Genomic DNA, 144179 nt, shown 5'->3' on the forward strand with positions numbered 1-144179 from the left:
TTGATTTTGATTAATTGTTGCAATTTCAAGTTTATTGATTGATTTGATTCTTTATTGTTTGTTTTGCAATAATGATGATGATTTTGATGATTAGTTTAGTTTTGTTCTTCAATTTCAATATGCTTAGTGAGTAGACCCCTTGCTAGGGAGATGGTGAAGCATGCATGAATAATGGATTATTGCTAATTGATGGATTTTGATTGATTGAATGTTGTGATTAAATTGGTTGATAGAATTGTGCATGTGGTTGAATTGTTAAGGAGTAGCTAACCTTGATTTTCCAGCTAGATTGCATTGTGATTCCTAATGACACGAGCCATTGATTTAGGGATTGCAATTATTGATTGAATTTGATTTTTGATTCTTCTTGCTGGTCATTCATAGAGGAAACCTAGTTTGACTTCTAAGAGATAACCCTTTAAGATCTCTTGATTGCAATTACTATCCTCCTTTACAACATTTGGTTGATCAATTTTCCCCTCAATTGGCATAACCATCATGATTGTATGTGGATCCTAATCCCTAATACTTTTGATATTGAATTCCCTCTTAGTCTAGTTGTTTAAGACCATAGTTATTCATATTCAACATCCTTCTTATTCTTCAACATAGCTTGACTTTAGGCTATAGTAGCCTTTCTCCCATTACTCGTGGTTCGATCCTTGACTTACCCTATACTTGGTTTAGGATTGGTTGAGTGTTTATAAATTTTGTTGATAAGGTTTTAAGCATTTAATGACGTATTAAGAACCTCTATCATATGTCGACATAAAACTTTGATAAACAATATCTTAATTATATATATATATATATATATATATATATATATATATATATATATATATATATATAATTCACAAACATTGGTCGTAGTAGACCAAGTGAATATAGTGTAACTTACAAAAACAGAATATAATAACAAACGTGAAAAAAGAATAATAGGTAGTATTTCTACTCTTTTTTTGTATTTAACGTTTTAAAAAAAAAAGTTAAATACTAATAATAATAATTTTTATTATTGTTATTATGATAATTATAATTATAATAATTATACAAAACATGCTCACAAATAAGTACACTCTTTAAAATGGGTATCCGAGGCAACGCCCGGGGCACGTACTGTATCGTATCATATCATATCACTAATAATAAATAAAGTCGGTCTCGCAGCCAGGCCACGAGACAGCGACACTTGGCATTCCAGTTTTTTGCCAAGTGTCGAGCCACGTAGGCGACAAATAGATATTATTGTGACACATATGATGCTAAGTAAGCGATTTTTGGATATTTTTTTAAGATAAAAATGTTGCATATATAGAGTTTTATTATCGATAAAATTCTAATATTTCATATATACAAAATTAAGCATCACTTCTAATAAATACCCTATAACTCAATTCTAATTCCATCATCAAATTTGTATTAAAAAGTTCTTCAAAATAAGATCCATTTATAATATATTTAATCACAAACTTTTATACGTAGCTGGCCAAACCGTGTCACCACTATTACAAGATCAGAGTTACTTTGTTAGTGCTATAGGGGTTACTTGGTCAGTGTTATAGTGGTTACTCAATCAGTATTATAGATAGGGGTTACTTAGTCAGTGTTAGAGATTACTCAGTTAGTATTATAGGGGTTACTCGATCGATTTTATAGGGATTACTTTGTCATGCCAGATGGTGTGGTTAGACGCATACAAAATACATTATTATTTAATTTATTAAAAAAAAATTAGAGAATCAGTAAAATAAGTTTTAATCAAAAATATTTGTAGCTTGGTAAAATACTTTCAGTTCACTGAAAATATTTTAAGTTCAATAAGAATAATTTCAAGTCAATAATAACATAGATATCTATTATTTACAAACAAGACTACACAAAGTACAATCCATATGATATCGTATGTCTAAATATCCTACATTATCATAACAAATAATTTGGTATTTAACTTTCAAGTAAAAATGTTATCTTAAAATTTTATCAACCATTTGAGCATCGTCCGGACACAAAACTAGTACACATATATACTAGGGAACGACATAGATCGAGGTAGAGATAGGAAAACATAGAGTGCAAGAAAGTCATGGAAAGGGTAATCAATCATCCTATGAAAGAGATAACAAGTTGAAGAAGTATCCAGAATTCAAGAGGACAAACAAATCGTAAAATCATTGCGTATTTCTTTACTACCATGGATTCCTCAATCAAACAACACTATAATATTTTTTTTATTCTTAAATCTTATTGTTGCCCGTAAAAACAAAATTGATATTTGATATAAAATAGTAAAATACTAAAGCATTGACAAAGGCATAACATATTTACAAATTACAAGTCAAATCGACAACTCTTATAGCTAATTATTTTTTATTAACACTATGTGATGCGGCTAAACCCCCATACCGTTGACTTTTTAAGGCAATAATATTAACATAAACAATAGCAAAGGTTAAATAAGGATACTTCTAGGAATGTTCTTATATATACACTCTATCCATGGATCTCTATAACAACTTCACTTGAATTATTCTAGGGTTCAACTAATAATGTTACTCTGTTTTATTGGGTGTATTAGCACTAGCCTTTAGAATAATTTTTAGTATACTTGAGAGTAAAATTAGATCTTGCTTCATATACTCCTTCCAAAGTAATTAGAATAAAGTTTGATTCAATTAATCATTATAGTGTAACTTTTTAAACTACTAGGAAAGTATGAAAAAAGTGAATTAGAGTAAGAAAGTAAGTTTACCACAAAACCCTACCAGTATATAAATGTCTTCTACAATGATTACTTTATTAATTAATCTACAATTGGATCATGTATATGTTTCACTACTATATCTTTTAACGAGAAAAGATTAATGATTGACTCAATTAGATTTGCCCAAGGCTCTATCATGTGATCATATTTATCGGTTCCTCGAGTGTGAGGGGGGAAGTGAAAAATGAGAAAAGGTTCAACTTACCTTCCAAAAAATCCCTAATAGGTTTAAACTTATACATTGAGGTCATCATGAGACAAAATCGGTTTTTTTCAATCAACCAATTCAAGTATTCAACCAAAAGTTTTTGATTAAAGTGTAAGATTGCTTTATATATACAATCACGTCCACTTACATGAGAGTCTTGTTAAGTTTAAAGTGTGGATGAAGTGTGGGACTCACCATACTCGGTGCTTAATATTTTACTTACTAAGGAGGTCTCACCATACTCAGCACTTAATATTTTACTTTGAAAGGAGGGGTGTATGAGATTCGAACGCATGATCATTTTGTCCCATTGACTCTAATATCATTATGATTGAGGACCAACTTAACCAAAAACGTAAAGTTATAGTTAAAAGTTCGAGATTAGTTTATATACTCTATCGGTTACTATGAAAGCTCAGTGTGCATACATTTATCAACACTATGATCAGAAAATATAAAAGATTTAATTGAAGGACAACGCATGGATATTAGGATATACACCCTCGGTTTTTTTATTTTTTTTTTATTTTTTTATTTTTTTTATTTATTTATTTAATTATAAGCTAGAGTTACTATTTTCGTCCGTTTTTTTATAAGCTAGAGTTCCATTTTTGAAAATCCTCTAACAATTTAATAATATATCTTTACCCACTAATGTTTCCACTCTTTCTCACTTTATCATTTCTCGCTCCTCTAATGGTCCCCGCTACCTCATACACCACTTTACTTTTCAATAAAATAATAACTTTATCTACTCCACTAACATCTTATTTTATCAAACCTCCTAAAATTTCGTGTAATTTCATCTCTAACTTATAAAAAAAAATAAAAAATAAAAATAGAGAGAGTACTTTGTATAAAGAAGACTTCATTACGTCATAACATACAAATATCATAGATTCATAGGAGTGACCGAGTGAGTGGAACATGTATATGTTCAAATACTAATCAATTACCTATGATCATTGCTTCACGTTTGTGCCTACAATTTTCACGTATTAGGTGAAAAAAAAATATATAATTTTTGAGAGAATAAACTTCTTTGATACAAAATGCTAAAATGTCAACTAATTAAAAAATGCTTATTGACTTAATTCTGGAATATAGACAAAATACGCTACATATTAATTAAGCTAATCAATATTTAAATGATTTTTTGTGTGCAAATTAAAGTCAAATCGTATAAGCAAGTCACAGTACGTCATTCACACCGTCATCACTATAGCTGGAAATCACCATTGTTTTAGCCTTACATATATGAGCATCGATTAAATTATTACAAAAGTCATTACCATATTACCTCATTCCTTTATTAGAAATAAAATAAAATAATGCAAAGTACAGACTATATATTTAAGTTTGCAGAGATTGGTAGTTATACTATCTTGATATCTATTACGAGTAACTATTACTAAAATAGGTCAAGCTAACATTATTAATGGACACAAGTCAACTTCTTACAAAAAAATTTTCCATCTAAACTCTTAGTTCTAAAATTAAATAAATACTTCTTTCAAAAAAATGAAGAATAATGGCTGCTAAAAAAAAAACAATATAGAGTAATAAAGCTATTTAAATCGTGCAATGCACGAGACTAATCTACGTATCTGCTACAAAAAAGAGTACATTTTGATAGGGAAAGAGGCAAAAGGTTCATTGACTGGTATGAATTTGGAATAAGGAATAAAACCAACATTCCTCCTTGAATTTTTACAACCGTGTTTGGTTGGTATGAGCCATACCTACATTCCTCCTTCGCGTCTCTAAAACCCAACTTTATGGATTTGCGGTATGAATTTTGAAATTAAAATTTTTCTTAAACAAACATTAGAGAATTGTAGGGAAAGGAAGAAAAGAGAAGAGAAAAGATAATCCCTTCTTTGGATACCTTTTGATAGAGAGAAAGGATTCATTTCCCCCTCTCTTTAATAAACCAAATCGTTTCATTGTTGGAAAGATTTGGAGGGAAAATGTAACCTTACCTTCTCCCTTCCCTTCCATTCCTCCCCCTTCCTTCTTCTTACCTCCTTCCCTTCCCTTTCTCTTCCACTTTGCTATCCAAACAAACTATAAGTATGAGTTTTATCTATTCCCAACTTATACTTCATATTTATTAAAGTATGTTTGGTAAGAGTGTGTTTTGAAATGGAAACGGATTCAATAAAACCATTACCGCGACCAATGTTTGGTTAAAAGGTTAGAGTAACAATTACCAATATCCCTCTTGGGCCTCTTCCAAAAAAATTAAATAAAAAAGGAGTAAGATTTAAGTGATTTATTTCGTTAAACCAAAACAAATGAAAAAGTAAGCATTAAATAATTCTTTTCCTCCCTCATATTTGTTCCTTTCCACCCCATTTCTAATATTCATACCAACGGCCCCTTAATTTCTACAGAGTATGAACTAAACACCTCCTTAAAGTCTATTGCTTGTCCATTTTCTGTAAAACCAACGAATGAATTTGGCTTCCCATTTATAGTAAAGCTTTGCAAAGTTTTCAAATTTCTCCCAAAACGGAAATATAATCGATATTGCCTTAAAATTAGATTTTAGGTAAGATATGCTAGTTGTTTGGTCTTGTTTAAGCTAATTTTTTGTCAACGACATTAGAGGGAAAGCAGTTAAGCTCTATCAATGCCGTACTGTCAAAGTTGACAGACAACAAGTTCAGAGAGCTCATGATATTGCAAACGTTTGTCACATTAATCTTTTTCATGTTTAGTAATTCCTTCTTTGTTTAGCCTTTACTGTAAGGAAACATAAAACCACACTTCTTTAACTATGGTAGGAGTACAACTATGCTTAAGGAACTTAGACCTTTTAAAGTCTATTGCCTACCCATTTCCTTTAATTATGGTGTAAATGAACCGAACCAATCAATAAACTACTCGGGTTTGAGCTCGCCGAGTACAATCCAATGTATGGGTTTGACTTCCCTTATATAGTATTGCCCTTAATTTCCAAATTTCGGGGGTGAGAATATCTAAGTATCTGTATTACTCTCTTCATCTCTATTTTTTTGTCCCATTGTGTTTTCCGGGGTTAAGATTTGAAAACAGTAACCATAACTTTTCACTATTCTATACCCCTCCGTATTATATTACTTGTTCAATTTCTCCGGACACGGAGTTTTAGGAAGAATAGTAAAAAATATTATTTTATGATTGAAGTGGGGTTGGTTAAAGAATTAAAAATTATGAAAAAGCAATAGTGAGTATAAGTGGAAGGAGAGAATACAAAAAATATTAAAATATGGGGAGAAAAATAGTAAATAATATTGTTAAAAGTTTCCAAAAAAGAAAATGGAGCGAGTAATAAAATACGACCACAATAGAAAAGTGGAGCAAGTAATAAAATACGGAGGGAGTATTAAATTATAATTAAGTGGGGCCTTGCCGTATTGTTAAGTTCATTACAACAATTACTTTTAAGGATATCAAATTTTTATAATTTTTATGCATATAGAATTTAGATAAATACTTCGTATGTTTTAAGACCGTGAAAAGTCAAATGAGAGAAAAAATTAGAAACAGAGGAAGTATATTAGTATCATGTGGCACCTCTTTCATACACTATACGCATGTAACAACATCCATTCAATCAACTATGAAATAATTTAGATTATTGATTAGTAAAAATGCTTCTAATAGAATTTAACTCATGACCTTAGAAATGTTAGCCATCATATTCATGCTTTCATATTCATGTAACTCAAATATATCGAGCTTTGATTAGGGGGTGTTTATTTTGTATTTCTTTAAATTAGTTCCTCTATTGCTTGCTAACTTTCAGTTTGTAACTTATACATGGAAACTCAAGTACCACAATATGATTTTAAAAGTAATAAGACAGGACATCACTAATTTCATCAATAAAAACTTACGTTATGGTGTTACCATTAATTAGTGACGAAACACTTGACATCATATTAAGTTACATTGAGACCACATCATCTCATATGGGTTTTTGCCTTAATAAAAGATGACACTCAAATTTGGTTGGGCTTTTTGGAGTGGGTTGGAATAGATCATTCTTTGGTGGAACAATTTTTGCTATGTAACCCCATACCATTAGTAGTTAACCCCATTCCAAACCCCTACAATTTCATACCCACTTTACCCTCTAAAAATCTAATTATATTCCACCCAAAATACAAATTTTAACTAGAACATTCAATCATGTATAAATCAAACAAATTTAGCGTAGTATTCCCAATCCATTCCATTTTAGTTTGCTGAGCCAAACAACTACTAAAACGATAACAAATAATGTATATTTTTGCAACGCACCAGTTAGACATGCCTACTTGAAAGCCAGAAGCTCCTTTCATGCCTCATCTATGATCAGAAATCCCTTTGTCACTGTAACTCCCATAGCTAACCATCATAGATCTCAACTGCAATCATCACATAAGTTACGGAACATTAAAAATTAATTAAGCGTTATCTCACTTTAGGATATACTTCGTATAACGTAAAAAAAACCAGCACAAGAAAGTCGGTTAGAGAAGAACCAGGTCAAAAAAGTAAATTCTACAAAACAATTGAAGATGAAGCAGAAGCAATTATAAATCAAAGGCTCAAAGCAAAGAACCAGATCAGGGATCTGGTCTATATATGGCAGCTGTGTTATGCAAACAAATCAATTTTGTCCAGTAAGTCCTATTAATTGCATTCTTTCACCTGACTGGAACATGTTTATTTTCCTTCAAGGATATCTATAGCATATACGTAGTATAAGAGATATATATTGTAACTTTCTAATGTCCACATATTCTTTCCATTCATTACGTGTAGGTTTGAGGTATGGGTTTAAATTCTAAAGATCATCAACCAAACACATGGTAAGGGTTTAAAGACTTTAAACCATTCTAAATCGATACCAAATACCTAGATTTTGTGGACCAAACACCCCCTTAATACGTTACATGAGGAATATTCCCTGCGTTTTACTTCTTCCATTAGAAAGATTTTCTCAACTTTCAAATTATTATTTATTTTCTTCAAGCTACTATACTGGTTAAGAGAAGAATGTCATAAATGATTGGCCAGAAAGTCGTTTAATATCTAACAAATTTGTAGAAACCTCCAGATTAAGAATATCATATATCAGCTAAATTCATTTCATAAATGCAGAATGAAAAAACTAAGATAGTAAATTACACCCCCCCCCCCCCTCTTCCCCCTTTCCCATAAACAACAAACTGCCTGTTTATGGTGTCCAAGAATTGTTATTGTGCAACAAACTCCCCATTTTGTCATTAAAGACAGTGTCCTAACCAGTCTGGTTCCAGTCTGGTTTCTGGTACGGGTCTGAATCTGCACAACCCTATTACAAATGGTCTTTTTAAAACTTAGAAGGGGCAATTCTAACATGGTCAGTTAAATGGTCACCCAAAAGCATAAATGGTCTCTTAAACCCCCTTTTGCATTATGATTATAATATGCATTTATCACATTCACATAAAAGACCAAATGAAATAATACAATTAAGTTTCTACAAATTGTCAAATACTATTAAATCTGCGTATAAGTGATAGGTTAAAAATTCAGAAGTGCACCTTTTCTATAGTTTCTGTAGGGCCTGATGTGTCATCAGACTCTTCACGTTTCTTTTTGAGAAGTTTGATCTGCGCTTTGATTTTATGTTTCTGATCTTCAACCTGGTTACAAGATATATATATTTTTTGACGATTACTCGAATCATAATTTTTTTAAAAAAAAAAAATTGGTTGCGTTTAGAAAACATGAGGCAAAGTCATCTGCGAAACTGCAGGGTGCAAAGGCTAGAGATAAGAAATAATAATTAAAAATAAAAAAAGAAAGGAGATGAACATAAGACCGTTATGCTGAGAAAATGAACTGAACAGTAACAATAAAATAGAAAACATGAGGCAAAATCATCTGCAAAACTGCAAGGTGCAAAGGCTAGACATAAAAATAATAATAGTAAATTTTTTTTAAAAAAAAAAAGAAAAAAGAGGAGATGAACATAAGATCGTAATGCTGAGAAAATAAATGAAACAATAACAATACAAACAACAAGAATCAGGAGGATTAAGTGTCATGCACTCATTTGGTGCTGCAAACTAACTAAGTACAGTTTTCAAAATTTATCACACAATTTGACAGTGTGTGCACAGTGCAAACATCCATTAAAACATGTATAGATCCCAATCCTACCAAACATAAACTCTACTAAATCCCAATGTAGATATTGAACTTGCACCTCCTCAGACATGTTGACTAATCTATAACATACTGAAATAGCATCAGATAACTCCCTCACACCGATTACTGCAAATGCAGGCTTTGCTGTTATTATCATATAGCTGTGGATATCGGATATCCAAATATTCTCTTTCTTTCAACAACCCCCACGCCCCACCCCGCCTCTCTTTCGCAGAATCTCAATTTTCAGTCTCACTCTTCTCTCACTCTCTCAAATCTCCTTCACCGGGCACCGACCACCGACTCACCTACCTTAGTGGGCTCTTTTAGTGTCTTAGATCTCCTCCAACGGCTCACGCTCACCAACCTCCGTCAACCAACTCAAGCTTCACGGCTCACCAAATCCATTGTCGTCACCAAGTTCGCGTCAACGGTCAAAATTGGAATACTCTTTTACTTTTTTTTTTTTCCCTCATTATTTTTTTCATTTTTGTTATAAATGATTATTTTGGTATATAATTAGTCTTACATTATTTTGGGTTATTTGATTTTAGATTGTAATGTTTTTTTCCCTGATTATTTTTTTCATTTTTGTTATAAATGATTTTTTTGGTATATAATTAGTCTTACATTATTCTAGGTTATTTGATTTTAGATTGTAATTTACTGGGACTTAATTGCATGACCACAAAGTTTTGGCTATCATAAGCTGTGGGGATAATTTTAAAATACAAGCTTCAACTCATTTGGCAGAAAATCTTTAGTTATGTGAGTAGATGAATTATGTGAACTTACATTGGGATATACTACCTCCGTTTCATATTATTTGCAACGATTAAACATTTACTACTCACACTTTATGTCAAATTGTTGCAAATAATATGAAACGGAAGTAGTAATAACAATTGCTTTCCTGCTACATGCCTCTACAACATAGAAATAAGATCAAAAATCAAATTTTCCATTAAATTTGTATTTTTTGTATTTATTTATTAAAAGGTTCGGATATTGATACCTGAACTATCCAATCCGGAAATTTTCGGACATTCGAATATCGGATATCGAATAACCGAATTTTCGGATATCCGATCCATGATCAGCCTTAGTGGACTAGGTTTTTCGGGAAATCGCGACAAGACACGGCACGACAAAGCACGCTTTAATAAGTTAGAATTGGCTTAGATACACAAGCAAGACATGGTGGCACAGGTCATACAACCCCCCCCCCCCCAAAAAAAAAAAAAAAAAAAAAAAAAAACACCATAAACCCTAAAATTCTAGAAGAAAATAATCAAGAAAAAAGGAAAGTTCTTTTCGTATCATCGGTTGTGATTTTAAATAGTCATTTGATTATGACAATTCCATATCAAGAGTTTTAATGTTTGAATTTGACCTTTAAAATCTTAAATTTACCATATTCATAGTGGTAAACTTTAAGAAAATGGGCGACGGTCATAGAGGGCATTAGGAACGGTGGCAGCGATTGCAACAAGGGGAAGTGAGGTGGTGGCGGCTGCAGCAACGGAAAAGGATTAGGGGACAGGTGGTGGCGGCGGAAAGGGGAAGGGTGGTAGCGGCGACATGAGAGAGGGAGTGTGGTGGAAATTGGTGAAGGAAGGAAGATAGGTGAATGACCAAACATCATCTTTATCAAAGGGAGTTACTTTCCTTTCCCTTCTTGATTTCATTCCCTTTACCATGTGCGAACCAAACGCCCCTAAGTGTCATTACTTAAAAGACTAAGGAAAATTCGGATTCAATGACACCAAATATGACATTTAAGGACAAATATACCGAGGAGCCTTGGGTCAAGTGTTATACACTTATATGAGCTTCCAACTTCCTAGAGGAAAGCCTGAGATCAAAGGAGGAATAGTGTGCAGGGGGAGTTGAGGGATGTGCCTTCCTAAATTGGGCTGATAGCCTGATAACCCTCAGATTGGGCAGCCCAACTTAATCCCTTAATATAAGTCCGACTTTACTTTAAAATTGAACAGCACAACAAAATGATAACATTGGTATGGTAAGTTTAGTAATGTCAGCCCCCACTCAAATAACCAGTACAAAAAAGTGCACATTTACATAATATTACATGCTATATATATCCTTTTAAAATTCAGAATAATTTGAATTTTACCTTATCTAGCAACTCCTCCAATGCATGGACCTCATTCTCCTTTGTAGCTAAAAGATCATGCTTGAGATGAACAAAATTCGTTCTGCACGCATAAAAATTTATATCAGATTAAGGTTATAAAATAAAAAGGAGCACAAACTGACAAGCACAGCTTCTCAAAAATAAAAAGCTTTCTGTAAAAAACAAAACAAAAAAAATCACTATTATTCATTTAAACCAGCACTATGACAATTAATATCAGATTAAGGTTATAGCTTACAATCAGCATCTAGGCATAGATCCTGCACACTAAGAGTTGATGGAGACAAGGTAATCAAAATCTCAATTAGAATAGAGGATTAGTAACCAATAGTCCACTAAACATATGAGATATAGTAACTTAAAGAAAAAACGGTCATACAACATTGTCAGAAGCTTACTGGGACAATCTAAACTCACGCAATCACTTAAAATCCACTCCCCCCACCTGCACAAAATTAAGTACTTAAAAGACAATTAAGGAAGCTACAAAGTTCCATAAATTTTATTTAATAGCTTAAGCCACATACTAAGCCATTGATGACTAAATTGACACTATCTTCACTACAATATACAAAGGAAAGAAAAACAATCTACAACGGTTGAAAGATCCTCAAAAGAACTAGCCCCATAAGAGGAAACATAATTCTTTTGTTCATCCACAGATATGTGGAGTGTATGAATATTTTTTTTTCCCCAAATCATCTCTCCACTCTTCGATATATCTCTCTCTTTTCTGGTAAATGATGAAACCCTACTCATGAAACTTTGAAACTCTACAATATTAAAAATAGAAACTACATTAACCAATGTCTTTGTATCTAATCTTGATGCTCTAATTTATCACTTGCTTGTTACCACTCTTCCTCATAATTTCGAAAATATGACCTTGACAATGTTCATTTTCTCTCACTCTTAGCCCCAACCCCATACTTGGTCAATACACAATCGTACAGTGATGAGCGTCATTTATTGCGCTCAAATGAATAAGTTTTAGGTCCCTTTTCTATATTTCCCTTCTCTACTTTCCTCTATTTTTCTTAGTTTTCATTGATTCTCGCCTTTAGTAACACGTTTAAGACTTTTAGTGGTTTATCGTGTTTTTAGTCCATAATTTCATATTTTATTTGTTTTTCTTTTATTTTACTTTTCTTTTACTTTTACTCTCTTTTATTTTATTTGTTATCTTTTTGATCTCTTTTTCTTTGTAATCTTTTGAGTTAAAGTTTAGAATGAAATTGCTAGTTGACTTTTATTTGCTTTTGCTTTTGTTATTGTTTTGTTTGCAGTTGTTGTGTTGTTATGTGCTTTTCACCTCACATCATCTCCTTCTTGCAGCACCTCACCTCCACCACAACAATAACACTCAACTTCAGAACAAACAACAATAGCAATGCAAAGTTTCTATTTCGGGCACCACCTCACCCCACATTCGCAGCCTTGGCTGCTGCACGAGCTCCCCTGCTTCGACCAGCCCTCCGCAACAACACAGCACGCAGCCTGCTTCCATCGCCAAATGTCAGCAACCCAATTTAACTCACACAAACCGCCACCAATTCTCACTCCAATTACACACCACTTCAGCTACGCCACCAAACCACCAGTTCCGCCCCCACACGTACCACCAGCAACAACAATTTGCAGCCCACCTCGCCAATTGCAACACGCCTCACAGCCATCAATCAAGCGAACCGCTTCGCGTGAAAGCCTTGTACAATCTGAGATCAATGGTCACGATTTATTGACACACCTTGTAGATGATAAAGATGGTCCGTGATGAAGTGCAAAACAGGGGATAATTTCCCATTTTAAGAGCAGCCAAAAATCAGAGCTGACTTCTTTTATTTATATTTGTTTTCTTGATCTTTTATTATTTATTTTACTTTTCATTTTCCTTTTTATTTTCTTTTAATTCTCATTTCTTTTATTCTTTCTTTTACACTTCTTTCCTTATTTTTATTTTCCTTTTATCCTTGTAAATGTAAATACCCATTTTTGGGGCAAAAATTAAAAAGACAATTTAGAATGGAATTTTAAATCTCATTTTCTTAGCTTAGTTGAGAACTTCTCTCTCTAAGATCTAGGGTTAGATTATGAGTAGTTTTAGAAAGAGAAAAATCAAAGAGAGATTTTGGATTTTGAAGATTCAAGGGTGACAATTGTATTGAAGATCTCCATAATCAATAAATGAGCATTTTTCACTATCTCTCCTCTTATTTGCTTTCTTTAATTACTTGTTTGATTTAGTTTTGTTGATTGATGATTTGATTAGTGTAGTTGTTCTTCAATTTTGGTTGATTCATGCTTTTAATTGCTTGTTTGGTTGAATGATGATGATTAGTGAGTAGATCCTCTTGCTAGGGTTTAGGTAAAGCATGCTTGATTGATTATTGTGATTAATCTGGGGATTTTGGTTGATTGATTGTTGAAATAAAATTGATTAATGGAAGTTTGCATGTGTTTAGTTTGATTAGGCCTTGATGACTAAACTAGATTGCATTGTGAATTCATTTGACATGGCCAATTGATTTTGGATTGGCAATTGTTGATTGGTTTGATTTGTGATTCTCTTAATTTGTCACTCTTAGAGGGAACCTAGTTTGATATTTAGGAGATAACTCTTCAATTCCAATTGATAGCTTTTACCATTAGTCCTCACAACTTTAATTAGCTTGACCTTTCCCAAATTGGTGTAATTATCATGATTACATGTTCATCCCCATTCCCTAGCATTTAGTTTGTTTGATTCTTGGTTTTGATAGTTAAATAGTGTAAGAATAGTCTTTCTTCACCTTTGACTTCGACCTAGCTTAGGCATAAATTGAAAACACGATAGCATTACCGTTCCTTGTGATTTGACCCTTGGCTTACCTCTATACTTGTATTTAGGTTAGATGAGTGATTATAAGTTTGTTTGACCTTCGGGAGGATTAGTCGACCACCCTAATTTTCCTTACGTCAAAATGGCGCAGTTGCCGGGGATCGAACCCGTGTCACCCACGTGACAGGCAAGAATACTTGCCACTATACTACACATAAAAAGGATGTGTGTGGTTCTTATGATCATGATTCGTCTTCTTGTCCTAACTTTTTTAATGATGTATGTGATGATTTTGATGGTGGCGAAAATGAGCATGTGAATTTTGTGTCTAATAATAATGGATCTCGATTTGATAATCAAAGAAGTCAAGGTAATAGGAATTACCGAAACCAAGGTGGTAATTTTGACAACTATAACCAAGGCGGCGGTTATAGAAACCACGGAAACCAAGGCTTTCGAGGTAACTATAACAACCAAGGTGGTTATGGTGGCCAAAATTATCACAATCAAGGTTAAGGGAATCAAAACCAAGGTTTTTTTTAACCATAATCAAGGTAGGGTTAATTGGAACAATTAAGGAAAGGATAATTTTCAAAACAACTCTGAAAGAGGCCCTCCTCCCGGATTTGTTCCAAAGACTCAAGCTCAAGGTGATAGTTCCTATGCACCTACTTCTACATCTTGGTCTAACTTGGAAGAAATCATTGAGAATCAAACCAAGTTGTTGAATACCTACATGGCCGTGAGTGATAAAAAGTTCAATGAGATAATGACCCACAACAAGATGCTTGAGAATCAAATCTCCCAACTTTGAAAGACCATGAAGCCCTTCTTCTTTACCTTCCCATGGCTTAGATCCTAAGAGGCCCATTAATGCTATTGTGACAAGAAGTGGTAGGGTTCTTAAGGATAGTTTCCCTAAGAAGAGTAAAGCAAAGGAGAGTTCAAATGAGACTTTGGTTGAAGATGAGAGAGATGATGAACCATTGGGTGAGAAAATTGTTAAGAAACCTTGTGAGGAGAGGAAAGAAAAAGAAGTTGTGAAACCCAAGCTTCCTTACCCTTAAAAGTTATTGAGACATAAGATGGAGTTCTTGAGACATAAGATGGATGAATAATTTGTGAAATTCATTGAAATGCACAAGCAACTTCACCTTTCCCTCCCCTTCACCGAAGTTATCCAACAAATGCCCAATTATGTAAAGTTTAAGGAGATTGTTAGTGGGAAGAGGGGGATAAATGCAATTGAAACGGTGAGTCTTACCTAGAATTGTAGCACTATAATCTTGAATAAAATGTCCCCCAAATTGAAAGACCCTGGAAACTTTTCCATCCCATGTGTCATTCATGATATGCACATTGATAATGCTTTATGTGATCTTGGGGCAAGTGTGACTCTCATGCCATTTACGGTCTATCAACGCCTCAAAGTTGGTGAACTTCCTACCAACATCACCCTTCAACTAGCCGATAGGTCCATTAAGTTCCCCAAGGGCAAGGTTGAGGATGTTTCACTTAGAGTTCGAAAGTTTGTTATTCCGGTTGATTTTGTTGTTCTTGAAATGGATGAGGATGCTCACATTCCTATCATTCTTAGACTTTTCCTTGCTACCACCGGTGCTATGATTGATGTGAAAAATGCTAAGATCACACTTAAAATTGGTGACGAAAGCATCGAGTTTGATTTGAATGCTAGCATGAAATTCCCTTGTTCTTCACTTGAGAATTGTATGAGAGTAGAAAATATTGATCATATTGTGCATTCCATGCATGAGCATTTGCTCAAAGCTAATGATCCACTTGAGTGTGTGTTGTTGAATAATGAAAAGATAGGTCTAAAGAGCAAGGAAATGGCATTCTATGAAGAGGTGCTTAATGTGAGCCTAGAAAGACATGGAAAAAGTGCATATGGCAATCACAAGTGAAGATGCCCTTAAGGTGGCAACATCCAAGGAAGGTAAGGGTGCGCCCTTGAGCTTAAGCCTCTACCTTCGCACCTAAGGCATGCATTCTTGGGTCCTAACTCTACTTTTACGGTTATTCTAAATTCCTCTCTTAGTGATGACCAAACTTAAATGTTGTGTGATGTTTAGAGAAAGCACCAAAGGTGCTTTGGGCTATACCATTGATGATCTCAAAGGTATTAGTCCCGCTTTATGTATGCATCACTTAACACTTGAGGAGGGTACCACACCTTCCATTGAAAGGCAAAGGAAACTTCATCCTCAAATGGGGGAGGTGGTAAAGAAAGAGATCACTAAACTCCATGCGGGCATCATCTTCCCCATTTCGAGTTCTAGATGGGTTTCACCGGTGCATGTAGTGCCTAAGAAGGGAGGAATGAGCGTTGTTGAGAATGAGAAGGGTGAACTCATTCCCACAAGGACGGTGACCGGTTGGCGGATGTGTATAGATTATCGTCGTCTAAACACATCAACCAAGAAAGACCATTTCCATCTCCCCTTCATAGATCAAACGCTTGAAAGACTCACAAAACACAAGTTCTATTGCTCTCTCGGTGGTTACTCCGGCTTCTTTCAAATCCCTATTAATCTGGATAATCAAGAGAAAACAACATTCACTTGTCCTTATGGCACATTTGCATATAGGAGAATGCCTTTCGGCCTATGTAATGCACCGGCTACTTTCCAACGATGTATGATGAGTATCTTTGGTGACATGTTGGAGGACGAAATAGAGGTATTCATGGACGATTTTTCAGTTGGAGGAACTTATATGCTTGACTCGGTGTAAGAAAGTCAGTTTGGTTTTGAATTGGGAGAAATGTCATTTCATGGTTGAGGAGGGGATCGTTCTTGGCCACAAGATATCAAACAAGGGAATTAAAGTTGACAAGGCTAAAATTGAGGTCATTGCCACCTCTGGCTAATGTGAAAAGTGTCCGTACTTTCCTTGGTCATTGGGTTTTTATCGAAGATTTATCAAAGACTTTTCTCTATATGCCAAGCCACTAAACGACCTTCTCCAAAATGATGTCGAGTTTGTGTTTGATGATAAGTGTTTGTAAGCTTTCAACAAGTTGAAGAATGCCTTGGTATCTACCCCTATTGTTCAAGCACCTAGATAGGATTGGCCCTTTGAGCTTATGTGTGATGCTAGTGATACGGCGGTTGGGGGTGTGTTAGGACAACGAGTTGACAAGAAACTCCATGTGATATATTATATGTCCAAGACACTAAATGGAGCCCAACGCAATTATACCACAACAGAAAAGGAATTCTCGACTATTGTACATGCTTGTGAGAAGTTCCGGAATTATTTGATTGGTTCAAAGACCATAGTGTTAACGGATCATGTGGCAATCAAATATCTCATGGCCAAGAAGGAATCCAAGCCAAAACTTCTCCATTGGGTATTAGAACTCCAAACGTTTGACATTGAGATAAGGGATAAGAAAGGGGCCAAGAATGTCTTGTCTGGAGGACTCTCAAGTTCAAGATGATATGATTTCTATCGTTGATGGGATGATAGGTGATGTCTTGTATGCTATGAACGAGAAAGAGCTTCCTTGGTTCGCCGATTTGGTGAATTTCCTAGCTTGTGGTGAATTCCCACCTCCATTCTCCAAAAACCAACGAAAGAAGCTCAAGAGAGAACCAAGGCATTACTTGTGGGATGATCCAATTCTTTATAAATGTGGTGATGATGGCTTATTGCGTCGTTGTGTCCCCAATGAGGAAGTTTCTAGTGTTTTGAAGATGTGTCACACGGATCCAAGTGGGGCGCACATGGGTGTTTCTAAAACCACTTCTAAAATTCTCTAATGTGGTTTGTGGTGGCCACATCTCTTCAAAGCAAAATATGTGATTGTTGCCAACGAACCGGCAACATCTCCAAGCGAAATGAGATGCCTCAACACCCCATTCTTGAACTAGAAATCTTTGATGTATGGGGTATAGACTTCATGGGACTGTTTCCTTCTTCTCATGGGAATCAATACATACTTGTTGCGATTGACTATGTTTCTAAGTGAGTTGAAGCCATTGCCTCCCCAACTAATGATCACAAGGTGGTATTGAAATTGTTTAAAAAAATCATATTTCCAAGATTTTGTGTCCTTAAGGCGGTGATTAGCGACAATGGTTCTCACTTTGTTCACCATGCCTTCCAAAAGATGTTGCAAAAACACGGTATTCATCAACGTTTTGGCCTTGCCTACCACCCTTAAACAAGTGGCCAAGCCGAGGTTTCAAATCATGAAATCAAGCTTATTCTTTGAGAAAATCGTGGCTTAAAATAGAAAGGATTGGGCGGACAAGTTGGATGATGCTTTATGGGCGTATCGAACGGCTTTCAAAACCTCCATAGGCATGACTCCATACAAGCTTGTTTATGGAAAAGCTTGCCATCTCCCGGTTCAACTTGAGCACAAGACCCAATGAGCTATCAAAGCCATTAATTTTGACTTGGTGAGTGCGGGTAAGAAGCAGTTATTAGACTTTCAGGAGCTTGAGGAGCTATGATTGAATGCTTATGATTGTGCTAGTTCCTACAAAGCTCGTTCCAAAGAGTGGCATGACAAAGAGTTCAATGTTAGTGAATAAGGTGCTTCTTTATAACTCCCAAATGAAGTTATTTCCCGAAAGCTCATGTCCCGTTGGTGTGGTCCTTTCATCGTCTTAAACGCTATTATGATGGTGCTTTTGTTGGTCTTCTCCATAAAACACTTCTCTACAAACCACCTTGAAGGGTGGAGAACATCAAGCTCATGATGTTAAAAGAGCGCTTCCCGGGAGGCAAGCTGGATTTTTAACTTTTTCATTCTTTTATTTTATTTTCTTTTCTATTATTTTTGCATTTATCATTTTTAATCGTTTCTTTTGATCCTTGTAAGTTCAATTTTGGAAGTTGAGTGATGTTAGTGAAGCTTGGAATGAGTTAGAAATGGCAAAATTGGCTGAGTGTACAAAATAGAGAACTTGGGCAAGTTGCATGAGCAAGATAATTGAGCTTGCCTAAGTTGAAGAATAAAATTTTTTTGCAAACGACCCTGCATTGGGCAAGTCCGTTTGCGCACCGAGCTAACCTTGTGCGCGAAGCCAGCATCATTGCCGCACTAGCATCATTGCCCGTGCGAGCAGGTGCTCGGCCTGCCGCGCCCGTGCAACCTTAGCCGACCGAGCATCACCTGCACGCAATATAAATAGCAGCAGCAGCAATTTCAGCACTTCCCAGCAACAGCCCTGACTTCTTTCGCACACACTATCTCTAAACTTCACTCATTTTTCATTTCATCTTTAAATCATCAATTAACATCATTTTCATCAACATTTGAACCAATTTTCACTCAAATTTTCACAATTTTTCGAATTTTTCATACTTTTGAAAACTTTGGGGGTTTTTTTTATTTGGGTGAGATTTTTGCTTAAGGCTTGTAATTGGAGCATTTCTTTCTACTCTAAGTGCATTATTAGGCTTCTATTGCTTGTTTAAGGTATGATTTCTTCACTTTCTTTGAATTTTTCATGATTTTCTTTCACTACTTAGAACCTTAATTATTTTGCTTTATTGAGTATGCTTTGTTATTGGGTTCCTTTTGCTTGCCTATTGATAAAATTGATGATGATTTTTATAACCAGTTTGGATTATTAATTGCTTGATATGAGTTCACCATGGTCACTTGTTCTTCATAGATAATGTTGTTCATGGCTATATTCACTAGTATGCTTAATTGATATGAATTTGATGAATAACATACTTTGATTATTTACTTGCAAATTTCTTCAAGAATGGTTGTGTATGTGAATCATTTATGTCTCTATGCTTTAAGCTAGTTAACTTAGTGCTTGGTATTATTCATCGTTTTGGCTATTTTCACCAAGACTATTTTGTTGTTTGCATTGTATATGGCACCACGTGGGAAACGCCCTAGGAATGAAGTGAGCTCATCATCATCTAGATCGGTTGCAACTCCGCCCACTCACATCGACACTATGGGCATTGAGTACTCCACGAATGAGCAATGGAAGTTATATGTTGAGCTTGCTAAGAGAAATGTGCGTCCCACTAGATTCTATTGCGATGTCACGGCCAAAAAGTTCTTTATTGGTGAGGAGGTTAAACGTTTGGCATACACCATTAGTTTGGACAGTTTCTTGTCCAAGCATGCTCTCACTTTCAAACGCATTACCTATGAGTTTTTGGCCTCTTTTAACGTCTAAGAAGTTGTTTAAGACAAACAAACGGTTGAGTATATTTGCTTTCAAGTCTTCAAAACCGATCATCGCATCCCAAAATCCGAATTACGGGACATTTTCAACTTGCAAAACCCAAGGAACCAAAAACATCCCGTGAACGACTATTTGAAGGAGTAGTATGGGTGTAGTCAACATTTCAAACAGTCTTTATAACCATACTTCTCCTTCAAATAGTCACTCACGGGATGTTTTTGGTTCCTTGGGTTTTGCAAGTTGAAAATGTCCCGTAATTCGGATTTTGGGATGCGATGATCGGTTTTGAAGACTTGAAAGCAAATATACTCAACCGTTCGTTTGCCTTCAACAACTTCTTGGACATCAAAAGAGGCCAAAAACTCATAGGTAATGCGTTTGTAAGTGAGGACATGCTTGGACAGGAAACCGTCCAAACCAATATTGTATGCCAAACGCTTAACCTCTTCACCAATAAAGAACTTTTTTGCCGTGACATCGCAATAGGATCTAGTGGGACACACATTTCTCTTAGCAAGCTTAACATATAACTTCCATTGCTCATTTGTGGTGAACTCAATGCCCATAGTGTCGATGTGAGTGGGCGGAGTTGCAACCGGTCTAGATAATGATGAGCTCGCTTCATTCCTAGGGTGTTTCCCACGTGGTGCCATATACAATGCAAACAACAAAATAGTCTTGATGAAAATAGCCAAAACGATGAATAATACCGCACTAAAGGAATTTGCAAGTAAATAATCAAAGTATGGTAAAAAAGCATGCCATTCATCAAATTCATATCAATTAAGCAACAATAAGCATACTAGTGAATATAGCCATGAACAACATTATCTATGAAGAACAAGTAACAAGTGACCATGGTGAACTCATATCAAGCAATTAATAATCCAAACTAGTTATAAAAATCACCATCAAACATCAATTTTATCAATAAGCAAGCAAAAGGAACCCAATAACAAAGCATACTCAATAAAGCAAAAATTAGGGTTCTAAGTGGTGAAAGGAAATCATGAAAAATTCAAAGAAAGTGAAGAAATCATACCTTAAACAAGCAATAAAAGCCTACTAATGCACTAAGAGTAGAAAGAAATGCTCCAATTACAAGCCTTGAGCAAAAATCTCACCCAAATAAAAAAAAAAACCCCCAAATTATTCAAAAGTATAAACAATTCGAAAATTTGAGTGAAAATTGGTGCAAATGTTGATGAAAATGATGTTAATTGATGATTTAAACATGAAAAAATAAAAAAAAAAATGAGTGAAAATGAAATATGAATGAATGAGTGAAGTTTAGAGAGAGTGTGCGAAAGAAGTCGGGACTGCTACTGGGAAGTGCGAGAATTTATGCTGAAATTGTTGCCGCTGCTATTTATATTCCTTTAAGCATTGACCATGATTGCTTTGAGGGTTAGGCCTTGAACTTAGATGATTTTGATGAAGATAAGGTTCAATCTGAGAAGGTTGATGAGGTATAGCTTACTTTTGATGATTATGAATATGAGAGTGAAGTGTTTTGTGAGGTTAAACCTCCAACTCCTATCTCAAATCTTCAACCATTGCCTTTCTCTTTCACCTTTGATGACACTTTTTCTTCTACATTTTCCACCATTAAGGATGGTGAGGCCTTTTTAGAGGGAGATTGTGATTCTTATGTTCATCTTGAGCTCCCTCCCAAGTTTGACCCTCAACCCTTTAATGAACTTTCTTTGAACCTTAATGATGACTCGAAGCTTTTGAGAGCTCATTTAGGGTGTGAAGTTTAAGATGAAGATGAGGTTGAGAATGATCTTGATTTGAATGGTGATGAGGTGGAAGAGAGCCCTTTGGATGAGAGTTCATTGGATGAGAGAGCTTCTGTTTCAATGGTTGGTGGTATAAGTGAGCGATCAATTTCTATTCCTCCACCTTAAATCCCATTTTCAAGAAAGCTTTATCTTGTTCCTTCCTATCCCATGTCATTACCTTCTTTTCTTATTTTCCTTCCCATTGAAGAACCTTTAGTCCCCCAAGTGCCTCATTTGATGATTATTGAGGATAATAGTGGGACTTCCAACCAAAAATATTTTGTTGAGAAGAGTATGTCTTCTTTTTCTTTTATTTCTTCTTCTTTTTCTTATATTCTTGTTTTCTCCTTTTCTCCTTCCTCTTCTTGGCATAGCTCTTCTTAACTTCATAGGTTTGCAGTAAGCTTGTTGCATGCCCTTATTTCGTCATGTACATACTTACTTTCTTATAAAATGTGTAGTAGTGCAATTGACAAGCTCTTGCGTTCATTGCAATATTATTAACTAGAGAGCAAGCCTTTCTCGGGAAGTAACCCGTGTTTTATTGCTTTCATTTTCTTTTCTTTTTAGTATAGATTTTTCTCTCATGGAAATGTTTGTGTGCCTTTTTTCTAGGTACATGACTTGATATACTCTTATGCATTAGTATTGGATCATGAATCAAGGTAGTGTGAATCCTCTTTCCTAGCATATGGCATATGAGGCATAACTTTGAAATTGGCTTTGAAAGGTTGAATTAGGTCATTTGCGGGTATTTACACCCACCTATACCCGGTAATACCTTTCCTTGTTTTTTCTCTAATGTTTAGTGACTTGTTGGACATTTGTTGGTTTGTTGGATGCTTTTCTTTCTTTTCCCCTTCCCACGTATTATTTGGTTTATGTGTGAGCATGTCGTCTCATTCAAGCTTGGGGGAGGGTATTCTATCATGTTTGGTGGGATTTTGATTCTTTTATGTTATGCACATTTGTATATCCATTTCTATTTTCTTATATTTTGAAAACTCCAAAAAGATTTTTGTTTCTATCGAGGCAAATTTTGCAATGTGTCTTTGTTTTGTCATTGCTTTGGACATCATACTTTTGGACTTGTGTTCTTGAATGCTTTTCTTCCTAAATGGTAGAGGTTTACACACTTTAAGATATCTTGGGTTGACTCTAAGATATGATATGCTAAGGTAGTTTGTTAAGAACTTTAGAACCATGAAGTCCTAGTTCACTTGATTGTGGTAAGATGGAGTTGCTCTCTATAATGGATCTAAAACCAAAAGTGAGTTTTTCCTATCCCATGTGAGGTGTCCTTTTTTTAGCCTTCTTCATATTTTGATTAAGTGGCAAAATAGGATCCTTGGCTATTGCATTCTTTTATCTAGAACTTGACTTTTACCTCCCAAGATCGCGACCGAACCATTTAGGGGATGACATAGGCATTTCTTCGGGGTCTCTAATTTTCTTCTTCTAGGTTAGTTTTCAATTTTTGGTTTTGGTTTGCATTTGCCCTCTTGCTAGCCCATTTGAGCCATTTACCTTCTTTTCTCTAACCTCATTACAAGCTTTCAAGCCATTTGTTTCATTATCTACCTTTAGTTTTTGTGAAGCTAGTTGATCAAAAGTATGTGTTGTATTAAAATTTGTGAATAAAAGCAAATGCAAAATGAAGAAAAAGTCGTCTATAGTTAAAAGAGGCGAGGACAATGCAATAATTTTGAGAAAAAGCAAATGCTTTGAAAAAGTGAAAATTTAAAAAAAAATTAAAATGAAAAGTTCAAAAATATTTTGATGTAGGTATGATCTCCCTAGTTTAGAGCATTGAGGACAATGCTCCATTTAAGTTTGTAATGTTGCTTTGAATAACTTAGGCCCTGTAGGTATTTTTGTTTGAGTTTCAGGAAAAATAAATTCAGATAAGGGTTAATAGTTCAAATAAGTTCAGATAAGATAAGTTTAGGAAAAATAAGTACTGATAAATTGTGATAAGGGTTAACTAGGGCTATCCAAGTTCAATTTATAACTAAAATAAGTTCTAATAAGGGCTAATAAGTTCAGAAGAGATCAATTAGGAGAATAGAATGCACCCTTAATTATGGTGTTGAGGATTGATCACCCTTTGCTTTACAATTAGATGTACCATCAAATTTCAAATTTTTAGCCTACCTTTACCCCTTTGCCCTTACGTTACAACCCTTTAAAGACTTTTAGACCCTAATGGATGAGTCACTAGTCAGTGAAGGAAGATAATAGTCAAGCCTATGGAGCGAGTTTGGTCAGCTAAGACGTCATGTAGCCTTGATTTTCATTGCATTTTTCCGGTTCCTTCGAGGAATCATGAGATGCTCACTTAAGGTGAATTTGAAGCTAGTAGGAAGAACGCGGTAAGATTGCTTGGGACGAAAGGTGAATTGCGTCTTGTTAGTTCTCTATGCTTAGCATATCTTATGTTTCAACCTTAGGTATCTTGTTTAGAAAGACTTGCATCCATTTGTGATTGTTCATTTGCAAAAGTCCATTCAAGAGCATTTGTTTTTCTTTTAATTTCCTTTTCATGCTTTGCCTTGTTTGGTTTGTGAGAGTTGTGGGGTTAACCTCTAGGGAAACCCTCACAAGAGCATACTCGTCCTCTAGGGCGATCTAGGGGTTTAAATGGTTTGTCTCTAGTTTTTAAAATTGACCGTGATTCCTACGAAAGTGAGTTAGTGTATATTTTCATCTCTTCTACCTTTCTATGCTTGAATAAGTTTATCATTTTCCCTTGGGTTTGATTTTGTTTTGCTCGAGGACGAGCAAAAGTTTAGCTTGCGGGATATAGACATAGATTCAAATGCATTTCATTAGAAAGATTATAATAAAAGAGTTTGGTATATTATTATCAAATTGATTTTAAATCATAAAAAAGAGAAATCATTAACCAACTCCATTAGATATTTAGATTACAAGTGGAAGAGTACCACATTAATGGACTTCAAGTCTTCAAGGATACCAATTTGGATTTTAATGTTTTTATCATCTAACCACTTATGCCTCCTCAATTCATCATCTTCTCACTCTTTCATACAGTATACCAGCTCTCTCTTGTGGCAAAGCAAGTTAGGAAATAGATGAACTCTAATCCACTACTTTAACAATATTGTCGTTTGGAGCAAGATTTGGCCATGAGTATCCACATAGATCATAGCGGGCTAATTAGAAATAAAATTAAAACCAGATAAGGCTTTCCTTCTCTCACCTTTTTTCTGGGTACTTCTAAAGTGGAAAACTGGAGATTCTACTTAGTTAAGCCTCCACACTATACACTTGCAACAGTGTAAGCTACCTAAGACCTGAGTAAACCTAAATAACCCATCTGTTATAACCAATAGGACAATATCAAAGAGTGACACTGGATAATTACCAAGCTCACACCCTTAGAAAAAGTCTACGCAAGATCTCATGGTCTCAAAGTGACAAAGTGTAGTTATAAACACTAGAAAAATTGGATAGGACTGACCATCTAGAACTCATAAGACAAATTGTTTCTTAGAAATGCATACTTCTTTGAAAATAAAGGATCCAGACTTTGCTGCTCCACAAGGTGTTCAACAGTGTCCAAAGTGGTACCCACCTGCAGATCAAAGGAAGCGTGTAAATCCATGTTGCACTAATACAGATGCTGTGGCAGCAATAGTAAAGCCAACTGCCATGAGAGTTACTCATTGCCAAAAGCTGTGCTTTTTTTAGTGTTCCAAAGGGACTAGTTGTTTCTTCAATTTAAGATTTATTAATAGAAGGCAAAATAAGGTAGACATGCAACATCAACCTCCCATCTTGATTAAATACTCGGACTTGAGAACAGGGACCTGTAAAAGTGTGGATCCAAGAGACCAAATGGATATTTCCAAAAATATTATGTGCTTGAATCTAATTTGGAGTTTCTTAACATTAAATCCTATCCCTGAGGGTACTATGGAATGAAATACAAAGTAAACCTAATTTCCTCCCATTCCTGACTACTCTCCGCATGCTCAGGTCCCTTTTCAAGCTTTGAACCAGGCAAACATAGAAGTTAGATTCAATTGTTACAAACCTCAGAACTATATATTGCTAGGACCTGCTCCTCCAATGCCTTAAAGAGTCTAATTGTCTACACCTATTGCACTTTGAAGTGCAAAGTATCCAACAAGATATTTGAGTTGAATTGAAAAAGACTCTGCATCATAAGCTGAATTTGTCCCTTCGAGGCTATTTCACCTATTTGGAGTTTTAAGGGGTCTCCTAAAGCATGCAGTGGATGCTACAAAAAGCACAATACCTACAGATGATGAGCTCAATCAAAAAAGAAGAATTTCAGCCTTGCACTACGTCCTAATTGCTGAAAAAAGGGTGCTAAAGGAACAACGGATACAGGTTTGTATGCTAAGAGAAGAGGCTTATGCAAACTGTGTAGGGGAAAGCCCAACAACTCCAAAAATTCAAAGTATATTTTTCTGAAAATTTTCTATAATGCAATTATGCGAGTCAAGTACTTTGACAAGAGTATCAGTTATCTTTTCTACAATTTGTAGATAAAACCATGCATTATTCTCCCAAAAAAAATAAAAAAAAAAAAAAAAAGAAAAAGAAAAAAACTTGTTGCCTATTTTGTTCATAGATTTTCCAAAATGTGAGACTCGTGTATAGGATTGACAGATCAGAAATGTTTCTTTGTGGTGTGCTAATAATCTGACAAACAATCAGCCCTAATTTTTGAAATTTCAATACGCCTTCTCATGTAACTATGTAAGTTGCTTGAGTGTTCCACCTTCACAAGTGCAGATAATAAGTCGCATATGAGGCATAATGATTATCCAATAAGAATCATTTAAAGATGGCTTGACAGGAAAAATTGTTGTCAATACACCCAATTGGTGTCGGTGTTTTGTGCTTCTGAAAGCCATAACCTAGATGATTTAACAGCCATGTAGAACAATTATCTGGCAAGAAAAGCAGACAGAAGAAAGAAAAGTCCCATTATCTGAAGGCAGTGTATATCCGAAGATTTGCTAAAAAATGATTTGATTGATGTTAATCAGATGCCATGGGAGTAAAAGTATGCTGTGTCAAGGTAAAAGCAGAGGATCATCTGAGTATTTTATGAAGAATGTGATTTTACATATTTTGAACCGAAAAACAAGGAAAGTTCTAGTAGAATATTGGACTTCTTTTCTAAATGATATAACAGTTTTTTTACAAGTACCACATAATAGTTGTACCAGAAATGCACACATTCTTCTGTTGATATTGTGTTCTTAGACAAAGCCATCAACTTCCAAAAACAATATGTAAAGGCAATATACTTAAATATACTATGGCCTATGTTGCACTTCTTCAATTGTGAAATTCCCTTCTGTTGGGAATCTTGGGATAAATCCTTTATATAATAGAATGTTTGTTATAAGTCCTTTATACCATATCACTCCAAAAACCTCAATCAGACAATTCTAAGAAATAACTTCCAAAACCATTCAAAAAGTAAACGTTACCTTACTATCTACAAAATTATTCAATAACTACCTTAAAACAATAATCTCTTAAAAAATTAATCACTCTTCCTACCACAAAATCAACTGCCTACCATTGCAAAACATGAAAATTTAATAAGTATTATGTTATTCAGTGTATTACCTATACGTGCATTTGCACAGGTAAACTCTACTACTCTAGTGAGTATAAAAATCTGTTGATTGCTGATCAGTCAACAGCTCTGCATGTGGCTGCAGTTTTGCTGTATTTGCTTATCCCTAGCGAGCCTTGATCACCTAAGGCCTTGGGACTTTATTATCTTCTGGGAAACTATTTGCCTTTACTTACTATAAAATTCTTAAAGTTAAACTTCCTAAAACTTGGTCAGCAACCAATCAATGTGAAACTAACAACTTAGAATACTAAACAGGGCATTGTGGAGCAAAGGCGAAGCTAGGGGTGGTTAAATGGCTGTTAAACAGTGTCGCCCCTCCCCAACCCCACCCCTCCAAAGACAAAAACAAATTTTATATAAATAATTGATATAGTTACAGATCAATAAAAGCTTTATACTCCAATGATTAAAAAGTTAAAAGTGCAAGGTGGATTCTCGGACTTTGGTTCAAATCTTTACTACTGCAAATTTTACCAAATTATTTTTTTCACCCAACACTCTTAATGTTGATTTTAAACTTTGGCTTTTCAACTCCACAAAAAAATAAATAAAAAAAAAAAAACCCCTCCCCATGGTTGTGGAGACAAGCAAGCAGTCAATTTTAGTGGAAGACTTATTCTTCCCCTGCTTTAAAATACCACATTTCAATCATGTGTGTGAATGTTCATTTCTCATCCCCCTCTCCAACACCTCCCCTGAAAAAAAGAGTAAGCAGTTGTTTTTAAGACACAGTTCCCATGGCCTTTGCAGAGTATCACTACCTGATTCTGACCTAACACAAAATCAAGGAAAATTTGAGCAAATGCTGAAAATGCAAGACAAAAATTTAATCATCAAAAAATTACATAATTGATTGGTACAGCTGGTCCCTTGCAGTGCACCAGTGTAGCAGATTATAATAAAAACAAAATGAAAGAGAATTAACGTATACGGAGTAGTTGATTGCAAACATAACTTAGTTTCAAGGCTCAATTAGGAAATAACTGATTAGAAAGGAGAGAATTGGTAGTCAATCAAAGTAGACTTAGTCCACATAGATTTCAACAAGCACAGCAATATAACAACAAACAAAAAATGACAGGAAATTTCTGGTCACTTATAACATAGGCTCTGTACCAATTGTTTGTGAAAGACATCACCATCATGCTCTCTATTGTATCAATCAGCCAATTGAGAGCAACAACTCATTGTAAGTATTTATCAATCAGCTATCTACAATGCAAGCTTTGTAATTAGTTTGGCAATAGCTATTAAATTTAAAAAGATATTATAAAGCATACCTGTGTTTCATGACATACTAAATCGAACTCATCCTGAAAAAGTGCAACATTTAAACTAGTATTAACAGCAGCTTGAGATGTTTCACACAACAACTTCCAACACTAAACCAAATGCGTAGAGAGGGTTTCCAGTTTCCAGAGTACTTATTAGATGCACATGGCTTAATAATTTAAATAGTCCTCAATCACATAATAGTTCAAACACTTATCAATGCATCGAGTTTTAGGAGAGCAGTTGTGGTTGTCTTCTCTATTGTATTTTAATGGAACTGTTGACATGATAGGAGATAGTGGGATAAGCAAATTGTTTTTATAATGGAAAAATAGATGTAAAAGGAGATGGTGGGTCCAAAAAGGAAAATAAAATATAAGTGCTAGGACACTAGGACCGTAAAAGTAAGGGTTGCAACTATTATGAGACAGATAGAAAAAACAAGTGTTCAAAATATTAAGGGATGGAAGGAGAATACATTAGTATGGCAACCAGAGACCAACATGCTATTAATTTGACAAGAAAACATAGTATCTTGAGGGAAAGGGGGGGAGAAGGGAGATTAACTAGAGAAAGAAAATTGATAAACATGAGTAGATGAGTTAAAATAATGCACAAGCTTATTGCACAATTTAACAAAAAATAATTAGATTCTATTTCTTTGGAAAAAAAAAAGGTAAGGAAGGATGTAACTTTTTGAATCAGAATCAAGCAGGAAAGCATATGGGGAATAAAGAGACAGAGGCATAAGTAGAATAAATCAAATAATGCAATCTTGGAGACATTGATACAATCCAAGGCATAGTGGAAAGGTAAAGGATCAAAGGGCACTCCGTTTCCATTAAAAGAGAAATCTTTAGTTAAATTCAATAAGAAGGCCATCATGGACCAAGATTCAAATTAATCAATCGTGTTGAAATAGTTAGAATATTGAGCAGACAAAAAAATTCAAACTAATGAATACGTGTTTTCAAGAGTGTGGTGGAAAAGAATACTTTAAAAACAGTGAAACAGTTACAAAAAGGAGAGCATGCTGATTTTTTGTTTTAGTATTCGCTAAGCAAAGAAATTCTTATGGCCTTCTGGGTAATAAGAGCCATGCCCTCTAGAGCCTCTCCTCTTGCTTATGTAAAATATGCTTCCAAGTTGGGAAAAAACCAATTTCATCCATAAGACCATAAGGCTTGCAAATTTAACAAGCATAAAAGGGAAGATGATGAACTTAAAAAAATAAAAATTAAAAAAAAATAAAATTCCATTCATCCTTAGAAAATCCATTTTCATACCATTTTGTGCCGAACTCCCATTGAAAAATTGTTTTTTAGCAAGATTATTATTGAAAAGCGGAAATCTTTCCTACCAAGAAAGGAACACCTCTCTTATACTGAAGCAGAAATGAAATTTAAGAAAAAAAAAAAAAAAAAAGACAGTTTCAATTACTGGGACAGAAAAGTAAAGAATTTGCATGTGAAATACAATAAAACTGCAAATAAAAACATTTGAAGAAGAAAAGAGCAAAAAACCAATACCTGCATATTTTCATGTAGCGATGTAATGACCTGTTAAAAATAGAGAGAGAGAGAGAGAGAGAGAGAGTGAATATGAAAGTCAGCTAGCTCAATCTAGTTTAAGGAATAATAGAAGACTGAGCCAATTCATTTTAAACCATATTGTGTTTTCTTCCAGTAAAGAAAAATGTCACATACATGTAAATTATGCTTTCTATATTCGAGGTATATTATACAACATAAAATGTCACTCTAATATTGAGAAATTCTGCTTAGTGACACTCATTCATAGAATGTAAACTTTGTTTAGAACCAAACTGTATTTACTATTTAATAATTGTTATGCGGATATTGAACTATTGTTTGTGGTCGACGTTGATTGACTAAACCTTTTACAAATTTTCTGCTATTCCTCTATAAAGTACTTGAATTGATTTCACATGTTAGGGGATTTCAGGAAGCTACAGGGCCATGTAAACTTTCACTAATTGTAGAGCTTAGATTGGGTTGTCCTAGCAAATGACTTGAGCACTAAATTGCAACATATTTGAGACCAGAGTCCACCAGACATGATTGTGGAGGCAAAGCCAATTAGGGACCAGATAGAATAGCAATTCAACTGATTTAAGAGTTAGCTATTTGCGCAGAAGGGCAATCAATTGTACTCTGGCGCTGTTGCTGAGTAAGCTTTCTTATGAATTTTGAATTTTTGATTGTATCGTTTTCCTTTGCACTAGTATTCTAGTAAACAAGATTTTGAGTTAATATCAAGTGATTCAAATATGTAATAAACAATATCCAATCCTACAGACAGAAATACAATCGAAAGTGTTAACCATAAAGCTCGTCATCTAACTAATGAGCAAGTTTCTGGTCTAAGGGCTAAGTTGACGTCTTACTGTCCTAGTGAAGCATGGGTTTACTTATAGATTTACATACCTGTACTACTATGTTATTTCTAGTCTCTTAGAAAGTTATGAACTTCAGAAGTAGCCTCCAACAACCAATAAACAGAGAGCCAGAAGTTATACATTAAGTAAAGCTGGCTATAGAAAGCTTATGGCACAATTCGATAATATGGTGCAAAGAAGATGACGAATTAATTATTTCCAATTTCATGTTCTCACTCTAGTACTCCTTAGCTTCTCCAAAAGCCTTTTATTAGTAAAAATAAAATTCCTTTTGACTAGATACAGTGATCTAACAGGGCACCAATATACAAAGCTCAATTTCAAAAAGTTGAAGAGCCACTACGGGGCACGGGGGACAGTCACCACATGTTAGACGTCAAATGAATCACAGAATATATCAGGGACAAACAAGTGCAAAGTTGAAATGTTCTACTTGAATAACATAATAGTCTTAGTAGATGCTAAACCTGAAGTCACAATTAACAATGCAGCTCTTCCATTATTATAGAGGATCCTCAAAAAACACTAAACAAAAGAAGCACCACTTAGTACATAAATCACATTGACATCGAACCGATAGCCTTAAGTGACTCCTGCAACATTTTCTCAGATTATAAAATCAGGCACATCATCCATTGCATTCCAGCAACTACAAGTAAACGTGTCCTGATTTGGAGTAAGTTATGCAATTGCAATGCTACCATCAGCAGATTTATGAAGATCGCACAATTTATTTGACTGGACTTGCAATGTCACCTAGGTGCTATGGAAGAACTAACATGAAGGAGCCTGTGATGCAAGTGTGTGCCAAATTTCCAACAGAACTAAATTTCCCGGCAAATTGCTACCTTTCAAATGATCAAGTTCATTCATGTGGAGGATCTAACCGACATCTTTCTTCTAACCTAAATTATGTTATGTGACACTAAGAATTTTATGGTCTCAATGTCTCATTTGAGCTCCAAAATAATTGATTTGCCATTAGCAGTAATCACATTAGCAGTAATCACTGCCAATCAATCATGTCACTTAATTTTTCATAACACTTATCGCTGTATTAGAAATTTCAATTTACCACTAGATAAATAAATTGCAACATACGGGGTACAATACAACTACAAGAAAATGTTTTAGCAATCATCTATTTATACAATGTTGAGAAAATTACCTGAATATATAGCTGATAAAGCCGATCATGCTCTGCTCCGGTGAACCTTGGAAATGCTCTACAGAAATCCTAACAAAAAAAAAAAAACCAAAATTAAATAGTAGTAAATTTATCATTTCACAACATAAATTCGAAACATCATATATATACAAACTATACTGAACTCCATTCCTACCTCCGGGTTTAGTTGTCACATTACAAATTCAAATTACATCATCAATCAATGCGATAGTTAATTCTAAACAATACAAACTTAAACTTGAGCTCGAACTCGTGAAACAGAATAAACAATCAAAAACAGGAAATTAAAAATCAAAAAAATTACAATTTAGTTAAAAATTACCTCAAAAGGAAAAGCCGTAAGCAGAAAACCTAAGCAATGCTTAAATGATTTCTTCAAATTGGAGTGTCTGGTTCCAGGAATTGCAATTTCAACTGATTTCTCCATTTCTCTACCTCACGAGCTAAACCTACGCCATAATTGCAGAATTTCAACTTACAATTTACAAAAAATTCACTCTCAAATTTCCAAAAACCCTAAATTTGCAATGTTTATTATGCAGAATTTCAGTCGGTTAATCGCTAAAATGAACTCACGTTTCAAATTTAGTATACTAATATTACTAATTACGAAAAAGTAAATTGCAAAAATATGATGATGAATATTTTGAATTTGACATCATTAGTTAAGTTGAAGAGAGAGGGAGTAAAAAGTAGGAAAAGAAATTACCTGAAACGAATTCAATTTTCTCCCCGCCTTCCTTATTTTTTTTTTTTTTTGAGGTAAGTAATTAAACGGCAATCCCCGGCACTTCCTCCTAAATTTTTTTCTCCCTTGTTGTTGTTGTTACAGTGATAATTGCAACTCTTTTCTTTTACGTTTATTTCATAATAGTTGTAACCTGTGATGCACAGACACGCCACCTGACAGGAGAGTCCGAGTCGACACGCGTGTCGGACACGGACACGGGTGGGACACGGGGCGACACGTGTCCGACACGCAGAAAATCGTGTCCGTTTTTTTTTTTTAAATTTTGATACTTGGACACGGACCGTGTCACCCCAAGACACGGCCCGTTTTGTATTGGACACGCGAAATACAATACCCTCACTGACTCATGCTCCGCCTCTCCCAACTTCCCAAGTCTCAAACTCTCAATCCTCTCATTCTCTCACTAACTCATACCCTAAGTACTTTGTAGCTCGTCGTCGTCGCCCGTCAGTCGTCACCGCCGGCCGTCGGTCTCACAACCGCTGTCACATTCAAACGTCTGTCTCTGATCTGCTAGCTGCGTCTCTCACCGAGTCACCGTTCGTTGCTGTTTAGGCTTGTCACCTGCTGCTCGTGCTAGGCTGCTAGCCTTCTCTCACCGTTGTTCGTCCTCAGCCACCGCCCACCAGGCCACCAGTCTCCAGCTCACTGTCGTCTGTCGCCTGTCGTCCGTCGCGCGTCAGCCACCAGGTATGGTTCTGAGGTTCTCTACTTTGTTTTTTTTTTTTTTAAATTCAATTAATTTTCTAATTTTCGATTGCTCCTTCATGTATACATTCAATTAATTTTCTGAAATTCAATTGCTCCTTCATGTATACATTCAATTAATTTTCTGAAATTCAATTGCTCCTTCATGTATACATTCAATTAATTTAACTTTAACTTGATTAGAATCAGGAACAAGCGTGCATAATTGATCCTTCATGTATACATCCTGTATACTGTAATGAAAATGAAGAACTGAAAATTTGATTTTTGATACTTTGATGTATACTGTATAGTTGGCTAGTTGCTGGACTTGTTGGACTTGTTTAATTAAACTTTAATGCATTTGATATAAGCATGAAAAACTGAAATTGTATTGTTGTCTTGTTGAAATTCTCAGGAATGTCTTCTAGTTCCTCTGCTTCATGCAATGTCAGTGGTAGTAGTAATTCATCTGAGTCTATGAAAGACCCCTACCCTTTGTGGAAGTTTGTTGTTAAGGGTGATAAAATATCGGGTGGTGGAGGAAATTATAATTGGAAATGTAACTTTTGCGGCGAAGTTAAAAATGGTTCATACACTAGAGTGAAAGCTCATTTGCTAGGTGAACAAGGGAAAGGGATTCAAACTTGTAATAAAGTGAAAATTGATGACCTTGCTAAACTAAGATCGCTTCATCGTGAATCCGAGGATTATAAAAAATCTTTGTTACCAAAAGTTCCACCTTTTTCAAATGAACCCATATCTTCTCACACATCAACTGAAGCTACATCAATGAGACTAGGTTCATTTGATAATGTAAAGAAGAGGAAATCAAAAAATACAATTTCTGATGCTTTTAATGTGAAATCTCGTGACCACTTGGATTCTGAAATTGCTAGAATGTTTTACACAGGGGGGTTGCCTTTTAATCTTGCTAGAAACCCTTACTATGTTAGTTCATATACAATGGCTTCCAATTCTAATCTCTCTGGTTATAAGCCTCCCGGATACAACAAACTTAGAACAACTTTGCTTTGTAAAGAGACAGAAAATGTGGATAGGTTATTACAACCTATGAAAGCCACATGGAAAACAAAAGGTGTTAGCATTGTTAGTGATGGGTGGAGTGATCCACAAAGAAGGCCTTTGATTAACATTATGATTGCTTCTGAAACGGGTCCTATGTTTATGAAAGCTATTGATTGCTCGGGTGAGATTAAGGACAAAGATTTCATTGCTACCTTACTAAGTGAGGTGATTGATGAAATTGGAGATCAAAATGTTGTTCAAATAATCACAGATAATGCAAGTAATTGTAAGGCTGCAGGGGAATTGGTTGAGGGTAGGTATCCTCATATATATTGGACACCATGTGTTGTTCATACACTTAATCTTGCAATGAAAAGCATCTGTGCAGCTAAGAATGTGTTGAATAATGTTGAAGTATATGATGAATGTAATTGGATAACGGAAGTTCATGCAGATGCCTTGTTCATTAAAAATTACATAATGAATCATTCGATGAGGCTTTCAATGTTCAATAAGTTTTCGCCATTAAAACTACTTTGCATTGCCGACACTCGTTTTGCTTCAATTGTGTGCATGCTTAAAAGGTTGAAACTCCTTAAAACATCACTTCAATCAATGGTTATTAGTGAGAATTGGTCCTTATACAAGGATGATCGACGCGGGCAAGCCTCACATGTAAGGGAAAAGATTTTGGATGAAATATGGTGGGAAAAAGTTGATTACATTCTTGATTTTACACGCCCAATCTATGAGATGATTAGGGTTTGTGACACCGACAAATCTTCCTTGCATTTGGTTTATGAAAGATGGGACATTATGGTTCAAAAGGTGAAAGATGCCATCTACAAGAAAGAGGGTAAACTAGATTATGAACAATCTACCTTCTTTAATGTAGTTAAAGGGATTCTTAGTAGTCGTTGGAGTAAGGGTAGTACTCCACTTCATTCATTAGCACATTCTTTGAATCCAAGGTAAGTTTTACTTATTTAATTCATCTTTATTTATTTTTCCTTGTTTTTTATTTAATTTCTTATGGCTATTCTTATTTTGTTGTTAAAGATTTTACACGGAAGAATGGCTTAATGAGGTCCCGGGACGAGTTGCTCCAAATGCCGACAATGAAATTTCCACACAAAGATTACAATGCTTTCGAAGGCTTTTCCAAAGTCCCGATGAAAGATTCAAGATCAACACGGAATTTGCAATATTCTCACAAAAATCAGAGGGGATCTTTCTCAACATTGATTGCATGCATGATATGGCTTTGATGGATGCTAAAAATTGGTGGGCAACTTATGGTTCCCAAGTGCCTATGCTTCAAGGTTTGGCTTATAAGCTATTAGGTCAACCTTCTTCCTCTTCTTGTAGTGAAAGGAATTGGAGCACCTATAAGTTTATTCATTCTTGCACTAGAAATAAGCTTACTCCTAAACGTGCTCAAGACTTGGTATACATTCATAACAACCTTCGATTACTTTCTAGGAGAAGTGAAGAATACACTAAGGGGAGATCTAAGTTGTGGGATGTGGGTGGAGATGAGCATGACAACCTAGGAGAGGTTGGTATTCTAGAGATGGCCGAGCTCTCACTTGATGAACCCGAGATGGAGAATATGATTTTTGATGATGTACTTGGTGATGGTGAAGAATGAAACTATTAGTACTTTTGTTTATTTTATTTATGATTTGTAAAACTATTATTAAGACATGTATTTGGTTTGATGGTTTCTTGATATGTATGAGACTACGTTCGTACACTTTGTTTATTTACTTGTTTTAACAAAATTGTGTGTTTTGAGGCTAATTATTTAGTGTTTTATTGAATAGGTTGTCAAATTCTCATTTTTTTGATATATTATATGCCTTGTTATATGCCGTACCCGTGTCCCCTATTTCAGGATTGCCGTTTTCCCGTGTCCGTATCGTGTCCGTGTCCGTGTCCGTGTCGGTATCCGTGCAACATAGGTTGTAACACTTTCTTATTTGATAAGGATTTATTACTATTTGATTAATTATCTCTCCTATTAACCTCATTTTCACAAATATTTTATTACTTCTTTCTCCTACTAATCCAACTTACATTACTTTTTGAGAAATTCTACATTATAACCCTCTAATTTTGCATTTTCTACGTTGTGCCCCATCTTTTTTAAAGTTATACATTGTAACCCTCAGGTATAATTAGTAATCATATGGTGACCTTATCGTTATCCCGCCGTTAACAAATTCCGTTATGTTATTTAAACACCGTTAGTGGGGCCCACTCTCCACTTATTAATATTTTTTATTGATTTGTGTATTGATAAATGTTTCGTTAAAGGTGTTGAGGGCCATTTTGGTCCTTATAGATCCAAATTGAGCACAAATTTGGCAAAAAAATACGTAAATGTCTCGTTTTGTGTATCATAAAATGTCTAGATTTGCGTGTTATTGTTTTTTTAGCCGCAGAAATTGTCAAGTAAGATTTAAGGTCATTTTAGTTCTAAAGGAATCAAATTTAGCTCAAAGCCGGCAAAAAAAATATAATTGTCGCATTATTTTTTATTTTTTTTGGGTAAGTAAGAATATATTAATATGGCAAAAAGTTGTACAAAGACAACGGGGCATACCCCTGAGACTTAGAACCCAACTAGGCCTAAGAACACTAAACTACAACTACAAAACTGCAACTACATTACACGCCCAATTTGAGCCTATGAAACCATTTGCAATCCTTTACAAGCCATTTTCTATTTATTAATCTCTGTACCCTCCAAACTATATCTGTTTTAACCTTCGTTGCTACACCTTTAGGTCGACACACTGCCTTCTAACAGAAAACTACATTCTTGACATGCCATATATGATAGACTAAAGCAGCTAGAACTGCATACCCTACCTGCCTTTGTTTTCCAGCTTGAAACCTCTTGCCCCAAATTTTCTATGCTCTCTGAATTTCTGCAGCAGGGATGCTGGTCATTCTCAACCATTGTAGTATGTACTGCAAGCAAAGCCTGGTGTAAGAACAACTGAAAACCAGATTTCTTTCTGTCTCTATTTCATTCCCACACAACAAGCAAATCTCCTCATTACACACTCCAAGGCTGATACTCTATGTGTGAGTGGGTTCTCATTCTTTCCTAGACATCAATTCAGGTGATGAAAGAGTGTTTTGGAACATTCAACTTGTTTCATACCCACTTTGTCCAGTGGCATCTAATTTGCTCACCTTCTCTCAGCCATTTGTAGCATTTTGCAATCAAGTACTTGCCACTTTCCCAGCTTTTATTCTCAAAACTAGCTTTCAATCTATCCTTGACCCTACATAACATCTTCCATCCCCAACTAGCATTGGTGGGGGCATTATAAGCCCACCAATTATCTTCTTTGATGTAGACTGAGTGAACCCACTCACACATAGAGTATCAGCCTTAAGAGCTACATCTGCCAAACATACTTTCCCAAGGCAGTTGTATTCCATGCAATATAGTCTCTAATACCTAGACTTCCCTCTTTCTTAGGTTTACAAGCCCAATTCCAAGCCACTAGAGGGCTCTTAGACATAGAAGCCTGACTATTCCATAAGAAAGCTCTACATAATTGAACAATCCTCATCATCACAGTCTTAGGTAAGAGCATAGCCTATGCCCAATAAGTGTGAATACTCATAAGCACAACATTAACCAGACAGTTCTAGAAGCATAAGAGAGATGCTTGCTAGACAAGCAGTGAATTCTTCTGGTAATCTTATCAATAAGAGGGTCATACTCACATACTTTCAATCTCCTAGTATTTAGAGGCACACCCAAATAATGAAAGGGAAACACTCCCTCTACAAACCCATGCTTAGCCATAACAACATGTTGAACACTTTCTGGTACATTACCAAATTAAACAGCAGTTTTCTCACTATTAGCATGTAAACCAAAGACTTTAGAAAAAGTGTACAGAGCCTTCATAGCAAGATCAATATATAAGCTATCACCTCTACTGAAGATCATCAGATCATCTGCAAAGACCAGGTGATTAAGCTTAAGATCAGCACACCTCTGATGATACCTGAACTCCTTTTTCTCACCAATTTTCTTCATCAGTCTTGTTAGGTATTCCATGGCTAAAACAAAAGGCAGAGGTGACATAGGATCACCCTGCCTAATACCATTTTTAGCTTGAAAAAACCCATGCAAGCTCTCATTCAGCATGACAGAGAAAGCTGGAGTTGTGACATACATCATGATCCACCCAATGAATCTCTCAGGGATCGGAACTTAAGAGCTATTAAAAGCTCTCTAAGAAACTGCCATCCCACTGAATCATACGCCTTCTTGAGATCAACCTTAATAGTACACTTTGGAGCAGAATTCTTGCACTTGTAATATTTGAGCATATCTTGGCAAACTAAAATATTATCAAGGATAGATCTGCCTGAAACAAAAGCACCTTGCACCATATCCGCCAAGGAGTGCAACACCTCTTTCATTCTGCAACAAATCATTCTAGAAATGATCTTATAAACCACATTGCAAAATGTAATTGGTCTGTATTGAGTCACCTTTGCAACCTGTTCTACCTTAGGGATCAAAGTTAAAGTAGTGCAGGTAAGCTGTTTTAACAGCTTCCCATTCTAACAAGGGGACGATGAAGGTTTCCTTGCTTTCTATGGTATATGGCGAGAAAAAGCGGCTCACCTTGCCCAAAGGCCACCCGAACTCAAGTTAGTACAAAAATTCATTGACAATTGTCATGAAAAGTCCAACAAGCATCTACGCTACCTTGGTCTAGACACTTTTCAAAAAGACTATTGCGTGGCCACTAGGATTGAAGATGATCTTGCCAAAGAAAAGGCAAGCAAGCCTTATCATCATCAACCTAAAAACAACTAAAAGAAGGGGAATGGTAACACTTCATCGTATATTGATGTTTTTGCAACGTCCACACAATATAATAATAACGATCCTCGAAAAAGATGGACAGGAGAAAGAACATTCACTCAATTCCCTTTAGCTTATAAAGAATTGTTAGAAAAATTAAATGAAAAAGGATTACTCTCACCAACTGGGCCAACACCTCCTCCTACCGTAGAAAGAAGAAATCTTCAATGGGATGGTAATGCTTATTGTACTTATCATAAGGGTGTTGGGCATGATACTGAATGTTGCTTTGTTTTGAAACACAATATTTAAGATCTAGTAGACGATGGGAAAATTCCCACGCCTAAGCCTAATAATAATGTTTCCACATTAGGAATATTTTATATCGATGAGGACCACGTGAGGAGTGATGAGTTAAATCCTTTGGATTACATCACTCCCATGGGGAAACCTCTAACCACAACACTCATAGGGGCAACTAATGAAGTGTGTGGATTATGGGACGACGACTTTAAAGACCTATATGTCTCAAAATATGCCGTCGTCCCACCTTCCCCTTGTCTCCAAGTTAAAACAAGTGGAGCGCTTGATTGGGATCATTTTTTGGGAAAATCGTAAGATTTGTCCAACCTTTCCTTAGATGAACAATGGCATCAAGCACAACTCATGGAACATTTAGAAATGGAGGCACATTCAACGCCTGTAGAAGAAAATTGGTTCACGTGTACTAAGACTAATCCAAACGAGATTGATCACCTAACTCGTTCTGGGCGAGTCTATCAAACACAACCAAGTGGATCTTCAACCAATCAAGGCAAAATCAAAATCCAATACCGCCTCCACTTAAGGTAGAAGATCCATTGGTCAAACAACTTCGTCAATCTAAGGCAAATGTTAGCATTTGGGAACTCCTAAGTACCTTTAAGGAACATAGGAATTCTTTAATGAATGCTCTAACTGCTTTGTTTGTAAGTACAGACACAGCTCTCCAGGATCTTGTTAGCTTTCTTACTAGCGAAAAATCCAACAAATTAATCATCTTTACTAGTGATGATTTGCCATCAAAAGGCACCCCTCCCAATAATGCATTATATCTAATTATGGGGTGCAAGGGATACAACATCCCTTTTACTTTAGTTGACAATGTGTCCGCTGTCAATGTGTGCCCATTACGAACTGCAAAATATCTAGGCCTAGACCCAGAAAAATATTTTCATGCAACAACACAAAGCATTAGGGCCTACGATAATTCAAGGAGATTGGTGTGTGGAACTGTTAAGCTACCAATTACCACAAGCCCAATACATAAGATGGTTGAATTCCATGTCATGGACATAAAACCTACATTCAACCTTCTTCTTGGACGTCCTTGGATACATAAACTTGGAGCAATACCGTCTTCGCTCCATCAAATGATTAGGTTGAACTATCAAGGTCATCCTATGATTATACATGCTTCTCCTCTAAAAGTCGCAATAAAAGATCAATCTCTTTTAGAGATAAATCATGAAAATGATGAAGAAGATATGTGGGGATTCGCCGCAGAGGCTATCTGCACATTAGAAATGGATGAAGATCTTGAAGTACCTTTCAAACTTGATCCATATTCCACCCCATTAGTAAACAACATCTTATTCAAGAGTAGTTACTTTCCTGGGATGCCTTTGGGAATAGGAATGAAGAAATCTATCTTACTTCCTATCCGAAACAAAAGCTTCTCCTTTGGATTGGGATATAAACCAACTAAGGAAGAACTCGAAGCTCACGATGCCAAAGTAAGGGCACATAGGAGAAACTATAAGAAAGGGATAGTTTCCTTACTTCCATCTTACAATCAAACCCCTAATGGGCAATTCATTAGGGAGGGGGAAAATTACTCATGCTACGACTTTCCAGAACCACTAGTTCTTGAAGGTATCAAGAAGCCTGGATTCGAGATTTTTCACGATTGCTACTTCTTGAATGATGACTTAAACATCACTCAATCAAAACACCCAACTCCAGGGTGCTATGATAGGCAAGCCTTTAACTTGCTATTTGGAATAGAGCAAAACCATGTTGCTATCATAACCAATCAAAATGCCATCTAAGATGAAGCTTTCGACCCAATCTCATTGATCACCCCTCTCAATAATACTTTCGAGCGTGGATGGAGAAAGACCTTCAAGTGGACTAACCACAAGGGTGACAAGCTAGAAATCACCACAGGCGAAGGACAAATGTTTGAAGAATCCGACTACGAGTCTAATTTAGATTTTAAGGAAGCTGAGAATTTAGGCCTTGTGGCCATTACTGAGTCTTTAATTTCTAGTTCTAAGGACGAGGATCCCAAAAAGGATTCCTCTCTTGATGTACTTTCTTTTGATTTCAATAATATGAGCTTTATTTCCGAGTATATGCCTTCTCTTGAATCTTTTGAATGCTACAATAATCAATCTAACGAGGATGATGACATCAATAAATTGATTGAATTAATGAATGAACGAGAACAAAAGAATCCTGTGATAGAAGAAACTGAAACGATCAATATAGGAACAGATGAAAATAAGAAAGAAGTCAAAGTTGGTTTAACCTTAAATCCGGAAGAGCAATCGAATCTCATATCGACGCTTAAAGAATTCGAAGACGTGTTTTCTTGGTCATACAAGGACATGCTTGGAATAAATAGGGAAATTGTGGAACATACCATTCCCTTGAACCCTATGTCTAAACCAGTAAAACAAAAACTTCGACGAATGAAACCCGACGTTGCTTTAAAAATAAAAGAAGAAGTACAAAAACAGTTGGACGCAGGTTTCATTCGCGTATGTAATTACTCAGAATGGGTAGCGAACATCGTCCCAATCCTTAAAAAGGATGGACGAGTTCACATGTGTGTCGACTTTAGGGGTCTCAACAAAGCTAGTCCCAAAGACGATTTCCCTCTACCACATATTGATATAATGGTGGATAATACGGCTGAACATGTGATGTTATCCTTCATGGATGGATACGCAGGATACAACTAAATTCTTATGGCAAAAGAAGATGAAAAAAAGATATGCTTTATTACCCCTCAGGGTACTTATTGCTACACAGTCATGCCATTTGGTCTTAAAAATGCAGGAGCTACGTACCAAAGAACGGCTACGACTCTCTTGCATGATATGATACATAAAGAAATAGAGGTATATGTGGATGATATGATCGTAAATTCCAAAGATAGAATGGGTTATGTAAGAGCTTTACACAAATTCTTTACTCGAATAAAAGAGTACAAGATGAGATTGAATTCACAAAAATGTGCTTTCGGAGTAACTTCTGACAAGTTACTCAGATACGTAGTAAGCACACGTGGCGTTGAGATCGATCCCTCAAAAATAAAGGCAATTATTGACATGCCTCCCCCTCAAACATAAAAACAAATTAGGGGGTTTCTTGGCAAATTTCAGTACATTAGTCGATTAATTAGTAAGTTGACAATGACTTGTGAACAAATATTCAAAAAATTGAAAAAGAAGAAAAACATGAATGGGACAACCAATGCCAAGAGGCCTTTGAGAAAGTAAAAACTATCTCAGCCTCCAGTTTTAGCACTACCAGTACCCAAACTACCTCTTAGACTTTATATCACTATCACGGACACGGCCATAGGACCATGCTCGCACAAGAGGTAGATAAAGTAGAACGTGCAATATACTATATAAGTAAAAAGTTTATTCAATATGAAATAAGATATAGCACTTTAGAAAAAAACGTGTTTAGCTTTAGTGTGGGCAACTAAAAAATTACGTTATTATATGCTTCCCCACACCACTCATGTGATTTCTCAACACAATCCAATAAAGTATTTGTTTGAACAACCACCCATACAAGGAAAAATATCCAAGTGGTTGGTGATTTTGGCCGAATTCGACCTCAAATATATTCCTAAAAAATCAATAAAAGGAAAGGTAATATCCGATTTTCTGGCACAACATCCCATTCTAACAAGTCGTGAAGAAACCACTCAGCTTCCGGATGAAGAAATTCTCATGACACAAGATGACAAGTGTTATTCATAAGTCCAGAGGGAGCACATACTCCAATCTCTGCCAAATTAGACTTTGAGACTACTAATAATGCTGCGGAATGTGAAGCGTGCAGTGTTAGATTAGAAGCAACAGCTAGCATAGGTGTGCAAAAATTAGAGGTATATGGAGATTCCAGTTTAATAATAAATCATATACTCAAAAAATGGAAAATAAAAAACTCCACAATGATGTTATACCAAGCACACCTAGAGCAACTCATCGAGCAATTTGATTATATCGATTTTAAATATCTCCCAAGGGACGAAAATCAATTTTTCGATGCGCTAGCAAAATTAGCCTCAATGATCAACATTCCTGATCATTTAAATATGATGTCATTATGCGTTGAAAGGAGAGATGAACCAGCTTATTGCAACGCAATAGAGGAATTGAATGACATTGAAAGGGAAAGCCCCTGGTATGATCATATCCTCCAATATATTACTCATGGCATATATCCTGAAAATACTTCATCTAAAGACCAACGCGCCTTGAGAACGCTCGCAGCCTATTATGGGATGGTTAATGGTCGATTGTGTAAAAAAGGGGCGAATGGTCAAAGCTTATTATGTATAGACCAACTTGAGACCACACGCCTTATGGAGGATACTCACAAAGGTGTTTGTGGACCTCACAAGAATGGAAAAATGCTCACAAAAATAATTTTACGTTTAGGGTACTTTTGGTCCACAATGGAACATGATTGCATCCAATATGTCAAGAAATGTCCAGAGTGCCAAATGTTTGCTAACTTACAACACCTTCCACCATCCGAACTATATAATCTCACTTCCCCTTGGCCATTCTCAACTTGGGGAATTGACATTATAGGTAAAATTTCTCCAACAGGAACGGGAGGACACGATTACGTATTAGTAGCCATCGACTACTTCACTAAGTGGATCGAGGCCGTCTCATACGTTAATATGACTTCTAAACATGTCGCAAAGTTTCTCGAACGAAACATATTTTGTAGATATGGAGTTCCACACGAACTAATTAGTGACTAGGGATCTCAATTCAAAGCAGAAGTTGAATCCCTCTTGGCTCGTTACAAAGTAAAACATCACCATTCTTCCCCATATCGACCTCAAATGAATGGAGCAGTAGAATCGGCAAACAAGAACATAACAATCATCATTAAGAAAATGGTAGAACATTATAAAGACTTGCCGAATAAACTACACTTTGCTCTTTGGGGTTATAGAACGTCCATACGAACATCATAAATAGGGGTAACCTCATACTCCTTAGTTTTCGGCATGGACGCAGTTCAACCAATTGAACTGGAAATACCATCCCTACGCATCGTAATCAAAAGTAAGCTACCGGAAGCTGAATGGGTGCGAGCTAGGTATGAAGAGATTTTATTCCTCGATGAACGCCGGTTAAAAGCTTTGCATCATGTACAAGTCTACCAACAACGCATTGCACAACATTTTAACAAACGGGTATGGCCCCATAATATTAAAGAAGGTGACTTTGTACTAAAAGAGGTTAGAGGTCCTTCAACTGATCCAAGAGGGAAATTCAAGCCCAATTGAATAGGACCGTACCGCGTAATTGAAATTCTATCAAGAGGGGCAGTTAGATTAAATGGATATTGGTGGCGACGAAATTTGTTAGCTAATAAACATTGATCGCCTTAAAAAATATTACATATAAATTCCGGATAAACTCGTTCAAACAAATATTCTAAATCAAATTTTATAGCATTCAAATAAATCTAAGTGTTATAAATTTTACCGAACTGCACGGTAAAATTCATAACACTTGGGGGGGGGGGGTAGACCAAAAAAAATTAATAAAAATCTCTTGCTAAAGTATTTTAAATTTTACCGAACTCCACGGTAAAATTCATAACACTTGGGGGGGTAGACCAAAAATAAATGTGTCAATCGAAACGAGTCATTATTCAAGTGTTCGATTTTTTTCGAACTCCAAGAAAAATTCTTCACACTGGGGGGGGGAGTTAAAAAAGATATTAAAAAAATAAAAATTTCACTCGTTTCAAATCTTGGTCGAAAAACTAACACTCGCAGCACAGGTGCCACGCACAACTCATAAGGTTTGCCAGGCTGCCACGCGCAACTGAATTAGTTGCACGCAGTAGCACGCGCAACCCCTGAGGTTGCGCGCGCCACCTGATGACGAATAGCGAACTTAAAGTTTTACGCTTGAAGAAAATTGATTACGATTTTTACTAGCGATAAAACAAAGGGGTATTCAATTCTTATATATATATTCGGAAAACAAAATTAAACTTTGATTTTAACTATTAAACAAAGTTTGACTAATTTTTCATTTAATTCCTAAAAGTAGGATTAATATATATGTGTGTGTGTGTGTGTGTGTGTTAAAGTTTATTTGTTGATTATTTATCTATGAATTATTTTATGTACGATTTTTAGATAATATGGTTGGAGGGAATAGCTTTACACTTTTTATATTTAAGTTTATAGTCGTTGGAGCACATGCTACGTGCCCCCCCCCCCAACGGTAAGATATGTAAGTTTCGTGGTTGTGATCGTGTTTCGTAGTTTGGAGTGTTATTAGCATATGATGATTAGGGGATCTTATTTGTGTGGTAGTCACTAACTTGTTTTTAAGTTCATCAGATCTCTTCTTCCTTCATATATACCCTCTCTCTTATATTTCTTCCTCGTCTTATCTCATTTCCCTTTTCTATTCATCCTTGCTTTCTTTTACCTGCTTGTTTCTTTTTTCTCCTTCCTATCCACTCTTCTTGTATAGTTTGAGCGGTTTAGTAAGCCTCCCTCTCTCTTTCTCTTTCTCTCCTGACCCTTCTTTCTTTCCCGACTTATCTCTCTCTTAATCACTCTATCTCCGTCCCACTATCTCTTAATTTCTCTATTTCTTTCTCTTCTGACCCTTATCTCTCTCTTTTTCTCCCAGCCTCTCTTTCTCCCTCTCCTCTTGGCTCATCTCTCTCTATCCCGACCCTTCTCTCTCTTTCTCACCCTTCTCTCTAGATCCATCTCTCTCTCGTCACACTCCCTTCCTCTTTTCCTCTCTCATTCTCTCTCTCTCCTCCTACTCCCTCCTTCTTTTCTTCTCTCTCTCTCCTCCTCCCACTCCTTCCCTTTTTTCCTCTCTCTCTCCTCCTCCTCCCACTCCCTCCTTTTCTTCCTCTCTTCTCCTCCTTCCATCCTTCTTCATTCTCTCTCTTAAAAGATATTTATTACTATGGTTATATAAACATTTTTTAAAAAAATATTGACTTGTGAATCTAGCATGATTCTACTATAAGTTTGAACGTTTTATTCCAAAAGTGCTACAAATTAGTTACGTTTTCATAATTTTCACAAAACCACATTCGTTAACGAATAACATTTATTGAAAGAATCGAGGTTTGTCCAAATCTAATTGTCGATTTCTATTCCCTCTTTCTTGGTCACTCTGCTTCTCTATTCCTTTAGCTTTCATTTTCTTTCATTTATGTTTTATAGTTTTGAGTATTATAGAAAGTTTCTGAAATGTATTTTCATCTCCTTAATTACATTCTAAAAAGTTTTTCTTTCTCCTTCCTTTCTTTATTTCCTCAAACTCTCTTTGTCTCTTTCTCGGTCTCTCTATCCCCTTTCTCCTTCCTCCTTTTTAATGGCCTCCGGACGGTAAGGTATGTAAGCTTCATGGCTGTGATTGTATTTCGTAGTTTGGGGTATTATTAACATACTAATTAGGGGAGCTTAATTTAATGTATTGTAAAATTAGTTTGTTGTATCGTCAAAAGGTAAGTAGTTGGACTTTTGGAATCAGCAAGTTATTTTGTCTATAGGTAATATGCTGTTGACTATGCATGATAGAAATCTTGGAAAGGATCTTTGAATAGGCATTGGAGTTCTATAAAGGTAAGGAAAGTTATGTCTTATACATTTAAGGCAACATTGACTTCAATAGCACCAACCCTATAGGTTGGGTGCAGATAATAACACAACCTTGATTGGGTGCACTCTACATCACAAAATATTAAGTTTGGTGCAGAAAATGTCATATATGACGTCAAATGCCGGAGTTTCTGCTAGAAAATTGTGATTTTATTATTTTATGTTATGAAATATTATATTGTATGGATATCCATTATCCTCCTTTATCATTTCTGAATGTTCTAAATCTAGGGTTTATTGTTATCTAAGCAAACCCTAGTTATATTGTACATATATATATCCCCACTCTATGGAATTATATAGACTGATCGATTCTCCCTAAAAATTCTCTCTCATTTTATTTATTTTTAATTGAATTTTCTGGGTTAGCTGGGTGAAATTTCTGTAATTATTTTTATGTTTGCTGCGATTATTGTTGCAATATGATTTTCGTATATACCTTGATATTTATTGTCGGCATAGTTCCAATCGAATCAATTTTTTTAATTGATTTTATCGGATTTCGATTGGCTTTTGTGGTATTTCGATTGGCATAATTATTAGTTTACATATTAGATTTTGTCAAGTAAATTCTTGTTTTGATTTAGATCTTATGTTTTCTAAGCTTCTAAACTCAAATTTTTTGTGCTTGTTGGTTAATTCATGTGCAAGAGATCGATTTCCTATTCCGATAAATGAGAGTAGGACTTGGTTATAGTTTTGAAGCCTAGCAAGTTCTTAGTCTAAGACTTCCTGTTCCACTGAAACATGATTTTGTATGTTTAGGCATATTGTTATTCCATTGATGCAGTAAATCATATGAATCTAAGTACTCTAGAACCAAGCAGGTGAAAGTGATCTGGCTATACAAATTAGTGACATATTACTCACTTGATTTTATGTAATGCTCCTGTGATAAACTATCTAACCGTTGTTTTTAATGCTATTCTAGCTGCATTGATACTTCAAATCCTGCTGCTTGCAATAGGATATGTATACTATGTATGAGGTCTATTATAAGATCTTGCACAATACTAGTACTTTGATGTTACTGTTTTAAATATTCAAAAAAAAAAAAAATTGGGTAAGGCTAGTTAATGGTCCGTTTCACTTTTACCTCGACCCTGACCCGACCTTGACCCGCATTGACCCTGACCCACTAAATATTCATCACGACCCGCAATAACCCGCCCAATAACCACCCCTATGTATGATCGTCAACTCTCTAATTTATTTTAATGGAAAATGGAGTAATTAAGTTTGAAATGTTTGATCTTTATGAAATGGGTATGTTTTTTTGGGGAAGAGAGAGAAAAGAGAAGTGAGAAGGGAAGAGAGACAGAAGAGGTGCTTTAGTAGTGTGTATAGACTGACAGCACCGAGCAAGGCAACAACTAGTGTTGCTTGATTCTTTCTCTTTTGTTATTAATAATATGGACTGCCAATATTTATATATATGTTATTATTTCATCTTAGTTCCTAATTTATAATATTGTTTTATATATCAGTGAATCATGTCAAACCTTGCAAAACTCGAATTTGTTGCTCTTGATATTACTAGAAACAACTATCTGTTTTGGGTGTTAGATGCTGAAATACACTTAGATGCAAAGAGACTTGGTGATACTATTAAAGAAAACAATACTGAAACAAGCCAAGATAAGGCTAAAGGTATGATATTCCTTCGTCATCACCTTCATGAAGGCCTTAAGACTGAGTACTAGACTGTTAAAGACCCACAAGTCCTTTGGAGTAATCTAAAGGAAAGGTATGACCACCTGTGATATTACCAAAGGCTCGTTATGGCTGGTTACATTTAAGATTACAAGACTTTAAGTCTGTGAGTGAATACAACTCAACCATGTTTAGAATTACATCACAATTGAAATTATGTGGAGAGAAAATCACGGATGCAAAAATGTTAGAAAAAACATACTCTACTTTTCATGCAAACAGTGTTGTCCTGCAAACACAATACCATGAAAAGGGTTTTACAAAATATTCTGAATTGATATCTTGTCTCCTTGTGGCTGAGCAAGATAACGAACTATTAATGAAAAATCATGAATCACGCCCAACTGGCTCTACACCATTCCCTGAAGCGAATACGACATCCAATAGTAGGAAAGAGCAAAAGGCTAGAGATCACGCCAGCAGTCGTGGTCGAGGTCGTGGTAGCGGCCGCGGACGTGGACATGATCGTGGTCGAGGTGGTCATTTTAGAAACTCATACTCTCACCAGAAGTAGGACAATAAAGATGGAAATAAGAATGAGAGGGATAAAAATGAAAATATATGCTACCGTTGTGGAGGAAAAGGCCATTGGTCTCGTGTGTGTCGTACACCAAAACATCTAGTAGACCTTTATCAACAATCAATCAAACAGAAAGGAAAGAAAGTGGAAACAAATTTGGTGTACGAGGATGGCGAAGGTGATTTTGATTACGGTGATAAAACTCATCTGGAAGCTGCTGATTTCTTTCCTAATTCTGAAGAAAATAATTGAATAAATTATGATCCATTGGCGAATAAACTCTATTAATTAGCTTGCATTTATTATAGAATTTTATCGTAGTACTATGATTTTATGCTTTATGGGACATTTGTTTTTGGATATTTTTTATGTTTTCGGATATTTCATTATTATTATTATTATCAGTCATTTATTAATTTAAGTTATTTGGTTTAGTGAATATTATTTTAGTTCCTTTAATTCTATTACAATATTAATCTGAGAAATTTTAGTATAATGGTTCATATAATTGGGCAAGAGGAACGAATATGAGTCTTACAAGAATCATTTTACTTTGCTTGATACATGCATTGATAAAAGAATTTATGGCTTAAAAGGTGCAAGAGATTTAAAGGTAGTTGGATTAATTTAATACCCCCACATGCAAGGATTAGGGGGAGATAGTATTTATATCATTATTTTATGTAATCCTTGCACATAAATAATAAAATATATTGATGGTCAGTTTGGTACATACATTAACTTAAATATTAATGTTTTATTTAATAAAAGTGGCCACATGTTAATTAATATATTTCAAAATGATACCATCCTGAAGATGGATATGAATAGAATTATCCAACAAGCTTAGCATGTATCAAGATTATAGTCAAAACTCCAGCAGAGTATAAAATTTTGGATCAAGTATTAGTTTATTGTCTTGCCAATTATATAAAGAAACACATTTTGGTGTTCTAATATCACATCATATTCATGGCCATGCATAAAGTAATTTTAACAAAGTGATCACTAGTGTTGGAATACTGACCAGAGTTCAAATTTAGAGAAGTGACTGGATGTGATAATTAAATTAGGCCATCCGGGTTTAATAATTACCCGTCACGGAAACTTGAAGTTTCATTTGATAATGTGCTGACGCTCTCTCAATGTTGCATATATGAAATGAGTTAAATGGTAAGATATAACATTGAGATTGAGCTATTATTGAATAATGATTTATAATAATTTGTATTGATGAAAATGTCAAGAGTAATGGGTGACCAGAAGTTCACCAGAATAACAAATATGTTATTGTCAACTATTAGGTGACCAGAAGCTCACCAAATACTCTATTTAAATCTTTAAAGATCTCGAAGATCACTACCTAGTAGAATTCCAAGCAAGTGATTTATGCTTGTATGATAATTCTTTTGATTGGGGCTATTATATGTCAGCACATAAGAAATTGGAAAAGAAAGAAAAACGTACAACTGCACAGCACATGTCTCCCCATTGACATTGATCTCCGGAAGAGAACATTTTATGGAAAGTGTAACAATAAATACACATGCAGTGTAAAGTTAATGAAGAAATGATTCTTCATTGAAATTGTTCTCTAGAAGAGATAAAACTTGTTTAATACAAATCTTCTGAGATAATTATTTTGATTATGATCCTCCCGATGGAAAGAATTTTAATTTGTATACTAAGTTGGTATAGAATTAGACGCCCCTATAAATGAGATATTTTACCAACTTAGGGGGAGAAGAATTAGCAAAAGTTGGAAAAATCGGAAAATATAATTGATGATCCCTATAAAGGTAGTTTGAAAATTTATATGCCAACTTTTGTCTATATATTATCAAGATATGTTGCACATTTATGATTTGATTTGTATTCAGTTGTGCCTCATGTTGCATAGCGTTAAAGATACATTTTGGTCATATTAAATTATGTGTATACATTAAGATAAAATCTTGCCAATTATACTTGAATCACTACACCTGAAGTGTAGGTTTGTATGATTGGTTCCAAAATAAAGATATGTCTAATAAATATGATATATGGCAAGGTAGTGCAGTTAACTAACAGTGTAATAGTATATAAATACCATAGTGTATGAAATATCCTAAAAGTGATATAGATATCTGAATTATTACAATAGATGGCCTATGATGTAAGAAAGTTATGATGGTACCAATAAGAAATGTATTCAGATATCATAATAAAATAGCATACAAAAGTACGTTAAAGGAATATTATGATACTGGTACACAATGGAACCAATAAATAATATGCATATGTATGATAGAATGGACTAGTGAATAAGGGATTTGAAATATATATGTCCATTTTGATGTCGACATAATGATAATGATCAAAAGTTTATCATTGACCAGAAGTCCAATGAAATATGGATTTTTAAGTCCACACTGTACAGTGTCTTGCATTATTTTGAGTCCTATGTATGTTTATATGCATGTATAAGTAATAGGTTAATGGATTGTTCATTGCATATGTCAGTAGTTGTTAGATGCATTACTTATTGTATATTTTGCTTAATATCTTATCATGATTTCTATATCTCATATTGTATGCATTAGTTTCTATATAATAATTGTGATATGTGTAAATGTTTGTCCAAAGTATAGTAAGGCATGTTTAACATTGATGGGAACTTACAAAGAAATATTCCAATGGGCTTACAATTATGATGAAATTATTGATGACACTGATTTAATTGCACGTTGTGAATCATGTAAGAAGAGTTCCTGAAGAACTTATATACGGCATATTTAAATATTCAGCCCTACAAAGTTTATATCTTGAATATTGCGATAATTATCAAACTCTTGAAAAATCTACGTAACTACATCATTGACATCTCAATTTGAAGTTTGAGCATATGAGAGTTAATGAGATTTACTATTTGTACTCACAGAAAAATTATTGTGTCAATTATGAAACTTTTAAAGAATATTAATGGGGTAATTATGCATGAGACTATTTTTCTTATGGTCCAGAAGAACCATGATCAATTTATATAATTACATGTGTTATAATTCATATGAGATTGAAGAGCAACATTAATAATATCATGTGTTGCCATATAATTATTAAGGAATGTTTGATTGGATAATAATCATCAATTTCTAATATTCACGACCTCCAGAAGAAGGCATAAGTATAATGGTTAAGACAACTTTAAACAGAGTTTTTGAATGAAGTGTGGACAAACACATGTATTATTATCATAGGTATGATGATCGATATGAAGACTCACTTGTTCGTATGAAGATTTGAAGTTTTGGGATGATCGAAGATCAAGGAATGATACTATTCTGCGTCATATGTCAAGATATCCAACCATATTGGATTCATTGTTGCGGTACTAGAAAATCTCAGGTTATGTATTCATCAGGGGGAGAAAATACGCGCTGCACTCTTTTTCCCTTGACCATGGTTTTGTCCCACATTGGGTTTTCCTGGTAAGGTTTTTAATGAGGCAGCATCTCGAGCGTATTACAAAGAATGTTGTACTCTTTTTCCTTCATTAGGTTTTTATCCCACAGGTTTTTTCCTAATGAGGTTTTAATGAGGCACACTCTTCGATAATGGACATCCAAGAGGGAGTGTTATGAAATATTATATTGTATGGATATCCATTATCCTCCTTTATCATTTCTGAATGTTCTAGATCTAGGGTTTATTGTTATCTAAGCAAACCCTAATTATATTTTATACATATATATATATCCCCACTCTATGGAATAATATAGACGAATCGATTCTCCCTAAAATTCTCTCTCACTCTATTTATTTTAATACATTTTAATGTTTTTAACCAATTTTCACCCTTTTTTAATTTTCTCTAACTTATTTAGTTACTTTATAATACCTAGCACGTGCTCCCGAATTATTTATGTGTAACTTATTTTGTAATGACATTCATGATGAATTATACCGAATGGATTATATACGTTTGGTGCAAAAAAGTTTTCTAGTGTCATAAATCGATATCCAATGATTCACAAAGTTTTATTAACATGATCAACAATCTAATAATCAAACAGAGTACTCAATTAGCAACTTTTGAAATATCACCATACTTCATACTAATAAACTAAAACCCAAAACCAAAATAAAGGAAAAAAAAAACAGAAGAGAAATTGGACAGCTTTGAGAATCCAAAAATTATGAAAGAAAGAAGATTGAATGTCATAGAGAATCACCTAGGAATTTCCCAACAACAAAAGAGTACAAGTATTTTTATTAAACAAATACATAACAAGGATAACATAGCCTATAAACTGCTTGACCATATGCTTGAACCGAACCCATTCCAAAACAATAGAAAATGTAACATTTATCCCAAAAATCAATTTACTAATGAGAATAACAGAATGGGGTATAACCTGTCAAAAACAACAAAACACTTTTCTTGGAGCTTTAATTTGGTCTAGCATAGGAAGCCACTCTTCCTTAGTCAATGTATAAAGAAGTTGCAAGACAAGTTCAGACATTACAAGTTCCTTCCTATGCTGCCAAAAAGTCTAAAAGGTTGGGTATACTCTGTCAAAAACAACAGCATAACCACTATGAGAAAAATCTAAATCTAAATAACAATTATTATTACATAGTATATAATTTACTACATGTCACATCATTTTCATTACTCATAAATCTACTTTGTCTACTTATACAACAACATCCACAATGAACAAAGCTTAAAAAAAGAACGCCATAATAATCCAAAGACTTTTCCAATTAGGTACTTAGGATGTCAAACTAAAATTACCATTAAAAGATTCAAGACTTTTTCAGCTCATCATAATACAATGAATTGATAAGCCAACAATAGCATCAAGATGGAGAGATGGAGGGGAGGGAGGAGAGGGGGGGACTGCAAATTAATACTACCATTCCCATCAAGCTTGCAACTCTACTCCCTCTAGCCTTTCTCTTCCCTCTGCAAATTTTACAAACAGACCATCATCTTTCAACACATATTTCCATTTTTTTCTGTCAGATAATCTACTATCGGTCCTGAAAGTATATCACAAGGATTTTAAAATAACAAGGAAAAAAAAACAGAAATAGAGATTTAGAAATGCATAATCGGAATCAAACAAAATAACAGCATATTATTGTAGTAACACTGAGTCCTGTAAAAACAATCGTACACACACATAATGCATAGCACCAATCTAAAGCAGGATAGATATGATCCACAATCACTAACTAACCACTTAGATTTTCTAGAAAGTAGCTTTATAAAAGTAGTAACTCTAAGTCTAAATCTAACCAATCTAACGTGCACTAAAATCGTTCAAACGTATCCAATTAACATAAACCAAACATACGTGCATTTTTATAATCTTTGAGATAACAATACGATCAACATTAACTAACTTACATTCCACAAATTAAAATCACTCAAAACAGTTGCCCGACCCCTCAAATCAACAAATATATCATTATCCACTCAAAAAACAACAATTAAGACCATAAATAATGACAAAAAAGGAAACATTATTTATGCCAATAATTGGATATCTTGAGAGTAGAATACAACCCATCAACATGGAAAGTAGCAGTAGCAACTTTAGATTTGTTAACATAACTATCATCCCTAGCATCGGATACTCAAATGTCAGATCCGTACCCTTAATTAATACTCAGGCATTTACTAAAGCACTTCAGTTGACTAAATGTGTGGTCTGATGTCAACATATGACATTGTTGATAGAGGTATCTCTTAAAATATGCAACTTAAACGTTTGATAAGAAAAAAATATATTATAAGTGTGCTACTAATTTTTAGTTACCCCCAATTAAATCTAGAGGTATGAGCTAGGTATAAATCCATGAGTATTTAGGTTTTTTTTCCCCATGTTATCAATTGTGCTCATTTAAATTTCTACAAATGAGTAAAACTAATATAAGTAGCAAAAAGAACTTACCTAGCTCTAGGTGTACCTTGTAACAAGATAAAGTTGCTAAATTTCTTCTATGAATAAGTGAAAGAATCTTTTGGGCAAGTCCTGCATACCTCGTTAACTCACGAGATGATACTTAAAAAAACAATTTCCTCCCAAATACAAGTCCATAACAGCTTAGCTTGAAAAATGTAAACTGAATACTAATGGTTAAACCAAATCCTAATACATTGAAATAAATCAACTACGTGAAACTTCTAAAGACAACCTAGCAATCTAGCATCACTAATCAATATAAGGAGCTCCCAAAAGATATCTAGCCTGTTAATATAGTTTTCCCTTACAAAAGTTGAGCTTAAAAGTCAAATGAAGCAAATAAGCATGACAACAAAATTCTGCTGCAAAACTGTTTTAAATCCCCAAATATTCTAAAATTAAATTACCTTGCTTCAAAAGGATATATAAATATAATTACACAAGGGTTTGCATAGTTTAATGAGGGCATCCACAAATAACACAACGAATAAATCATCAACTAATTGTAATATTCCATACACTTCAATCAATTAATATTAGTAACATAATAAATCATAAAATCAATCAAAAATATCAAGAAGCAAGAGTCAATTGGAAGAAAGAAAGTAGACAAAGATGCAGAGAATGGATAAATACCTCACCATGATACAAATGAAGGCGAGGTAGTTATTGAAATCGGGAAATTGTGAGTAGTGTTGCAGCTGCTGCCAAATTTGAGTTTTGTTAGAATTTTGAATAGGTGACACTTGCTGCTCCAATAATCCACATATCTCCTTATCCCTTGCTCTTGTGGCTTCCATAAAGCTCCATTCGTTGCCAATGTCACCATCACCTCACTGGATAATGAAAAAAAAAGCAATTGCAGATCAATTAAGGTGATGGCGACATTGCCAATGTCGCCATCACCTCACTAAAGGCAACTACTCAAGAGAAAAAGGCATGTTTTTATAATTCCATCTTAACATTTAAGGGTTATAACCAAAATCCTGCAACATATTAGCAAAGTTGATTCAATTATCAAATTAGGGCATTTTAGTTAGTAATTACTATGTATATGATTTTCTTTAAATCCCTATGAAAAATCAATACATGCTTCATCCATCATATTCCTAGAGCTTTGGCATGCAAAGCGAATCACTTAGAATTTCCAACTAAACTCTTACAACTCATACATGTAAAAGAAGAGTATACTAAAATAATTTAACCAAATAGGGAAAAACAAAAACCCTGTGAACCAAAATGTGGTTTTATTCATTTGCATTGCATTCCATATGGCCAATGATTACAATAACCAAAAATATAATTAAGTTTGATTCAGAACAAAGCATCTAGGTGATTGTTAAAAAACAATAAACATTAAGAGAGAATTGCTAAAACCAAAATTCACTTTAAATAAGATAATAATTAAATAACTTTTTTGGGCTTCAATGATGCCCATCCTTTTGGCACCCGTCCCTTAATTATGAAGGCTCCTCGAATAAAATATGTATTATAAGTGGTAGAAAATAATTACTCACTTAGCGCTTTAAGTTGGTCAAATTAGGTAGGAAGTCCTAGAAATGATATCGATTATAGCTGGAAATATTGCTTTGAAATGATTATACAAGACAACCTTATCATACTTGAACCAAAAACCTTAAAGAACCTCAACTCTCTGACAGCTTATTACAAAGCAAACCTCATGTAAATTATTTTAACATTAGACACTATGCCTCTTTTCTTGCCCTTTATAAATACTTGTTTGAAAATGAAAATATTGATTACTTTCACAAAATCTGCATGATTCCTAGGATCAAGCAGTTTACACCATAAAACAGGAGAGGGAGTGTCATAAATCAAACCATTATAGCTTTTTTAGCTGAAACAAAATGCTTGCAAAAACCAAATATCTTGATTCTCTCTTTCTCTTTGCCTTTCATTAACACAAACCAGTTACCAAAGCCATTTCAAATGATGAAAAACAGATGCATATGAAACTAATTCACCAAAGCCGTTTTCAAATGATGAAATGAAGATACACATGAAATCAACAAGAGGATAGTCAGAGTCAATGGGGAGAGAGAACAATATAAAATGAGAGAAGAGAGCAATCAAAAGCCTAACAAAATATACTTCTTATTAAGTCATCAACTAAGATTATTTTAGAGTCAACTCTCAACTACATTACAGCAGTAGTTGCAGATCACTAACCTTTTTTGAGTGTTTTTCGTCTTGATTAACTTCAAAAGGAGAGTAGTATGCTAGACATCGACTTTATTTAACACTCACAAAGTCAATGCCTCAAGAAATCATAAGCATTTCATCTTTAACAACAAATCAAACATCTCTTTAATTTTAATTTAAACTCTTTATTACACCAACCTAAACTACAATTCTAAGAATTAAAGCAAACCCAATTCTAAAATCTAACTAAACCCATTAAAAATCAAAGCAAAACCCACAAAAACAAAGCTCAATAACATCAATTTTCTTAAACTAATTCAATCAGACAAATATTTTACATCGTACTGTCAATAACATTAAATTTTTTTAACATTTAAACAAAAGGAAAAATCTAAGCAAAGAGCTGAATATTGAACCAATTAGAACACGAGAGTGAAAGTAGAGAAAATTATACCTGGAGATCAGAGATAATTCCATCGAGAATCAACAAATTACCTCTCAAGCTGCTTCAATGGAGAGGAAAGTTCAGAAGTTGCTTTAGTGGATTCAACAAAAGAACACATAATAATAAACAAAATTTCAAACCAAATTCAATAATAACGGTGCAAATAAACCGAATTCAACAATAACGGTGCAAATAAACCGAATTCAACAATAATGGTGCAAATAAACCCTTTAAGCATTACCTAAAATTCTTTTAACAACAAAGTACTTCATCAATGTGTAATATAACCACTCAAAACTCTCACCAATTCACTTGCTAATTTACTAAAATCAGTTCGAATTTCACAAAAAAAAACCGCCTAACTTCAACTGATCTTTCTCAATCAATCAAAGTAAAATTCCATCAATTCCACAAAACAAAAACAAACATCAACAACAACTAAAAAAAATTCTAGAAATTAAATAAAAAAACAGATCGAACATCCAATAATACCTGAGTTTATTCACCTCAAACTCGAGTCAACCAAACCTTGCTCCATCTTCCTCCTTCCGCCTATTTTAGAGAGAAAACAGAGAAACAGGAGGACGAGGAAAAAACGAAAAAAAGAGGAGAAATAAAAAAGCAATTAACCTTAGCAACCGCAGCGCCGAAACCGGAAACGCAGCGCCGAAACCGGAAACGCTGAGAAGAATTGAAGCCCATAACCATCGTCGAAGGGATGATCGGTGGTTTTGAGCTCACCGCCATCGTTGCTGAAGGTGTCGAAGTTTTCTCTCTCTAGTTTCTCTCTCCTTGTTTCCCCTAAAAGCAACTCAACCTTTTTTTCCTGAGATGAGATGAAATGAGAAGAGAGACAGCGAAGGAAGTCGGTGGGAGAGCAGCAGGCATCAACCAATTAGAAATATGGTGCAGAATTTAAATACGGTCGTTTTTATAAATTCCCAACGTATCGTACACAATTGCAGTTGCAAAATTAATTTTTTAATTGATTAGTTTGAGGTAAAACTGCCGGTTAAAAAAGCAATTAACCTTGGATCAGACTCATAACTTGTACTTCCTCCGTTCTTTTAATATTACGTCACTTGCCTTTTATGGAAGTTTCACAAATATTGCATCATTTCCATTTTAGGATAAAAAATATCTATGTTCACACTGCAAATACCCAACATACCCTTACTTTTTATTTTATCTTTACATTACATGGACAATTTTGTATTTTTACGTTTCCCTCTCTTACTTTTTCCCACTACCAAATTTTGCCTCCAAAACCCTATGATGCAATAAAAAAAGAACGGAGGAAGTATTACATGTAATTGTAATTATTTGTTTTGATCCAAACTATAGCACATTTTGATCTAAGTGGTTGTGCTCGACGAGATGACTATATCAAAGCAGATCAAATGATCAATGGTACAATGGAGCGCAATACGTGTCTATTAGATCATCCGATTTCAGGTATTAGATATAGTATTGTCCTTATATATCGATCTTAAGTCATATAGATTAAGCATTTTTTTTTTCTAGATAATGATCAAAATAGCCTTTAAGGGCCATATATAAAAAGCTAAACAAGGAAATATTAAGTTTAGATAAACATTAATTAAACCAATCAATTATCGTGTCTTTTTGTCATAAATTCTCAATTTTATACTATTTTAGAAAATCCATTTAATGGTTATGAATAGCCGTAAGAGCTTTAAAGTGTAAGCTACATATAACATTACCATTTTATTCATATACCCTTTTTAAAGTTTTCTATATGAAAAGTCAATAATATTCCACCACTCTAGCCCATTTCATCACTCGGTTTGACTTGTCAAGTCCACATTCCAATATCGATTGACATAAGAGATAACTACCTTGCTTCTTTCCCTTCTTGGATTTTGTTTTTTCCATTCTAATGTCCTTTTTTCTTTATTCATGGTTTTAAAATCGACTTTGGAATCAGTTGTTGTCAATGATGAAGGTTTCACAACCAATAAAGTAAGCAAAAGTATACTTATTCCAAAACCCTTCTAAGACGACAAGATTTGGAACACTACTATTTTTTTTTTCTTTAACCAACTATTAACAATTCATTGTAAGCAAACAAATTAGAAACCAACAACTCTTGCTTCAAAGAAACTCTCTACTCTCTATTATTCAACCACCACATTCCCTAAACACCAACTTCGATCCAATCCAAGTTTAATTAACATTCAAATCATAACACAGATAATTAATTTACGTGGTTCACTACCAATACATCAGTTACATCCATAGGCCGTATGTAGATTCAGGGCTATCCTACACCCAGAATAACACAGTTCTACTCCTCTCAACTGATCAAAGCTCTGTTTTTATTCAACCTTTTTATCGAAAAAACAGAGCAAAGCCAATTATATTGCTTCATACCCATATGGAAAAAATACGCCTTTTGACATCTTCGTTATTACTATGCACTATACTTTCTCTTGCTCTTCTTGCATTCGTTTTCTGCATCCTTGCCGAGTTCAAGAAGTCAAAGGTACAACGACGACTTGACAACGATCCTTCATCAATCTCACACTTTTTTCGATCTTCGAATGTAACTGATTATCAGATTATCTGTTTGTATGATGGGCAGGTTGATGATGTGAAAATAGATGGGAAATTGTGTAAACTACCAGAAAATGAAGCGTTTTGGTTTGGAATGGCAGCTTTGATATGTTTTACAAATGCTCAAATCATAGGAAATTTCATCATTTTCGTAAGATATTGGTCAGATTCAAAGGAAAGAAGCTCATGCTGTTTATTTCGAAGGCCGAATGTTGCTACCATACTCTTACTTATTTCCTGGTAAGAGAAAATACATTACACTTTAATGTAATTGTCTCTAGTTTTTTTCTATTTTTTTTTAATTTTTTTTTAATTTTTTTGGGTAATGTTCTACTAGGTTATTGTGGATGCGCAATTAAAAAAAATATTGAAAAATGTGATTAAATGTAAGATAAAATAAAATTAAACAATATTGAAATGAGATGAGTTGATGTAAGAAAAAAATATTAATAAAGTAATAAGAGAAATAAATGGGATAATTTTAGATTAGCTACACAAAAATTGTAGCCATTATAATGCATAGTAGATTAAATCATAACCTTTTCATTAAATTTCACTAATCTATACGTTACATTAGATGACTTTGTGATTTTAACAAAAAAAAAAAATACCCATTATGTTAAATTTAGGGTTCATGTTCCAAAAAATAAAAAAATAAAAATTAGGAAGTTATATATATATATATATAAAACCCTTAGAAAATTCTACTTGATAGCCTCTAAAAATTAAAAATTCTTTATGCAAGACAATTTTGCATTCTATGGAGTGACACTCTACTTTTGAATAATTAAGTATAATGCTATTTTATATGTTTTATGGCTAACCTTCATAATTTAATGGTCAACCCTTATTTACTAAATCAAATACCCTCTCCTCTTCGACCAATCAAACCACCACTCCCACCACCCCTCTCTGCTTCCCAGTCACTACCCCTTCCCCTTCCCGGGCGCTTTCCCACCTTCCCTGATCACCGACACTGAAACTGGAGAGGGGCGATGGTTTCGGGCTAGGCCTGGGGAGATATATGAGAGGGGGAGAGAGAAGAAAGGCAGTGATTTTGAGGTTAGGTTTGGGGAGGGGCGGTGGTTTCGGGCTAAGGCGAGGAAATGGTACGGTTTCAAGATTGAGGAAGGGGAGAGGGTTAGGGAGGGAGCGATTTTCAGGACCAGGGAAGGGAAAGGGGCGGTTTCGGGGTGGGGGGAAAAGGGGGTGGTTTTCGAGGTTGGGCTAGCGGTGGGGGTGGGGTAGCTAGGCACTGGTGGTTGTTGGGAGGTAGTGGTGATGGTGGCTAAGCGACGACAACGTGATTCCGGTGGCTTAGGTGGCGGGCCTACGCGTGGTGGTGTGGTGTAAACTAGGGGTGAATTAGTAATGTTGTTATAATGGTTAAAATTTAGTCATTTTATGGCTAAGTTAGCCATATAAAACACATATAAGGTCTCTTTACTTAATTATTAGAGACACTTTTAAAATAGATTACGCCCCAAAATCTAACTTCTTAACCTAGGTCCAGGCCACTCTTGAAGGATTACAACCCATTAAGACACTTTTTCTTACCTTTTAAAATAAATTTATAGCTAGGTAGGTCAACATATATATATATATATATCAATCTTGTTATGCCATTAATTTGCCAATTCTACTCATTTTATTTGTTTTATATTTACTTCTTTTCTTTTTATGATACAAAGTAACTAAGATTTTCATTTTTCCTTCCTTCCTATATTTTCAATAGATAGAAATTTTGCCGTCTTCTTTTCTTTCTTTCAATTCACTATACTAAGGTTTATGGCTTATAATTACTCCAAAAAAAACTACTCCGTTTATTTTCATCAATTTTGTACTAAAATTTCTTACAAAAATGTTAGGTTGCATGATTTTTAAGAAAAAAATTTCATATTTACTTTCATTAGTATCATTACTATATACAAGACTTATGCATGTGATGCATGCTTTGACTGTTTGACATAATGATATCAATATAGATGTAGAACAATATTTAAATTATTTTTACCACTACGTTGTTGTACTCTGTGACAAAAATTGCATATGGAGCTAAGTTGTCTTGGAAAAGAAATAGAGTTGTGAACATAAATTTAACTATAAACGACCTTTCAGTTATGCTATATAATATCTTTTGCAATTAATATGTATGGAGTATATCATAAAGTATAACCAAGTTAAGTTTGGCCTAGTGGAAAAGAGGACATCATCCGACCATGAGGTTGTAGGTTCAATTCTCAATATTGACAATTAGAAAGGGACAACAACGGAAAGAGCTTAAAAGAACGGAGTATTATTTATAATTTTGAACGAGTAATTTTCTTTACTTTGTACAATTGAAAATTATTTACATTACCTTTTATATGAAGTGCAACATTGGAAATTTATATTCCCATGTAATTGGATTTCCTAAAAAATGTTAAATATTGTTTAATTAATCATGGAAACTTTCCTAGGAATGCCTACTTCGTATGAATTTGTCAACCAAACACCGTAAAAAATATTCTAATTCCTCGGAATTTATGTTTTCTATGTTTTTGTTTCTGCTATGTCAAACAAACAACACCTTAGTTCTTTTTTTTTTTCATACGTCTAAAAATTTACTCTGTATTATTCTTTTATGTTTGACTAATTAACAGTCGACAATCATTTCTAATAATTCATAAGAAAGTGATGTAGATTAATTACTTTGTAACAGGATCACCTTTGGAATTTCAATAATATTAATTACCACAGCAACAAGCATGAATAGAAGGCAGTCTTATGGAAAAGGATGGCTAAATGGGGAATGTTATATTGTAAAAGATGGAGTTTTTGTTGGTGCATCTATTTTGGTTCTTATTACCTTGGGATGCACTTTAGCATCTGCAATAGCAACATTAAGGAAACAATATCAAGTCTTATCTATTGAAAAGACTTAGAAAGGTGCATTCCCAAGCAAAATTTAGATAATTTTAAAAATTAATTCAACTAATTAAGTGCCAAACATATTTCTAAAATATATAATTTGTATAATATGTTTTGCTGTTAGCATTCATTTGGCTATACTGTATTTTTTTTCTCCTATTATTGGAAGTGTATATATTTGAGGAGAAGTACGTTTCTTAGCCTATACTTTATTCTCACTTCTTTTCTCAAGTCAGTTTCAAAGAAAGCTGGTTAATTTCGACACAGTTATCCCCAATTAGATTAGTTTATGTAAATGTTTGATTTTCAATAATTTTATGTGTTATGACTTTTGAATGTAGTTGAGTTTCATTTTTATTTGTTATTAAGTATTTAAGTTTACTATATAGGGTGGAGTTATCGTTAAATTATTATGGGACATTCTCATTCATAATCATGCACTTTTGTTGATTACTAGGGTGTCTAATGCGCGCAATATGGCTAACCCTTTGAGAAGAGTAATTCCTGCTGTCACCATTTCACTAATGCTCTATGAGACTATGACTGTGTATATCAATATATGATTTTTTTTGTAATTTCTGCAAAATTGACTTTTTGTTCATGATTAAGGTTTACACATTACTCAAAGTATATACAACAATTTTGATAAAATCTCTAATTTTTAATAGCTAGGAAAAATACTCTAACTAAGCTACTACAAAACTACAAGTATTTTGTAACATCTAATAATTCAATATCAAATTCTATCACCAAACAAAAGCAAAGGATATCATAGGTTAATGTAATATCTCCCAGAAAAATTCACGTAGTACAATTACTGAAAAATAAGAATGAACACTAATAGTTAGACTCGGTCACTTGTTTAGTTTAATAGCTTAATTTATAATCTAGCTTGTACTCTTGTAGTATATAATTTGTAATTAGTACACAATAGCCTTACATAATGTCTAGTTTTAGCTTCATTTCCTCACTTTAAAATTTTGACATGAAGAATTGATAAAAACAAAGTCATGGATAAGTTCATAAATTTGGCCTAACCTAATTCAAAATAGTTATATGAAAGCACATTGCCAAAACCCACCCTCGCGACAAATAGTAGAAAAAAGAATTAAATTACAATGAATATTCCCTTGTGAAATTATCAAAAACCAGCTCCAAATTTCCCATTTCATGCATCAAAAACTCTACTCTAATCCCAAGAAACTAAAATGCAACCTTGTTGCAAGTTCGGCTCCAAGGTAAATTAGAGTTTCACTTACAGAAATAGGCCACACTCCATAGCAAAAAAGTCAATCATCAACATCTAATTTAACTTTCTATAGTACTAAACTAATAGAACCCATGCCAATTGCAAAATAGTAACCTTTTACAAAGATGCACAAAAGGAAGCTATATTTTTCCCTTGCTTGAAGAAAATGACTTACATTGGTGAAGAAGAAAAAAATGAGTTCTTCCTTCTTGGAGTGAGTGTTTGTCCCTAGACCTTGCTAATTGTTATAGAAAAATTTGAAAACAAATATACCTAAACCTAATCATGCGTTTCTCTATAAATAAATCCTTTTCCCATAAATTTAGATATTTTATATATCTAAATGAAAAAGGAGTAGAAAATTTACCTGTTCCACCATCACCAATAAGAACAAGCTTGAAGCTTGGGTAATCAACATTTTGTTATTTCGGCAAATCCTAAAGCTAGAAAATCAAAAATTAAAATCAAAACCAACATCAGAAAGTTTAAATGAAATACACCTTATTGTTATCAAAATTAATCAAATTAAAGTTTAAAAATTAATTAAAATTGAAAATCGAAGCCAAAAAAATAACCAAATAGATGGAGAAGATGAATAAAGATAAGAGGATGTGCCATGGAGGAGTTTTGTATTAGAAAATAGAGAGAAGAGAAACAATGAAACGTGATAGAGAGAAGATGAACCAACAGAGGCATACAGAGGAGTGGGAGGGGAAAGGTCAAAGATATCAAATTTTAATTGGGGGGAAATTGGTAAACAAAACATTTTGAGGGATATAGTTGTCTTCACACTCTTTGATAAGAGCATTTTCATACTTTTTATAAGATAGGGATATATCTTTGATTAACACAAAATTTTCATATTATCATAAATAACCTTATACGGAGTTTTTTTTTTAATTACTAATAACTAAAAATAGAATTATGAAACTTTTAATGTTAATTAAACTAGTTTAATTAACCATAGTTAACTAAAGGGTTAAATTACAAAAATACCCTTAGACTCATCTGCATTAACCAATATTAACCACCCGAATCCACCACCAACACTACAAGGGTGAGCATGGATCGGGTACCCGAACCGTTAACACTATCGGTTCGGGTAACCAATTACCAATAACACTAAAAATGATATCAATGAACCGAACTAGATTAGTTCGGGTACCCGGATTTTCGGGTCGGTTATCGAGTACCCGATATGATATTCAATAATGAAAATTTAGACTTTATAATTTAGTTATTATAATATCATTTTATACTAATTAATAACAATACCACGTGATCTTTACCAAATTACTAATAATATTACTAATCATTCAAATTATGAAGTGATTATGAAGTTACATAAGAGTTTAGATTTTGGATAAATAGATTTAAGTAGGAAAAAAATCGCTTATCGGATCGGATTGGATAACCGTTAATTTTAAAATGATACCCAATAACCGTACCCGATAATAAATTATTGAATCAGGTACCCGAACCATTATTGTTATCGGGTTGGATACCCTAATTTTCGGATTGATTACAGATCGAGTTTTTGATTTTTCAGATAATTTTGCTCAGCCCTAAACACTATCATATACCGTTGAATTCCACCAGACCACCCCAACCACTAGCACAAACCACTTAACCACCCAGCCACGCCATACCACCCAATTATTCTTCACCCCTTTCAATTCTATCCTCCCTCCACCATAGCTCTTCTCACTCATGCCTTCTCCACCGATGTCTCCATACCTCCAAACACGCTCCAACGTCTCAATCTCCAAATTATGTTTTACCAAACTAATGAACATCATCATATTGACCTAAATTTTGTTTCTTCCATATATTCTATCTCTATCCTTTTTATTTGACACACTTAAATTATACCAAGTATTATGCAATTTAATTAACTTCTTACCCAATGTGGTTGCGGGCATTCTTCTTCTTCTTCTTATTCTTCTTCTTCTTATTCTTATTATTATTATTATTATTGTTATTATTATTATTATTATTTTCACTAGGAGAATTATAATAATAATAATAATAATAATAATAATAAATATATTATTATTATTATTATTATTATTATTATAGTTAGTGGGTAGCTGGATAGTAGGTGCTATTTATAGTTAGTTAATGATGATTTTTCTTAATGATAAATTTAGGTGGTAGTGGGATTTATTTTTATTATAATCTGTAGATAAAGAGTTCAAAATGAAGTGGATATGTGTCAAGCTAAGTATTGTAAGCGTCGATCAAAGCGCGTCTATTTAAGTAAGTGTGAATATGGTTGGCAATTATAGGAAGTGGGATTTGACATATACAATTAGGGACAAATAAAGTAGGGAGCCGCCAACAAGTTTGTAAGAAACTTGTAAACCGTTCATGGATCATTTAAGGCAACCACGACAAGGGACAACGAAAGGCAACAACGATTGACCCGTGAAGGTTACACCCCAAGAACCACGAAAGGAGGATCAGGGATGATGGTACGAAGTGAGTCATGGAAGTCAACTTCGCCCGTATTGCCCTCTACTCAATTCTTATAGTGAAAAGTATTTCCTGCGATCTCAAAGGCATGCAAACAAAGATTCAATATGCTAGATTAGGCTAAATTAGTTGAATATTAATGCACACATAATTCTAAATATTTGTGACCACTTCGATTAAACAACATGATTAAAAAGGAACCAAAACCGTTCGTCTAAATTATCTTATCAATCGTGATTTGCAATTACATATTCCCTTTAAATATGCAATATGGTGATCAATAATAAACAATAGAATAAAAAAATAATATTGGAAGCAATTCAACCATAAAACAACAATTAATATGAAAATCATAATAAAAATCGTTAGAAATATAATAAAAATAAAAGGAGCATGATTTCTTACTATGATTGCTTTTGCTTGCAACTATAAAACAATAAACATGCTAGTAACTTCAAGGAATAAATAAATAATAGTAAAAATCAAATTAAATTAAAGTAAAGTTGATTTGGTCCAAACCATCAAACAGTTCTACCTGTCACGCCTTGGTTTAAGTACGAAACTTCGGGTAACGTACGGACTTTGGGGAGTGCTTAAAGGAAGAATGATGTAGTTAGGAGGACGGTGTTTAATGCTAGAGTATTAAGAGAGATGAGAGAGAAAGACTGTGTGTGTTGATGCCCCGAGACTTGTAAATGAGCCTCGTATTTATAGAAGAAATGTGAGGGAAACAATCTGGAACCCGAGAAATGAGCGCCGGTGAAGATTAAAGGTGTCGTGTCACGACACGGTACTCATAACGTGGCGCGATACCAAATATATTATTTCAAAAAGTCAAAACGCGTGAAAAAGATAAAACCAGGGAATAAGGGTATTGTGTCACGGCACACGTGCCGTGGTGTGGCACTTCCCTTTTTCTGGAAAATTTTATTTAATTCATTTTTATTTGATTTTTTATAAAACACGTGTTAATTAGGCGCCATTTCTATTATTCCGAACTAATTTTAGGCTTAAGGTTTTGTGATTTTATTAATTGGGCTCAATTGATAATTAAGGAAATGGAGTAAAATGGTTTGGGCTAGAAATGAAGTTTGAACAAACAATAAGTCTTGTGTAAGGCGGGTGTACGTTAATTTTATTGTAAGACGGTCAGTTTGAAGGTAACTTTAACTATTTTTATGGTAACTTTAACCCCTTAAAATAAGAGTAACTTTTAATTTGTTGTTGGTTTGAATTTTATTTTATTGTGTAATTTCTAATAGATTCATGATTACATACTATAAAGGCTAATATGATTCATCTAATACCATAGACACCTGATTGTGTCTCCGATCCCCAAAAACCAAACCCAGTGATGAGTATCTTTCACGTCTTTGATTATCGAGTTCGGTGAAATAGTTGAAGAGTCTCGTGAATTCCCTTTAGCCTTTAACCATTTCTAACCTTTCCTTAAATGTTTTAAGCCAAAATCATTCATTTCGTGTCTTTGAAAATCATTCATTTCGTGCCCTCTTTATAAAACGTCCAAACAAGTCTATTTGGTCCATAATTCTTGTCCAATTACTGTATAGTTGGATGGGGCTTGAAAAGAGTTTTTCAATGATATATTATAAGCCCAAATCCGACTTATAATGAAGAAGTTAGGGCCAAAATACTAAACCGAGCCCGAACCAAGCCTTTCCTGCGACTCAAGACCATGTGGAGGGTTTATTAACCTTAACCTCATTCCTAAACCAATTAGGATTTATTACAAGATTCTAGAATCCTTTAGAAGGTTGTTTTCGATCCTAATTCCCTTAGAATTTATTATTAGCTTCTAGAATCCTCTAGAAGGTTCTAATTTATTCTGTTTTTGAAAAGATAAAGATTTAAGAATTTTACATTGGATAAAACATCTGTTTTTCAATGATAATAATCCCGGTCAAAATAGAATACGTACAAATATTCGATTAACCCAATCTGATTGGGAATAGAATTTCGTACAGATTCAATCTTTCAAAAACCAGCTACGCGACAGCACCATCGTGCCGCGAAAGGCTTCGCGCCGCGATGGAATCTGTTTTACTTCGAGTCGGATTCTGACTCTTTTCTGATCCTTCGACACTCTTTTTTCTTATAAATAAAGGTTGTTTTACCCTATTTTCAATCACCAACAATCATCATCTAATCCTCTCTCTAAGCTAAAGCTTTTCTCTCTCACTTCTTTCTTGATTTCTAGCCTTATCCTAAACCTGTCCTAACACACGTCCTTGATACTTTTCTCTAATCAAACACCATACCTCCATCACGAGCTTCGAATACTCCTAACCAATCTCGAAGTTTCCTTCGACCTCGACGTGAAAGATTGATAGTTCTGAGGGTTGGTCCCAAATCTATATTTCAATTTTTATTTACTTTATTTGATTTAATCTTTCTTGAAGTTACTAACGTGTGTATTGTTATGATAGAAAGAAATAGGAGACATCGAAGTAAGTAATGCAATTACTTAATTATTCTTTTGACATAGAAATCATGTTAGTATGTTTCTTTTGATTCCTAGTATCATGTTTAGGGTGTTGATTAATATTTCTAATATCTTTTTAATCCCTAATATCATGTTTAGGCTAAAGCTTTGATCTTGATTTAGTGACATGCTAGGGTTTGTTATTAATTTGTTTAGTATCATGCCTAGGATCTTGCTAATCATGTTTTAATGATTTTTATTATGATGATGATTGTTGTGTCAATTTATTACATTGCTTGATTATTCATGATTTATTGTTATTGCTTGATCATGCCCCTTCTTGCTGGTTTAAAGGGAATTTGTACTTGAAATCATGCCTAATAAGACAATTAACATTGGTTTTTGGCCTAATATGATTTTAATTCAAGTGATCGCCAATAATTGATTTATTTGTGCGTTAATAATCAACTAATGTAGATTAAATAGGTTTAGGGCTAATTTAATGTATGTTTGTCGATCGGAAAGCGCACATGAATATCATAAGAATTAAGTAGAGGCCAATTTAGGGCGGATTCAATCTCTTTTAGGTTGGATTCGTACCAACATCCTCGAATATCTAGTCATGGTTCCGGACCACTATGGAGTTAGCGATCTACGTGATCGTGAATGGGGTGTAACATTCACACCAGTGAACGGTTTACAAGTTCCTAAAACTTGTTGGCGACTCTTTTATCTTTAGTAAAGAGACTGGAAAGCCGGGAAAGCATGAACTACATTCGATGCCCTTACTACGAATACGAAAGACGGATAAGGAGATCCATGCGGGAATGAAGGGGATTTGCTCTTCCCAATCCTGGTTATTTTCTGTTATTTATGCTAACATTAGACCTGACGCAAGGCTCGATGTAATTAAGCTCTAAATAGAAAGTATGAAAGAAAAAAGTGAATCATGAAGTTTGCATCACAGTTGTGACTATAAGGAATAAGACTCATAAAGGAATTGGCTTAAACCTCGGTCTTTACTTTCACAAAACGCCCCAAGACCATGAAATTAGGAATCCCATGCAATTTTTCTTTTCTTAAATCAAATCCTTTCTAAATTCAAGCATAGGCATCGGCGATTAATCTGTTTTTTTGACTTTTTACAAGCAAGGAAGAGAGAGAAACTAGTTCAGTTTGAGTATTTATCAGGATTAGTTACATTGCTACTAGGCAGAAAATAAGCAGTGTGTTAGCTTATCTGTTCATTTTAAAACAACTCTTGTTTGTGCTCCTTTATGCCGCTCTCGCTAGCAGGGAATCTAATTGAGCAAGGGCTTTTTTTTATAAAGGTTGAGTAAGGTTGAGCGAACTGGCTTGACTCTAAGTCATTCCTATACGAAGGGTATACCAATCAACAACATAGGAGAGGTCAAAGACCAATTGATGAGTTTACCTCGATGAACCATTTGAACTAGTCAATTTCGAACGAGAAACCACCCTCGTGGGTGACTAGCCATATGAGGGTCCAAAGCCTATTTGTTATTTTAGAAAAGTGGCATCCTAAGGTCCACATCCACTTTATCTGTATGTGTTTTGTGCTCTCTTTCTTCTATCATGTCTTTTATAATGTATTATATGTGTTTTAATCTGTTTTGTGCTCTCTTTCTTTTGTCATGTCTATTACAATATTATATGTGTTTTAATCTGTTTTGTGCTCTCTTTCTTTTGTCATGTCTTTTATAATGTATTATGTGTGTTTTAAATAGTCGGCTATGATTAAGACTTCTTCTTTTCGCTTCCTTGATACACTTGCTTCGTTTTGAAGACTACATTGTCGCTGACGTATGTATTAAACCTTTGTTCTTCCACTCTGTACGATGTGCAGGATAGAGACTTATCTTGACTGAACTCTTTTTCTGGACTAGTATTAAATCTTCTTTCCTCTCTTCGGATCTCCAGAACCCTTGTGGGGAGCCCCAGTCTCTTTGGAGAAGAAGGCTCCGACAAGAGTGAGCAGGCCCTCTCTTTCTATTCCTAAATTTACACTAGATTTGACCGCGAACTAGTCATCTTTTTTTATATTGGGTTTCAACCCCATTTGGCTCATATGCATCTCATATTGTAGTATTCAACTAAACACTAAGGCGTGGAAATGTTACTTACCATAAGTATATCCAAGTAGAGAAAGGGCGAGATGTTGGGCTCAACCGAATCTCACTGTTTGAAGCAAAAGTAGCCTGTGGTAATGGGGAGCAGACACTCAGTCGGGATTTGTACGTGTTAGGCCATCGTTTTGACTTTTTCCGCATGCTTTCGTGTTACTTCACGACAATTGAATTCTACGTCAGTGCCGTGGTAAGCACCCTTTTAACACAAGACAAGCTACTGGAAATTTTTGGTAACATTCTTTGATTGGTTTGGAGTAATCAATAATTAGGTTTGCTAGGATCATAGAGATGATTGGACTGGAGAGAGGATTTAGAACCGCATTGGGTAAAATGAGCATCATACAGTTGCAACTAGCTGCAGTTTTATTCACTTTCTCTCTTGGGACAAAAGGAAATCTTGAACCCATAAGAGATGACAGGCTCGTTATTTTGCTATGATTTCCATTGGCTACATTCAAATGATAAGTACTCCGTAGGGATGTAGAAAGAAACGTCCAGAAAGAACAATCTCCGGGAACTTTTTGAAAAATTCTCTGTATTGCAAGTGTGATTTACACGTTTTATACATAGATTTATCCCGACATTACATCACATTCTTGCATGGTTTTAGGCTCTTTAGAGCCATTTCTCGCTAACAATCTCTTTTCTAGTGTGTTCGGTGTGTTTTTATAAGTTTTAATAGGAATACGGAGTTTCTTGGATGAATCGGACGTGTTTTGGATGATTATAGAAGAGGTTGGTGTATGAAGAAGAAGGTCTCCCCTATGCCCTATTGACCCTAGCTTGCCCGGTCCAACAGGGCAATGAAAGATGAGTTTAATACGGAGTAATTGCTGCAGCTCCTACGTGCCCGATCGGTCATGGTCCGCCCGGTGGGACCGGGTACAGAGGAGTAGAAGCCTAGAGTTGAAACAAGAAGGCAGCAATCGATTTGGAGAAGCATAGTTGCGCGCCCGATCGGGAACCACCCGCAAGGGAGAAGAAGCAAAACGCAAGTGGAGCAACCCGTATACCATCCGCCCGATCGGGCGGTGCTCGCCCGGTTGGACGGGGCAAAGGCTTGCGGAATCCGATTTTAATATTTTCGCAATTTTATCTTGTTAAGGGTATAAATACCCTTTGTAATCATCATTAGAACAATTATTATTTTCCTTAAGTTTTATTTCTCTCTCTAGAACCCTAGTTTAATACTTTTTAGCAATTTAATTCCTAGGTTAGATTTGGGTATTGTTGATTAACAATTTGAGTAATTTCAATTGAAGCATCATTGGTATTCATCTCTATTCCTTTCTCTTTCAATTATTTTTGTTTTCAATTATGTTTTTCTTGATTATTATTGTTATTGCTTCTTTCAATATGTGTGAGTAGTTTTCTTATTCCAAGATCTAGGGTAGCCCAATTATGATTGATGCATGAATTGATTCTTTAAATTCTCTAATAACTATTGCAATTGTTTATGCTAAATTGATTGTGATTATGCCAATACTAGATTATTAGAGATAATTAGTGATTAGGGGATTTTTATCCACCAATCACCATCTGACAAGTGGACCAACCAGGTTCCAACACGTGTCCTTCACGTAGGCCAATAGGAGCCTGCCACATGTCAATCAGAGATAGGTCCACCATGGACCAATTGTGGCATGAAACGTGTCCCCCCATGCCAAATGGGAAAACCGGCCAACAAGGCCCAATCCTTGTGCGAAGCCCAGTCAGCTCTAGGTTTAACCTAAACCTAGAGAGTGGCACGCTTCCCAAGGTTATAAATACCTTCATTAATCCTCATTAAAGGGGGACGCACATTCAACACTCTCGCCTAGAGAGACTCAATCACATTATTCCGTATTAATTACTCCTTAAACAAGTACTAACTTGACCGTTGGAGGCGGATCTCCGATCACTCGGAGTATCCGTTTGTTTTGCAGGTGCAGGCGTCCGGTTCCAGTCTTGGAATAGTAACTCTCCCGCAGGACATCAGAAAACCCCGAAACATTTTGGCGCCGTCTGTGGGGAGAGTACTTTTGAGATGGCATCCACGTCTGTACCGACTCCAGAAGAGAGGTGTCCCCTGGACGATCCTCAAGTTCAGTCGGATCATGATACCGAAGAAGAGGTTGAGGTTGAAGCACATACAGCTTCAGACAGGACCCTAAGGGCCCGACGTACCCGTCATACCGAAAGGAGAGAACTGGAAGATCCTCAAACTGGACTCAGTGATCCAGTCGGCGCACCGCCTGCTTAGTAGCAGCCGGCTGAAGGATCTGCTCCCATTACAAGAAACGAACTCATGACCTTCATGAGGGGCTTCAAGGGAGAGATTCAGGAACTGATCAACAAAAGGACGCCTGCTCTGGCCAAGAAGCAGTCGGCTAAGAAACCTTCCTCTTCAGGGAAGAGGAAGCCTGTTCAAGGACGAAAGGCGACCCCTCATCCTAACTCTAGGAAGTGGGAGCCGGCTGCGCTTGATTTCACAAAGTACCGCTTTCCTACTCCAGGAAAGAGGAAGCCCGTTCGTCATATACAGGCGGATGGGTCGAAGAAAACATACACAGATGCTCGGCTATTTCTAGAACAGAAGAAGAACGACCGACTGTCAGAGTCGGCCTCTACTTCAGAGTTTCAAGATAGTCTGTGCAATACCTCTATGAGGTATACTCAGTCAAATCATGAGAGTCAGACAGACGGTACCTCTCGTCGGTCTGGTTTTCATAACGACCAGGCGGTACCAAACTTACCCTTTGTACCGCAACAACAATAATTCCTGCAGTCCCCTCTGTTTGGAGGACAGGCAACAAAAAATGTCCAACCTTTGGACTGGCATCTACGGTTGCTTAGACTTGGAGAACATCCGTCGGCCTTCTTCAAGGAAATTACTGAAGCCGCTCAGCCGGCCAAAGTTAAAAATGTGTTAGTAGGCGCTTATGACGGCACTAATAACCCAGAAGACCATTTGATGGCATTCACCAACCTAATGTACCTCCAAGGGTTGGATGATCCCACTTGGTGCAAGTGTTTCCCAGCGACTCTTAAAGGAATCGCACAACAATGGTTCGGCAACCTGCCGACTGGTTGTGTGAATAACTTCAGGACGCTTGCTTACTTATTTACCTCCAATTTTGCCATGAACATACCTGCGAAGAAGAAGACCCTTGATTTAGGGACGATTCAGCAGGGCAAGAAGGAGGGGCTTCGTTCTTATATCAGGCGGTTCAACCTGATGCGGATACAGATTCAAGGGCTACTGGATGAGGTGGCCTATACTGACTTTTTCAGATGTCTCAAGGACGGGTCGACCTTTAAATTTGATTTGGTTCGAAAGAGGGTGGCGACTCTTCAAGAAGACTTGATCGAAGCAGAAGCCTATATACAGGCGACTGATCTCTGTAGTACTGGAAAGCAGTCGGATGGAAGGAGGTCTGACAAAAAAGAAGGGCGACAGAAGCAGTCGTCCAACAAATATGATAAGAAGAGAAAAGAGGTTTGGGCGGCTGATTCCTCTAGACAGCCGGCCCAGAAGAAGAAGAAAGAATTCAAACCATACTCCCCAAAGTATGCGTTTAACAAGGATAGCCAAGCTATCCTAAAAGAAATCAAGGGACGGATCTCAATTGAGAAGCCGACCCCCATGAAGGGTTCTGCGAGCAATCGGAACCAAGAAAAATTTTGTCATTATCATGAAGACGTTGGTCATGAAACCAACGAATGCATCAGTCTCATGCGGTATCTGGACCGCCTGGCTGAACAAGGCGATCTTGACTCTTATGTCAAGAAATCTAAGGGGAACACTTCCTTGAAAAAGCAGTCCGCCAAAAAGAAATAACAGGCTGACAGCTCTGATACAGATGATGCAGTCGTCTACACCATTGCAGGCGGCTTCTCAAGAGGCGGCTCCACTATCAGGGGCAACAAAGACAATATCAGGCGGCTAGACGTCAATTTCGTTCACCAAGAACAGCCCTCCAAAAATTCATTTTCTGAAATTGTCATCACTGAAGAGGATTTAGGAGGGGTAAGGGGGTCGCATGACGACCCCATTGTTATTGAATGCAAAGTGGCCAACCAGAGAGTTGGCCGAATCCTCATAGATACCGGCAGTTCCTCAGACCTTATCAGTAGAAAATGTCTGTCAAAGCTCAAATTCCAGACCGATTGCATACACCCGGTATCCCACCCTCTAATAGGGTTTGGAGGAGGAGTCGTCCACCCGGTAGGACGAGTGGATTTACCCATCCGCCTGGGTGAAAAAGGGGAAGGTCGCCACATGGTGGTCCGGTTCCTGGTAGTTGAGGAATTCTCGGCCTACAACATGATTTTGGGACGACCAACCTTGAATAATTCAAAGGCTGTTATAATCCCGTCTCTTATGTTGCTCAAATTTGAGAGGGATAACGGAACAGTCGGCTCCCTAAGGGGAGATTAGAAGATGGCCCGAGAGTGCTACCTCTCGGATATCAAACCCACTGTCATGGCCGCTGGGTCAAGTGGTGGAAAAGCAGGCCTTGACGTTGTCAAGGAGAATGCGCTTGCTCAAGAAGCAGGCGGCAAGAAAAGAAAGGCTGCCCAGTTGGGGGCCGCAAGAAAAGAGAAAAGATAGCAATCATTAGCAGAGGAGCGGTCAGACGAATTCCGCCCTCAGGCGGCTGGTGAGCATACGGACCTGATCTTAGACGACTCGTGCCTTGACCGAACAGTCAAGGTTGGGACGACTGCTCTGAGAGTTCTGGGTGAAGATTTCCATCAACTTTTGAAAAAATACAAAGACATCTTTGCATTCGAAGTCCATGAAATGTCAGGCATCAGTCCTGACCTGACGGTACATAAACTAGCCATGGATCCAAAAAAGAAGCCGGTAAGGCAGAAGAAACAGAACCATGGCGAAGAGAGAAGTCAGGCGGCAGCCGCCGAAGTTAAGAAACTACTTGATGCAGGGTTCATTCGGCACTGTTACTTCCCAGACTGGGTTGCAAATGTAGTGCTTGTTAAAAAGCCGAATGGTACCTGGTGAATGTGTGTGGACTACACGGACCTAAACAAGGCGTGCCCCAAGGACAGTTACCCTCTGCCCAAAATTGACAATCTGGTCGACTCAATAGCCGGCCATGCTTTGATGAGCTTTATGGACGCCTACTCTGGCTTTCATCAAATTCCTTTGTGGAAGAAAGACCAGGAGAAGACGGCCTTCGTCACTGATCAAGGGTTATATTGCTACACGGTCATGCCGTTTGGTCTGAAGAATGCCCCGGCCACCTTCCAAAGAATGATAAATACTGTATTCTTTGATCAGATTGGAAGGAATGTCGAGGCATACATAGATGATATGATTGTTAAGTCTAAGCTTCAGAAAGATCATCTCTCGGACCTCCGAGAAACTTTTGCCACACTCAGGCGGCACCATGTCATGCTCAATCCCAAGAAATGTGTATTTGGGGTTGAGTCTGGGAAATTTCTCGGATTCCTCATCAATCAGAGAGGAATAGAGGCGAACCCTGAGAAAGTGCAGGCGGTCATTGACATGCAGTCGCCTCGCACCGTCCGAGAGGTTCAGAAGCTAACAGGTTGTCTGGCGGCCTTAGGAAGATTTCTAAGCCGATCAGGCGACAAATTCCTATACTTTTTCCAGGCCATTAAGAAGAAAGCAAGGTTTGAATGGGGGCCGGATGCTGAGGCGGCCTTCCAAAAGTTGAAAGTTCATTTACATTCCTTGCCGAGGCTGGTCAGTCCTTTGCCCAAAGAAGAGCTTACATGTATCTAGCCGTCTCAGATCATGCTTTAAGCGTTGTTCTTCTTGCTGAAAGTGACGACTGCCATCTCCCGGTCTACTTTGTCATCCATGTCTTGAAAAATGCCGAGTTGAGGTATCCCTTAGTGGAGAAGTTCGGCCTCGCTCTCTTCATGGCCGTCAAAAAATTGAAGCCCTACTTTTTGGCACATGCAGTTGTTGTGTATACAGATCAACCTATCAAACGACCCTTGACCACCATGGAGTCGTCAGGCCGGATGATTAAATGGGCTATAGAAATTCAGAGTCTCGAAGTCACGTCTGAGCCCAAAAAAGCAGTGAAGGGGCAAGCCTTTGCTGATTTTATTGTTGAAATGACTCGTCCCCCTGATTCTCAAGTTCCAGACCAAGTCTGGAAGGTATATGTGGACGGGAGCTCCACTTCAAATGGTTGTGGAGCAGGCGTCATATGTCAGTTGCCAGAGGGGGACAGGTACGAGTATGCTCTACGTTTCAATTTTCAGGCCTCAAACAACGAGGCAGAATACGAGGCTTTACTAGCCGGAATCTGCATGTGCAAGGCGGCTGGGGCAAGAAAGATAGACGCATGTTCTGATTCACAATTGATAGTGAGTCAGTACAATGGTGAATACGAGGCGACCCATCCGGCAATGATCAAGTATTTACAGGCGGTACGACAAGCAGTCGGATCCCTTGAAGATTTTCATCTGATTCAAGTACCAAGGTCTGAAAACAACCAGGCGGATGCTCTTTCAAAGTTAGCATCCTCGGCCTCCTGTGATACTCCACGAACTGCTTTCTGGGAGGTGATGGAGAAAAGAAGCATCGAGGAAGACCCTATTGGAATCTTAGATAGAAGTTCAACCTAGATGGATCCAATCAGGGCATATCTGACAGACGGCACCGTGCCGGATGATCATCACCAGGCGGCTGCACTAAAAAAACGAGCAGCCAGCTTTGAAATGATAAGGGGAGAACTTCACAAAAGAGGGTACCTCCAACCCTTCTTGAAGTGTGTTACTCCAGAAAAGGGGCGAGAGATACTAGACGATCTCCATTCAGGTTACTGCGCTTCCCATGTAGGCGGCAGGTCGCTTGCTCAACGGGCAAGGCGACAGGGATACTTTTGGCCTACTCTAGAAGCAGATGCAATGAAAGGTTTGGCAAGCTAATTCACCGACCGGCTACCGACCTCACTACCATTCATAGCCCACTATCGTTTGCTAAGTGGGGCATGGATATTCTGGGTCCCTATACGCCTGCTACAGGCGGTAGGAAGTACATACTTGTGGTAGTCGACTACTTCACTAAATGGGTAGAGGCGGAGGCAGTCAAGGGAATCAAGATGAAGGATGTGATTTCATTCGTCTGGAAAAATGTCATCACTCGGTTCGGGGTTCCCATGTCTATGGTTTTTGATAATGGTCCCCAATTTGAGACGCCTGTTCTCAAAAGCTAGTTGGGTGACCAAGGTATCTCACATTACTTCGCATCAGTCGGCCGTCCACAAGCAAACGACCAAGTAGAAGCCTTTAATAAAATCATCTCAGACGGTCTCAAGAAAAAGATTGAACGAGCAGGCGGCCTATGGGCAGATGAACTACCACATGTTCTCTGGGCCATTAGGACGACTGAAAAAGGGTCGACGGGAGAGACTCCATTCCTCCTAACCTATGGTGCGGAAGTTGTTCTTCCAATTGAACACTACGAGCCAACTCTTCGAGTAATGTTATACGACGAAGAGGTGAACTGGGAATCCATGCGCCTGGCCTTGGACTCACTCCCAGAAAGGAGGGGCAATGCAGTTTTGCGCCATGAAATTTACCGCCTGAGAATGACCAGATCATACAACAAAAAAGTACACAGGCGTCCACTCAAAGTGGGGGACTTTGTACTAAGAAAGATCGAAGCAGTCGATAGGGCTAACGAGTCCAGCAAATTAAATCCCAACTGGGAAGGACCCTACCGAATCTATGAAGAGGTCAGGGACGACACCTACCGCCTGGAAACACCAGACGACCAACCGTTGCCTCGAACCTGGAATGTGGATAATCTCAAGAAATATTATTTTTGAATAATGTAAATAGCCGAGAGCTACCTAATAAAAAATTGCCATTTCATTCCATTTAATTTGTACTAAGAGGGGCATGCCTACTGACAAACAGTCGGCTACTCTCAATGCTTTATTTTTTACACGTTTAATTAAGAGGGGCATGTCGCTTGTTCTACACAACTGGCTACTCTCCCATAACACAGTTCACCAAGAACTATCAAAGGCTCATGGCCGAAATGATCAGACCAGGCGCCAGGCCAACTGATCCAAATATTAAACTAATCCGACCTGTCCCAACATCATAGCAGGCGTCCGGCGGCATCCATTCGGATGAAATTCGCCGCAGAGAGCAGCTCCCTTTTGGGTGGAACATTGTTCAATAAAATAATTACGCGGCACCTATACGACTGTCTAACCAAGACAACCACGTAGTCGTTTCCAAGACAAGGATACCTCTCACTTAACTGACTGATCAGGTCCAACAAGTGTTTGCAGTAACCATCCGTGTCAAATAACCGACTGAACTACTTGGGATAAGTACAGCCGGTACTTTATGAGTTAATAGCCAACAAATATTGGCGAATAAAGGGGAACAATCGGCCACCGCTGCTTGATACCCCTACTACTCAAACAATAAGTAGCGACGACCAAGTAACGATCATGTTTACTTAGTCACTTCTTAAAAATTGGTGTGAAACTAAAAAAGGTGCTCATATATCGCCTGTTCTTACTAAGTTATCACAGCAGGGACTAGCCGGCCTAGGCCGCTTAGTGCCTCTTCTGCTTCAAACCATGGCAGGTAGGAAATCACTTTCCTACTTGGTTAATTCTAAAAATGACAGAACCGCCTGCCTAAAGGGGAACCAATCATCAAGATGTGTTAGAGACTGGTTGGACAAATGGCCGACTAATCGCCTAGCTTGGAAACAAACAATCAGTCGCCCGGGGGCATAGGCAGTGTCTACATTTTACCTGTCTACAACTATCGGTCATACAAAACAGTCGGTATAGCATGCAACTGGATATCAGAGTTTCGATACGTAGCAAAATAAAAGCACAATTCGAAATTTTTTCAGATAAGGCGACCTAAAAAGATGGTCGCCTAAATTCTATTAACAGCCGGCCACAAAGACCGGCATAAATATTCAAAACCCCGACCCCTTAGCCGGGTAAAGGCAAAAAAGAAGCCGGCCATAAAGACCGGCAAAATATTCAGAACCCCGGCCCCCTGGCCGGGTAAAGAAAAACAAACGGCACGTAGGCCGAAGAAAAAGAAGACAAAAAGCTTAAGATGGGGGCAGATCTTCAACAATAGCAGCTGCCGCCTGGTCAGCATTCTTCTTGCTTAACTCGGCCTCAGCTGCATCTTTCTTCGACGCATCTACCCCAATCGGCACCAAGGCAACAATCGGATCCTCCGCCTCCTCTAGTGCCTCATCCTCAGCAGCCGGCAGGACCTCTTGGTTATACCTCTCAGAGCATTGGCGAAACGTTTTCTCCCACGAGGCAAAGTCGGCATTTGGGAAGAGGCGGCTCCAGGTCAGGCGCTGGATATGGGCCGAGTCTTCCATCATCTCTCGGACCAAATCCTTCTTTTCTTGCTCGGCCTGTGCCGAGAGCTCCGCAGTGAGACTCTTCTCCTGGGTCGCCAGGCGTTCCTTAACGCGCTCCAAGGATTTCTCCAAGGTGTCGTATGTGGTCATTTTTTGGCGAAGAGGTCTCAGCTCGGCCTTGAGGTTGTTGATGGTCGCCTCCAGGTCATTATTTTTCTTCTGGGTCGCCTCCAATTGAGCCCAGATAGCAGAAGTAGCCTACGCCTGATAATAAAGAATATCAGTTGTCAAAATTTCATTTTGGGCAATTTGAAACATTGCCTTATCACAGTCAAAGGCGGCCATGGCCTTAGCAGCCTTTACCTCTTTATTCTTCGCACTAATGGGTTTGCGAAGGCCGTTTACTCGAAGCAGGGACTGAGCAGAAGAAAACAGGCGTCAGATATAAAAACCAGGCGTCCTGGATTTGGACAACGAAAATATGCCAAGTATACCTCAGCAAGAAGTCCTGCAATGCCATCTAGGTCAAGGGTGCCGACACCCCTAACCGCGTCTCTCTCTGCTGGAGGGACGGCTTTTATCATGGACTTGGCCACTTCGACCAGGTCTGGTTCTTGAGGGCCGGCTGCATCAAGAGTGAGCAAGAATTTTAGACAAGTCGAAAGAAAAGTAGGTCAAGGTCTAGAAGAGCATTTTCATACTTCTAGGCGGCCTGCTGAGAGTTTGAGAAGGAGTGGCCGACTGTTTGTCCGCAGCCGCCTGCTTCCTGGCAGAACCAGGCGTACTCGCTACAGTCGTCTTCCGGGCCTTGGAATCCGGCTGTTGGGAGGAGGAAGTTCTGGGTGTGCCCGTCTAAAAAAAAAAAAAAAAAAAAAAGAGCACACGGTCAGTATAGGTATAAACCCAACCTCAAACATAAAAAGGGAAAAAGGTGAAAGCTCGGAACTTACTAAGGGCGCCTCCTTGTTAGGGGAGTCGGCTGAAGATTGTTGCATGATAGAAGCACGCAACATAGCAGCCGCAGTTTTTGAGGCGGTAATTTTTCTCATGGCGTTCGCTGCAGGAATAAATGCCAAAGTTAACAAAAAATCATAAAAATAGTTTCTGCAAAAGAGCGTATTCGTCAGGCCGGCTACCTCTTGAGCACCGACTGCTGAGGACACAGGCGGCCAGAAAGTACTCGTCATAGAGCCATTTGAAGCTCGGGACGCAGTGCAGGGGTACTTGCTCTCGCACCCCCGTAGTAGAGTCGACCCTCGTCTTTACTTTAAAGAGTTCTTTGTCCAGGATCTCTTTTTTAGCTCTTGGGGGAACAGGCGGCATGCTGCGACCGCCTGCAAGAAGAGGCGGGTCTCTGTTCCACCTGTTGAAGCGCTGGTTCAGCGCCTTTTCTGAACTCTCAATGATAAGGAAAGTGCTTCTCCAATCCTTCCATTTGTTCTCTTTACCTCTTGTCATGAGGTAGCCTCGGTGGCTCGTCAATTGGTACCAGCCGGTACCGCCTGCCTTAGGGGTCCGGCTGAGATAGTTCATGTGGGAGAAAGCCTCGAAGTTTGGCTCCACCCCGTGCATTTCGCACCCGGCTACATAGCCGAGAACGTCGAACCAGAAATTTGGGGCTAATTGCCATAACCCCAACTCATATCCGTCCAGGATCCGCTGAACGGCCGAATGTAAGGGGAAGCGCAGCCCAGCTCTGATGGCCGCCTCGTAGCAGCCAAAGAAGGCGCTATCGTAACTGGTACTAGCTGGCCAGACGACTGTGTCTTCCGGATCCGACACAAATACTAAAAAACCAGGGCCCATTACGTGGTTTGCAATAAAGCTCCCCACTTTTTCTTGCATGGCCTTGATCCGGCCTTTTGGAACCGTGCAGTAGTAGGGGGTGTTTTTCTCTCTATAGGAGGCGGATGGCTCCGCCCAATTGTCTCCTTTCTCTACTGCATGAGAAAGCCTCGCCTCTTGAAGGCGGTTGTGTTTCTCCTCTGTGTCTAGAGAAGCATAACCAGATGAACTAGACTCGGACTCGTCCTCTGAAGAGTCCGAAGAGGACGACTCCTCTCCTCTCCCAGAGGGGCCCGCCTCCTCTCCTTCAACAGGAGGGGGAGAATATGTAGACATATCTACGGTAAAATGGGAAGGGACCACCTTGACCCCTCCCTCAGAGCTGTCGGCGGTCAAGCCGCCTTGTCCACTTCAACATCTGGCGCCTGGTCAGATGTCTCACTAATCGGCACCTGGTAGGAGGAGCCGTCCGAATTTGTGATCCTAGCAGTTCTTTTTGTTCTGGCCATTATGTTCTGCATAGACACAAAGACAGTCGGACTTTGTATAAAGGGAAAAGATTGGTTCGAAAAAGGGCAGGCGACACTCCTAGTCCTAGATTCAGCCGTCCCCGGTGACCGGCTGATCACTAACCTAGGTCGTGTCATGTGCTTCCGTGGTACCATTTCAAAAAGGAAAAAATAAAGAAAAGTTAAAAGAGTGAGAGAACCGACGGTTACCTGAACGAGTGAGAAGTTGCCGAAGTTCTGAAAATTATGAGTAAACAGCCGACTTGTCAGAGCAGGCGGTAGGCAGAAAGTGTCCGGAATGTCAGAGTAGGTTTAGGGGTCTGAATGTTCTCTTAAAAAGTTCTCAAGTGTGAAAATGAATGAGGTCAACACACCCTTATATAGGCAAAATGAGAAGGCGAAGGGTCACTCCGAAATTCAAAATTTGAGCGGGAAAAACTCTCGGCCTTTCATCAAGTGACACCTGTAGCAGGCCGTCGCCTGTTACGGTCCGACACCTGTCACAGGTAACACGTGACCACTCACGTGCCACCTGTGAGGGGAAAATGATTAGGGGATTTTTATCCACCAATCACCATCTGACAAGTGGACCAACCAGGTTCCGCTACGTGTCCTTCACGCAGGCCAATAGGAGCCTGCCACATGTCAATCAAAGATACGTCCACCATGGACCAATTGTGGCATGACACGTGTCCCCCCATGCCAAATGGGAAAACCGGCCAACAAGGCCCAATCCTTGTGGGAAGCCCAGTCAGCTCTAGGTTTAACCTAAACCTAGAGAGTGGCATGCTTCCCAAGGTTATAAATACCTTCATTAATCCTCATTAAAGGGGGACGCACATTCAACACTTTCGCCTAGAGAGACCCAATCACATTATTCCGTATTAATTACTCCTTAAACAAGTACTAACTTGACCGTTGGAGGCGGATCTACGATCACTCGGAGTATCCGTTTGTTTTGCAGGTGCAGGCGTCCGGTTCCAGTCTCGGAATTATAACTCTCCTGCAGGACATCAGAAAACCCCGAAACAATTAGTATTGTTATTATTCCATAGTTTCAATCACAACGAGAGTTGGGTTTTAACGGAATTGAGTAAATTACTTTAGGGTTTGAAATTCATCACGAGAGTAGTTGATTTGATGATTGGGAAGTGAAGTAAAGTGTTTAATGTCTCTAATTTTCAAGATTCCATGAGAATAGGCTTGATTGTGGTTAGAGAAGCCATTGATACTCGAGAGAGGTCCTTGGTATTGATTAGGGTTTACTTTTCCCCATGTTAATTGGAATTGTATATTAGGGGTAGATATATAATTGCATCGATCGTAATTGTGGTGATACTTGATCTTGGATGTTTTAGCTTATTGATTCATTATATTCTTTTGATTAATTCTAGTTTTTCATACATTAGTTCTTAGCTTATTCCACCATTAATTTGATTCTTGCTTAGTGATTATTTGAGTCTAGATAATTTAGATGAACCTTAGTCTCTTGGGATTCTACCCTTACTTACCCGACTACATAGTTAGGAGGAATAGTTAGGTTATCAAAGTGCTCTTGTTTTTCAGCCAACCACGATTCCCAGCTCTTGGTTGCTGGCACACCAATACCACCATGCCATTTCGAAAATCATCCCAGTCTTCTACAATCTTCAGCCACTCAAATCCTGAAGAGTTGAATATGAAGGAAGCAAATAACCAAGATATGACTAAGAACCACACAGAGCCAGCCAAATTCATTAATGCAATGGAACTCCAAACTTGAAGAACTGGCCTTGGGAGGAAGTATTTTTTCAAATCATATTGCTTACTTTCACAAGGTAAAAAAAAAATGCTTTGAATTCCAAGTGGGGTTCCATATCTAAGTTCATTAGCTCCGAGCATCAATCCCTATTATTGTAGGCAAGAGCCTTGGTGTTAAAGAGACAACGGATTTTTTAGGATCCAAGAAATGGCTCATTAATGCTGGAAAAAAGGCCGCGATTAATATCGTCTAAGATATGAAAAACGAATGCGCCATCTTAAAAAAAGGGGAAAGTAAAAGGATAATTACATTATAAAGAGAGCCACGTATTATTTTTATTTTTCAAAAATTCTTAGAGCACCAGGTAGGATTAGTATTATTAGAGCGTTACATGTAGGATTACGCCACGTAAGATTATTATTTGGACAATTTCACTTTTGCTACCACCAAAGCATATGCATCTCACTTTTGCTACCCCTTAATTTTTTTTTTAATTTTATTACCACCTAAAATCACAATTGTTTAAAATTGCTACCAGTTGACGGAATCCGTTAGGGTTCCGTTAAGTTTATTCAAAAAAAATAAAAAAATAAATAAAAATTAAAATGTTTTAAAAAAAAAAAGCCCAGCCACCCTCCCCCCTTCCATTCCTCCACCTACGCAGCCCACCACCTCTCCCCTCAGCCACCTTCCCCCCTCCCCTCTGCTGGCGGCCGGCGCCCAAAGCTTGGGCCAACGCTGGTGACCCCACCCCAATCCCTTTCCCCCACCTACGCAGCCACCCCCCTCCCTTTTCCCTTTCTTGCTGCCCCGACCCCCACCACTATCACAACCGTTCGATCATCAAGCTCCATTAAAATCAATGGCTCAACAACATCAGACCGTGAGCACGCATCAATGGGTCTTCGCGCGCGCACTATTAGGGTCTTGCTGGTCGAATGAGCTGCGGCGGTTGCCGTAACGCAATTGAGTAGCTGGGCGGTTTGACGCGGGTCTTGGTTGGAGGCGGTGGTGATTGATTGTTGTAATTGGTGGCTGAAATGGCGATTGAGGGGGTTGAATTCATGATTGCGGGTGGCGGATTGGTGGACCAGGACTGCCGGTGCAGTGGCTGATTTGTGCGGCTGTTCTGCGATTATTGATGATCGAACGGTTGTGATGGTGGTGGGGGTCGGGGCACCAAGAAGGGGAAAAAGGAGGGGGGTGGGCTGCGTTGGGGGGGGGGGAAGAGAGTGGGGTAGGGTTGTCGGCGCCGGCCAAAGCTTTGGGTGCCGGTCGCCGGCAGGGGGGAGGGGGGAGGCTGGCTGACGGGAGGGGGCAGGCTGGGCAATTGAAGGTGGTGGGCTGCATAGGTGGAGGCAAGGGAGGGGGGAGAGTGGCTGGCTGGGTTTTTTTTATATTTTGAATAAACTTAACAGAACCCTAACCAATTCCGTTAAAAGGTAGCAAATTTTAACAAAGTTGTTTTTGTGTGGTAGCAAAATAAAATAAAATTTTTAAGGAGTAGCAAAAGTGAGATGCATGTGTTTTGGTGGTAGCAAAAGTGAAATTGTCCATATTATTTTAAAGCGCCACGTAAGATTAGAATTAAAAGCTTAAATTAAATATAAAAATAAAATATTATCTTTTTACATTGGAAATTTTATCTAAATATGAGAAAATAAATAATTTAATTTATTTCGTATTAATTAAAAAAAAATTAAACTTAAAAATGTAATTCACACTTAATTGATATTAAAAAAATGGATTAGATAAAAAAAATAATGAAATATAAGAAGTGATTATAATAAAATATTTTTTAAAAAAAATTATAATAAAAAAATATGATATCACGTCCAATTAACATAAAATACTAGCTGTTTAAAAAAAATCAGTTTTGGATTAAATACAAAAAAAAAATAAGAAAAAAAATCTTAAAAATATATCCTTTCTCATATTCCAGCAAAAATAAAAATGTTCATCATTTTTCATTTATTTGGCTACAAGATTAATTACATTAATATAAATTTATCATATTATCACCACTTTAAATTCAGTATTTTTTCAATCCTATATAAACCCATCTAATGTCCCACACAAATAGTTAAACACATACATATAGCGTAGCTTTACATTTTATTTTCTTTTTATTTTTCTTCAAGAATTGTTTTGTTTTGTTGTGTAAAAAAAGTTACAAAATATACCGTGTTTATATATGTGTGAACCTTAATTGTATAAGATTAAAAAAATAGTAAAATTATGTATGAATATTTTTGTTATTACGATTGAATTTTAAATATTAAATTTAATTATTAATAGAGATCCATACATCGCACGAGCTTAAATCTAGTAACTATTAATTTAAATCAATATAAAATACAAAAGGTGTGATTTAGAAAAAGATTAAATGGAGACCTAGTTCTTTATTGAACCAAAAAGAAGAAAATGGAAGGGAGCTCACTTAAGTATGATTATGAAATTGTCTTTATCATGGTTTGCTAGTGAATCATTCAGTCCAACATGCTTGATATTGATAATATATATACAAAAAATAATGCTTAGCATTTTACATATGTACTATCTCCAAAGCTTTAACCAAATAAGCTAGTTGAAATCCACTAAATGGCAAATTTTAAGTTGTAAAAGCTTTACATTATCACATATTTTGGTGCATAAAGAAAAAACATTGATATCAAATTGTAGTTTGTAAACAGTTAAAACTGGAACAACATTTAGAGATGTTATTACATTTTTTTTTATTTATTATTACTTTTTTTTATATAATTTACCTCTATTTTATCCTTTTGAGATATTCTAAAATTGATGAAGACGTACAATAAGCAATAGCTTGGACAGTGACCATAGGATTGACACCCAAAGCAGTAGGAAATACACTAGAATCAGCTAAATAAAGCCCCTCTACTTCCCAAATCTCACCCCTTTGGTTCACCACTGAGGTCCTTGGACTGACCCCCATCTTGCAACTCCCCATTTGGTGGGCAGATGCAACAGGCATAGATAAGCCTCGTATATCCCTAGAACTCTCTCTTTTCACAAACTTCTCAAACTCATGATTACTAGTTTTCTTCACATTAATTCTTGCTCCACTGTGATGGTGGGTGCCGATTTCCTCAGCCCCTGCAGCTTTGAGTATCCTAAGCGTCTTCTCAAGGCCTTTTTTAAGATTAGATTCGTCTATAGAGTCTAACTTGTATTTGATGTCAAATGGATCGTTAGAAATGGTTCCTGATCCAACATCACGAGCTAGTGCAAACAAGTGGGTTGTTCGAGAAAACTTTGTCATTCTATGCTTCATATCTAAACCAGAGATCCAAGGCATTAAAGTTGCAAATATGCCTGGGTGTAATGATGGGGTTTGGATCACAAATCGGGACTTTGACTCGTCTATAGACATGGTTGTCATGATACTTCCCTCGTAACTCTTTCTATCTTTTTCCGGCCATACTTTCTCCTCCTCCAATAATAAAGGTGATGATAGTGGCTCCTCCGGGAAATATCCCCATGCCATCACCACCGGGTGAAGATGCAAATTTCTACCAATGTTTGGGTTCGTTAGTCCACTCTTTTTCAATAATGCCGGTGTGTTGAGTGCACCACAAGCTATTATTGTTGCCTTTGCCTTAACTACACATAAATCATGATTACTACTTCCATCGGTTTTTAGCTTGAACACAACTCCATTCGCCGTTTCACGGTCTCTCCCTCGTTTTCTTTCATACAACACTTTCTCCACTTCACACCCAGTAAGTATAGCCCCATTTCCGGAGTCTACCACGTCTTTAAGCCAAGTTTCACACGTACTATTTTTCCTCCCATCCTTACACCCAAAACAACACCAACCACAAAAATGATCTACAGGGGCATTTCGAGGAATGTCCACTGTAGTGTACCCTAATTCCTTACAACCCTTCCTTAACACTGCGTTACTAAACCCTTCCTCAGTTATTTCATTTTGGACCTCCATCTTCTTACAAACCACGTCTAGGGCCTCCTTAAATAATGTACTATTAAAAATCTCTAGCTCATGCACATTAGCCCACTCTTGAATCACATGTGGTGGAGTTCGTATCGAGGCCGACCAGTTTATAGTTGATCCACCCCCAACTGTTGATCCAGCCAAGATCATCACCCCTAAATCTCTAGTCGATAACAAACCTGCACCTTCATACATTTGATCCAAAGTGGGACCCTCTAAAAGAGAGAGATTTTTCCTAGCATAATAATCTCCTTTTTCCAAAACAACTACTTTATACCCTGCTGCAGCTAAAACTCCGGCAACAACTCCCCCGCCGCTACCGGAGCCTACCACAACGACGTCGCATTGGATAGTCAGTACTGGCCTTTTACTAATTTTCTTTTCACTATTGACTGACACGTGGAAGCCAGTGCGCTCGAGAGACTTAACAAAGATTTCTTGAGGGCTTTTTGCATTATAAATACCTCTGTAAAGTGGGCCGTAGAAATCTTCTTTGGACTGATGTTGGGCTTTCTTTTGGGCATTTCTACTTGGGTTTTTGAAGTCTGGGTCAGGTCCACAATAGCCTATTGCATTCCAAGATGGGTTCTCTTCATTCTCGTCTACCTGACATTAAAATTGAAGGAAACATCCGTAAATCATTAATCATTATTATTGACATAATGACATACACCAGATTTTATAGAATATGAATAGCAATTACACACAAAGATTAAAAATAAAAAAATAAAACTGAAAAAATGACTCCCTTGCAATAGTTAATAATCGTACAAAGTACTACGGAATAAGTTGGAAATTTATGACAAATATTGTGAATTTATGTCAAAATTATGGCAAGGGTGAGTGTAATTGGAGTATAAGTTAGTAATGACAATTTTGTAAGTACTGTTCCATCAGCACTAGACAACGTAACAAACTTTGTCAGCCAAATTATTAGCTAGGAATTTAACATTACTCCATCAGATAAAGTATTAAATGAATCCGTTTCATAGTGAATTCATCAACGATCCCAATAATATATAAAATTTCAAAATTTGATAAGTCCGGCTAATAATTTATTTCAAATTTTCAAAAGTTTATATAGAATGTTCAAAAACTTATATTATTAAATTTTAAAAGTCGAGATGTTCAAAAACTTATATAAAATTCCCAATAACTTATATGCATTTGACCATTTCATTATAAGTTTGGAGGCCAAGTGACCAGATTGGTAAATAAAAAAGACCTTTAGCGACAATTTGGTAAAAAAAAATTAACTCCGGTGACAATTTGGTGAAATAAGCTAACCCCAAGAGACAATTTTAATAAAAAAAATAAAATAAAATAATCTCAAACGACATTTAGACCAAAAAAAAAAAAAAATTCCGACAAACTTCTCGCGAATGCTTAATTTAGTTCATTTTTCGTGGTTTATTTATTTTTATTTTTTTTATTTCCCACCTAATTTTGCCAACCCCTTTATAAGAAAATAACAATTTAGAAAAAAAATATTTAAAAATTAATGTTCTTACCCCTTATTAATGATTTTATTTTATTTTTTTTTTATTTTTTTTTTTAGGAGTTGGGTATAAATTTGGTATCGGGATTTAGCAAAACAAAAAGGGGATGACATATTGATTCAAAATTTTAAATGGGACAAATAAATCAAAATACACAATAACGAATTAAATTAAGATTTTGAAGAGTTTGTAAAAAAAAATAGATGTTTTTGGTCTAAATGTCTCCTGAGATTTTTTTTTACCAAATTGTCGCTAAGGGTCTTTTTTATTTAACAATTTGGTCAACTGACCTAATAGATGAATAAATACGTACTTACAGTATATTGATAGTCAATTAGTCGAAATTGTTAGTTGACAAACATGTCCAAATGCAATAGGGAAGCATTGGCGTGAGGGAGTAGAATTTTATATCATTTTGCTTTTTAAAAAGTTTTAATTATTTTTAAGGTATATTTAAAAGAAAAATGTTATACATAGCGCTTAGGATTACATATAAGAGCTAAAAATGAAAATAACAAATAAAAATATAAAATTAATTACACTTATTTACGCGTGATTTTACCATGAATTCCTAAATTAATACACCCTCCGTCCCAGAATGTTTGTCACTTTTGATGAAAATTCACGGGAATTAAGGTGGAGAATGTGGAGACGTGGAGTAATGAAAGTATATGGGAAAGTGAAATTCCCAACCAATAAAGTAACAAAAATGCATGAGAAAAAGAAATTCCCAATTAAAAAAGTAATTAAAGTACATGAGAAAGACAAATTGAGATATTCAAGAGTGTAAAAAATTAAATAGTCAAAAGTTGGCACAATTTTTATGGCAAATGTTAGGGTAAAATATGAAGAGCACTTAATAAGAACAAAAAAAATGTGGGTATAAAATTCTTTTTATGTATCTTAATAATTATGAAAATATGAAATGTGACAAACACATAGGGCCACCCAAAATGGCAAAAATGACAAACATTTAGGGACAGATGGAATATCATATAAGGAAAGATGTTAAGTGTTTATTATAAGCCCTAAGGACTTCATATAATAACATTACCCTATTTAAAATACGAAGTACTCCGTTTATTTTGAAAATAAGTGCAATAGTTTGAATAGGCACATTTGCTATCATATAACTTTAACCATGTACATTTAATTACATGGAAAAGGTTTTTAAGAAAATTAAATAATGTACGAAAAATTGGGAAAATGTCTGGATATTTTATATTTCCCCCGTTCCAATAATATTGCAACAAGGATGAAATTACGCATTTCAAAGTACATTTTATATGTTAAATATCTCTAATTGTATAAGAGTAAAAATTATAAAAAGTTGATATTGTGAAAGTATTTTATGAGACAAATCTAACAAAATCTCACGTGACTATATTTTGCTTAACGTATAAATCATATTATATAATCACATAAGAGTGATGAACAGTGCAAAAGTCCCATTATTACAATATTATTGAAACGGAAGAAGTATGAAAAAGGTAACAAAAGTTGGGATTATAATAAAATTATGAAAAAAGATTTAAAAAGATGAAACATGCCAGGCAGAATGCAACATATACAAAAGTTGATATTATACTATTTCAATATCATATATTGTGACTAACTTAAGTTCATTAATTACTCGTATTACATAGATAGTATGTTCAATTTACAGAGTCAAAGTGATGCAATTATTTAAAAATTAATATTGTATAGTGTATACTGCTATAAGAAAAATGTTGGATATAATTTTTTCCACTTTAAGCTCTATCAACTTTAATACGAAATACTGCATATAATTTTCGTTCAAAAAATAAAATAAAATAAAAAAGTACTCTGTATAATTTAATATAAGATCAAACTTCATAAAATTCGATCACCCTGTGAACGAGTTACTAAATGTATTTGATGCATATTTATTGTTACATGTATACGGATTGGAGTACATTTTAAAGTGTACTCCGTATATAGGGAATAAAAACTTTTTTTTTTCTTTTTTTGTGTGTAAAGTTGAGGAGGATTAACATCTAGAAAAAATATAAATTTGTAGAATCAAATATATTATATAAATAAAGTAGGCATTTTTCGAGAGCATAGGAGCGCCACATAAGAAATATACTTATTTTGACCAATAAAAAGAAAAATTTGTATTTTATTTTTGAATTAAAAAACTATGTCGCCACCTAGATAAAAGTAACGAATTAGATTTGATATATCTAAAATTTTAATACCACGTAGACTATAAGCCACGAATTAAATTATTCTAATGAAAAATATAAAGTAAAAATATAGGAAAAGATAATTATTAATTCAATACTACAAGTATAAGAAATCCAAAAAATAAAAGGGTTTTGTGTATATACACAAAGGAAGGAATATATATAAGAATTCGTCGAGAATAGATCAAGACGAATTCTTTTAGAGAGAAGAAGATAGAGCTCAATGTGATGAGCTCACTTAAGATAAAATTGAAATGTCACAAGGAAGCAATATTTAACAAAAGTACGAAAAAAAGGGAGTCAAATTAACATACATTTGTTTACACCTATATTTGCATCATTCTATCCTTGTTTATATAGAACGTTATATGCTTGCTTAATTGTGTGGTGTTCGTTGAATTTTAGTCGATTTTGGGAGCGTTGACAACTAATTAATTTATCTATAGAGTTCTTGGTAGTTCGTATAGAATTAATATGGCGTAATACATGTGCATTTTCGTTTTTCTACTAGACATGGCACATCTACTTCCACTAACTACTTAACTTGTAGTCCCAACTTAATTAATTAGTAGTTAACTTAAGATATTGCACAACAAATGCATATAATTAATTAGTAGTCTCCCAACCCCCAAATTTAAAAAGAAAAAAAATATTGCACAATTGATGTGATTATTCAGTTCGTGGTTGGCAAATTAAAAACCTTAAGTACATGAATTGGAAATTTTGGCATATGTAGGAAAAAAAAGGCCACAACAAATGCATATAAAGATACAAACATGGAGGTGTATAAGTAGATAAAATATTTATTTTTTATATAGTTAGATTAGGAATTTTGTCAATTAAATAGGCTAGACTATCTTATTTAGTTTTGGTACTAGAAAAGTTATTAGGTTGTTAGGATTGAAGTCTAATTTTAGCGTGTTCTATTCACCTAATTTTCACTTATCTTAACTTATCTTAACTTATCTTATCTTATTTGAACTTTATTTAACTTTATTCAAATTTATTTTAATTGTAATTTGTAACCCAACTTATTTTTCTTTATTACACTTAAACTAAGTGAAAATAAGGTGAACATTACAGGCCCTAAATACATAAATTTGAAAAATCAATACCCAATCTATGCCATTAAAAATCGAAATCTTCTTCTATAATTCAAGAGATGAATAAATTAACACGAGTTACTAAATCTAATATACCTCCTTTTATTTATTTTTAATATGTTTTCAGAACCACATGTTTCTATTAATAGGTTCCGATTCTACTTCTAGTTACTACTTTTTGTTCACCCCAAATAAGAAGAGAATATATAGAGATAAAAGTGAGATTATTCTATACCACAAAAGGATCGATTAAAGCATAAATAGGATGACAACACATAGCAGAGGAGGTAAACAAAATCAATAATCAGCTGCAAAAAAATTCATTCGATTACTAAGAGTACTTATTACAGACTTGTATGAAATTATAATACAGCAAATTACATGCATATAACGTAACTCTAAAATAATAAAACAAAATTTTGTCATCTAAATAAACGTCAAAATTCGTTTTTATTATTAACAATAAATTGTACGTATATATATATATACCTTATAGTCATAATCACCTTTTCTTTTTCCTTTTGAGGTACTCAAGAACTGATTGAGAAGTGCAATAAGAAATAGCTTGGATTGTGACCATAGGATTAACACCCAATGCCGTAGGAAAGACACTCGAATCGGCTAAATAAAGCCCCTCTACTTCCCAACTTTCTCCCATTTGGTTTACAACCGAGGTCCTCGGATCGATTCCCATCCTACAACTCCCCATTTGGTGGGCAGATGCAATAGGTGTAGAGAGACCTTGTATGGCCTTAGAACTTTCTTTCTTAACAAACTTCTCGAATTCGTGACAACTAACTTTCTTCACATTAATACTTGCACCACTTTTATGGTGTGTGCCTATCTCTTCGGCCCCTGCTCCTGCTAGTATCCTAAGCATCTTCTCTATTCCTTTTTTAAGGTTTGCCTCGTCTGACGAGTGCAAATTGTATGTGATGTCGAATGGAGATTTCGAAATGTTGCCTGATCCTACATCGCGAGCAAGGGCAAAGATGTGTGCTGTTCGCGAAAATTTTGTCATTCTATCCTTCATATTTGAGCCTGAGGTCCATGGCATTATGGCCGAATATATACCGGGGTGTAATGATGGGGTTTGGATCACGGCACCGTACCCTGACCCGTTAAAATCCGCTACCACGGTCGACATGGCTGTCATGATTCCTCCCTCGTAACTCTTTTTCTCTTTTTCCGGCCACACTTTCCCTTCGTCCGACAACAAAGTTGATAGTGGCTCCTTATCCGGGAAGTACCCCCATGCCATCACCACCGGGTGAAGGTGCAAATTTTTTCCTATGTTCGGGTTCTTTAGGCCGCTCTTTTTTAGTAATGCTGGCGTGTTGAGTGCACCACAAGCTACAATTGTTGCCTTCGCCTTGACCACACATAGGTCACCTGTTTTTAACTTGAACACCACTCCTTTCGCCGTGTCTCGATTTCTCCCTTGTTTTCTTTCATACAAGACCTTTTCAACTTTACACCCGGTAAGTATAGCCCCATTTCCGGAGTCTATCACATCTTTAAGCCAAGTTTCACACGTACCCTTCTTCCTCCCATCCTTACACCCAAGACAACACCAACCACAATAATGATCTGCAGGGGCATTTCGGGGAATATTCACTACAGGGTACCCTAATTCCAAACAACCCTTCCTTAAAACCGCATTATTAAACCCTTCATCACTAATTTCACTTTGAACTTCCATCTTTTCACAAATCACATCTAGGGCTTCCTTAAACAATGGACTATCAAAGATCTCGAGTTCATGATCATTAGCCCACTCTCTAATCACATGTGGCGGGGTCCGTATCGAGGCAGACCAATTTATTGCTGATCCACCCCCAACCGTTGATCCAGCTAAAATCATTACCCCTAAATCCCTAGTTGTTAACAAACCTGCACCTTCATACATCTGATCCAAAGTGGGTCCCTCTAATAGAGAGAGATTTTTCCTAGCACAATAATCTCCCTTTTCCAAAACTAGAACTTTATATCCTTCTGAGGCTAAAACTCCGGCAACTAGACCACCACCACTTCCAGAACCTACCACAACGACGTCGCACTGGATAGTCAACAATGGATTTTGGTAATTATTACTTTTCTTTTTTCGATTTAGTGACACGTGTAAGCCTGGGCGTCTTAGATATTTAACAAGGATATCTTGAGGATTGTTTATGTTAATAATTCCTTTATAAAGTGGGCCGTAGAGATCTTCTTTGGAATGTTCTTGGCCTTGCTTTTGGGTTACTGCATTTGGGCTATTATGAGATGGTTTTGGTGTGAGATAACCAATGGGCTGGTTCGACTCGTTTTGCTTTCGTGGTTTAAATTCCGGGTCTGGCCCACAATACCCAATTGCCTTCCAAGATGGGTTCTCGTCATTATCGTCCACCTGACAGTATTCAAGAATCATTTTAATGACATTCAACAAAAAAAAAAAAAAAAACAATTTGCACTTGAACAGTAAATAACAAGAACTAGAAATAAATTCGTCAATGTTTTTAGTTGTTACACTTTATTTTATAGCATTTCCAGCTCAAATGTGTCAATTGTTTATATCATTATCCTTCTTGATCAATTTAGTTATAATCTGTCCATTATTAATATTTGACCCACTAATCTTAATTTATTTTTTTTAATATATAAATTCTCTTTCAACAACTAATAATTTAGGTCTCTGATTAATTATACAGATATAATTAACCTCAAAATTCCTCCCCCCTGTATTTGGGATAATGAGATGTTCATAAGAATCATAGCCACGTGGCATAACTGTTATATGAGAAATTTTAAAGTTAATTATATCATATGATATACAATATCAACATAACTCATAGAAATATGTGACTAAAGTGAGAACACAATATAATTAGAACGGAGGAAAATTTTTGGAATTAATACGGAGTAATAACTTACAAAAATAATATCATTTTTTACAATACTATCGAATTATCTCAACATATATTTATTTTAAAACATCGGCTTTTATAAATTTATTAATAAATACTTCGAAATATAAAACAATAATGATCAATTGTGAATAAAAGTCAAAATAAACCTTTAAGTAGCTTTTTCTTCTTTAATTTTGATACTATTGTAGTACTATACTCATTTAATTTATATTCTTAGCCCTTTGCCCTGTCATTTTATAATAATTTTATTCTAATTATCTCTTGATATTCACTTTTTTCTGACATTCATCCATATATTTTTTCCCTATCGGTTTTTTTATACCTAACTATTGACCGTGAAAAATAAAAAAGAGATCGGAAGAGGAAGTACATGAATAATGTAAGTGGGGGCAGCAGCATTGAGGCATACATGATTTTGTTATAGGTGAAATATAGGTTGATGTATAGTATAGTATAATAATGTAAAAAAAGAAGGTAAACGTGCTTAAAGATGAATAATGTAAGTGGGGGCAGCAGCATTGAAGCATACATGATTTTGTTATATGATTAGATTATCTAATGTGTTTTGAGTTTGAGAAGTTGGTGCATAGCTTTTAAGTTGAGTAATGAGCTTGCTAGGTCTCTTGTAGTAAATGTATGTCACCCAATTTTCGGCCGACAAAATTTGTTACAATGTCAAGTGTCATTGGTATCGTACTTAATTCATTTTTCACTTATTTATAGAATTACATTGTATTTTTGAAATTATACCTTTTAATAGAAGGTGTTGAAAGTGTTTTCCTTCATATATATAATACGGAGTATATATTTTTAAAAAGTTAAAATTGGTATAATATATATTTTTTAAAAGGTAAAATTGATAATATAAGAAGACCCTTATCACGAGGAGAATTCTGAATGTGAAAATTAAAATTAAAATTTAGCGAAAAAAGGTTGTAATACAAAGACTTTTTAAAAAGCTATCCATACTATCTTACCCAAGCATATTTAAATGCAGAAATCTAATGAGATCTGGTGCATTAGTTATTGAATTGTATATGATCATACTCAAAATAGAAGATTACACTAAAAAATAATATCCCCTTTGTATACAGTTGTGACACTGTAAATAGTTATTTTGTACGATACAAATTATTTTGCTTCAAAATTAAAATAGAAAGATGGTAAAATTGAGAGAGATATGGAAAGAGAAGGATAGCGGAGGAGGTTCGATTGAAGAGAGTAAACTAAAAATTGAACAATGATAACATTGTTATATGCTTCGTGATAATTACTCCGTTAACTATTTCTTCATACTTTGTAGTATGATGATAGAGAAATGGAGGTAACTAATAGGAATGCGTGACACATTAACATTTAATTTTACTATAACTTTGTGTTATAATAAAGTCTCTTGCCAGATGGTTCCTAGAATAAAATTTTTGTAAATTCATTTTATTGTAATTATTAGAGAGATTGATTTCTATCAAATTCTGATTCGTTACATTATCAAACTCTATATAATAATAGCACTATATTAATTTCTTTGACAAAGACATTTTCCCTGATTTAGGTTTCCTTCCGTGACCACTTTGGTATTTTATTACTTTAAGCATTAAAGAATAAAACTGGCAGTTGGAATGTTTTCATCAACCATTATTACATAGCCAAACTTTAACCATAAATTTTTACTAATATATACTGATACAATACGTATAGTAAACAAAAATATTATCATGTGAAATCTTGATCAATGCTTGTTTTTAGGATTAATAATTATTATATATTTAAATACATAAGTTAAAAAAAACAAGATAATTACATATGGGCAGGAAAAAAAACTTACTTATATTGCCTATGTTAAAAAAAAACCCTTATATATGGTTCCTCTTATAATCATTTTTACAAACTTATTATTAATAAATGAATATATATATATATATATATATATATATATATATTATATATATATATATATATATATATATTTCCAAAAGAATGATAAAAAAAAAAAACAAAAAAAAAACCCCAAGTGAAATGATGTAATTCATGAGTATATAAACTTGTAAAGTAAAAACTAGTACTGTAATCCATAAGTAAATAAACTTGGAATAGTATAAATACTCACAGTTTATTTATTTAGTTGAAACATTTACATTTTTGACACATTCACAAACTATCTAAGAAGTAGTTTTTTAAATTTATAATTTCATAATCACTTGGCATTTGTTAGATTTGTCTCTACATATATTTTCAAAACATCAATTATTTATAATTTCCACTTGTTAATAATTAGATTTAAAACCTGTTAAACTTATGTGTTGGTTGGCTAATGTGATATAATAAAAGAAAATAACCGTGTCAATTAAAAAAGAACGGAGGAGTTAAGAGCAACTAAAGGTATACCTGAGTGTAAAAGGCCAACAGAATGAGTAATCTTACACCAACAAAGGCCCACCGATATAAAAAGAAGCAACTATTACTCAGTGAAAGAATAAGCCGCTGTTGTTTTTCCAGTGGTAATTGTGAAAACTTGAAGACAAATGGGAAACAAGGAGATAAACTGTGTATTCCTCCAAATACAAAGGTTCCTAACCTTGTTGACAACATAAGGAAAAAGAATCGTAGTAGGAACACATGATGTCGAAGTCTATGGCTTATCAACCTTCCTATCTGAAATACATGCACAAAATAACACAAAATATTAGCCATAGAATATATCATAACACGTACTATACATGCATATATAAAGTGCTTATTTAATCTCTTTTATATATATATATATATATATATATATATATATATATATATATATATATTATTTTTTTTTCTAAATAGGAGACTTGAAGGGGAAATATATTTATTGTATGGTCTCGAATCATAACATCGAAATTTAGACATTATAGTATGTAGTAAGCTTTCTAAATACTATGTATGGTGATTATATATTTTTTTGTGATGGGAAGGAGTTTTAGTTCAGGATTCAAAAGGACCATGCAATATAAATTTGTCATGCCAAGGGGATGAAAGGAGTTGATTATATCATAATTTTCATTATTTTGTAGTATTTGAAGTCTTGTAATATTAATAGAAAACATAGTGATGTTATAAAGATTTGAATACTTCAGAACAAGTGAATGCAAATAGCTTATTCAATTCTATTCCACCCCCCCTCCCCCCCCCCCCCCCTCCTTTTTTTTTTTTTTTTTTTTTTTTTTTGCCATAGTTTGATCATGATCTTATGCATTATTCAAATGTTTTACTTTAACTCTTTTTAATTAGACTCATCTTAGCGTATCTTTGTGTATATTTTAAAATATCATCTATATATTTTATTTACTTATAACTAACCATATGCATAAATTAGATCAATAAGCATGTATTTTACCATCTATATATTCCAAAAATCTTGTTAAGGTTATGCACAGATCAATAAACTAAGGATTAATGTCAAATTAAATTAATAATGAATGTAAAGAACACAGAGAATATCTTATATATCATGCATGTTAAAAAACTTGCTTTATCTTATAATATGTATAAGTTGATGAAAGTATGTACTTCATGTTACTACAAAAAGAAAAATTATTTCATACTCCATATTACTACGTACACGGGTACATAGCCAAAATCATAAACACATAGGCAAAATAATAAACACATAAATGAAATAGCCGCAAAAGAAATAAGAACGGACATACTCAACCATAATAGTTTATATAGCAAAAATAAAAATAACGAAAGATGCATGGTGCCTACATGCTCTGGACATCCAGTTATAGAGGCTGAGGTTTTGTAAAATTTGATGACACACTCATCCGTGGCCGTCTCCGGTGGATCCACGGCCGGAATGATGGTGTCACAAAGGGCGGTAAGAGCGTCCATCTCCCGGGCGGACAATTTATTAGTATAAATTCGTTTATCTCCCTCATTCAAAAGGCTTTGTGTATCAATACTTCCTAAATCTATGACCAAATGCTCTCCTTTTTTGTTTGTAACGACATTCGAACCCTCGAGCACCATACTAATTTTGTGTGATTTTTTTTTTTTTTTTCTAGGAAAAGATATATAAATTAAAAACCTAGGGATGCATGAATAATAATCTTTCTATTATATGTTATGTTTTCATGTATATGTATATATAATACGTAAGCTTGTATACATGTGTGGCGCTCAGTAGTAGCTAAGATTGCAAGCTAACGCAATTACTCTCAAGAAAGCAAGAGGAGCGTTGTCAACTAACTAATAACTAATATGATATACTTGTGAAATTAATGTGAGTGACATGATTATTCTAACTTACTATTTTTTTTTAGTAAAGTGTTATACATAGTGGTTGGCTATATGTAAATTCCTTTTGTGTTTTTTTTTAAAAAAAAAAAAATATATTTTAATTTATTTATTCCTTCTATTTCAGAATGACCGATGCAGTTTTTTTCAAAAAAAAAAAAAAAATGATCGATGTAATTTGACCAAGTACACATGGCAACGCATAAGTTTGACCATTTATATTTGAAAATATACGTTAGTATTTATATTAGACAAAGTTAATATTATGAAAATATAAAATAATGCTATTTTAACAATATTAATTGTACATTGTGATGTTTGAGTTATTCATATTATTGTATATGTACGGTTAAAGTTGATATATAAGTACAGAATTTTTCAAATATTTTGAAACGGTTGTATTATAATTTATACATTTGTATCCTTTAAAGTAAATCATTGAATATTAATATTTTCAATTCTAGATACTAGTTAAAATTATAAAAAGTTGATATTATAAAAATACACATTTAAACAAATTTAACTTTTTAACAAGTTCCCTCCTGCTTTTTTTTAAATACTCATATAAATAATTAAAGGCTGTTTAAATTTTCCCACATACCTCCTCCAATTTTTAACTGCGTCATATGGAGTTTCGTGCTTACACATGAAAAACTTTGATCATTCATATTTTTAATTACTTTTTAAAAAAATTATTGATGTTCGCGCATAAATCAAGATAAATCTAATAAAATTCCACCAGAATATATTTTATCTTACATATAAAACACAAAAAATGGTAAAAGTGAGATAGATGTGTGAGTGGTGTGTTCAAATGATGTGGTTACAAAAGATGGAAGTATATAAATTCTAAAAAAGGGAGCAAGTATAAGAAGATAAACAAACATTGATTATTAAATAACACCAATCAAAAAGTGGTTTCGTATGACTTTCAAATTTAATTTGCTTTTGGACAATTTAACTATGGCTGGTTTTGTTTTTAAAGTTTTATTGATTAACTCGGGGCGGTCTTTACTTTAGAAGGGTTTTTTTCAAAACGGCCCCATTTATATTTTTAATCGATTTAACCGGTTAATAGTATCATGTGTCTTATTTTTAATTCGTTTGTTGTAGTTAACAAAAAATTAATCCTCCACCACTCAACACCCACCCCTTAACTTTAGGCACTGTTATCTTCTTAAAACAATAATATTTAATAAAACAAACCACACTAAATATTTAACATGTTGCAAATTTTAATCGTTTTACCTATTGATAATAAGCTAAGGAATGTTATAAGAAGCCCCTTCCCCCCCCAAAAGTTAGGACCGCTATGAACTAATTGATAGTTAAATCCCTTTAAATAAAGCAAAATATTCATAGTTAGAATTGGTGGCGTTAATTTTACCTTTGCTTTTTAGGTGGTAAAATAGCAATAATGACCGGTTTTTTTTTTTAATCTTTAAAGTCTATATATCTCCTCCAAAAACCTTTTTTATGAGCCATTTCAAAATATAATCCCAACAAAAAAGCTACCTTTCCAATTTTCTTCTCCTCTTGGTCCAACTAGCCTATAAGGTGGTCTTATGAATTAGGATAATAAGACATCTTATTTAAAAATTTGTATTTCAATTATATTTTGAGAAAAGTAAGTTAAGATAAGTTTTAACAAAAATTGATGGATTCAAATTGCAATTAAGATAAACTTTGAAGTGTGACTAGAAGACATATGTGTCACAAACACCAATTTTCTCCTTTACTACATTTTGATTTAATTAAAACTCGGACGGCGCATCTATATAAAGATGGTAAAAATGGTAGTAATGAGAATGCATTTGTATATAAATTTGATCATATTAACCAAAAGCTTAAAATTAATGGTTAAAGTCTTAGGAATGTATTTTATACTCTCTCATGTCTCTTCACATGCTGTGAGCAATTAAATTGGGTTGCGGGCTTAAACTATGAATACAATGAACATGGATATTTCCATACTAAACCCTAAATAATCCACTTATAGAGTAGTAAGGAAGAAGGATGGGATTTGAGCACATGACTACGTCGTGTTGTCATATTAGCCCTGCTGATACCATGTTAGAAAATCAACTCAACCTAATAACAAAAACTTAAGGTAATGATTGAAAATCGGGCTGGATTTCATACTCTATCAATCAATCGGCTATTACATACCAAAGTATCCATCTTATAATAAAGAAAACAATCCCATTTATTACCACTAATATAGGTGATACGTGAAACTTATACTATTCTTAAAAGTCAAGATATAGAAATACTACCTCCGTTTTTTTAGTTGACACTTTTGACTTTAATTTAGCACTATTCACCCACTCTTCTTTGACCGTATTTTGTGCTTTATACGTAATGAAAATTATAGTCATGTGGATCTTGTTAGATTAGTCACGATACATATTTTCAAAATATCAACTTTTTATAATTTTTGTTTATCGGTAATTAAAGATATTAATGGTTAAAATTGTGAATTGGCAAACGTGACTAAAGAAACGTGTCAACTAAAAAGAAACGGAGGAAATACTATTTTACATACAATACATATTACTTTGTCTTGAAATCAAATGCTCCTAAAAACAAGAAAAAAATAAAGAGATATAAAGAGTATTATCACTATTAAAGCCAAGTAATTAACAACTAATATCTATCCGAATTTATCATTTACTTCCTCCGTTTCTTTTAATTGCCCCTTTCACGCTTATCAGTGCAATACTTTGGTCATTAAAAACTATAATTATATTTATAACAAAATTATAAAGATTTGATATTTGAAAAGTAGACGCCGAGACAAATTTGACTAGATCTCATATGACTATATTTTTCCTTACGAATAAATCACTAAATATGGTCAAAGGAGATTGTGTGAATAGTGTAAAAATCCAAATAGTACAATTAAAAATATGGAGGAAGTATAATATAATTGCTATATATTTACTATATGTACTTCTTCCGTTCTTCTAATATTGTAATAAGGCAAAAGATACGAAATTTAAGATGAAGAGGGAGATAAAAAGAAATAATGATAATATGTGATGAGGAGATAGAAAGCACGTGCATATATAGTAATATTAATATTTGTAAAACTCACCAATTGTTACAATATTCGGAAGTACGAATACTATGAGTTAAAACCTACCGTTGGGCACCGTGCCGTGCCGCCGTGGGCCGTGCCGGCCGTGCCGTCATGCTGGTGCGGTCGTGCCGTGCCGTGCCGGCCATTTCCACAAAGTCAGCCTTCGGTAGGGCACGACCCACGTGCCTAGCGTGTCGTGTCGTGCCGACCCCCCGTGCCGCCCATTTATTTATTTATTTTTTAATATTTGCTTTATTATTTTGTTAAAAAAATATTAATTTTATTATAAAAGTGTCGTGCCCGACGGGCCGATGTTCGTGCCGTCCGCTGTGCTCGTGCCAAATTTCAATTTCCTTGTTCACGGCACGGTCCACGGCCCACCGGCCGTTCCACGTGTCGTGTCGTGCCGCTGCCGTGCCCGTGCCATGTCGGGCCATCTGGCGTGCCGTGCCGAGCAGCCCGCGTGCTAGCTCGGCCCATGCCCAGCTTTACCTACCGTACTTGTATTTTACATGCAATAACTGTTGGTCTATTACTACCCTGTTAGCAGTCTTGAGATAGGAGGCTAGAGCAGTTGGCTAGTTTTCCGACTTTACAGGCGTGAGGATAGGGGTCAAACCTCATCAAACACATTATAGGAAGTATTTCCCTTACATCCCCCTTCTAAGATGGGTCTTCTCCTTAACCTTAAAAAAAAATGCTAGCAGTCTTAGCACTACTTAATACAGTATAAAATATTGTTGCGTGTAATAATATTTAATTTTTATGCAATAATACAACTAGAGAGTAGATTAAGCAAAATCCCAAGACTAGTAGGCAAATAACAAGACAGTAGACGCAACCAACTCGAATTAATTTCGTGGCCCTGCCAAAATTATATTTTTATACAAAATTTGGTGCGACTGATCTTTTTCCAACAATGCTGATATGATGATGGTGATATATATTAATAGGATTGAATACAACTCATCTACCAATTGTTACGAGTCAATTGAAATATCAATGTTGATTTTTTGTCTAATTCCAAGTAATTGAATTTAGTCTTTTTTGCATTTTAATTATGTTTACCAATTCCAAGTAATTGAATTTAGTCTCTTTTGCATTTTTGATATGTTTTCGGTTGAATGTTTGATTTATGTCTAATTTGAAGATACAGATGCCGATAATTATTTATTATATCTTATTTTGGAGAATTTTAGTATAGTTGTAATTATTGATTAGTTATACACTTGAGCGATGCCGATAATTATTTTACGTTTAATTCTCATAGAATATACCGTATAAAAGCTCCAATGAAAGATTTCACAAAGTATATGTCAAATAGAAATTGCAAATATAAACTTCAAGATGTTAGGAAATTCAACATATGCCCTAATATATATTATCACCATATCGGTATATAGCTAGATTTCCCAACAATATGACACAATTTAAATCATAAAAACATTTGGATACACCCAGTGTATAGTAACTTAACATATACTTCGTATAATATAGTTGGTCACCTTGAGCATCAACACTGATCATGGTATAATTTTATACAAAGTACAATGGTGTAAAAAAAACATCTAAGTCATAAACTCATGCATGGTATAAATTTATACCATTTGATATGATGTTATACCATCATATGGTATAATTTTGCATTGGTCCGTATGAAACATGTCCCAAGTAGGTCACGCCATGTGACCCGTTAAGTATACATATAGCTTTAATTATTTTTTTCAATTACATTTTAAGAAAATATTATAATGTTAAAAATTATGAAAAAATCCATTGTTAATAATTTTTCAAGATCTATGTATAAATACTCATATTGATATACTTCTAAATATTTTTTGAATTCATTTTCTCTGCCAAATTGTTTATCTTATTTTATAAACTTTAAAAATATTAATTAGTTATTACCAATAATAAAATAAAATATAATTATATTTAAATTAAATGTATAATGTAGTATATGTAAGGAAAAGAAAATGTGATGGTAAACTTTCTATATATACCATAGGTGGGATGTTTTTTACAGAAATGTAAGGTTTTGTGGTATAGCCGTATAGATGGTGTGGTCGTGTGGATGCATGAGTGACTTTTTTTTTTTTTTTTTTTTGACGGAAAGGATATACCATGACCCCATGAGTATTAAACTATTAGCGAAATAGTTGAGAGGAGGGGTAGTTGGTCCAAGGGTGGGAAGGGGTGATGAAGGTATCCTTCAACGTCATTTAATTTCAGATTGGAGGGCTCACTTTACAATTTGTAAAGAAAACGTACTTGGATTTGAAAAAATCAAAAAGGGAATTTTTTTTATTTTTTTGCTTTTTTTGTACGGAGTACCTTTGTTTGCTAATAATCTCTAAACAAATTACAGTAGTTACTTAATAGTACCATTTGTCGGGTATGGCTAATGGCTTGATATATTATCTCAATTCATGGTGAAACGTAGTTAACATGTTAACGATATTAAATACATACTTCGTACAACTTTAACGTTTAATGGACGGTCAAATATCCATTGCACAGTTAGTAAAGAAAGATACAATCAAGGAGTGTATCAAATAAATTGAGCCATTATCAATCAATCATTTGTTATAAAGAGATTGAATTCACAATTTTTTTTTTTTTTTCTCATAAATATATTGATGGGGTTGTGGTAGACTAATACTCAAATTTAGTTCTTGATCTCAACATTTAAGCTATGTACTTTATCTGTCTCTTAATTTTTGCCCCAATTTTCTTTTTAGGGTATCCCTTTAATTTTGCCCCATTCTATTTTTAGACATATGGGTCCACATTTCTACTCTCACAACCACCCCATTAACCCCACCACTTTTCTCTCTTATCACTTTTTTCCAACCAAAACTTAATAAAATAAAATTACACTATGGAGCAAAATACAAGGGACCGGGGATTACTTTGTAAATAATTTAACTTGGAACATTATTGTCGAGACATCACTTATAAGTGTGATTTCAGCCAATGAAATGATTGACATGACACAAAATGTTTATTGAATTTTAGTAGCAGTATAGATTTTCGTTAAGTTGTATATAATGTTTCAATGTGATTGAAACTTACGTCTATGATCAAGATCAAGAAAAAATTGATTAAAAATAAATTTTGAATGTTACGTATGATCGTTCACCTTCCACCAATTGTATTATTCTCAATGGTTTGTGTTTTGATTTAACATATGGTCCCAAATTTTATAATTTTTTTTTTTAATGAATGTCGAAAAAATTGAGGGTGGTGGTTGTAAGTTGAGTAGACTCCTTTTGATAACTTGTGCATTAACACCTAATGAATGATTAATTAAGGTAATGGAATCCTCTATATGACTATTGTAGGACATGGTTACTTAGATCATTCATCATAATCGACTATAACAACCTTATCTTCTCAAGCTCTTTTCTTATACTTCTTTCATTTTATATTAGTTAACACATTTTATTTAGGCGTGTGCGTTTGTCATCATTGCATATTTTCAAATAATAATATCTTTAATTATGTGCAACCAAAAATATGAATTTAAAGTTTTAATATATGGAAAATAAATATTGACACAAAATAAGATCTCACTTGACAATGTTTTGTTTAATAATAAATAACAAAATGAAGTCAAGCTTACTTATATAAATAGTGGCGAAAGTCAATACGTGTCAACTAAAATGAAACAAGAATATATCGTCTAATCAATTACTGAAATACGAGAAATGATTTTATTAAGAAAAAATTGAAAAATGTGAGAGGTTTGATGGAAGATATAATAGGATAAAATAATTAAGAGTGAAAATGTAAACGTAGGTGAGTGTCATATTAGAAAAAGTCTAACTATACTTAAGGTAAAAAGAATAAACTTATATAATAAGGCAAACGGAGCAAAGGAAAAAATTAAAATACGAGTTAAAATCAAAAATGAAATAGAACAAAATAGAACGGAAATGTAAGTTGTTATGAAAAAAACATACGCTTGTGGAATGATGACAATGTTAAGTTTTAATAAATTTAAAATTACAATAAAGTATTGGATGAGGCTTGGTGAGACCGATATCATAAATAATCAATAAGTCAGGCTTAAACAGAAACCAAATAACTTCTCCCTTTTCTAATACTCCAACCTTCCCCCCCCCCCCCCCCCACCCCACCCCAGTTACAACAAATTTAACATGCTTTTTAAAGGCAAATTCAATCAAATCTTCATCAAACATGCAATCATAAACAAATTTTATCACCTCACAATTGGTTGGAGTATCATCGAACATGAAATCATACCCAAATCAGCAAATCTTGGCAAATTTGAGTAATTGTTTGGATGATATTATTAGTAGTGGTGGGTGATATGATTAATTGTTAGGATGATATTATTAGTAGTCGTGGGTGATATGATTAATTGTTAGGATGATATTAGTAGTCTTGGATGATATTTTTTAATATTTTTGTTTATACCTGTATGAACTTGATGACATAATATGTTGTCTAGATCGATGATATGGTTAATCGTCTAAATGATATCAGTTACTAATAATTGGATGATATTATCTATAAGTATCTAGGCTGAATGATATGATTAATTGGCGGGATGACATGATTTATTGTTTGGATGATATCAGTAACTACTTAATTGGGTGATATCTGTAAGTGTCTAAGCTAAATGATATAATTAATTAATTGGATAATATGGTAATTGTCTAGATGATATCAGTAATTACTTGGATGACATCTTTAATTTATATGCTGGATGATATGTTTAATTGGTTGGATGACATAGTTAATTGTAGGAATGATATTAGTAACTACTTAGATGATATATTAAAAATTTTTTAAGTTGGATGATATTATTAATTGGTTGGATGACATGGTTAATTGTCTATGATATCACTATATCAGTAACTATTTGGATTATATCTTTAATTTTTGAGTTGGATGATATGTTTAGTTGGTTAGATAACATGGTTGATTGTTTGGATATAATATCGTTAACTTGAGTTGGGTGATATTATTAATTGATTGAATGATATGACTTATTGTCTAGATGATATAAGTAACTATTTTGATGATATCTTTAATGTATAGGTTGGGTAATGTGATTAATTGGTTCCCGTCAAAAAAAAAATGATTAATTGGTTAGATGAAATGATCGATTAATTAGCTGGATTATAATATCAATAACTACTCGGATGATATCATCAAATTAAGTTACTATTTTAAAGGTTATGCTTTCCTTATTTTGTGTTTGTCTCACGAAGACATTAATGAGACAAGTCTCACCCAATAGCTTTTCATTTTAATTATCCGTGATTATATATATATCTTTAATTAAAATTTTGCATTCAAAACTATTAAAAAAAAGAAAAATGATATATGTAGCCCTAAGGGCTATGTATAAGAAGCTAAAAGAAGAAAGTATTAATGATATATTTGCGCGTGATTTTATCATGCATTCTTAAACTTATACCAAAAAAGAAAATATATTAAATACTTATTTCTAACCCTTAGAACTACATATAGCATTACCCAAATAAAAAACAAAATAATTCTTTGTAATAAATAAGGCAAACATTAAAGAGAGCTGGGTACAAAGGTTTGCTTGCTGCCGACTTGTGTTTGCTACGCGGGGAGGCACATATGTGCCCTTTTAAAGAAAAAAAAAAAAACTCCAGTTAGGGACTAGGGACTAGTACTGGAGAAGACATGAAGTGATGAAGGCATGAACAACAAAATTACAAAAGTACAATTCAATTTTAATAATATAATATACGATCTGTTTTGTTTTGTACGGTGTATATGACTTATTTTTGATCGAGGAAGTCCTAATATCTAACAGCCTTTGTTACTATATTAGAAATCCTAACAGTACGACTAATTTTTTTTATAAGTACTACTGAGGGTGTCTCTTATACTACAGAAAGCATATATATAGTACTATTGAGAATGTCCAATAGTATTATTTTACCGCTCACTAGCACTCTCAAATTTGTCATTATTTACAAAATTGCCACTGTTATTCTCCTTTTGACCATCAATATCTTAAATTACTTATTAAGAAAAAATGTAAAAATTTGATAATATAAAATAAACAACACTAACACTGAGGTAGCCCATTTAGTCACTAGATGGAATACCTGGGGCAACTCTAAATATGGATGTGTTCTTCGGAGAGATTGTTTTATATACACGCTGGTGCACGGTGCACGATCCAAGGGTTATTTTTTTTCTTATTTGGATGATTATTGTTCATTTAATCATTAAATAAAAGCAAAAATTAACCTTGGGTTAGTTGGGTGCACCGTGTATCTGGGTGTATATAAAAATTTCATACCTACTCCACAATGTAAGTTACGTGGTAAATTTTTCTTATAATCTTCCATGAAGAATAAAAGAAAAGATATAATGAAAGATATACAATACTCTCTGTCTCACAAAATCTAAGCTAGTACATTCTACTTCATCTACATCTTGGGTCTTGTAAGTGGACTCTCTCACTTTTTAACAAGTGCAATGCAAGTAAAATGCCTTCTTTTTTTTAATTTTTTTTTATTTATGGGGATAAATAAAACAATTTGACCATCTAAGATCTAGCTTGTTATAGACCTTTCAATGTTTGATATCCAAATATCTAAAATTCATAATTCACATTAGTACATAATTAAATAGAGAACTAGTCAAACATATGTATTCAAAACCACACAACATGAAAATAATTAGAACAAAAGTAACGGAGGGAATAATTAGAAGAAAATAAGTTGAAATTTATACTTCATTATTTGTATACAAAGAACATAGAAAGGTGTTGAGTAGTGGGGGTGCATAGGAAGTTAACAGAGAAAAAGAATCGTCTTGAATTGAAGTTCGTAGTATATTTTTTGTTGAAGTTCAAAGGAATGAATTGTTTATTTCATATTTTTGTTAAAATGACTCACGAAACTAAAATCATAACTCAACCCAATGTACTTTGTGAAAGAAAAAATAAAATAAAAATTGACTTTGAAGTTCATAGTAGATATTTCTGAAGTTCAAGGGTATAAACTATTTATTTCATATCATGAGAAGTGACTCACCAATATTCAAATCATAACTACAAAATGTACTTTGAAACATGATACATAAGAAAATATACCTCATAATATGTTAATGATGTTTCTAATATTTTTAAAACGTGCTTTATTAATTTTATTCCCTACCTAGCAAACACAATTGTTAATTTGATTATGTCAATATAAATATACATAATATGATACATACACTCATCATATAATTCCACACATAAATACATAATCACAACTATAGTTAATTTAACAACTCGTGGCATCGATCAACCAGGATTAACAACTCGTGGCATCGATCGGCCAGGGTTAAGATGAACACGTTAATTATTGAACCGTATAGTCAAATATGCTCTCATACTTGTGGTTAACTTGCTAGGTTATGAGAAAACATCAATAAATATTTTGCGTAAAATAAGTTTATACGTATACTACCAAACTGCATTATTTGTGCTATTACACACCCATCTATTTTATTATTGATTCAAATGTCCCACCAATCATATACTATTAGTAAAAAATAATCACAAGAACTACACCTCATTATGTACTATTGAGTTTATGGCAAATTGGCTAGTTAGCTATACACCGCAAACTTTTCCGTGATCAATATAGGTTTTATTCAAATTCAATAATATTTCGAAAGGTGGACAATTTTGATTCTCTAGTTTTAAAGTCAAGGTCCCATATATTTGTTGCTACACTATTGGTCTCTAATACAAGTTGGTAATTGATTTATGTCACATTCATTATTATTAGGGTTTCGTTCCTTTTCCGTGGTCCGGAAGGTGACACACCAACACTCTCTAGCCAGAAATTGTTCCAACACAAGTCATGTTTCTGTATAATATCCGTAAAAGCGTGGAAAATTACACTTGAATTTATCAAATAATAATGTGTTAAATTGGAAATGATGTTAATGGTTATAAGGTTACTATTCTTGTGATTAGCAAGAAACTTGCTTCAATTTTCATGGGTTGTCGTTGTTCGTTATCTATACGTTAGTTATGATGTCAAACAAGTCAGATGAGTTAAGATAGCTTTCACTTTAATTTGCTCAATATTTAGATTTGATTATTTTATGTCCGGGACAAAAAAAAAAAAAAAAAAAAAAAAAAAAAAAAAAAAAAAAAATTACTCTTGAGTAGTTTGTTGTCCGTAAAGGAGCACAAGTTCTCCATTTGAAAAACGGGCAACAAGGAAGAAGGCCTAGGTGAACCAAAGTCGAATCAAGCAAAGTCAAAGACTCGAAGGAACAAGGGAACAAGTAGTTGTGAAAAACCATCTTTTAAATCCTTGTTTAGTAAAAAACAACCTTTTAATAAAATATCATATCACATCACATCACATCACATCACTAATAAATAAAGCTAGTCTCGCAGCCAGGCTACGAGACAACGACACTTGACATTTCGCCAAGTGTCACGCCACGTAGGCAACTAATAGGTTTTATTGTGACAAATATGATGCTAAGTGAGCGAAGTTTGGATAGATTTTTAAAGATAAAAATGTTGTATAGAGTTTTATTATCGATATAATTTTAATATTTCATATATACAAAATTAATCATAACTTTTTTTAAATATCTTTTAACTCGGTACTATTTCCATCATAAAATTCGTTTTAAAAAGTTCTTTAAAATAAGATCCATTTATAATATATTTAATTTATTTACAAAAATAACAGAGAATCAGTGAAAATAAGTTTTAATCAGGAAAAATAATTTTAATTTTGGTAAAAATACTTTTAATTCAGTGAAAATAATTTTAGTTCAATAAAATATAATTTTAGTTCAGTATGTCTAAATATCCCGCATTATCAAAAAGGGATATATGACCGTATTTAACATTCAATCCAAAAAGTTTATCCTAAACTTTTATCAACCAACTGGGCATCGCCCGGGCACAAAACTAGTAACTAATATATAAAGCTAAAACTTTAGTAAGGCCACAAGACATAGCATTCCAACTTTTTGCCAAGTGTCGCGCCACGTAGGCGACAATTAATTATTAACTAGTGAGTAGCCCGGGTATTGCCCCGGGTTGCTACTTTTGTAATCGTGCAATTGGGGTTTTTTTTGTAAGGATTTCGAGATCTGAAATCGATATTATTAAATGTGTATTTTTTTTTTATTTTTTTTTTTATAATAATTAAATCAAGTAGTTTACATTTATGTACATTTATTTTTCATATTTATAACATGCTTGATGATGGGCTAAGATGGTAAAATAGCCAACTTTGTTATAAGTGGTTGGGTGTTCGAATCCCCTTAACCTTATATTTTTATATGAAGTAATGTGGGTTACTTGGGTGACGTGGCGTAACGATTAAGGTTAATTCAGTGATGATGTGGCATAAAGATATGTTGGGTAGGTGATGTGGCATCATGAAATGTTTGAGAAGTGATGTGGCGTAATTTAAAAGAATCTACGTGGTACATGGACGTTTTTATAAATGCCTTTTAATATATTATTATAGATATGACACGTAGGATTTATTTGAATATATTTTTTGTAAAATAGGATAAAAAAGTTGGATGGACTTAGTCAGATAAAAAAGTTATTTTAGAGTTTTATTTTCAATAAAAATTTGGATAGATTTAGTAGGATAAAAAAGTTATTTTAGAGTTTTGTTTTCAATAAATATTTCTATACAAATGACGGATATAGAGAGGTACAAAAGGAAAAGAAATAAAAAATCAAAGAGACCTGTTATTACATATAACCGTTCTCTTAAATCTAAACATGCAACCAGCCTTTCCCTAGAAGTTCATAGAAAATGAAAAGAGATCACAACTTTAGACAACTGTTCTTTATGGTTGTACATTATCACTTCTAATTTTTTTTATATTGTTAAGTGATTATTAATCCATAAAATACCCATAAACGACAAGTATAATTGTCAAGTGATTATTAATTCATGAGTAGAAAATTCAAATAACATATATATTTTAGATAAAAAATTTCATTTTAAAATTCAATAAATAACCCTGGCATCGCACGGGGCACAAAGCTATATATATAAAGGGGAGTTTTTTCCCGAGTTTTTAGAGAGCCACATAGGATTAAGATTTCTGAACACGCCATGTATCATTATAAATTATAATTATAGCCAATTAAATAAGAGATCTGTAATAATATCTTTTAGAATTAAATAATTTAAGTGCCACATAAGCAAAATTGGCAAATGAATTCTTAGAGTTCAAATTAATTAAATATAAAATATTATCTTTTGATGTTAAGAATTTTATCTAAATATATACGAATGAGAGGCAATTCACAATTTATTTAAAAATAAATAAAATGAAAATATATACTACGCACAACGAATAAAAAATAATTTTTATCACATACAAAAAATATTTGTTTTAAGAAAATACAAACAAACCATGCATCGCACGACCTTCATCTAGTAATATATAAACACAATGAAATAATGTTGCTCAAAATAGGAAAAAAAGTTACCCTAAATTGACTAAAAATTATACTACTACTGTTCGATGTACACTAATATTATTCTAAATCGGATGTAAGATAAATTTTTTGAAAACATCACAAATTCTTGATTAAAGAGGACTTTCATTAATTTATTGTAAGTCGGGTTAAAATTACGGTTATATACTACAAAAGTTACTATCTTTCTAAAACAAATTTTACCCTTAAAAACACTTAAAATATATTACATTAATCATATTAGCCTTCATAGCATGTATCCATTAGAAATTACACATTAAAATACAATCAAACTCATTAAAAATTAAAAGTTAACCTTAAAGGGATTAAAGTTGCTATAAAATTATTAAAGTTACCCTAAAATTCACTGTCTTACAATAAAATGAACATAAGCCCGCCTTATACAAGACTTATTTAAACAAAAAAGACAATGAAAAGAAAAGAGCACAAGTCCGCCATTTGAAAAACGGGCAATAAGCAAGATGGCCTAGATCAACGATAATCAAATCAAGCAAAGTCAAAGACTCAAAGGGAATAAGTGTAGGGAATTAGGTACTATATTGTGGAATTTCACGAATCATATTCGTTCGCACTTAATCAGGATTTACAAGCACAACACATAAAAAAGCATAAATTATACCTTTGATGCGTGATTTTCACGTGCGATTAACCACAAACACTAGGTGTAATACTCCGTATTTTTACAATATTTATATATATATAAATTATATATTATATTTATTTTTATAAATTAAAATGATTCATTTCATTTTAAAAGAAATTAATTATTTAAATATTATGTAAGTGTGTATAAAATAATATGAGTCATTAATTGAGACAATAGAAGTGTTTTGAATTGGGTCATCCTTATTTAAATAGTTGGATCAACTTGTTGGAAAATTGAGGACACTTAAGAGCCTAACAAGTTAGCTCCAAAGGAAGAAGTTAAGGACGAATAGGATTTAGTAATGGCATTCTTGTAATTATGAGTTATTGTTGTAAAAAGAGAAGTACAAATACTTTAAAATCCCTAGGTTTTTCACTTAAAAATCATAATTGTCATATTTCACAAAAACCCCAAAAGTGTTCCTCCTATTTTCTCTCTCCTTTTTCTCTCTTCTTTCTCCTCTCTTTTTACTTTCCTATTCCCACGCCTCTCTCTCCCTCTTCTCCTCCCCTCACGACTGACAACCACCAGTGCCACCACCAACCACCGACGACCACCGACGGTCAGCAGCAACAGCTGACGACTACCCGCCGACCACCTTCCTTTTCCCTCCTTTTGTTTTTGGTTCAGTATTGTTATAAAAAAAAACTCTTTTCTCTTCCTAATTTAATTCTAGTTGTTTTTATTAATTTAAAGCATGATTTTGATTATGTTTTGATATTGATTTTGGATATTTGATGTTATGTTATTCTTATAATTTTCAGATTTTATTTAATCAAAAATCCTAATTTACAAACCCTAGAATTTGGGAATTTATTGTTTATGGTTAGGGTTTGATGTCATTAAAGTACCCACTTAAATTTTTTTTATGGCTTTTATGTCATTAAATTGGGTTAATTAGAAAGGTTTAAATTGTATTATAGTTGCTTGAAATTTGTGAGATAGTGGATTAATTATAGTTATGTATTCTTATTTGTAGGAAGCTTTGAGCTAGGTGATTTCTAGTGAGTGTGGCCGAGTTTAGGCACTATTCAAGGTACGTATGTGCACAAGAATGTTTTTGTATACGTAGTATCATGCTAGGATTGTAAAGTATGATTTAAGTGATGAATTAGTAACATGTTTGGTTGGTTATATGTTTGGAATTGATGTTGGTTGAGCATGAATTGTTATGCAAGCATTTGGATATGTTATTTGAGGCATGATACAAGTTTAATATGTATGAATCATAGAAGTATGTTTTATTTTCAAGTATCAAGAAAACATGAATTTAATAAGCAAGACTTATGTATGTTTAAAAGAGCTAAAATTAGAATTATTGAGCATGATTCATGAATTTATATCTCACCCATTTATTATTGGTGTTGAGTCAAGAAGTTAATTTATTTATTTACTCGCTCATGTAAGTTGAGTTCGAGTCAAGGAAGTTTAGTAGTGCATTTTATGCACCAAGGTAGTAATCGTGCAATTTTTGTGCACAAAACAAGGCAAGGAACTTGAATTAAAATTAATAGTATGTGCTCACTAATTAATTCAAGAATGAATTGGAAGTATGTGTTGATATTTGTCATGTTTATTATTGAATGATTGATTGGAGTCACCACAAGTTAAATTGGTTAATCACGTAAAGTGTAAGAGGATACGCACCAAAACTCTTGGAACGTATATACCTGGAGTATGAATATATGGGGGGAGTTATGGGGTTTTATATTTAACCATAGCTTTTACAGGAGTACAAGACGCTGTACTTTCTTTATTATTAATGCGCTTGAATTTCGTCACAAGTGTGACATAGTAGGTGCCAATTATGGTAGCTCCCTAATTGGAAGCTCTATGTTTAATGGGCTATTTTTAAAGGAAGGAAACCCGTTTGATGCGTAATCCAATGCTATTATTTAATAATTAATATTGGTAGTTATGAGTCAAAGGTAAGTTGATTTGTGATTGTAGGTCGAGCATGTTTTAATTATTTTATTTGATGCTAGGATATTCATGTTAGTGTGGTGCATATATACTCAGCTTTTGCTGGTTCGCACTTTTGTGTTTGTGTTTGACTTTCCTTTGGATTGACTCTACTATGACCCATTTATATGGTGAGTAGAGGGGTTGAAATAAAGAGAAAATAACGGGTACTTGAAGCATGAAGAGTATGACGGGAAAGAGTGCAGAGAATTACTTGTTATATTTCTTAGTTTTGATATTTTTGAATTATTGGTTTGTTTATGGACTAACGTTATTGTGTTTATTTTTAATTGGTTTTTAAGAAGGGCCATGTTTAAATCGGTTCCAACTTGTGAATGTTTTATTCTACTTTTGTTTTGAGGTTGTGAACTCAAGTTTTATTTTAAAAGTTGGTTTTTATTATATACTTCTGCTATGTGACTTTGAAAATTAGCTTAGCCGTTATCATAGTGGCGGTAATATTTTGGTTATTTCCTAAAAAGGGTTTTATTTATTGTAAAATGAGAATTTTAAAAGAAGGAAATTTCCATGGTATTACAAAGTGGTATTTGGGAGCTTTGGTTGGATTTTAATTACCACTAAAGCCAAAAATGTTTTTTTTAGGTACCCATATTTTAAAGCTTGGCCAAGTGCTTATTTAATCAAGTTTAAAAATATTTTTAAGAGGTCCTTTTTTTCTTACAAAGGCCGAAAATTTCTTTATTTATTTATTTATTTATTTGGTCCACTTTATTTATTTATTTATTTTATTAAGGGCCAAATTTTTTTTTTATTTAAAGGGTCCGATTTTTTTTTATTTATTTTCGGACAACTATTTTCGAAAATAAAGTTCCATTTAAATAAAAAAAAAAATTAAATTATGTGTGCAGGTATGCGAAGGAATTAAGGTATGTAATTATGTGTTAATTGCTTTTGACAACCATGGACGTCATTTGGGTCACTAGGCAACAGGGAATAATCGTGGCTAGGGGGATTTCCCTTGGTGCTCAGCTGAGCACTTCCCCCTACAGAGCTTTATTTAGCCCATGTAGTGAAATCCTAGTTAACACCCAAGTGACAATATCACAATAATGGGCCATTTGGGGGCCCAAACAAGGTCCAAATGGGCCCAAATTTGGGGGTCCACCGTATTTTGGGCCAACAAAGACCGTGGTGGTGTCGGTTTTCCGAGATGAGGTCCCAAAGTACGACTTTTGGCAGCAGGTAGTCCGGAAAACGCGAGATGCTTCTAGAAGGTTTCGGAGTTATCTACAAGGTTCTTTGGAGGACTATTCTAGAGTGGATGACTCTAGAATAATCAAAGAATGTCTAGTACATAGTAAGAGTCTTATAGGTTATTCTACATATGTACATAACTCTTGTAAAGTTCTAGAATGTTCTAGGCTAGTCTTTAGCATTCTAGGCTTAGATGTGTGTAGAAACCTCCATGTATGTAGTTCCTAAAGAGGTGGGAACTCTCTAGATTGTTGTATTCTAGAAACCTCCATTTGAGGAGGTTAGGAATATCTAGATAAAGCTTGTAAGTAGGATGGAGCACTATAAATAGGCTCCAAGACTCATTTGTACATTCAAGTTGAGAGCAATACAAAAGGCATTCCAAAAGCACTTGTGTTCTCTTGCAACTCAATCTCTTTTCTTCAAACACTTAGAGAATGTGAGGAAAACTAAGGCATGAGGGTGCCAAGTGAGTTATCGGGCATACTAGCAAGGGTGATAGCTTGTGTGCTCAATTGTCTACAACACTTAGTCGTAAATTCGGACTAAGGCACTAAGGGTGAGTGCTTAGTTCAACCAAGGGGTCTTGTTAGCACCAAGGGGATGTGCTAGCAAATATATTCTAGCAGCACAAAGGGTTTTGCTACGTGGGCACAAAGAGTAGTGCCTAGGGAGGAAGCCTAACTCGTCTTACGATGGACTGTAAGCGGGTGGCGCACGGTGCGTGACTAGGGCAAAGTAGTCAGCACGTGACAATGTGGTGAGATTGGGTAGGAAAGAAAGGGCATATAGGTTAGAATTGTATGTCTTCCTATGTGCATATTTTATTTATGTAAGGTGTTCAAGCATGTTGTATGATATTATGTATCTAAGTGAAAGCATGTTTATGTGTAATAACATAGATTGTATGATTGAACACCAAACTTAAATTTTTGTAGGGAACTATATACTCGATTGAAAAGGAATTTTTCTTTATTGAGTCATAACCCGAAATACCTTGCAGGATGTTTGATTTGCCTAGTATATTCACTACCACGGGTACTTTAGTAAAGAAGGACTATGAGCATGTGTGGGATTATATTCGCAGGATTCGCTTTTACTGTACTTATAGATCTGATGTGTTTGGGGAGCGTCATCTTAACCAACCAGACTATGTCTTTTCCATGATTGTTCATTGTTTGCCTAACTATCCTCCCTATGAGGCTATTAAGATTTGCTTTCGTTATTTTCATTTGCCTAATGGTGTAGCTAACAATACTAAGTATAAGGACTCTAATGGTCAATGGGGAGCAAATTGGAGATATTTATACCGTTATATTGCTCACAAAGAATTCATTTACCTTAACCCTCAGTATGCTTCTTATCCTCTTCCTTACCATAATTTTGGTGATCCAGCTCACAACAAAATGCACCTTACTATTCTTCAGAAAACGATGATCCCATATCTTAGTCACAACCTGAGCAAACTTATGAGAATCAAGGTGAGCCAATGGACCAAGATAATGAGTCTGGGGATACTTCATGCAAAGTCATTCCTAATCCAAATCCTCCAAGTCCTCCAGTAATCATTAACTTAGAATCGAATGAGTATGACAAAGACCCTGAGGAAGAAATGGATCCCGAGGAAGATGATGATGATGGTGGCAATGATGGTGATAATGGGAGTGATGCCGAGTATAATCCAAAGAAGTATAAGGAGATAAAAGATTGGTGGTGGCGTCGGTGGCTGTCGGAAGTGAGGGGAGGAGAAGATGGAGAGAGAAGCGTGGGAAAAAGAGAGGAAAAAAAGAAGAGAAAATAAGAGAAAACTTTTGGGGTTTTTGTGAAATATGACAATTATGATTTTTGAGTGAAAAACCTTGGGGGTTTTAAAGTATTTATACTCCTATTTTTAAAACAAAAACTCATAATTACAGATTGCCATTACTAAATCCTACTCCCCCTTAACTTCTTGCTTTGGGGCCAACTTGTTGGGCTCTTATGTGTCCTCAATTTTCCAACAAGTTGATCCAACTATTTAAATAAGGATGACCCAATTCAAAACACTTTTATTGCCTCAATTAATGACTCATACTATTTTATACACACTTACATAATATTTAAATAATTAATTTCTTTTAAAATGAAATAAATCATTTAAATTTATAAAAATAATTAAAATAGATAATTTATATATATAAAAATATTATAAAACTACGGAGTATTACAGTCTACCCCCTCTTAAAGAAGTTTCGTCCTTGAAACTTGAGCACAAAAATCATAAAACTTTGTTCAAAACTTATTTAAAACTGTACTTTTTCACTCACTTAATAAAAACTTTTCTTAATACTTATAATTTCTGTACTTTTTGTAACATTTCTTGATCTCTTTCTTTCTAAACTTTGTAAAAAATTGTGCAAAATATACTAAAAATGCACAAAAATGCTTGAAAAATAAGGTCAAAAGCGCGAAATTGTACCGCATTCTACCCTTCTTAAAGGAAACGAGTTACATCCCCGTAACGTAACTAACCTCAAAAAATTATGGGTACTTCTTTCTCATTTCATCCTCAGCTTCCCATGTCGCTTCCTCAGTTTCTTGATTCGACCACAATACCTTTACTATCTTGACATCTTTCTTGCGTGTACTACGCACTTACTATCAAGAATCCTTACAAGTCATTCCTCATAGGTTAGGCTTTGGTCTAGTTTTCTAGTTTCAAGTTGTAGGACATGCGAATTGTCTGGGATGTATCTTCTTAATTGAGAAACGTGAAACACATCGTGTACCTTGCTGAGGTCCATAGGCAATGCTAATATATAAGCAACATTTTCCTATTCTTTGCAAAGTCTCATATGGTCCAATGTACTTTGGACTTAACTTCCCTTTCTTCCCAAATGGCATCACTCCTTTTATTGGTGAAACCTTAAGCAAAACCTTATCACCAATTTGAAATTCCTCTTCTCTACGCTTTAAATCTGGGTAACTCTTTTGGCTATCTTGGGCAACTTGAATCTTAGCTTGGATTTCTCTTACTTGCTTTGTTGTCTTTTCTATCAATTGAGGACCTAGAATTATTGTCTCACTAATGTCACTCCAACATAGTGGACATCTACACTTCCTTCCATACAAGGCCTCAAATGGTGCCATGCCAATGCTTGCATGGTAACTATTATTGTAAGAGAATTCTACAAAGTCTAAGCTATCTACCCGTCCACCTTGATAATCTAAAACACATGATCTTAACATATCTTCCAAGGTTTGGATAGTCCTCTTAGATTGTCCATCTATTGCAAGGTGAAATGTTGTACTCATCTTCAATGTCGTACCAAAGTTCTCCTAAACACTTTTCCAGAATTTTGAAAGAAACCCAGAATCCCTATTTGAAATGATATCCTTAGGAACTCCATGTAGCCTCACAACATTTTTAATGTAAGCCTTTGCAAGTTGTTCCATTTTCCAAGTTTCCTTCATTGGTATAAACACTGCCGATTTTGTAAGTCTATCTTTGATGGTATCATTCCCATTCTTAGACTTAGGTAAACTAGTGACAAAATCCATCGAGATGCAATCCCACTTCCAAGCCGGGATCTCGAGTGGTTTTGCTATTCCCTCTGGTCTCTTATGCTCTATCTTAACTTTCTAACAGGTGAGACACTTGGCTACAAACTCTGCTACTTCCTTCTTCATCTTAGGCCACCAATACACCTTTTTCAAGTCCTTGTAAAGTTTATCTCCTCATGGATGTATTGAATAGGGTGTATTGTGCCCTTCTTCCATCAACTTCTTCTTCACCTCTTTACACTTTTTGTGGTACACACCACCTCCCCTTGGTTTGAATACTCCCATCATCATGGATTTTGAAATCAGTCGTCTTCCCTTGCTTAATCTTCTCCCTTATGCGATCTAATTTCACATCCCCTACTTGATTATCCTTAATCATATTAAATATCGTTGGTTGGATACTCAAATTATTAAGCATTCCTTTTAACATTCCATGTGGTACTACCTCGAGATTCAACTTACTCATTTCCTTACAAAGTTCATCTGCCACTACCAAAGCATTCACCCCATGAGTTGCTTTGCTACTCAAAGCATCCCCGACTACATTCTCTTTACCTTCATGGTATTGGATATCTATTTCATAGTCATTGAAGAATTCTAGCCACCTACATTATCTCATGTTCAAGGTTGATTGTGTGAAAAGATACTTCAAACTTTTATGGTCTGTGAATATCCTACATTTCACTTTATATAAATAATGTCTCTATATTTTCAATGTAAACACTATCGCTGCCAGTTCTAGATCATGAATAGGGTAGTTAACTTCATGTTTCTTCAATTGTCTCAATGCATAAGAAATCACCTTCCCATTTTGCATCAAAACACACCCAAGTCCGTTCTTAGATGCATCACTATATACATCATAAGAACCACTCCCATCAGGTAAAGTCAACACTGGTGCTGTAGTCAAACACTTCTTCAAGGTTTGAAATTCTTCTTCACACTTATCACTCCAAATGAACTTAGATTCTTTCTTCATCAACGAAGTCATAGGTCTAGCTATCTTTGAAAAATCCTTCACAAACTGCCTATAATATCCAGCTAGACCTAAGAAGCTTCGAATATTCGACACATTATTGGGTGTAGGCTACCCCTTCACAGCTTCAATTTTTGCAAGATCTACCTCCACTCCTTCTTAGATACAAAATGTCCCAAAAATGCTACCTTCTCCAGCTAAAAGTCACACTTCGAGAATTTGGCATACAACTGGTTAGTCCTTAAAGTAGCTAATACTGATCTCAAATGCTCTGCATGGTCCTCTTTATTCTTTGAATAAACCACAATGTCATCAATAAAAACCACAATGAATTGGTATAGGAAAGGTTGAAACATTGTATTCATCAACTCCATAAAAATTGCAGGTGCATTTGTTAACCCAAAAGGCATTACTGTAAACTCATAGTGTCCATATCTCGTCCTAAATGCCATTTTCGGAATGTCCTCTTCCACAATCCGTAGTTGATGATGGTATCCAGACCTCAAATTAATTTTAGAAAACACTGCTGCAACTTTTAATTGGTCAAACAAGTCATCCATCCTAGGTAAAGGGTATTTGTTCTTTATGGTTACCTTGTTTAACTCCCTATAATCGATGCATAGCCTCATGCTACCATCTTTCTTCTTCACAAACAATTCAGGAGCTCCCCATGGTGATGCACTTAGTCGTATGTATCCCTTCTCCAATAAATCCTGTAATTGACTTTTCAATTCACTCATCTCAGCAGGCGCCATCCTGTATGGTGCCTTAGATATAGAGGCTATTCTACTAATTCTATGGTAAAGTCTATGGTTCTTTTTGGCGGCATACTCGAAATCTTTTCTGGAAACACATCTAGAAACTCCCTTACTACTTCAATATCCTCTGGTTTAGATGGTTCCTCATACTCCAAGTTTCTCACACTACAGATTTAGATTGGGTTTCCCTTCTTCATATATTTTGCCAACTTCATCTCAGAATTGATCTTAGTATGCCTGGATTTTCCATGCCTCCAATGGGTTACGAGCTCTCCCTGATCCGTTTTCAAGTGGATTTTCAGTGACTGACATCAAATCTCAGCATGATAACGACATAACCAATCCATTCCAAGAATTATATCAAGGTCTCCTAGTTCAAATTCAATCAAGTTCGATAGGAATTCCTTACCTTTAATCTTTATAGGAACATCCTTGTAGACCCTAGTACAATGAACTATACTCCTAGTTGTAAGTTTTATAACAATATCTATGTCATGTACAGTTTTCAGACAATGCGATAGTTTTGGAAGCATAACTTTAGAAATGACAGAATATGTTGCACCAGAATCAAATAAAACTTTAAAAAGAACTGAGTTTATAGAAAATGTACCAGTAATGATATCTTTCGCTGCGTTAGCCTCACGCAAACCCATCACATTAAGTTATCTTGGTGTTCCACCCTTGACTTGTGTGTTACTACTATTGGTATTCTTATTTCCATTCTGAAATTGCGCCCCCATGTTCACTTGATTCCCATTGCTACCTTGACCTCCTTTCTGCTGATTCCAGTTCTGTCCATTACCCTTAATTGGTTGTTCCCTTGACCCCCTTTATTCTTAGGGAAACACTCATTTTCCCTGTGCCCTTGCTTGTTGCACAGGTTACAAGTGACTAAGTTACCCTCATAATCTTTCCCTGGGTAGTTGTTGGAACATCTCTTACAGTAATATATCCTTTGGTTACAATCCCCAGGCTGGTTTCTATTTCCCTTAGGAAAATTGCGCCCACCTTGGTTGTTCCTATTGTTCTAGAAGTTATTACCTTGGTGGTTGTTAAACTTTTGCTTCTTAAAGTTATTCTGGTTCCCAGATGGTCCAGAACTAGTCATAGGCTCCTTTCTTTTCTCCCTAGCTTCCAACTCAACCCTTTCAGCTTTTTCCTTCAACTCCAACGCATGTAGATGCGCTGCCCTACCATACAATCATCCATATTTATTAAACATTTGTCCTGACAACTTGCCTTGGAGAGAAAGAGGCAATCCCCTCTCAAACCTTCTAGCTTTATGCTTATCAGTAGTCACAATATCTTCAGCAAACCTAGACAGCTCGATAAACTTAGTGTAATACTCAGTCACCGACATACTCCCCATCTTAAGTTCCAGGAACTCATCAGCTTTCTACTTCTGCAAGAATATAGGGTAGAACTTATCCCTCACTTGTTCCTTGAACACATTCCATCCAAAGTTAGGTAATGCTCTCACAGTTTGTTCATTCTGCTGCCACCACAGATCTTCTTAACCCCTTAAGTAATAAGCTGCACTACTCCTTTGGACTCATTAGGACATGCTACTGCCACAAACAACTTGTCAAACTTTCTCAGCCAGTTTTCAAGGACAGTTGGGTTAGGTTCTCCCTGATAGGTAGGAGGTTTGCTTTGGGCTATCTTCTTAAACAACTCTTCAGCAGGGTTAGGATTGTTATTGTTATTCCTTCCAGCTAACTGCTGAGGTACAATAGCTAATTACATTACTACCTCATTCAGATCATTGTTATTATTGTTTCAACCTGCCATCCTAGTCCTCCTAAATAAAGAAATGACTACCATTAGGTTGGTCACAACTCTCTTGTAACTAGACAACAACCAAGCTACTTTAATCCAAACATACAAGCAGTCATTTTGAATTATAATGGAAGCAACTACTCATTTCTCCTACTAATAATTCAACACATTGTATTGGTTGTCATGTAACCATTTCACTTAAGTAAACACATCATAAAAATATTTTTGAGTCATTTCCCTTGATATCATTTACTGAAATTAAAAGTAACAAAGACATTTGATAAGCTTGTTTGAAGATGAAAATAAATATAAAAAGAAAACATTTCCCTTAAGTAAACACATCATAAAAATATTTTTGAGTCATTTCCCTTGATACCATTTACAGAAAATAAAAGTAACAAAGACATTTGATAAGCTTGTTTGAAGATGAAAATAAATATAAAAAGAAAAATAATTCTTTATTGAAATACTGAAAAGAAATGTTCGAAATATCCCAAATGTAGCTTTGCTACTTATTACTCACGCAGTACTTTATTAAACTCTAACTATAAGTAAAAAAGGAAATAAATACTTAAAGCACTAAAGAAAGTTAGTCGAAAATCTTCAAATGTTGACATTGTCCACCAGCGGCCAGCAACAGCTGCCGGCGACCATCCGCCGGCCACCCTCCTTCTCTCTCCTTTTGTTTTTGGTTCGGTATTGTTATTAAAAAAAACTCTTTTCTTTTCCTAATTTAATTCTAGTTATTTTTATTAATTTAAAGCATGATTTTGATTATGTTTTGGTATTGATTTTTGATATTTAATGTTGTTAAATTAATCCTATAATTTTAGATTTTTATTTAATCAAAAACCCTAATTTACAAACCCTAGAATATGGGAATTTATTGTTTATGGTTAGGGTTTGATCCTAGGTTGTTGTTGTTTAATTAATGGTTTAAACATGTTTTTAATGAGTTTAAAGCCCTCAAATTAATGCTGGAATTTAATTATATCCACTACTTTTTAATTATTATGTTAGGGTTTGATTACCCATAAAAGGGAAAAAGGTTTTAATGATTTAAATATGATTTCCTAGACTATTAGTGATGTTTTATATTAAATAAGTGTGCTGGAATTTTATTTAATCATAAAAACTAAGTCTTTTTTGAAAGGATTTAAAATACCCACTTAAAGAAAAGGTTTTATGACTATATGTCATTAAATTGGGTTAATTAGTAAGGTTTAAAGTGTATTATAGTTGCTGGATTGTGAGAATAGTGGATTAATTATAGTTATGTATTCTTATTTGTAGGAAGCTTTGTGCTAGGTGATTTCTAGTGAGTGTGGCTGAGTTTGGGCACTATTCAATGTATGTATGTGCACAAGAATGTTAGTGTATGCGTAGTATCATGCTAGGATTGTAAAGTATGATTTAAGTGATGAATTAGTAGCATTTTTGGTTGATTATATGCTTGGAATTGATGTTGGTTCAGCATGAATTGTTATGAAAGCATGTGGATATGTTATTTGAGGCATGATACAAGTTTAATATGTATGAATCATGGAAGTATATTTTATTTTCAAGTATTAAGAAAGCATGAATTTAAATAAGCAAGGCTTATGTATGTTTAAAAGAGCTAAAATTAGAATTATTGAGCATGATTCATGAATTTATATCTCACCCATTTATTATTGGTGTTGAGTCAAGAAGTTAATTTATTTATTTAGTCTCTCATGTAAGTTGAATTCGAGTCAAGGAAGTTTAGTAGTGCATTTTATGCACCAAGGTAGTAATCATGCAATTTTGTGCACAAAACTAGGCAAGGAACCTGAATTACAATAAATAGTATGTGCTCACTAATTAATTCAAGAATGAATTGGAAGTATGTGTTGATTGTTGTGATGTTTATTATTGATTGATTGGTTGGAGTCACCACAAGTTAAATTGGTAAATCACGTAAAGTGGAAGATGATACGCACCAAAACTCTTGGAACTTATATATATACTTGGAGTATAAACATATGGGGGGAGTTATAGGGTTTTATATTTTACCATAACTTCTACAGGGGTACAGGACGCTGTACTTTCTTTAATTATTATTGCACTGGAATTTCGTCACAAGTGTGACATAGTAGGTGCCAATTGGGGTAGCTCCCTAATTGGAAGCTCCATGTTTAATGGGCTATTTTTAAAGGAAGGAAACCCGTTTGATGTGTAATCCAATGCTATTATTTAATAATTAATATTGGTAGTAATGAGTCAAAGGTAAGTTGATTTTTGATTGTATGTCGAGCATGATTTAATTATTTTATTTGATGCTAGGATATTCATGTTAGTGTGGTGCATATGTACTCAGCTTTTGCTGATTCGCACTTTTGTGTTTGTGTCTGACTTTACTTTGGATTGGCCCTACTATGAACCATTTATATGGTGAGTAGAGGGGTTGAAATAAAGTGAAAGTAACAGGTACTTGAAGCATGAAGAGCATGATGGGAAAGAGTGCAGAGAGCTACTTGTTATGTTTCTTAGTTTTAATATTTTTGAATTATTGGTTTGTTTATGAACTAACATTATTGTGTTTATTTTTAATTGGTTTTTAAGAAGGGCCATGTTTAAATCGGTTCCAAATTGTGAATGTTTTATTCTACTTTTGTTTTAAGGTTGTGAACTCAAGTTTTATTTTAAAAGTTGGTTTTTATTTTAGACTTCTGCTGCGTGACTTTGAAAATTATCCTTAGTCATTATCAAGGTGGCGGTAATATTTTGGTTATTTCCTAAAAAGGGTTTTATTTAGAGTAAAATGAGAATTTTAAAAGAATGAAATTTCCAGGTATTACACTAGGTTAACAAGAATTTCAAATGCGATTCCTCTACTTGGTCCACAGGCTAGGATGGAAAAATGGAATAAATAATCCCACCTTTGCGTGATCTGACAATAACAATCCCACCTTTTGATTATTACGAGGCAATCCCACCTTGGTATGTCATCTTCTTTTAATGGACCTTGACCTGTTTGTGACCGAACTTTGTAGGTTATATGCCACGTGTCAAATCTCAATAGGTTCATTTCATTTTTTTTAATGATAAAATAAAAGAAAAAAAAAAACAGAAAACAAAATTAAAAAAGGGAAAAAAACCACAGCCACCAACCCCCACCGTGAAACCCTAGCCCCTACCCCAGCCACCACAAAAACTGGCCGACCGCCCTCCTTAACCTTCAAAAACGGCCGACCGGCACCCGCCTACCAGGTAAACAGTGGAGTTTTCGCGGGTGTGTCGGGTTTTTAGGGTGTTGAAGGCGGGTTTCGAGGCTGAGAAGGGATTTCAAGTTGGTTAGGGAGGTCGGGTAGGGTTTTTCGGGGTTGGGATGGATGTTTCGGGGGTTTACGACGGTTTTTGGTGCGCGGTTAGAAGGGGTTTTCGGCGACTGGATAGGGTTTTCAGGGTGGTGGCTGTGGTGGTTACGGTGGTTTCGGGGGTGGCATTTGTGTTAGGGGGTTGGGGTGGATTTTGGTCGACGGGTGGTTTTTGGTATTAGGGGGTTCCGGCCGGCTGTTTTCGGGGGTGTAGGGTGGCAATTGGCTGGTTTTTGGAGGGGCTAGGTTAAGGGTTAGATTTTCACGGTGGGTGGTGGAATTTTTTTAAATTTTTTTTTTTTTACCTATTTTTGTTTTTGATTTTAACTTTTTTCTTATTTTTTTTTTATTTTGACCAATTATTGAGTGACACGTGGCTTTGAAAACGTAAATAAACTTTTTTACCTGTTTAATAGGTTGTAGGTAAAAAGGTCCATTAAAAGAAGATGACATACCAAGGTGGGATTGCCTTGTAATAAACAAAAGGTGGGATTGTTATTGTCACACCATGCAAAGGTGGGATTTTCATTTTTCCGGTTAGAATTGAACTTCCACTAATGTTAGTTAATTAGGCACGAACGCTTCGAACCGACTTCTACGGAGAGGAGAAAGAGAACCGGCCACGAACCATCACACCACCACAGTGCACCACCGTACACCACCTTGCGTGTGTACGGACGTGAAGGGAGAGAGATAGAGAGGAAAGAAAGGCTAGGGTTTGGTTGCTTGCACTTCAATTAATGATTGGCTGGTTGTGTGTGAAAACCTAAGCAAGCCTCTATTATATACTACCTCCGTTTTTTTTTGTTGACACGTTTTGACTTTAGCACTATTCACACACTCCCCTTTGACCGTGTTTTGTGCTTTATACGTAATGAAAAATATAGTAATGTAGGATCTTGTTAGATTCGTCACGATATATATTTTCAAAATATCAAATTTTCATAATTATTGCTTATCGGTATTTAATGATATGAATGGTTGAAGTTGTGCATTGGCAAACGTGACTATAAAAACGCGTCAACTAAAAACAAACGGAGGAAGTATCATATATGTAATAGATTCCTAAGCAAGCCCAAAATCCTCCCTACTTACTCCATATGGCCGGCCACCACAAATTTTTAGCTACACTCTATACAAGGCAATATCCCCTACACCCTCTCCCCACTATATCTCCCTTGCATCTCTGCTCACTAGATCTCCTCCACCTCCTCCCCTCAAATTATAGCAATTAATTTCCCCCTTCTAACTAGTCATTTTGCTTCGACACATTTTGCATGTTTCCTTTTTTCTTTTTTTTTCCTCTCTTTTCTTCTTCTTTACTTTCTATTCAATCAACTGGATAAAATTTTTTAAAAACATATATAATTGCTTTGTTTTCTCTCTCTTCTTTTTCATTGATTTCATTTTCTCTTTCCTATATTTTTTGATCCATTTTCAAATTTCTCTCTCTTCTTCCATGGATATTTCTAGCTTGATTGCTTTTAATCATGATTGTGAAATCTATTTTTGCTGTTGGAGTTGGATTACTTGACTAGTTTAAGGATCAATGTGAGTAATTTGTATTGTTGATGCTAATAATCAATGATATTGTTTTTTGATTTTTTTATTTTGATAATACTCTGTTTATCGATTGTAATTTTTCGATTATAATGATTTGATTTCATAGTTTTTGTTGTAATGATTTTAATTTTGATAATGATCTATTTTTGGTATTGTTATTGTTATGATATGATTTATAGTTTTGGTTGTACTGTTCTTTTAATCCAATTGTTATTTTGTGTTATTGTACTATTCTTGTTTATTGTTTTGATTGTCATCTTGTCATTTGATTATTCTATTCTAGCTGCTAATTTCGATTTTAATGTTGTATTGTTTTTATAGTTTGTTATTCGATTGTTTTTACCAGTTTTATGTGTCGTATAAAAATAATTATAGTTCAAATTATGCTCACTTCTATAATAGTAAATGTTCATTTATGTATTATATTTTTGTTCATTAGAAAATTATATGTTAATTGTAGTTGTATTTGAATATATTTGTTGTTCATGTGAATTTAAATGATTTTTATTGTTTTGTATATGCTCAAAATACATTATAATTATTGAACATACTTTATTATCTGTTATTCTGTTGTGTTGTAATAATGTTCATATATGTAAAGATTAATGTTCATTTATATATTTACACATGTTAACGTTACTCTAATCGATCAAATGCGTTATTATAATTGAACATTATTGCTATTGTATTTGTTCATTTATTACATGTTTTATTATTGTAGTGGGATAAAATGATGTTATTATTTTTGAAGAAGCAAGTAAGTCTAAGTTGGTGGGGAAACAATTTAAATCTAATGAGGAAGCTTAATTATGAAATGTATAATGATACGCTTATGAAAGTTTGATTTTGGAATTAGAGTTGGGAAGAGTAAGAGGCGAAGAGATGATTCAATAAGTATGAAAAAATTTGTTTGTTGTAAGAAGAAGCAAGTTCCCTAGTATTGCGACAAATGCTCCTAGTGTGCAAAAGAATGCTCAAGTTCCTCTTGAAGTTCCTTAAAATGTTCAAATTTCAATTATGTGTTCATGTAACACTCCCAAATCTCCCTCTACGGATATACCAGTATAATACATATAATTATACCGTATTGATAGACTTAGGCGTATTACCACCACGTGATTATGCAAGGCTACTCAAAATTACTAAATAAACCAATACTTTGCAGCAAAAACTCAAACTCTCTTTTTATTAATAGTTAATAAAAATAGTAACCATTGTTATGATTACTCAAAAAATGGAATAAACCAACATTCCTAAAACTAAGTGAAGCACATCCCAGGACTCCCAAATGCTTATTTATTGACTTAACATAAAAATAGTCAACACTTCTTACCATTAAGGTAAATAGCGCGAACTAAAACAAATACAAAATATGGATTAGAAAAATATGCTAAGTACGATAAGTGCAAGATAATGTAAACTGAATTTATTAGCAAACATGTTCTTTAAACCAACTCCAACAAAATTAATCCAATAATTCCAAACTCATAAATTCAAAACCAAGTCTCAATATTCTCAAAACAACTCCAATAACTCAATAGTTCCATAATAATGATTATTAAAATTAATTCCTCTTTTCAAAAACCCAATTCCTCTTCTAAGTGTGCACACCCCCCAAGTTAGTATATTTATATAGAAAGGCTATCCTTGAGGAAAGATTACGTCATACAAAGTCCATAATCTTATCAACCAAATCCGCATAGTGGGATTAATTTAATCATGCTTGTAAAGCTTTAATAAATAATTCAATAATTCCTCTTTAAAGCAATAATTCAATCCTTTATGATAATTCAACTCAAAAATCCTATATATTTTACTCAAAATGCTTTTAAACCAATCTTTTTAAATATTAAATTCCAACTCAAACTTTTTAAATCATTACAACATACTTTTAAAGATCAAATTCCTTTAAACATAATAATTAATTCAAACCATTTAAATCATGTAATATTTAAAATTCATTCTCAAACATATTTATTAAAACATGAATTCTCCAGGTTATTTTATGATTCAAACCAATTTTATTCAATCATCATTAAAATCACACAAAACATGCTTGTTCAATCCAATCAATTTCGAAGGTATCTAGTCACCTAAACGTACCTTGATCCACGCTTAGCAAATACAAAAAGAACCTTAAGCACTCTTGTCAAAAACACCTTACAATTAAATATAACCTTAATTAATATAAGGTCATCAAATAATCACAACAATTAAAATAAAACCCCCGAATTATATGTACATGAACCTTACAAAAATTCTTTTCATAAACTTGAATAATAAACTGAAATTATTTAATTTAAAACACCTATAATAATTTTTAAAAAAGCTTCATTATAATAATAATAATAATAGAATTAATTAGGAGAAGAGAAGAAGAAGTAGAAAACCGAAGAAGATGAGGAAGGAGGGGTTCGGCAAGGAGCAGCTATACGCTAGCAGGTGGCTGCTACTGGTGGTTGGCATCGGGGGTCAGCCGGAGGTGGTGGTTGATGGCGATAGTGGTGGTTTGGGCGGTGGTTGGTGCAAGAAAAATAAGAGAAAGAGAGGAGAGAAAACTGCGAGGTTAGAGAGAAAGAAGAGAGAAATTAGAGAGTTTTTTCCGTGAGTGTCAGCTTTGATTCAAGGAGTATTTATAGGCTAGAACATGCAAGAATTAAGGTAAGAAAATGTAGGAAGAAGTATGGCAAATTAGTTTGAGGAATTACTTGGAAAATAGAGCTAAAAAATTAAGGAAAGTTTAGTTTTATGGTGATTAAGCAATTAAGAAATAAGGTAAGTGTGTAGTCATGAAGTGTTAAATGGTAAATTTCTTTGCTTGGGAAATAATCAAGAAAGGTTTTAAGGTAAATAATTAAGATGATCAAATATTTATGAGATGGGAAATAATAGAAATTAAGGAATATAATTAAAATACAAAATTACTCACTAATATAGAAATTAAGGACCTCCTCATTGGTTTTTAGGCATTATTTTGCTATATTTTAAGGAATAAAAATGATTGGGTACAAATATTTTTGTAAGTGTAGAAAATCTGATTTTCTTAGTTAAATTAATTAGTGATTAATTGGTATTTTTCTAATTAATTATTTTGTACAAAATAATTAATTAGAAAAATACCAATTAATCACTAATTAATTTAACTAAGAAAATCAGATATTCTACACTTAGAAAATCCAAAAGTCCTAGCTAATTAATTAGGGAAATTTGGCCCTCTTAATGTAATTAAGAAAATATAATTTTTGCTTAATTAAAATATCCGAAATATATATATAGAGTCGGGATTCGGTGAGAACCACCCTTTATGTGAGAACACTCCTAATATATGAGAACAAATCTAAGTCGTAGGATTAGATTAAAGTAGACGGTTAAGATCAATGGAGAACAAGTAATGGCATTAGTGTAAATAATGAAACTGCCCAACTTCATATTTTACCCAAAATATCTGATTTTCTCTCTCATCAAACACTTTCACATTTTCCTTCATCTTCTCTCTTAAAACCACCAAATTTTCTCTAAAATGCATTATAACTGCTCCAAATCAAAGCAAATCACATCGATCCCTTTTGATTTTTGCTCAAATTCAACGAATTTTATTCATAAACTTATATAAAATAAGTTGAATTGGGCAATTTAATTAGAATTTTTGCAAATACGAACCCTAATTTGGCGGAAGAACAAATTGAAGAAAATTTGGAATGGAGGTAGGCGAAGAACAATTAATTCGTACAGAAATTTGTTCTGAAATGCAACGGTAACTTATACTCCAATATTTTCAAAGATTTTGATTATTTTTTGGGCGATTTTTGACTAATATTTTGTATACTAGTCTCATTGTGTTGTATCTATTCGAATTAATATTTGGTATTTGCTTGACATGCTTTGAATTAATATTTATGATTATGTTCTAAATTTATATGTATTGTTGTATGATTTGTTGGTTCGTGTGAGATGGAGGTGGCTGATTCAGGTTGTTTTGAGGGTTGAATTGAGGAAACTGGGCTGAGTTTGTGTGGAACAGATTATCAGTGCCTAAGCACACAAACTCAATGAATTTTTATGATACTTATGAATATCCTGATAGTGCATACAAGGTGTTTGATAAAATGCTTGTTAGAAATCCTGTGACTTGGTACTCTATTATCAGTGAATTTCTAGTAGTGGACTGTATTTTAGTGTAATTGGTTTCCTTGGGTTTCCTTGCCTTTTCTCATAATCTTTTATGAACCACCTCTAGGGACTAGGTGGGCAGTTAGATACTTGTATGAAATTTTGTGTTAAACTTAGCATTTAGGTTCTGTGTTTCTTGGAAGTACTAGATTGATTGGTATGTGATCCAATGTATTTGGATCTTGGTTTGATGTTAATCATATACTTTCGTGCTCTGACTGTAGCAGAGAAAAAGATTCAGAATCGTGTTCACTTCATTAATAAGACCCTGACTGTAGCTCCGTATCTTGCTGCAATTGATGTTCTTGTCCAAAACTCACAGGTACTTGCAGCTGGCATATCTATCTTTTATTGGAGGAGGCTTTTGCTTAATTTTGTTCTGAAATCAATGTGAAAGTTTTTTTTTTTTTATAATATGCTCTTGTCCAAAACTCACAGGTACTTCGCTGCTTGTTTTGATAATATGTGATGAGCAACGATTCTTTGTTCATCTATCAAATGAGCAACAATTCTTTGCTCATTTATCAAATGAGCAAACAATTTCTTGCTCTTTTATCAAATGAGCAAACAATTCTTTGCTCATTTATTAAATGAACAACTATTCTTTGCTCATTTATCAAATGAGCAACAATTCTTTGCTCATTTATCAAGTGAGCAAACAATTCTTTGCTCATGTATCAAATGAGCAACAATTCTTTGTTCATTTATCGAATGAGTAAACAATTCATTGCTCATTTATCAAATGAGCAACAATTCTTTTTAATTTATCAATTGGGCAACATAAGGTGAAAAAAGTTAGAACAGAAAAATAATTTAAGACATATATTTAGAGCTTAGGTAGAAAATTCTAGAGCATAAGCGAAAAATTTCAGAATGGTTGCAGTAAATTTTGGAACATATTTAGTAAATTTTAGAACATATGCAAAAACTATTTATAACATATGATAAAATCTATTAGCTCAACTGGTAGAGCACTATGCAAATGCATAGAATGTAGGTTCAATTCCTACATAGGTTATAACGATAAAAAACTTAAAAAATCAATTAAAAAGAAAGAAAATCAAATTAGAAAAAATTATATGAGCAAAAAAATGGTTTGAAATGATTTATAACTATATAAACTTTGTTACAATTAAACTCTCATACAAACTTGTGTCTCCTCATTACACAAATGAACCAACGTGGGATTCGAACCCACATCTTTTGTGCATTTGCATAATGCTCTACCCTTGAGCTAGTAGGCTAACGTATTTAAAACATTCAAACACACTCACAAATGAGTATTAATTTGACAAAATGAGCAAGAATCATTTTCTCATTTGACAAATGAGCATTAAATAGTTTGCTCATTTGACAAAGGAGCATTGAATTTTTTTGCTCATTTGACAAATGAGCAAAAATTAATTGCTCATTTGACAAATGAGCAAAAAATTAATTTCTCATTTTGACAAATTATTTGCTCATTTTTGACAAATTAGTAAAGAATAAATATTAATTTTCACCATTCTCTTCGTCATCAAATTCATCATACTCAGAATCAAGGGAACCATCTTGAGCTTCATTCTCATCACTATATGTATTGACTAAGTCCATATAACAAGTAATGTGATATGCATGACAACAAAAGAAAATGACAACCGAGACATTTTGGATGGAAAAAGGATCAAAGCATATGCAACATCCGCCTCCCACCCTAGTCTTGGACTACAAATCCATGTTTTTGAAACTTGGTGGTTTTGCAAAGGACTCTTCCATCCTCTTTTCATCTCTCTTAGTTCTAGCCTCATCCTCTGTGTTATTCATATAAATCGCATGCCTTGCTTCTTTGTAGTACTTAACCAAAAGATTGACAATATCAGCCTATTGTTCCCACTAAAACAACCAATAATTTCAGTGCAAAGTGAAGACGATTCAAGCAACAAGGCTACTAAATTGAAGAATTACCTTTAAAATTTCATTATAACCATGTCTAAGAGAGGTTCCGGTTCTATAGTCAGTTATGATTTTGACCAATCGATCCCTGAGCACGTAAACCGAAGTACTTTGGCAATATTATAATAAGAGCTGAAATTCAGTATCACGAAGGAAAGACGAATGTGGTTACAGATGCCTAAAGTACACAGTCTGTGATGATACTACAAGATCAGTTAAGTGCAGATTTTCAAAGATGGCCTTGGAAGTTATGGAGCATGGAAGAGTGGAGAAAATGTTGAATGTTTTGCCTATCCAACACTCGGGTTACTTAGAAATCCCAAAAAGGTGGCCTGAGGATGAGAAGCGGGAGAAAATTCAAGAAGACAAGTTTTGAATTTTAAGATATTTGATGATGGGAAATGGGAAGTTGCATATGATGCTGAAGTGGAAGAGACTAAAAATGAATTGATGACATTCCAACATACAGAGAGGAAAAGACATGTAGAGCTTACTAGAGACATACAATGATTGACACGAAATGCAGTCTGAAAACCATCAGCATGAGGAAGATCAGAAAGGGCCTTTATATCGAATGTACATCTACATTTACAAGTACTACAAGGACATAACAATACTAACCTAGGTATTTCCAGTCTATCAGGTACAACATTCACAATATGAAGAGGATCAAGGTTGCCAACAGTATGTTCCAGCAACAATCCAACTTGCAAACAGGAAAAGGCAAGCATGTGAAAAACAAAGACGGTGATAGTTTCCCACATAAATGGTTTAGGGGAAGGAATACAACAATTTTTATACCATTTTAGGCCTCTGGGTAGATTTCATTGCTCATTTGTGAAATGAGCAAACTAAAAGTTTTCTCATTTGTCAAATGAGAAAATAATTAGTTACTCATTTGTAAAATAAGCAAACATTTCTTTGATCATTTGGGAAATGAGCAATCACTTTTTTGCTCATTTAGAAAATAAGCAAATAGTTAGTTGCTTATTTGTCAAGTGAGCAAACATTTCTTTAATAATTCATTAAATCAACAAGCATTTAATAAGAAAACATAAAATGAGGAAATAAGAAAACACGTACATTATCCTTTCCACAGGTACATCCGTATAATCTTTAGCAATCGAAGAATCCATAACAACCGAAGAATCCATAACACTGAACAATTCTACAATTATAAAAAACCCGAAAAAATGTAAGATAACTAAAACAAAGGAAAAATCAAATTAAGAAGCAAATTTATAAGAGAAATAAAGAGGGGGAAGGGGGGATTCACCACATTTCTAACAAGAAGCAGAGGATCCTAAATGTGAGAAAATAGTGTCCTACCAACCAAGAAAAAGTAAGAAGATTAAATAGTCCATATAAACTAGGACATGATAGCAGTCCCTGTTTTCTCAAACAAGGAAGCCCAACATATAAATAAATCACTTTCTGCACTTGGGGATGTCATCTCTGCTCTTACTCAGAAGAGTGCTCATTTTTTCTACAAAAATAGCAAGCTTACTCAAGTCCTGCAGGATTCCTTAGGTAACCAACTTAAAAGATGCCATGATCACAACTTCAATTTATACATTTGAATAAAAATATTTTCTGAAGTATATTGTACCTCCATTACTCAATTTTTTTTTTGAAAAGCCATTGTGGCTGTTTTTTTTTTTCGTACTAATATATACTTAGTATAAATTACAAGTATCCTTCTTTGGTAGGAGGGCTGATCAGTTTTTGATTGCTAACTTATGAGTAACTTATTTTGTAAGAGGACAAGCTAAAACTTTGATGTTTGTGCATATTAATCCTGAATCTAATGCTATTAGAGAGACAATAAGTACCCTTAAATTTGCAGAGAGGGTTGCCTCTATAGAACTTGGAGCATTAATTCAGATTTGAAAATGGGTGTTTCGGGGTTTTTTGATGTCCTTCTGGAGAGTTACAATTCCAAGACTGACCTCTGGACGCCTGTACCTGCAAAACAACGAAGACTCCGGTGGGTGGGAGCTCCGCCTCCGACGATTAAGTAAGAACGTGTTTAAGGAGTAAAGTGCGGAAAGTAAAGGGTCTCTCTCGGATTCCAAAAGAGGATCTGCAATGTATAATTGCTCGGTTTGGGGTGTCAGGTGTTTGACTTTCTCTGATGTAGAGTTAATGTGTTTTTAATATATCTGAATAGATGTTCCTAGGAGGGAAACATCTCCCTTTTATAAGGTGTTGGAAAACGTGCCTAATACTAGGTTTTAGTAAACCTAGGACTGATTGGGCTTTGCCTGGAACTTTGGGCCGTAGGAGGCCACTTGCTCAGTTGGCAATTATGCCTGCCACGTGTCGTGACTTGATTGGTCCACCTTGGACCTCTCACGAGGTGACATGTGGCGGACTCTGATTGGTCCACGTGGATGACACGTGGCATGATATCATTGGTCCACGTGGCGGAAAAAATCCCCTAATCATTTGCCCTTCGTAGGGGTGACATGGCATGCCACGTGGCGCCTGTGACAGGCTTCACGCCATGATAGGAGAACAGTTTTTACCGTTTTTTTTATTTATTTTATATTATTTTTTGATGACCCTTGAAATTCCCTCCCAATAAATAGGGGGTGTCCAAATCATTTGGACATTCTAGAAACTTTTAAAATAGGATTTTGGACGACTGCTCTTACTCTTTGGACTATTGCCGCTTGTTCTTACAGACCGCCTGTTTCCTTTACCATCTGCTTCTTTAGCTGTTAAAGTTTTCAAGGTTCCAAGACTTCTCTTCTTCCAAGGTAACCGCCTGTTTCCTTTTTCACTTTCTCTTTGTTGTTTCTGTTTTCAAAAATGGTGCCCAAAAGCACCCAGCACGGCCTAGGTTAGTGATCAGCCGGTCACCGGGGACGGCTGAATCTAGAACTAGAAGTGCCGCCTGCCCCATGCTGGACCATCCTTTACGAACTGCCTAGAGTCCGACTGTCTATGTGTCTGTGCAGGACACCATGGCCAGAACAAAGAGAACGACCAAGATTACAAATTCAGACGGCTCCTCATTCTATGCCCCCATAAGCGAGACCTTGGACGTGCCTCCTGGCGTCCCTAGTACCCCCAGTGATTCCATTTTGGCGGAATCAGGGGAGGAGGTTCAGAATGAACCTCTCGTCAATGAACCTCTCGTCATTGACCTGTCCGGGCAGGCGAATGTTTTGGCTGAGAGCTCGGATGACGACTCTGAGCCAAGCACCTGCAATCGGCACTCTGACGACTCAGAGGAAAAGCACTCTCGGCTACATACAGCGAGAGAGAGCCATGAGGTGGAGAAAGAGAAGAGATGGGCAGAGCCGGTTGCCACTCAAAGGGAAATGTACACTCCCTATTTCTACCATGTTCCCAAAGGCAAGCGCAAGGCCAAGTCTGAAATAATAGGGAGCTTTAGGGCTGACCATGTGATGGGACATGGTTACATTCTAACTGTGCCGGATGCCGAGGATACGGTAGTCTGGCCAGAGTCGTCCAACTATAGGGACGAGTGTTTTGGCTGCTATGAGGCGGCCATCAAAGCTGGCTTAAGATTTCCTCTACATCCGGCTGTAGAGAGGATTTTGGATGGGTACCAGTTGGGTCTCTAACAACTGGCCCCAAACTCATGGTTCAACATCTTGGGCTATGTTGCCAGCTGCGAGATGTATGGGGTAGAGCCAAGCTTTGAAGCTTTTGCTCACATGAATTACCTCAGCCGGACCCCCAAAACAAGCGGTACCGGCTGTTATCAGATTTCTAGCCACAAAGGCTACATGATGACCATGGGGAAGGAGAATAAGTGGAAGGATTCGAGGAACACCTTCTACATAGTCTCCTCCAAACCTGACGAGGTAAAAAATAGAAAGTACAACAGGTGGAACATGGATCCACCTTACCTAACAGGCGGATCGGACCTGCCGCCTGTTCCTCGACAAGAAAAGGAAGAGATCTTGGATAGAGGGCTCTTCAAAGTGTACATACAGGCGAACCCCGAGATTGGGGTGGGGGAGTTCGTCCCTCAAAATTATATCCTAAAGTATAAATGGTTAAACGATGGGAAGTACCTGGCCACCTGCGGCCCTAGCGAGGAGATGCCGAGAGGTAGAGGACCGCCTATTTAGCGTGTCTTGATAGACTTGGTTTTTGTGTCTAACCATTTTGTTCATATTTTGCAGATAAAGCAATGGACAAGATCTCGGCCTCCAAAAAATAGCCGCCCAACTTCGCGCAGCCGTTCTTGGTAAGCGGTCTACAGAGGAGTCGCCTATCAAACAGGCGCCTAGGGTGAGCTTCTTCATTTAACACAATTTCCCTTCTTTTTAATTTGGCAATCATTTTTGTTGCCTGTTTTTGATTCATTGTCTTGTTGCAGAGCGATGGGCAATCATTTCATGCTAAATCCCAAGAAATGTGTTTTTGGTGTTGAGTCTGGGAAGTTCCTCGGATTTCTGATTGATCAAAGGGGGATAGAGGCCAATCCGGAAAAAATACAGGCGGTCATAGACATGAATTTGCCCCGCACTGTAAAGGAAGTTCAAAAAACCCCAAAACATTTGGCGCCATTTGTGGGGAGAGTACTTCAAAGATGACTTCGCAAGAACTTGTACCACCTCTTAATGAAAAGCGGCCTACGACCGACGTCTAGGTCTTCTCAGACCAAGATACGGATGATGACTATGAAGTCGCCACCCATACGACCCCTGATGGGTCCCTCAGGACATGGCGCATCCGTCCCACAGAAAGGAGGGAACGAAACACTAACCAGGCAAGCCCTTGTGAAACAGTCGGCCAACCATCAGGTCAGCCTCAGGCGGCTGAAGGATCCACCCCCATCACTAGAAATGAGTTCTTGACCCTCATGATAAGTTTCAAAGGGGAAATAAAGGATCTCATTGATAAACGAACGACTGTCCCTACCAAGGAACAGTCGTCCAAGAAACCCTCTTATTTTGGGAGGAAAAAGCCGGTCAAAGACCGAGAGGCCACTCCTTACCCTAAACCAAGGGAGGAACGAAATCCATTGATAAACCTGGCTGGACTGCAGTTCCCTGAGCCAGGGCAGAGGAAGGCCATCCGACATATACAGCCGGATGGTTCCAAGAAAACATATTCTGATGCTCGGATGATAATCCAGAAAAGAAGAATATGCAACTGTCAGAGTCGGCTTCCACGTCGAACTTCAATGACAGTTTTCAGAATGCCTCGCTGAGGTATTCTCAGTCAAACCAAGAAGACCAGACAAGTTTCCTGTCCGCCCATTCTAGTCCTCAGATGTTCTAGGCGGCCCCGTATGTGCCTCAACAGCCATACATGCCGTATGAACCACATTACATGCAGCCTACCCTCTTCGGGGGTAGGCGGCACCCAACATCCAGCCTTTGGATTGGCAGCTCCGACTGCTTAAACTTGGGGAACAGACTTCAGCTTTGTCCAAGGAAATAACTGAGGCCGCACTGCCGGCCAAGGTGAAGAATGTGTTGGTAGGCACTTATGATGGTACCTCAAACCTAGAAGACCACCTGATGGCGTACACCAACCTTATGTATCTACAAGGGTTGGATGATGCTACTTGGTGTAGATGTTTCCCGGCCACATTGAAGGGCGTCACCCAGCAATGGTTTGGCAATCTGCCAGCCAGATGTATTAATAACTTCAAGACGCTGACATATCTGTTCGCGTCAAACTTCTCAATGAATATCCTTGTAAAGAAGACAAGTCTTGACTTGGGTGCCATACAGGAGGGAGAGATGGAAAGGCTGCGCTCATATATAAGGCGCTTTAATCTGATGATAATTCAGATTCAAGGGTTGTCTGATGAGGTAGCTTACACAAACTTTTTTAAAGGTCTGAAGGACGGGTCGACTTTCAAGTTCGACCTTATCAGAAAGAGGGTGGCTACCCTCCAAGAGGCACTGATGAAGGCAGATGCCTATATACAGGCGACCGAGCTCTGCAACATCAGTAAGCAGTCGGACTCAAAGAGGTCCGACAAAAAAGAGAGTCGATCATCAAGGCCGGCTAAGAAATAAGAAAAGAAAAGAAAACAAGTCTGGGTGGCTGAATCCTCCGAACAGCCGTCCCAGAAGAAAAAGAGAGAAGTGAAGACGTACTCCCCAAAGTACGAATTCAATAAGGATTCCTACTCCATCCTCATGAAGATTAAGGACCGGGTCTCTATTGACAAGCCGGCTCCTATGAAGGGTTCCGCTAAGAATCGGAATAAAAACAAATACTGCCATTACCATGAGGATATTGGCCACGACACCAACGAATGATATAGCCTTAAGCCGCTGTTGGATCATCTGGCTGATAAAAGAGTCCTCAAGTCTTACATCTTAAGGTCCAAGGTTACCTTTCAGACTAACCCTGGACAGTCGTCCAAGAAGAAGCCCCACTCTGCTAATAGCTCGAATACGGATGAAAATCCGATCTATACAATAGTAGGCGGCTTCGCTGGAGGCGGCCCTACCATCCGGGGGAATAAAGACTATGTCAGGTGCCTCGATGTTAACTCTGTCGACAAGGGAAAGGCGTCCAAGGACTACTTCCCCGAAGTCGTTATTACCAAGGAGGACAAGGGCAAGATCAAGAGGTCTCATGATGATCCCATTGTCATCGAATGCAAAGTGGCCAACCAAAGAGTTGGCCGGATCCTCATTGATACTGGGAGTTCGTCTGATCTCATCATTCACAAGTGCCTGGCCAAGCTCAGGTATAAGCTCCAGAGTATGCACCAGGTCTCTCATCCCTTAGTAGGATTTGGGGGTGGTATGGTACATCCGGTAGGTCGAATAGACCTACCCATTCGTCTGGGTGAGAAGGGAGAAGGACGCCACATGGTGGTCCGGTTCTTAGTTGTTGAAGAACT

The 144179-nt window shown here is 35.2% G+C and overlaps 7 protein-coding genes and 1 long non-coding RNA gene across 15 annotated transcripts; 2 read left to right on the forward strand and 6 right to left on the reverse strand.

Annotated features, from left to right (window-relative positions):
- Positions 1–6836: 6836 nt before the first annotated feature.
- On the reverse strand, positions 6837–33419 carry LOC110719343. Of its 2 annotated transcripts, none has more exons than XM_021898256.1 (9): positions 33334–33419; positions 32947–33073; positions 32604–32672; positions 30546–30575; positions 29025–29057; positions 25622–25692; positions 11281–11362; positions 8534–8635; positions 6837–7369 (listed from the first exon to the last, which is right to left on the reverse strand). In XM_021898256.1, the coding sequence occupies exons 2-9, from the start codon at positions 33049–33051 to the stop codon at positions 7307–7309; spliced, it is 555 nt and encodes a 184-aa protein (XP_021753948.1). In that variant the 5' UTR covers positions 33052–33073; positions 33334–33419; the 3' UTR covers positions 6837–7306. The 2 variants fall into 2 exon arrangements, with proteins under 2 accessions (XP_021753948.1, XP_021753949.1); XM_021898257.1 differs by lacking the exon at positions 33334–33419 and adding an exon at positions 33201–33311.
- Positions 33420–33518: 99 nt separating this feature from the next.
- Positions 33519–37050, forward strand: LOC110719342. 2 transcript variants are annotated; one of them, XM_021898255.1, is made up of 4 exons: positions 33519–34065; positions 34481–36062; positions 36151–36413; positions 36574–36737. In XM_021898255.1, exons 2-4 carry the CDS (start codon positions 34483–34485, stop codon positions 36642–36644), a joined length of 1914 nt encoding a protein of 637 aa, XP_021753947.1. In that variant the 5' UTR covers positions 33519–34065; positions 34481–34482; the 3' UTR covers positions 36645–36737. The 2 variants fall into 2 exon arrangements, with proteins under 2 accessions (XP_021753947.1, XP_021753946.1); XM_021898254.1 differs by having other exon boundaries at positions 33713–34065; positions 36151–37050.
- Positions 37051–38010: 960 nt separating this feature from the next.
- LOC110719732 lies at positions 38011–39301 on the reverse strand. Its single transcript, XM_021898722.1, has 5 exons — positions 39055–39301; positions 38846–38943; positions 38570–38711; positions 38267–38466; positions 38011–38070 (listed from the first exon to the last, which is right to left on the reverse strand). The coding sequence occupies exons 1-5, from the start codon at positions 39299–39301 to the stop codon at positions 38011–38013; spliced, it is 747 nt and encodes a 248-aa protein (XP_021754414.1).
- Positions 39302–54367: 15066 nt separating this feature from the next.
- LOC110719344 lies at positions 54368–59650 on the reverse strand. Of its 6 annotated transcripts, XR_002511077.1 has the most exons (5): positions 59188–59605; positions 58705–58753; positions 56729–56923; positions 54911–55081; positions 54368–54684 (listed from the first exon to the last, which is right to left on the reverse strand). It is a non-coding gene; the product is annotated as an uncharacterized LOC110719344 (long non-coding RNA). The 6 variants fall into 6 exon arrangements; XR_002511078.1 differs by lacking the exon at positions 54368–54684 and having other exon boundaries at positions 54723–55158; positions 56724–56923; positions 59188–59607; XR_002511074.1 differs by lacking the exon at positions 54368–54684 and having other exon boundaries at positions 54723–55081; positions 56724–56923; positions 59188–59601.
- A 927-nt stretch (positions 59651–60577) lies between these two features.
- LOC110719347 lies at positions 60578–64539 on the forward strand. Its single transcript, XM_021898258.1, has 3 exons — positions 60578–61201; positions 61301–61512; positions 63974–64539. Exons 1-3 carry the CDS (start codon positions 61094–61096, stop codon positions 64194–64196), a joined length of 543 nt encoding a protein of 180 aa, XP_021753950.1. The 5' UTR covers positions 60578–61093; the 3' UTR covers positions 64197–64539.
- Positions 64540–88543: 24004 nt separating this feature from the next.
- On the reverse strand, positions 88544–91920 carry LOC110719733 (long-chain-alcohol oxidase FAO4A-like). Its single transcript, XM_021898723.1, has 2 exons — positions 91906–91920; positions 88544–90462 (listed from the first exon to the last, which is right to left on the reverse strand). Exons 1-2 carry the CDS (start codon positions 91918–91920, stop codon positions 88651–88653), a joined length of 1827 nt encoding a protein of 608 aa, XP_021754415.1. The 3' UTR covers positions 88544–88650.
- A 3057-nt stretch (positions 91921–94977) lies between these two features.
- Positions 94978–101793, reverse strand: LOC110719348 (long-chain-alcohol oxidase FAO4A-like). The gene is made up of 3 exons (XM_021898259.1): positions 101316–101793; positions 99963–100229; positions 94978–97057 (listed from the first exon to the last, which is right to left on the reverse strand). Exons 1-3 carry the CDS (start codon positions 101577–101579, stop codon positions 95171–95173), a joined length of 2418 nt encoding a protein of 805 aa, XP_021753951.1. The 5' UTR covers positions 101580–101793; the 3' UTR covers positions 94978–95170.
- Positions 101794–124852: 23059 nt separating this feature from the next.
- Positions 124853–125194, reverse strand: LOC110719735. Its single transcript, XM_021898724.1, has one exon. It carries the CDS (start codon positions 125192–125194, stop codon positions 124853–124855), a length of 342 nt encoding a protein of 113 aa, XP_021754416.1.
- Between the last annotated feature and the right edge of the window lie 18985 nt (positions 125195–144179).

The sequence above is a fragment of the Chenopodium quinoa genome, unplaced genomic scaffold, assembly GCF_001683475.1.
Source record: "Chenopodium quinoa cultivar QQ74 unplaced genomic scaffold, ASM168347v1, whole genome shotgun sequence".
In the NCBI taxonomy this organism is placed as follows: domain Eukaryota; kingdom Viridiplantae; phylum Streptophyta; class Magnoliopsida; order Caryophyllales; family Amaranthaceae; genus Chenopodium; species Chenopodium quinoa.

Coding starts and splice junctions, on each gene's coding strand:
- LOC110719343 (XM_021898256.1), bottom strand. CDS start 33,051: ATGGAGAAATCAGTTGAAATTGCAATTCCTGGAACCAGACACTCCAAT. Junction 25,693..29,024: donor TAGTATGTCATGAAACACAG/GTATGCTTTATA, acceptor TTTGATCTGCAG/GTGGGTACCACTTTGGACAC. Junction 11,363..25,621: donor GATCCTTTATTTTCAAAGAA/GTATGCATTTCT, acceptor TTATGCGTGCAG/AACGAATTTTGTTCATCTCA.
- LOC110719348 (XM_021898259.1), bottom strand. CDS start 101,579: ATGGTGCTCGAGGGTTCGAATGTCGTTACAAACAAAAAAGGAGAGCAT. Junction 100,230..101,315: donor TAACTGGATGTCCAGAGCAT/GTAGGCACCATG, acceptor CATGTATTTCAG/ATAGGAAGGTTGATAAGCCA. Junction 97,058..99,962: donor TGTTGGCCTTTTACACTCAG/GTATACCTTTAG, acceptor GAATACTGTCAG/GTGGACGATAATGACGAGAA.
- LOC110719732 (XM_021898722.1), bottom strand. CDS start 39,301: ATGTATGTCACAACTCCAGCTTTCTCTGTCATGCTGAATGAGAGCTTG. Junction 38,944..39,054: donor TCTGATGATCTTCAGTAGAG/GTGATAGCTTAT, acceptor GTAATGTACCAG/AAAGTGTTCAACATGTTGTT. Junction 38,467..38,569: donor TAAGAAAGAGGGAAGTCTAG/GTATTAGAGACT, acceptor GGGTTCACTCAG/TCTACATCAAAGAAGATAAT.
- LOC110719735 (XM_021898724.1), bottom strand. CDS start 125,194: ATGGGTTTGCGTGAGGCTAACGCAGCGAAAGATATCATTACTGGTACA.
- LOC110719347 (XM_021898258.1), top strand. CDS start 61,094: ATGGAAAAAATACGCCTTTTGACATCTTCGTTATTACTATGCACTATA. Junction 61,202..61,300: donor CCGAGTTCAAGAAGTCAAAG/GTACAACGACGA, acceptor TATGATGGGCAG/GTTGATGATGTGAAAATAGA. Junction 61,513..63,973: donor ATACTCTTACTTATTTCCTG/GTAAGAGAAAAT, acceptor ACTTTGTAACAG/GATCACCTTTGGAATTTCAA.
- LOC110719342 (XM_021898254.1), top strand. CDS start 34,483: ATGTCTTCTAGTTCCTCTGCTTCATGCAATGTCAGTGGTAGTAGTAAT. Junction 36,063..36,150: donor GCACATTCTTTGAATCCAAG/GTAAGTTTTACT, acceptor TTGTTGTTAAAG/ATTTTACACGGAAGAATGGC.